Source organism: Anomalospiza imberbis, chromosome 21 (assembly GCF_031753505.1).
Source record: "Anomalospiza imberbis isolate Cuckoo-Finch-1a 21T00152 chromosome 21, ASM3175350v1, whole genome shotgun sequence".
Taxonomy (NCBI): Eukaryota; Metazoa; Chordata; class Aves; order Passeriformes; family Viduidae; genus Anomalospiza; species Anomalospiza imberbis.
The window spans coordinates 11,128,633-11,264,421 of NC_089701.1; the positions used below are offsets into that span (position 1 = coordinate 11,128,633).

At 52.5% G+C, this 135,789-nt stretch overlaps 8 protein-coding genes and 3 long non-coding RNA genes across 20 annotated transcripts in view; 6 read left to right on the forward strand and 5 right to left on the reverse strand.

Moving 5' to 3' along the window:
- The first annotated feature begins 2,508 nt into the window (after positions 1–2,508).
- ABCA2 (ATP binding cassette subfamily A member 2) lies at positions 2,509–35,655 on the forward strand. The gene is made up of 49 exons (XM_068211722.1): positions 2,509–2,710; positions 8,940–9,033; positions 11,327–11,438; positions 11,852–12,018; positions 12,222–12,349; positions 12,518–12,622; positions 13,051–13,236; positions 13,318–13,536; positions 14,157–14,491; positions 14,738–14,897; positions 15,109–15,237; positions 15,516–15,683; positions 16,425–16,521; positions 16,881–17,054; positions 17,135–17,237; positions 17,777–17,891; positions 18,241–18,431; positions 18,650–18,800; positions 19,096–19,300; positions 19,758–19,922; positions 20,228–20,408; positions 20,668–20,880; positions 21,196–21,392; positions 21,473–21,655; positions 22,075–22,253; positions 22,342–22,462; positions 23,195–23,482; positions 24,514–24,732; positions 24,888–24,990; positions 25,322–25,647; positions 26,099–26,312; positions 26,477–26,582; positions 26,880–26,991; positions 27,414–27,474; positions 27,559–27,733; positions 27,819–27,934; positions 28,412–28,559; positions 28,769–28,892; positions 29,695–29,827; positions 29,989–30,106; positions 30,226–30,404; positions 30,709–30,850; positions 31,189–31,323; positions 31,500–31,603; positions 31,870–31,962; positions 32,256–32,358; positions 32,494–32,631; positions 32,829–33,035; positions 33,262–35,655. The coding sequence occupies exons 1-49, from the start codon at positions 2,645–2,647 to the stop codon at positions 33,295–33,297; spliced, it is 7,524 nt and encodes a 2,507-aa protein (XP_068067823.1). The 5' UTR covers positions 2,509–2,644; the 3' UTR covers positions 33,298–35,655.
- On the reverse strand, positions 34,767–70,150 carry LOC137486409 (uncharacterized). The gene is made up of 2 exons (XR_011005715.1): positions 69,783–70,150; positions 34,767–35,124 (listed from the first exon to the last, which is right to left on the reverse strand). It is a non-coding gene; the product is annotated as an uncharacterized lncRNA (long non-coding RNA).
- Positions 35,699–39,377, forward strand: CLIC3 (chloride intracellular channel 3). The gene is made up of 6 exons (XM_068211724.1): positions 35,699–36,114; positions 36,996–37,105; positions 37,458–37,583; positions 37,703–37,821; positions 38,141–38,316; positions 38,644–39,377. The coding sequence occupies exons 1-6, from the start codon at positions 35,875–35,877 to the stop codon at positions 38,803–38,805; spliced, it is 933 nt and encodes a 310-aa protein (XP_068067825.1). The 5' UTR covers positions 35,699–35,874; the 3' UTR covers positions 38,806–39,377.
- Positions 39,669–42,075, reverse strand: PAXX (PAXX non-homologous end joining factor). 5 transcript variants are annotated; one of them, XM_068211705.1, is made up of 7 exons: positions 41,945–42,075; positions 41,791–41,851; positions 41,624–41,658; positions 41,303–41,493; positions 40,709–40,780; positions 40,154–40,247; positions 39,669–40,039 (listed from the first exon to the last, which is right to left on the reverse strand). In XM_068211705.1, exons 1-7 carry the CDS (start codon positions 42,028–42,030, stop codon positions 40,000–40,002), a joined length of 579 nt encoding a protein of 192 aa, XP_068067806.1. In that variant the 5' UTR covers positions 42,031–42,075; the 3' UTR covers positions 39,669–39,999. The 5 variants fall into 5 exon arrangements, 4 of the variants coding, with proteins under 4 accessions (XP_068067806.1, XP_068067807.1, XP_068067805.1 ...); XM_068211706.1 differs by lacking the exon at positions 40,154–40,247; XM_068211704.1 differs by having other exon boundaries at positions 39,669–40,247.
- Positions 42,004–43,762, forward strand: TMEM141 (transmembrane protein 141). Of its 4 annotated transcripts, XR_011005713.1 has the most exons (6): positions 42,004–42,150; positions 42,255–42,321; positions 42,423–42,506; positions 42,683–42,814; positions 43,057–43,204; positions 43,445–43,762. XR_011005713.1 is itself a non-coding variant. In XM_068211715.1 (5 exons), exons 1-5 carry the CDS (start codon positions 42,004–42,006, stop codon positions 43,522–43,524), a joined length of 510 nt encoding a protein of 169 aa, XP_068067816.1. In that variant the 3' UTR covers positions 43,525–43,762. The 4 variants fall into 4 exon arrangements, 3 of the variants coding, with proteins under 3 accessions (XP_068067816.1, XP_068067817.1, XP_068067818.1); XM_068211715.1 differs by lacking the exon at positions 43,057–43,204; XM_068211716.1 differs by lacking the exon at positions 43,057–43,204 and having other exon boundaries at positions 42,689–42,814.
- ENTPD2 (ectonucleoside triphosphate diphosphohydrolase 2) lies at positions 45,311–56,646 on the reverse strand. 2 transcript variants are annotated; one of them, XM_068211696.1, is made up of 9 exons: positions 56,316–56,646; positions 50,503–50,620; positions 49,862–50,012; positions 49,078–49,237; positions 48,764–48,991; positions 48,178–48,444; positions 47,866–47,985; positions 47,458–47,592; positions 45,311–46,452 (listed from the first exon to the last, which is right to left on the reverse strand). In XM_068211696.1, exons 1-9 carry the CDS (start codon positions 56,424–56,426, stop codon positions 46,252–46,254), a joined length of 1,491 nt encoding a protein of 496 aa, XP_068067797.1. In that variant the 5' UTR covers positions 56,427–56,646; the 3' UTR covers positions 45,311–46,251. The 2 variants fall into 2 exon arrangements, with proteins under 2 accessions (XP_068067797.1, XP_068067798.1); XM_068211697.1 differs by lacking the exon at positions 48,178–48,444.
- On the forward strand, positions 58,349–63,128 carry LOC137486412 (uncharacterized). The gene is made up of 2 exons (XR_011005719.1): positions 58,349–59,036; positions 61,853–63,128. It is a non-coding gene; the product is annotated as an uncharacterized lncRNA (long non-coding RNA).
- Positions 70,151–75,342: 5,192 nt separating the features above from the next.
- On the reverse strand, positions 75,343–87,893 carry SAPCD2 (suppressor APC domain containing 2). The gene is made up of 6 exons (XM_068211702.1): positions 87,457–87,893; positions 83,956–84,085; positions 79,197–79,343; positions 78,993–79,091; positions 78,056–78,169; positions 75,343–77,166 (listed from the first exon to the last, which is right to left on the reverse strand). Exons 1-6 carry the CDS (start codon positions 87,864–87,866, stop codon positions 77,038–77,040), a joined length of 1,029 nt encoding a protein of 342 aa, XP_068067803.1. The 5' UTR covers positions 87,867–87,893; the 3' UTR covers positions 75,343–77,037.
- A 7,766-nt stretch (positions 87,894–95,659) lies between these two features.
- On the forward strand, positions 95,660–114,814 carry UAP1L1 (UDP-N-acetylglucosamine pyrophosphorylase 1 like 1). Of its 2 annotated transcripts, XM_068211691.1 has the most exons (9): positions 95,660–95,982; positions 103,431–103,635; positions 105,797–105,972; positions 107,020–107,192; positions 108,047–108,240; positions 109,063–109,203; positions 110,730–110,915; positions 111,677–111,743; positions 112,627–114,814. In XM_068211691.1, exons 1-9 carry the CDS (start codon positions 95,706–95,708, stop codon positions 112,711–112,713), a joined length of 1,506 nt encoding a protein of 501 aa, XP_068067792.1. In that variant the 5' UTR covers positions 95,660–95,705; the 3' UTR covers positions 112,714–114,814. The 2 variants fall into 2 exon arrangements, with proteins under 2 accessions (XP_068067792.1, XP_068067791.1); XM_068211690.1 differs by having other exon boundaries at positions 111,677–112,706.
- Positions 105,855–107,021, reverse strand: LOC137486411 (uncharacterized). Its single transcript, XR_011005717.1, has 2 exons — positions 106,749–107,021; positions 105,855–106,322 (listed from the first exon to the last, which is right to left on the reverse strand). It is a non-coding gene; the product is annotated as an uncharacterized lncRNA (long non-coding RNA).
- Positions 114,815–116,835: 2,021 nt separating the features above from the next.
- MAN1B1 (mannosidase alpha class 1B member 1) overlaps positions 116,836–135,789 on the forward strand; it is a 19,834-nt gene continuing 880 nt past the window's right edge. The window contains exons 1-13 of the mRNA XM_068211723.1: positions 116,836–117,023; positions 119,230–119,338; positions 120,478–120,614; positions 121,585–121,745; positions 123,751–123,860; positions 125,139–125,324; positions 127,320–127,468; positions 128,078–128,266; positions 129,122–129,312; positions 130,907–131,027; positions 132,647–132,844; positions 133,148–133,279; positions 134,071–135,789. The exon at positions 134,071–135,789 is cut by the window's right edge and continues 880 nt beyond it. Of these exons, the coding sequence (XP_068067824.1) occupies positions 116,892–117,023; positions 119,230–119,338; positions 120,478–120,614; positions 121,585–121,745; positions 123,751–123,860; positions 125,139–125,324; positions 127,320–127,468; positions 128,078–128,266; positions 129,122–129,312; positions 130,907–131,027; positions 132,647–132,844; positions 133,148–133,279; positions 134,071–134,274 (2,019 nt within the window). The 5' untranslated portion in view covers positions 116,836–116,891 and the 3' untranslated portion in view covers positions 134,275–135,789. The remainder of the gene's footprint in view (positions 117,024–119,229; positions 119,339–120,477; positions 120,615–121,584; positions 121,746–123,750; positions 123,861–125,138; positions 125,325–127,319; positions 127,469–128,077; positions 128,267–129,121; positions 129,313–130,906; positions 131,028–132,646; positions 132,845–133,147; positions 133,280–134,070) is intronic.

Genomic DNA, 135,789 nt, shown 5'->3' on the forward strand with positions numbered 1-135,789 from the left:
ACACACACGGAGCTGGGAACAGGGCTCCAAACTACTCCCTCAGGGTTCTCAGGCTGCTCCAGTGCCCCTGGGATCTGCACCCTCATTCCTGCTGGCTGCTAGCCTCTTGGGATCCCTGTTGGGCACAATGCCATGCCACGGTATAGCAGGGCTCTGTGGTTTCAATGACACCCCAGGAGTCCTCAAAGGCCAACTGCAGCCCCAAGGGAGGGTGCTCCTTCTTCAACAGCCATGTCCATTTCCTGTCATCTTTTCTCACTCCTTTTCTGCATTTCTTTCCCTGCAACGATTGAGAGCCCAGATACTACAGTCCATTCCCAGGGCACCATTACCAGCCTTGCCTGTCCTAGCCTTGCTGTCTGTGGGCAGTAGTCCCTGCCTGGCTGGAGCATTCAGCATCATCCTGCTGCTGCCCCATAGCTTGAGAACCCAAGGCCACATGGGCTGGGGTCATTTCCCTCCATGGAGGACAGCACTGGAGACAGCATTTCCATAGGGTATTCAGGATGGCTGGTAGAGCAGCAGGGAGCTTTTCCCTGGCACTTTATAGCTGTCATGTGTGGGTACTGCCCCAGGACACCCTGTGTGCAGGGACAATGCCCTGGGAGGACTTGCAGCCAGTGGATCCAAACACCCTGATCCTGTGGCCCAAGGGACATGGTTCTGAGCCAGGCAGGGAGCCAGGGCCAGTGCTTCCCGGTGGGTTGGGCAGAGATCAAGGCCAGGGACCAGGCCATGAGACCATCAGGAATACTGGACAGCACCAGCACAGAGCAGAGAGACGTGTATGTGTGGGTACTGCCATCTGCAGATGACTTCATACAGAGACAGGAGCTTGGTCACCCTGCAAGGAAGTCCCCTGAGAGGTGCTCAGAGCTCCATGTTCCCAAGTCTTCAGGACCCCTTGTCCATGGGCCTTGTCCATAGGCCACAAGGTCTTTGGAGCTTCTAGCCCTGGAAGGGGTTGGGCCTTGGGCTTCAGGCCCTGGGTCTTTGGAGGATTTTTGCCACAGTATCTCTGGGACTGTGCTGCCCCGTGGTACACTGCTGGGTCTGTCCCTTGCTGGCTTCTTGGGGTTTCCATGGCCATGCCAAACAGAAGAGCAACTGTGAAGCTCCCCAAGACCCACCCAGGGATAGCAGGAGGGAAGGTGCAGGGGACCCAGGTCAGGGCTTTGACCCACCCATGGGTCCCCCCACTGTGCCCCTCCAAGCTGGGGACCCTGCTGCAGGACAGGAGCTTGGAGATGCACCTTGTGTGGGCTGTGGGCAAACCACACACAATTCTTTGTGAGGAGTCTAGGGTGACTGCATCCCTCCTTCCCCAGGGACCTAGTAAAAGCCCAGCTCCCCTCAGTTCTGGGCATCTCTGCTGCACGTAGCCCTGCCCGCGCACCCAGAAACCCTCACAAACCAGTCATCCTCACCAGAGCATGGAACTAGGCACACAGAGCCTCTCTACCACCACATCACTAGGCATCCTTTGTCCTCCTGGACCTCAGCAGTGTTTTGCCCAGAAGTTTGGGGAATAATGCTGTTTTGTGTTGGACAAGGAGAGCTTTTGTTAGCCCCGGGCAGCTGCCAAAGGGCCTGCCCTGAGCACAGGCACCCTTGGCAGCACCACTGGGGCCAGGGCAGCCAGAGAGGGATTCACTGCTGCTGGCTACACTTGGCCCATGAAGAGCATGGAGTGTGAGATGGTTACAGAGAGCTGGAGGAAAGGAGAGGGAAGGGGGAGAGAAGGTTGAGGGAGAGCAGGAAGAGGGAGGGACAGGTGGAAAATGGAGAGAACCAGAGGGACAGGAAAAGGGAGAGGAAGAAGGATGGGGGGATGGATGGAAGCAAGGACAGATGGAAAGAAGAAAAAATGGCGGGAGGGAGGAAAAGAAAGAAGAAAATATGGAAGGAAGGATGGAAGGAAGGATAGATGAACAGATGGGAGGAAATATGGATAGGAGGAAGGATGGATGAATGGCAGGAAAAAGGATGGATGGAAGGATGGATAGAAGAAGAGCAGATGGAATTAAAGAGGAGAGCTGGCCTGGTTCAGTCCTTACTGCTGAGGGCATCCAGCCCGGGGTTCAGAGCTGCCAGGAGACAGATGTGGCAGCGGGTTGGTCCATCCAAAACCACCCAGCACATGCCCGTGGGACAGGTCAGGCAGGAGCAGGGTGGGCAGCATCCAAGAGGAGGAACAGCCGTGGCACCTTGGTACACAGATCCCGCAGCCACGGGCTAGTCCTTCCTGTCCTGGGGGAGCACCAGGGGCAGAAGCGCGGAGGTGACTTGTGTATGGGAGCGAGGATTCCCCGGCCCCTGGGGCAGCAGCCCCGCTCTGTACAGTCAGCACCGGGACCACTGTTACCGGGATGAGCCTGGCCTGGGCCGCGCCGTGCCGAGGCCGCCGTGCGGGCGGAGCGGGCAGGTCCGGCGGTGCCTTTAAGGGGCGGCCGCCGCGGGCCGGGGGTGGTGCTGGTGCTGCGCAGGGTCGGGGCGGGTGCGGCGGAGCCAGGCCTGGGCCGAGGCCGGCAACCCACGGCAGGCAGTGGACTCCGGCTGGGAGGGGATGGCGGTGGGCGGCGGGTGACCGCGGAGCTGAGCGCGGCGCGGCCCGGCCCTTCGTCGGGGCCAGCCCGACCCGACCATGGGGTTCCTGCATCAGCTCCATCTTCTGCTCTGGAAGAACGTGACACTGAAGCGGCGCAGCCCGGTGAGCGGGGGCGGGGGGGCCCTGCAGCCCCGAGGGGCAAGGCCGGGCCCCGCGCGGAAGTGGTGCCGGAGGGTCCCCCCAGTCCCTCGGCCCAGCGATGTCCGCCTGCCTCGGGCCACCCGTGCACGAATCCTCCGGCCCGGCGCGCCCCCGGGTCCCTATGTGGCAGCAACAGTTGGGGCTCTCCCGCTTCGCTGTCGTGTCCGTGAGGCCGCCCTGTCCCGGGGGCCGCAGGTGGAGCCCAGGACCGGGGCTGGATGTCGCCCTTCCCCCGGTGGGATCGCTCCTCAAGCCCCGATACCCGCCGGGTATAAATAGGTTTTCGGTCCATATGTGGGTCGGAGCCGCCTATCTTCCCGTGGGCTGGAGAAAAGGCAACTTCGTGGGCTTGGGGGCCGGGGGGCTGGTGTGTGTCCCTCCCGGGCTGGCAGAAGGGGCAAGATGGCATCGACCGTGCTGGGGCCTCGGGGCTGCTGCCACCCTGTCGCAGGCTCCATGTGTGGGGTCATCCATCAGCCCCCCGAGGGATCCCGCAGCTGTGGGCAGGGGGTGGGTGCGTGGCCCGAGGTAGCCGGTTATTTTTAGCGGGTGGGGGAGGGGAACGGGCTGCTGCTCGCAAGCTGGCATCGCTTTTCTTTTCCCTTCCCAAATATCCCGCAGGCCCGATCCTGCTGTTCCTCACCGGCAGCCGCCAGCACCAGACCCCGTGTCCCGGTAACCGGAGCAGCAGAGGCCCCTGTGACAGGAGCAGGGATGAGCCTGGTGCTCCAGGCAGGTTTCCCTGCACTGACAGCCCCGGTGCCCCCAAAATGGATGAGGGGGATGATGCTGTTTGGCTGAGTCATCTCCCCTCTTTACCCTGGGCAGAGTTGCATGGCCACAGCAGGGGCTGAGCTGGACCCTTGCCCACAAGGATGAGCAGCCTGGCGCAGCCGGGCCCTGGCAAACACCGGCTGACCTGGCCCTGGCTTCCACGGCCATCGGGTTACAGAGTGGGGGTGCACACAGCTTTTGGGGACCCATTTCTCTGTGACCCTCCCTCTGTGCTCACCCCTGTGGGCAGCAGCGGGGGTGCAGTGCAGGAAGCTGTGGCCAGAGGAGGAGGATGAGGAGCCCAGGCCCCATCACCTCCATGTGTATAGTCCATACACATGTTGCTGGACTGCCACTGCTTCAGGCAGGGTGGCAGGGTATGGAGCAGCCCCTCCTTGCCCACCCAGCGATGCCGTGAGTGCAGGGAACCAGCTGTGAGCCAGGACTAGAGCTGGTCCCAGTGCCGCGGGTGCTCATGGATGTATTTGATACAGTTCCTAGGACAGCTGTGCCCTGAGGATGCGTGTGCCCTGTGTATATCACCTCCTTCCTTGTGCTACTGCTGTGTGTGAATCCCAGAGTCACTTGCTGTCCCTGATCCGTGCAGGGGCCATCACTCTGCCCACTCTGTGGGGAGCTCTGCCCTCTCTGAGCAGTGCTGGTCTGAGCTGCCGGTGGTGGCTGGCCAGGGCAGAGCCAGGTCCTGTGTGGTGGCTGTGCCTGGCATTCAGCAGTGGGTTCCCCAGTGCGAGTCTGTCCTGGCAATGGCCGCAGATGAATGTTTCACTGTGGGAAACCAGCTCCCGCTGGGGTGATCCTAATGCAGCAGCCAGAGGCTGGGGGACTGGAGCAGCTGCTGGGTGTTCACCCAGGGCCAGGCAGAGTTGGGGGTTGCTGGACTTCTCCCAGCCTCAGAGAAGGAGTGTGGGTGCCAGCAGCTGCCTTTTGGCACAGCCTAGTGCTGCAGGTGCTCCCCTGGGTCAGTCCTTGCCACCATGTGCTTCCCCCCACCCCCGGCAATAAATGGAGCAGCAAATCCAGTGCTGCAGGGTGGGGTGGGAAGCAGAGACTCCAGGTTTGACTGAGGCCTCTGGGCTGGGACTTGACTACTGGAGCAGTTCTGTGTTCTGCCCATGAATGTTGGTGGCCTGGGGGTGTCCCTATTGTCCCTGGCAGCAGGGGCTGCTCAGGAGCAGGATTGCAGTAGGGTACAGCCATGGTTTTGGGACAGACTTTATTCACAGTTTAGAGAGACTTTCATATTCATAGGCTTTATTCATTCATTCGTAAATAATATTCATTATTTAGGTGAGGGCTTGGCCAGGCCACTTAGGGGTGGATGATGGGTGCAGGGAGACCTGCAGCATGACCAGGCACTGTCTCTGGTCAGTGGCACCTCTGTAAGGCCTTGTTCCCAGCCCATGGTGGCTTTGGACCTTGCCTAGTGTGGCTGAGCTGTTCCAGGGACTGCTATGGGGTGTGGCCCCGATTTTATTCTTCCCAGAGCATAAATTCAGGCAGGATCCCTGGGATGATGAAGGTCTGAGCAGAACAGCATCGGTGGCTCTTGGCAGAGGGAAGCCTGGGCTGTGGGGTCTCTTGGGGATGCCCATGGCAGCCCTGGGGATTGCTGGCTGTGCCTTGAGTGCCAGGCTGCTGTTCCAGGGTTGTCGGGGTGAGGATGTGTCCATGCTGGAGGCAGGGGGTAGTGGGACAGATGGACATAACTGGAAGTGACCAGAGGTGAGGGTGGCCAGGCCTTGGCAGGATGGGAGTTGGTAGCCCCTGGACCTGGCCTTGTCTGTCCCTGTGGGGCAGGTGACCTTGAGGAAGCCTCTCAGGCCCCACCTGGGTGGTGACCATCAGTCCATGGTCAGATTTCCACTGGAGTTGGGCAGCTTGGCACAGCCTCATGCATTTTGGGGCCTATTTTGCCTCAGAGCTCTCGAGCTCATCTTTCCCAGTGACCATGGCTTTACCTGCCTTTACCTTCTGGCTGTGGGCAAAAGTGGGCATCTAGCAGTGATTAAAGTGTGGAGCCATGAAAATTTAAAGGTATTTCTGCAGCCTTAAAATGCTATTGGAAGAGTTGGATCCTGCAGGACTTGAGAGCCTCATCCCTCAGGGTTCCTGCTAGCACTGTGGGCAGCACTAGCATGGGCAGAGAGGCTGGCATGGAGTAGGCAGCAGCTCCTTCCTCCCATGAGGAGGACAGGCAGACCCTCCCCTGTCCTCTGGGCAGTATGTGTGGGGATTTTGAATGCTGTGTTTGATGTTGCCAATAAACCCCCTTGCAGATGCCAGGCTGTGTGCAGGGGGGCTGACATGGCAGGTTTGGGATGCAGGGGTGTCACTGGAGTTGCCAGCTTGAGAGTCTTAGTATGGGGGTGCCCAGCCCCTGACTGCCCTCTCCCACACCATGCTGGCTGGAGGCTGTGGCTTGTGGGTGTCATGCATTGCTGGGGGCAGGCAGGAGGGAACTGAGTGGACTTTTGGGTGACAGCAATGGACAGGCAGAGCTGCCTCTGCCTGGCCTGGCTGTCCCCATGAGGACTGCCCCCTGGGGTACTGGGACATGAGTGCTGCCACATCCTGGGGACACCAGTGGAGTTGTGCAGTTGTCCATGATCTGACAACCATGTCTGTGCTGACCCTGGCTCCAGCACGTCTCCCACCTGTCCCAGTGGTGGCTGGAGGGTGGGCATGGTGGTAGGTTGGGCCAATTACTCTGTTTTGTTTGCACCACTGTCCTGTGGTGCCTGTCTGACATTTTGACCTGGCTGTGTGGGAGCTGTGTGTTGCAGCAGGCACTGCTGCCTCCTGCTTGGCCTCCTAGCAGCCTCTTGCTCCCATCTGACAGCATGGCAGAGGATGGGCACAGGCGTTGAATCAGTGTCCCAGTGCTCCCAGAAAGACATGTTCCCCTGCCAGGGGCCAGCACCCTGCTGTAGCGCCCACCCAGCTCTGCCTCTCTGCTGGAGGAATTGGGCAGGACCCCCCCCCACCCCTGCCTCCAGTCGAGGGGCAGGGCTGAACATGGGACAAGTTATCCCACTGTCTGTAGGGTGGCAGGTGGACACCCAGCACTTGTGCAAATCTGGACAGTGCCTATGACCTCATCCTGCTCACATACAACCAGGCTGAAATGAACATGTGGCAGGGGATGTGGGAGAAGAGAATGCCACCGCCCAGGACCTGTCCGTGGCCCCCACAGCCATTGTCACCTGGTACAAGGGCTCCTGGGACCAGTGTCCCACGCTTAGTCCTGCACCTGTGTCCTCGTCAAGAGAAGAGGGGGGCAGGGGATGGGTGACAGAGCAAGGCAGACTAGCTGGTGCAATCATGCCAGCTGCTGGCAGGGTCTGGCCCCTCTCTTCTCCTCTCCTTGGCCCTTTCCTACTTACTGGGGAGCATTTCCTTCTCAGCTCCTTGCATCCTGGCCTTTCCTCCTTGCTTCCTCTCACAATCCCAAAATGTCCCCCAGTGTCTTGCACCTGCAGGTAGGGACCCCACCATCCCCAGGCTGTGCTGGTGTACCCACCTGGTGCCTCTCTGGAAGTCTGAGGCTCCATTGGGCCCTGCTGCATGCCAGTGCCCCTGGGGACCAGGGGGGCAGGGTCAGTCCTAGAGGTGCAGCCTGGTAGATAGCCATCTGCTACCATGTCTGTCCCTCACCATGTCACTGTGGGTGCCAAATGTGTGGGACAGTCTGCTGTGGAACAAGGGGTGGGGACAAGGGACATCTCTGAGGATGGAGATGAGCAAAAGTCAATGACCCCTGTCAAAAAAATAAAATAACAGTGATAAAACAGTGAAAAAATAAATAACAACAAGCAGATTCCAGCAAGCTGTTGCCACCAAGGACAGTCCCCACACGAGCCTGGTACAGGCCAGCGTGGGTGTGTGGGGATGGTCCCCCCGGTGCCTGGGCACAGAGGCCCCATTGTGTGCCTGGTAAACAGACAGGGGGTGGGGCAGGGGCCACGGGACAGCAGTGTGTATCAGGGTGTCCCCTGCTATCCTGCCTTATGCAGGAACAGTGACGCCAGGGACTATCCCTGGGACTGGTGTTATCAGAAAGATATGGTTCTCAGGCACTGCTCCTGGGGCCATTTCCCATCTCCTTCAGCTCTTCTTCCTGTCCAAAACCAGGAACTCTGGCATGGCGAGTGCAGCATGAGCAGCATCCATGGGTGCAGATGTGCTCGTCCCACAGAAGTAGCACTGTGGCCATTTGCTGGCAGCAACCTGGGTGCAGGGCTCCCTCTGCTCACTGCCATCTGGGGCTGCTCTGACTTTTTTGACAGAGTGTTGACAGCCCCTGAGTGAGGCAGCATGGAGGTAATGTTGGAGACACAGGGCCTGACCCTGTCTCCTGTTGGCAGCTGCATCCTTCAGATTAAAGTCCGTTCTTGCCTCCCCACGAGCTTGCCCATTTGCACTGGTCATTGGGAGGAGGCCAGTGTGGGTCGTGTAGAAAGCACCTTCCCAGTAGTGGAGCTGGGCCCTGCCATGCCCATGGGTGGCAGCAGTTTCAGGGTCTCAGCAGCTGCCTTGGGTCTGATCTGGCCCTGGAGTGAGCCAAAGTTGGCTCACCTCACACTGTGCCTCAGTTTCTGAGCCTGCAGTGGTTCCCTACTGCTGGGCAGCGGGGCTGTGCCATTTCTGGGCACTCTAGTGCAAAGTGCAAAGTGGTAGCAGCTGTGCTGGCAGTGTGCCAGGTGCTTGCTCCTGCCCATAGCTGGAGATGCTGATGCCTATCCCCAGGGCCTCTGGGCACAGAGCCTAGCCTGGACTTCTGAGCCACTGTAGCCAGGAATTCCTGGGGATTTGCTTTTATTTACTGTATGCTGCCAGTGGAAATTCCTTGTAGCCAGAGCCTTTTAGGTGCGTGTGGAATGGGTACCAGGATGGCCCAGTTGCACCTGGAGCTGGTGCCAGGGCCTGGCTGAACTGAACTCTGCTATTGGACTCAGCTGTTGAGCCTTGTGAGATCCAACAGTGGCACAGGTGACAAGGGGACATCATGCTGCTCCAGGCCATGAGGGCACTAGCCTTCAGAACTTGAGGTCTTCTCCCTGGGTAGCTCCAGCTATGGAGCTATGGTGAACCATCGAGGCTGAGCTCAAGCCCCAGCAGCCTGTTTGCACTGCTGGAAGATGGATCCATCCCCTCTGCATACCCTGCCGTGTCCTGCAGTGCTCTGGACAGGGTGGTGCAGGCAGGAGGTTGTGGGATGCCTAGGAACCTGTTTGCTGCTGGCTGAGCTGTGACAGAGCCACCAGCCATTTGCAATATGTGGACACAGTGCTGCACTGCACCAATGCCTGGGGGCCCCTGTACTGCCTGTGCTTCTCCCAGGTGGCTGTGTTCTGTCCCTAAGCATCCTGTCCCCTCTGCTCTGTGTCATCCCTAGTGGGTGCTAGCCTTCGAGATCTTCATCCCCCTGGTGCTCTTCTTCATCCTCCTGGGGCTGCGGCAGAAGAAGCCAACTATCCCTGTGAAGGAAGGTGAGTCCCAGCGAGGCGGTGCTTGGGGCACTCCCACACTTGGGGGCACCCTGAGGCCCTGGGGAGGTGCTCCAGCCTGAGGGCAGGGGGGACCTAGAGAGGCCTTTTGGGGGACATTGCGCTGGGCAGGGGCTACAGCCAAGGACTGGTGGAAGTAGCAGAGTCTATCCCAGCCTGGGGAGGCTCCCCTGGGCGTTGCAGCACCAACCAGCCTGTGGCTGTCATTGGCATGGACATTTTGCATGGGGCAGGGCGAGCTCGATGGTGCTGAAACAGCCACAGTCCTCCTAAGTAGTCGAGGGTCAGCTGGAGTGGCTCTAGGAAGGGCTCCCCAATGTGGGGGAAAGTGACCTACAGGAAGCCCTACGCCTGGCCCTGGTATGCTCAGAGGTCTGGCAGGATGATAAATTGATGGGACTGGAGCTGAGGGCTCTGGGAGAATTCCAGCTGGAGCTTTGGCCTGGGCTCTGGTGGCTGCGAGCTGTACAGCTGGGAGGAGGCAGTGGAGTGAAGCTGTCAACTCGCAAGGGCTCATGGATGCCCACCTTGGTGGATGCCCTGGTACAGGTGGCACAGCAGGGCCAGGGGAGATGCTGGGCACTGGAGGTGACCCCATGTGACTGTGGTTTGAGCCTGTGTTTCAGTGTGTCCCGGCGAGGAAGAGCCCAGCTGCCAGCATGGTCCGGCTGCAGCAAGGCGCTGCCGGGGTTCCTGCCTTGGTGCTGACATATGCTCTGCATTGTGTGGTTTTTCGTTTGGTTTTTTGTTCCTTTTTGCTCATGTTTTCTTTTTCTTTCCCACCATCTCCCCTGCCCGCCTGCCCTTCATGCCTCAACTGCATGCACCAGTCTGTAAGTTGGTGGGACGGGTGGGTGCCTCCCCCCATTCCCTTACCAGTGCTGGCCTCATAGTCTGGGGAGAAAGAGCCTGGTTTAGATAAACTCATTCTGGCCTAATCTATGCCTCTGTAAACCCCTTGCCTTCCTCCACAGCTGGTGAAGATGAGTTTGAGCAGCACAGTATGGCCTCTGCCTGGGGACTGACCAGCCATGATGGTGTACCCCCTTGGTTGATGGTGCTGGGTTCCCCAGATGCTGGGGCCACTGGTGGCCATGTCCCCAGCCTCCTGGGCTGAATAGGGCTCTCCAGGCCAGGTGGAGGCTTGTCTTACTCCTCCTCCTTGCCTGCCTCTTGGAGCAAAGTCTGCTGGGTCCTATCACCCATGTGGTTGCCTGTGATTATCCAGTATTGCCCAGTTGCTAAGGGGTTGGGGCTGGCTTCCACACTAGCACCACCACCAGGTCCCACCACCAGGGTCTTGGTCCCTCATGGCTGGGACAAGCTGGAATGTGGCACTAGAGCCTCAAGGCCAGCAAGATGCCATGCACTGACTTTCTCACCAAAGTGTGGCATGGCCACCAGTGTGGGTTCCACCACCCCAAGAGGCTGCTGGCCTATCCCATGCTGCACCTGTCCCTTGTTCCTGCCAGAAGCCCATCTTCACCAGTGCCCACTGATTGTGGCCTTGTTAACAGCACTGACCTATCTCTAATCACAGGGTCATCGGCAGGGTGGTGAAAGCAGGGTCCCTGACTGGTACGGCCCGATGACAACCTGTGGTCCCCATCGGGCAGTGGCATTCTGGGCTTGCCCTGCCCTGGGGAAGAACACGGGAGGGTCCCAGCAGGAATGATGGCTCAGTGCCAGTGGAGGGGGGAAGGTTTGCCATCCCTTTGCTGCTTCTTGTTTCTCCCATCTTCCCACTCCGTGTCTCCATTTCCACCTACCTCCAGCCACTGCACTTTGGGGCAGCTGAGTTGGGGGGAGGCTGGGGGCTCTGGGAGCTGCAGGTGACAAATTATTTTCCCTGTTGTATTTTTCCTCCTTTTCCTCTGGAGATACACCACTGCCTCTGAGGCTACTAACAGGAGGGGCCAGGAGCCTGGAGGAGGTTGGTGGCCATTTTGGGGGGAAGTGGCAGAAATTGGCATTGTCATGGGGCTCAAGGGAGCCATCACCCAGGGAAGAGTGGATGGGGGCAAGAGGGCTGGAGCCAGGGGTGCTGGAGCTGCCTGCAGCCCCACAGAGTCACCAGCCAGGACAGCCCTGGTGGGAAATCTGCTGACTTCTGACTGTGGCCGCCAGCCTCCCATGGGCTCACAGACCCCAGCGTGTGCTTTTGTGAACTGAGTGTCTGTTTCTCTGGTGGTCCCTTCCCCCTCCCTGCCTCTTTGCCTCTCCTCCCTGCTGCCTGCACTTTCCTTGGCCTCTTCTGCACTCTTACTGGCTCCAGCTTTCTACACGGCGGCCCCACTCACATCAGCCGGGATCCTGCCAGTCATGCAGTCCCTGTGCCCTGACGGCCAGCGTGATGAGTTTGGCTTTCTGCAGTACTCCAACTCCACGTGAGTCTTGCCCTCACCATGCACTTCCTTTCCTACCCCTCATGCTCCCACACAGAGCCTTCCCCTTTCCACACTGACATTGCCACCCTGGGGCCGAGGCAGAAGCTAGCATCCCCCAAAACTGCTTGGGTGCAGACCACCATGTCCTTGCTGCAGGGGACACCTCAGTCTGTTCTGCTGTGGCCTCCCAGGTATTCAGTGCTGGGAGGAGGACAGAGGTGGCCCTTTGAGACACCTTGAGGTGCTCTCTGAACCCTGGCACACTGGATTCAGTGCGCAGGCAAGGGCAGTGGTGCCACATTTCAGGCAGTACTGCTGTCCCCTGCACCTGAGGGGCTCTTTCCCCCAGAGCTCTGGGGAAGGTGTCCCCATTCCTCTGTCCCTGAAGCCAGGGTGGTGCTGGGCTCTCACAGGGTGACACAGATTCTGGAACACCTCAGCGAGGCAGTAGAGCAAAGCAGCCTCTTCGACCCGCAGCATCCAGGACTGGAGGAGGAGCTGGAGTCGCTGCGCCGGCACCTGGAGGCCCTCAGCAGCCCTGAGCCCAGCTCCATGGAGACCCACTTCAGCAGCCAAGCAGGTGGGTTGTGCTCTGCCTGCCCTCACTACCTGTTCGGGCAGGGACAGATAGTGCCAGCTGGCCCAGAACCCAGCAAAGTGATGGTTTGTGGTAGTGCCCTGCCACTGTCCCACATTGCTGCATTGGGCAGAGCCAGCTCTGGGGCCATGCCGTGTCCCTCATGCTGGTGGGCTGCTCTGACCTCCCACCTTGTTCCTTGGCAGGGTCCAGCTTCACACTGGCGTGGGCAGCCAAAGACCAGGGTGAGCTACGGCGCTTCCTGATGCAGAACCTCTCCCTCCCCAACAGCACGGCTGAGCTGCTCCTGGGCTCCAGCATTGACCTGCGGGAGGTGGGTGACCTCTGAGCTTTGCAGGGGTCTGTGCTACCCTGTGAATGGCACCCAGCTTGGATTTGTCCTACCCTGCCACCCCATGCCAGGGCCTTGCTGGGCAAGCAGGTGCAGCACTGGTGCTCCACTTTTGACACACTTGGCAGTCATGCTCTCGTCTTGGTGCAGGTGTACCGGCAGTTCTTTGATTCCTTTCCTTTGGTAGCTGATGAGACCCATGAGCGAGACCTGTGGGATGGGTTTGGCCCCAGCAAGAAGATAACACAGCTGGAGGTGAGGAGAGGTCCTGCATGCAGGGGACATGATAGGGTAGAGCCCATTCTCTTGTCCCCTCCATATCCCAGTAGATGGGCCATGACAGAACATTGTCAGGGGGCAGAGCAGCAGCAGGGATGTCTGGGGTCCAACCTGGTGCTGCCACCAGTTCTCCCAATTTTATGAGATGCACCAGTACCTATGCCTGGGTTTGCCATTGCAGTGGGGGTTGGCGCTGCCTGGGTGGTGGCTGTGGAGGGAACAGGGGAAATTGTTTCCCCCTTGTGTCTGGCCTGCAGGGGACCCCTGCATCTGCACGTCCTTTTTCTTCCCCGTCCCGTGGAGACCATGGATGCTGTGGGGCTGTTCATGTATGCTTGGGGACGCACAAGAAGGGGGACCTGGGGGGAGTCCCTGTCCAGCTGTCCCCATTCTTCATCTTGCAGAAGAGTCTACCCAGTGGTTGGAGAAGCCTGCAGGAAGGGCTGGTTCACAGGGTGCTGCAGGACCCAGTGGCAGCCCCACACCGTCCGGCACTGCTCCGCATGCTCTCCCAGGCTCTGGGCCTCACCAGCACTGCTGTGGCACCTGCCATCTCTGATAGCCCCCAGGCTGTTGTCACCGAGATGGAGGTGAGCACCTCATGGGGCACCCTGGGCTGCTCTGCCAGAGCAGGCACTGCAGCGCTGTCCCTACAACTTCCTCCCCTGTAGAATGTCCTCTTCACTGGGCCAGTGCTGGAGCAGCTGACATGTGAGCAGTACCCAGGGGGACTGCACCGCCTCCTGCGCGTGTCACCCAGGCAGCAGCCACTGCTGGCAGCATACCGGGCGCTGGCCTGCAATGGCAGCCGGACCATCCGCCAGGAGCGCTTTGCCCAGCTGGCCTCTGAGCTCCAGAAGCAGCTGGACACCCCCAAGATAGTCAGCAGGGTGAGAGCGGGGCAGGTGGGGCAGGCTGGTGGCAGGGATGAACTTGGGAAGGGTTTTCAAACTCAGCTGGTGTTGTGTTGGGATGGGGAACAGTTAAATGGCCTGGCTTCTCCTGGTCACCCCCTTCTCTGACATGAGTACCCCACCCACCCAGCTCCATGGTAAGATCCCAGGTGGTTTCCCCTCTAGCACTTGCTTGGACCCCTGCCTATTGGATGGGACTGGGTGTCTGCAGCATCTTCCTAGGTGTCCTTGCTGGCTTCTCTCCCCAGAACCGGCAAAGCCCTTGCTGGTACAACTCAAGCCTGACTCTGAGGTCCCACTCCTTGTCCCACCCAAGCTCGATGTGTCCTTTTTTAGGAACAGAGGACCACCCTTCCTGTCTTGAGTGCTATCTCATGTCCTCATGCAAGTCCTTGCCAGCATTTGCCACCATTCTCACTGCCTCATAGCCGCAGATGCACAGCAATGAGTCCAGGGCCCTACCTCAGCACAGCTCCAACCTTTTAACCAAGAAAATGGAGTTGCTGCTGCTTGGGGTCCTCGTTGGTCCCTTCCTAAAGGCAAGCAGACCCTGTTGTCCCAGCAATGAGTAACTCCTTGTCCACACATACTCACAGCTGAAGCTGGAGGAAGTGAACAGCACAGCCACCCAGCACCGCCTCCGTGCCCTCCTCGAGGACTTGGTGGAGATGGAGAAGGTTCTCCAGGACATGGACATCCTCTCAGCACTGGCTAAGCTCCTGCCCAGGGGAGCTTGTGCCAGCAAGGCCATGCCACCTACGGCCAACAGCACCAGCTGGGCCAGCACCAATGCCACGGCTGGCAATGCCACGGCAGAGGAGGAAGAGGACGCTGGGGAGAGCCCATCTGGCATTGACAGCCCCCAGGGGCAGTTCTCAGCATTTGTGCAGCTCTGGGCGGGGTTGCAGCCCATCCTCTGTGGCAACAACCGGTAGGAGTGCTGGGGGATGGCTCCAGGTTCTCCCTGTGCAGGCCAGTGGTGTCACCCCTTGCTGAGCAGGTAGGATGGGTGCTGTACTGCAGCCTTGTCCTGCAGCCAAGGATGCTCTCTGTCTTGGGCAGCACCACGCAGGCACTGGAGTCAGTTTGAAGGCCTGTCATGGGCAGGGGTGGGGGCTGCCTGCAGCAAGGGGTGCTGAGCCTGAAGCAGAGTAGAAAGCCCGAGCTCTCTTTGCAGGACCATTGAGCCTGAGGCACTGAAGCAGGGCAACATGAGCTCGCTGGGCTTCACCAGCAAGGAACAGCGAAACTTGGGCCTCCTTGTGCATCTGATGACCAGCAACCCCAAAATCCTGTATGCACCTGTGGGCACCGAAGTTGACAAGGTCATCCTGAAGGTGAGGATGCATAGGGTGGGGCCCCTGTCCTCCTTCTCCCACCATCCTGCTCTGCAGATGGGCTGTGCGGTAGGGAAGAGGTTGACTGCCAGACACAGGGAGCTCCCACAGGCAGTGGGAGGTGGGCGGGTATCTCCATGACTGCTAGTCATCCCAAAGAGCGGGAAGCTCCTGCCTCTGCCCGCTGTACGACTTTCTGCCTGGCCCCCAGGCCAACGAGACCTTCGCCTTTGTGGGCAACGTCACCCACTACGCCAAGGCATGGCTGAACATCTCCCCTGAGATCCGAGCCTACCTGGAGGAGGGCAGGCTGCAGAGGCGCATCCACTGGCTCCAGCAGGTAGGACAGTGTGGTGAGGATGAGCCTGCCTGGGATTTACTGCCCTGGCGGTGGAGAAGGGGTTATCCTCCCCCCAGATACCCTGTAACTTCTTCATGGGGTACTCCCTGTTATCCACCTGTCTCCACTAGGAGACTAGTCTGGATCCCTGCATAGTGTGCACACTGTTCCTCATCAGCTCAGAAGGAGATTTGGGTCCTACCTGTGTCCGGGGGACAGTGACCTCAGAGGCAGGGCATACCCCAACTTCTCCCTGCATGTCTTCCTCTCTGTCTCAGTTGACTGCTGACCTCCACAAGCACCCAGAGATCCTGAATGTCTCTGACAGTGATGTTCTCCACAACTTTCTCAATGGCAACTTCTCCCTGCCCAATGCCAGCATCCTGCTCCAGCAGCTGGATACCATTGACAATGCTGCCTGTGGCTGGGTCCGCTTCATGGCCAAGGTGAGGTGGAGCACATCTGTGGGAAGGTTGAACCACCAACAGCCAGGCTCTGTTGGGCTGAAGAGGGTCAGATCCACTGAGACCTTTTTAAGAGCGTGGGACAGGAGCCCTGGGGAAGGTGGTGGCTCCTGCAGTGTCCAGAGCTTTGGGGTAGATGTCTAGGGTGGAGGTGCTCACACACTGTTGACTTCAGGGGCTGGGGTTTGCTTTGGGTGGCACATGCTGTACTATCTGCAGGCTCTCCGTGCTGGACCCATCCAGGGGCTTGAGATCTCACTACCCTGCTGGAGCATGTCCAGAGAAGGGCAGTGGAGCCAGGGAAGGTTTTGGAGCACAAGTCTGATGAGGAGGAACTGAGCTGGGGGAGCTCAGCCTGGAGAAAAGGAAGCTCAGGAGGGACCTTCTAAGTCTCTGCAGTTACCTAGAAGAGTGTTGCAGCCAGGTTGGGGTTGGTCTTTTCTCCCAAGCGACAGGACAACAGGAAACAGCCTAAAGTTGTAGCAGGGGAGGTTTAGGTTGGATTTTACAGAAAATTTCTTCACTGGAAAAGTGGTCAGCATTGGAACAGTCTGCCTGGGGCAGTGGTACTACCCCTGTGTTCAAAAAATGTGTGAAATTGACACCTGGTGAGCATGGTTTAATGCTGGGCTTGATTAACCCAGTGAGTGTTTGGGTTAATGGACTCAATGATCTTGGAGGGCTTTTCCAGTCTTAGTGATTCTATGATTCTCTTCCCACTAGGTCAGCGTGGACATCTTCAAAGGCTTCCCGGATGAGGAGAGCATTGTCAACTACACGCTGAACCAAGCCTATCAGGACAATGTCACGGTCTTTGCCAGTATGTCCCTGGGAACCAGCTGTTTTCAGGGGTCCCTGAAACAAACTTTGCCCTTCTCCAGCTGTGCCCTGGAGCCACTGGCTTCAGGATGTGGGTCCCTTGGTGCACATGTTGGGTGGATGAGGGGGCTGAGTATCTCGTGGTGCCCATCCTCTACCCCATGCTGCTGTCCTGGCTCTCCCACTGACAGAGCCTGCTGTCTGTGTGCCTTCGCATCCCATGGGGGTCTCACATCCCCTGCTGTGCCACCCATCTCATCCATGGCAACCTCACTGTGCCCTCCCCATCCCTGCCTGTTGCTGTGGGCCAGCTGATGTGGCTGGCCCCTGTGGACTCCCTGCTTCTTCTGCTGCCCACAGGCGTCATCTTCCAGACTAACAGGGATGGCTCATTGCCTCCCCATGTCACGTACAAGATCCGTCAGAATTCCAGCTTCACAGAGAAGACCAACGAGATCCGGCGGGCATACTGGCGGCCTGGCCCCAACACCGGCGGCCGCTTCTACTTCCTCTACGGCTTTGTCTGGATCCAGGGTAAGTGTCAGCACCCTGCCACAGCTGCCCATGTTCCTGGCCCCTCTGCGCTCAGCCTGGCCTCTCCTTCTCTTCCGCAGACATGATGGAGCGCGCCCTCATCAACACATTTGTTGGCCATGATGTGGTGGAGCCTGGCAACTATGTACAGATGTTCCCGTACCCATGTTATACCCGAGATGAGTGAGTCCTGCAGGACCTTCCTCCTTCCACTTTGCAGGCCAGGATACTTTAGCTGGGAAAAGGAAACAAGTTTGGGGGCCAGAATGAGATTGGTGACCCTGGGAGTGATGAGCAACCAGTTAAGTCCAATTCCTTGGGCTACCAGGCTCAGGAAGGCAGGGGAAAGTTAAGGAATGGCACGTGGATCTGTTGGTGGTTATGGATTACAGTAGTCTGGTGGCAGCACCTATAGAAGTCCCAGAGCCACCAACACTCCTGGGCAGGAGGTTGGAGAGGGCCCCATCCACACCAGGCTAGGCAGGGCCCTAGGCAGAGCCCATGGCTACTACTTGCCTGCAAAGGCCTGCCAGCCACAACACTGGATTGTCTGTGGACTCACTGGAGAAGTTCTTTTAGGGCACTAAGGAGGAGCTGGGTTAGAGACTGGTTATCCCTGAGCAGTGAGAGAGCCCCTCCAAGGCCCCTTGCCCCAGAGTCTCTGCAGGTCTCTGTGGCAGTGCCACCATCAAGTTCTCCCCTTTCTTCCTCTACCCCATCAGCTTTCTCTTTGTCATTGAGCACATGATGCCCCTCTGCATGGTGATCTCCTGGGTCTATTCAGTGGCCATGATGATCCAGCACATCGTGACAGAGAAGGAGCATCGCCTGAAAGAGGTAGGGATGGTGGAAGAGATTCTTGGGGAGGAGTGGGCATATCTGTGCCCTACATTCTGTGCTGTGTCCCTGGTCACCTTCCTTGTATTTCTGGGTTACATGAACTAGAGCAGATGGAGATCCCAAATCCTTGGGCAGAGCTGGTCCTTGTGAGTGTCCCCAGCATGAGATGATCCCTGGCCAGTACTGGAGGGAGCTGAGCTCCTTGGTATCCCAGTAGAGGGTGCTGTATCCTGCCCACTCCCAGCAGCTCCCTTGGTGCTACCCCTTGCCCTCCCAGCCCAGTGAGATTGGAAGCAGGGGTGCACAGGGTTGGGAACAGTCCCACTGAGTAGTTTTGGTCTCACAGGTGATGAAGATGATGGGCCTGAACAATGCGGTGCACTGGGTGGCTTGGTTCATCACTGGCTTTGTCCAGCTCTCCATCTCGGTCACAGCGCTCACTGCCATTCTCAAGTACGGCAAGGTCCTGATGCATAGCGATGTCCTCATCATATGGCTCTTCCTTGCCATCTACGCTGTGGCCACCATCATGTTCTGGTGAGCTGCCTGGTCTGTGCTGGGCAGTAAAGGGGCGTGGGCAGTGCCATGGAGCGAGGCTGTTGGGAGCTATGTGGGCAAGGGACAGTGGAGGGGCACAAGTCCCTCCAAGCAGCTGATTTGGGGAGCCAATTTATTGCCTTAACATCACCAAAAACAGAAGGTATGGGGAAGGTCCTGGTGGGGTGGAATCCAAGGAGATGCTGTCCTCCCTGCAGCTTTCTGGTGTCAGTGCTCTACTCCAAGGCCAAGCTGGCCTCTGCCTGTGGTGGCATCATCTACTTCCTCAGCTACGTGCCCTACATGTATGTGGCCATCCGGGAGGAGGTGGCCCATGACAAGATCACGGCCTTTGAGAAGTGCATTGCGGTGAGTTGGCTTGCAGCAGCTGGGGACACAGTCCCAGGTTTGCCTCAGGTACCTCATGTCCAGTACAAAGCCACCAAGCTGTCACCAAGCCCTGGGCAAGCCATTGCCTCTATGAACCAACTCCCTGTGGGGCGTTGGAGGTATCTCCAGAAGGTTTGGTGCCTCTCAGGGCCAGGAGCATTTCCACAGGGCTGGGTGGGGCAGCACTAGGTAGGAATCCACCCCAACCTGTTTTTCTGGAGCTGGCCTGCAGTTCCTGCTGACCTCCCTTTCCCTTCCCTCCACCTCTTCACAGTCCCTCATGTCCACCACGGCCTTTGGGTTGGGCTCCAAGTACTTTGCGCTGTATGAGGTGGCTGGCGTGGGTATCCAGTGGCACACCTTCAGCCAGTCACCCGTGGAAGGAGATGACTTCAACCTCCTGCTGTCCATGATGATGCTGGTTGTGGATGCCATGGTGTATGGGGTGCTCACGTGGTACATCGAGGCCGTGCACCCGGGTACGTGTGGGCAGAGGGGCATGAGGGAACCCCAGAATTTATAGGAGCCTCTTTGCTGGGGGACACCTGCCCACGTGTCCTTATCTGCTGGTGTCAGCCAGGTGTGTCAATTCAGGGGCCGGCTGTAGCAAAGCCAGATGTCCCACAGCTGAGATACCAATCCCCCTTATCCTCCCCTTGTGGAAGCATCTCAGTTGCTCCCTGTTTTTTTCATTGTAAAGCTGAAGCATGAGCCAACCCAACCTGAATCCCAAAGGAATTTGTTTCCTGGCACAGCCCATAGATCTGCCCTGAACCCAGCTGGCTGGAGTGTTCACAGCCCGCACACTGCAGTGGTGACCTGACCTGGGAAAACCCCGAAGCCCGTGCCCATACCAATCTCTGACCCAGTCCTCAGCAGCTTCTGCATGACCCTGAGTGTAGGGTTGGCCCTGACTCCCTGGGGCTGTGGTTGCAGGCATGTTCGGCCTGCCACGGCCCTGGTACTTCCCTTTCCAGAAGTCTTATTGGCTGGGCAATGGGCGCGTGGAGACCTGGGAGTGGACCTGGCCATGGTCACGCAACACTCGCCTCAGCATCATGGAGGAGGATCAGGCCTGTGCCATGGAAAGCCGGAGGCTGGGTGAGAGCAGCTGGGGGTGGCAGCAGGTGGCACAAGGGTGGCCCTGGCTCTGCTGCAGGGTCTTGCCTTGGCCATGGACCCCTGTGCTCTTGTCAGGGCAGGGTGCTGGGCCAAGCACTGTGGCCTCTGGGAGCTGCCACTGTGGTGTGGGAGGGGGAAAATTGGCAAGAAGCAGAGGGAAAGGGACCACAAGCCAGCATAGCCACCATGAGATGGAGGCGGGTTGATTCATTCCCAGGGAACCCCACTCAAAACCTGGCTTCCCTGCCCTCCCCTGGTTCCTCACCATCCTACTGTCACAGCAGAGGAGACAAGGGGCATCGAGGAGGAGCCAACCCACCTCCCCTTGGTCGTCTGCATTGACAAGCTCACCAAAGTCTACAAGACAGACAAGAAGCTGGCGCTAAACAAGCTGAGCCTCAACCTCTACGAGAACCAGGTTGTGTCCTTCCTGGGGCACAATGGTGCAGGCAAGACCACCACCATGTGAGTGCCTGTCCAGGCAGACAGCGACTGTGTTCCTCTGGCCAGCTGCAGGGGCTTTGGGACAGCTGGTACCATGCCCAGAGGGCAGCAGTGTGGGGGTGGGGCTGGCACAAACATGGGACAGGAGTAGGCTCATGGCCCTGTGCTGATACTGCTCTGCCTGGGGCCCAGCAGATGCTCTCAGAGGTGGTGGTTGGGATTGGGGCCAGATTGAGGAATATGAGCTCCCTCACACTGTTGCCTTTCTCCATCCCTCCAGGTCCATCCTCACTGGCTTGTTCCCTCCAACATCGGGCTCTGCTACCATCTATGGCCATGATATCCGTACGGAGATGGACAAGATCCGGAAGAACCTGGGCATGTGTCCCCAGCATAACGTGCTCTTTGACAGGCTGACAGTGGAGGAGCATCTCTGGTTCTACTCGCAGCTCAAGAGCATGGCAGAGGAGGAGATCCGCAAGGAGATGGACAAGTAGGCACCCTCCAGCTCCTTTGTCATCATCCATGCCTTTGGCATGAGTGAGTCTCCTTCCTGCTGGCTGTGTTATGGGGGGTGATCTGGTGGCAGAGGTGTCCCATGGAGCAGCTCCACCAAGTGTTTTCCCACCCTTGGGGCGTCAGGCTGTGGAAGTGAGCAGAAGAGTCTCGTAGTCTGACTGCAGCTCAGCAATCCCAGCAGCCGAAGGCTGCAGATACCATGTGGGGAGGAGGCATTACATACTCCCCACAGGTGCTGGGCACCAGTACAGCCCCCCCAGCATTCCTGGTGCTTCTGCCCTGTCCCCAGGATGATTGAGGACCTGGAACTCTCCAACAAACGGCATTGCCAGGTGCAGACTCTCTCAGGTGGCATGAAGAGGAAGCTGTCGGTGGCCATTGCCTTTGTGGGTGGGTCGCGGGCTGTTATCTTGGATGAGCCCACAGCTGGTGTGGACCCATATGCTCGAAGGGCCATCTGGGACCTCATCCTTAAGTACAAGCCAGGTGAGCAGAGCTGGGCAGAGCCTAGCATGCTCCTCTGTGGCGGCCACGGCCCCTCTGCTGAGGCTTTGTGCTGCCATCAGGGAGGACCATCTTGCTCTCCACACACCACATGGATGAGGCTGACCTGCTGGGGGACCGCATCGCCATCATCTCCCATGGCAAGCTCAAGTGCTGTGGTTCCCCACTGTTCCTCAAGAGCACCTATGGTGACGGCTACAAGCTGACAGTGGTGAAGAAGCAGTCAGACACCAGGAATGGCACAGGTCTTGGGAGCAGTGGGACCCTTTGTTAAAGGAGTAGATGGCACCAGCCCTTCTTCAGCCTAGCAAAGGAGAGGTCAATGCCCAAGTACTCCCATCCTGAGTCTCCTTAGGCCACGTGGAGGGCAGAGGGGATGGGGCAGGGGTGTAGGAGGTCCCATTGCTCAGCTTTAATTTTTCCCAGCCGGGTCTTTGGTCAGACCTTACACAATGGCATTTTTCTCTGGGTGCTGGTTCTGTCAAGCCTGTGGGTTGCCCTGTGGATTGAGATGTCCAGTGTGGGTCACATTGCAAAAGACCATCCCCAGGCCAGTCAGGGTGACCAGGAAGCCCCTATGGCACTGGGGAGTAGGGGAAATGTGGGGGGTCTTGGAGGGAGACCAGGTGTGAACTGACCAATGGCTACTGTCTCTCTGCTCCAGAGCTAGGCCACAGTCCCCTGAGTCACTCCTCTGTCAGCCCCTGCTCTGAGCCGCGTGTCTCCGAGTTCATCAAGAAGTATGTGGCCTCCTGCCTCCTCATCTCAGACACCAACACAGAGCTCTCCTACATCCTGCCCAGTGAGGCTGTCAAGAAGGGCTGCTTTGAGAGGCTCTTCCAGGTACCTGCAGGGGCTGGCAGAGTGGGCAGGCAAGGGGCTGTGGCACTGTGGACATCTGCCCTCCTCACACAGCACATTGCTCCCACAGCACTTGGAGCAGAACCTGGAAGAGCTGGACCTCACCAGTTTTGGGCTGATGGACACCACGCTGGAGGAGGTCTTCCTGAAGGTGTCTGAGGAGGACCAGTCTCTGGAGAACAGTGACGTGGGTACGGGTGCTTTGTGGGGGCACAAGGTGCTGCTGGGGCTAGTGAAGGGCTGTGTGATCTTGCTGGGCTTGGTGGCTGCAGGAGTCTCCTGTCCCAGGTAGAGGAGAGATTTCCAGCAGAGCCCATCCTGGTCAAAGGCAGACAGCCTCTGCTTCACTCTGGCTTTACTCTCACCTGGAATAGTGGCTAGCTCTGGTGTCTTCAGTACAGGTCTCCGGAGGACACCACAGAGATGCTCCGAGGGCTGGAGCACCTATGCCATGGAGCCAGGCTGGGAGAGCTGCGGGTGTTGACCTGGAGAAGAGAAAGCTCCAGGGAGACCTCATGGCATCTTCTAGTGCCTAAAGGGGGCTTGAAAAAATGAGAGAGGAATTTTAAATGGGCAGATAGTGTTAAAACAAGGGGGAAATGGTTTTAAACTAAAAGAGGAAAAGTTTAGATTAGATGTTAGAGGGAAATTCTCCCCTGTGTGAGGGTGGTGAGGCCCTGGCACAGGTCATGCAGAGGGGCTGTGGGTCCACCATCCCTGGAAGCGTTCAAGGCCAGGTTGGATCGGGCTTGGAGCAACTTGGTCTGGTGAGAGGTCTGCCTGCACTTGGCAGGGGGCTGGAATGAGATGGGGTCCCTTCTAACCCAAACCAGTCTGATTCTGTGATATGATCCATCCCCAGTTGGTGCCATGCTGCAGCGTAGAGTAGCATGGCTGGTGGCAACCCACATTTTTTCTTCCAGACATGAAGGAGTCCAAGGATGCCCTGCAGCCACCTGCCTCTGAGCTGGGCCCAAAGTCTGAAGCCAACGGGGAGCCCCTGGCCGAAGCGGCCATGCCAGAGAAGCCCGAGGTGGAGCTCAGCAACCTGGTGACCTGCTCCAAGCTGGCGCAGTCACAGGCATCCCTGCGCTCAGTGTCCTCAGTGGGCTCCGTGCGTGGCGATGAAGGTGGGGCTTATTCTGAATTCTTTGGGGATTACGCGCCCCTGTTCGATAACCGACAGGACCCCGATAACATCAGTCTGCAAGGTTGGTGCTGCTGGTGGCCAGTGGCAGGGGCCGGGGAAGGCACTTAGCTGGGACATGGAGGGTTCACCCAGGGTGGGCAGAGCTGACCCGGTCCCTCAGGGTATCTGGTTGTGACTGAGATGGATGGCTGTGACTGCTGGGATGAGAGCCCATGGGTAGGGGGCTAATGGGGCATCCGGCAACACAGCACCCAGAGAGACACAGCCTGGGTGGAAGGGCTGGGAACAGGCTCTTTCCATGAGTTTGCACCCCATGCTGGTAGGCTGTGCATGAGGGTCTCATGCCAAGGCATGGAGCTATGAGAGCAGCCAGTGTTAGCTCTGCCTGTGCCTCCTGTGTGTCTTCAGTGCCACCTTGCAGACTTGCCCCACTAACATGGCCTCTTCCCACACTATCACCAGTTGGGTTTCTCCTCTTGGTTCTTGGGCACAGAATCACTTTCCAGGTGATGGCTTCACCTGTCATACCCTGTCCCAGGTGCAAGGCTCTCCCCCCATGGATGCTGGGATTGCTGGATGGAGAGGGTGCAGGCACCTGCCTCAAGGTTATTGCTGTAGTCAGAGATCCTGTTCTGGATTATCTCACAACTCTTGTGACTAATTTAGGGATGTGCCACCTCTTCCCCCCCACCAGCGCTGTGGGAGGCAGAGCTGGGACAGTGCTGTGACAGAGCTCCCACTGTCTCGCTGGGACTCCCACCTGTGTTTTGTCCCCTGTTCCTGACTGTGCTGACCCCCCACCAGCTGGCAGAGCTGATGAGAAAATTGAGGGGTCCTAGAAAAAGCACCAAATTAGGTTGTTTTTTTTAAACTATTGTCTAAATTTTCCTTTTGGGGCCAAGAGGAACCTGCCAGCCAGATACCATGCTTCTGCCTGCACTGCTGCTGTGGCTCAGTGGTACACTTGGGGTTGGGTGCTGCCCTTACCCTTGGGGTGGCTGAGCTGGGCTGGGTGTCTGGCTCAGCTTCCTGGGAGCCCAGGCAGGTGTGGGAGCAGCTGTGCCAGAGGGCTGATGTCCCTTTCCCTCCCAGAGCAAGAAGCAGAGGTGGAAGCAGAGGATCGTGATCTGGCAGGTCGGGGAAGCTTCAAGCTGGAAGGCTCGTGGCTGAAGCTGCGCCAGTTCCATGGGCTGATCATCAAACGCTTCCACTGCGCCAAGCGCAACACCAAGGCCCTCTTCTCGCAGATCCTCCTGCCTGCCTTTTTCGTCTGCGTGGCCATGACTGTGGCGCTCTCCGTGCCCGAAATAGGTGCATGCAAGCCACCTACCTACCTGCATGCTGGGCGACCTGTTCTTCCTCTCCCAGTGTGGCCACTGGCTGCAGGAGGACAAGGCCAAGACAGTCTCCCTTGTGTGCAGTGGTGCTGTGGGTATGAGCAGATTTCTGTCCTTGTCTCCCCACAGGTGACTTGCCACCCCTCATCCTCTCGCCATCCCAATACCACAACTACACTCAGCCCAAGGGCAACTTCATTCCTTATGCCAACGAGGAGCGGCACGAGTACCGGTGAGAGCTGCCACTGCTGGTGACCAGCACCCCGTGCCCAAAGCCCATCTGTGGGACTGTAAGGGGGGCAAGTGGGGAGGGCAGTCCACAGTAGGCCTAGTGCCAGGGCTGGCTCAGGCTTGGCTAGTGCCATGTCCCCTGATAGAAAGCAACCTCTGTCCTGGCCAGAGTGTCTCTGGGAGAGGTACGAGTCCTGACACTGTGACTAGCAGCTCAGTCATGCCAGGCACAGGCTGTGTGTGCCCATGATAAGTGCCAAGGCCTCAGGGAGGTCCCGGAAGAAGATAGCCATAGTACTGAGATCTGTGTCTCCTACTCCTTGCTCCTGCAGCATTAGGCTGTCTCCTGATGCCAGCCCTCAGCAGCTGGTGAACACTTTCCATCTGCCCTCTGGTGTGGGGGCCACCTGCGTGCTCAAGACACCCTTTAACAACACACTGGACCAGCCCATGCAGACCCTCAACCTCAATAGCAATGAGTCCAAAATGCTGGCAGCCAAGTACTTCGATGCCATGTGCATTGACTCCTTCACCCAGGGCCTTCCGCTTTCCAACTTTGTGCCACCACCTCCATCCCCGGCTCCCTCTGACTACCCCATGTCAGTGGATGAGGACCTGCTCCATGCCTGGAACTCCACAACCTTCTCCACTGTTAAAGGTATTACCTATGCTGGCTGCTCTTTTGTCTGGGATTTGTCTCCAGCAGGGAAGTGATGCCTCTCCTCACAGAATTGGCTCCAGGGACCCTTGGGAGTACCTGTGGTCTGGCCTGGCCACACAGCAGAGCTTTGTAGGGCAGAACTTGTGGCTTTGGCCCTGGAACACTGTCCCCATTGAGCCCCAGCCATGCCAGTAGAGCCCCTTGGATGGTGACACTGTCACAAAGCCCTGTGGCCAGCCTTGTGTCACCTTTGGATGTGGTCCCCAGCCCTTTCTTTCTCCAGCCACGCCTCATGGCCCACCTCTGAACCTCTGTTCCCCCAAAGCTTTTTGCATGTCTATCTCTTGGTCACCAGGACCCTACCTGCCCAGCTGCCCGACCTTCAATCTGTCTCCAGCAGCTGGAGCAGGCAGGAGCCTGTCTGTGAGCCACCCCTTCTGCTCCTCAGGGACCGTGACCTCAGCCCCTGCCCTGCCCCGCATCATCCATGAGCCCATCAAGTGCACGTGCTCCATGCAGGGGACCGGCTTCTCCTGCCCTAGTGGCGTGGGGGGCCATCCCCCACAGATTAAGGTGGTGACAGGGGACATCCTGACAGACATCACAGGGCGCAACGTCTCTGAGTATCTGCTGTACACCTCGGACCGCTTCCGGCTGCACAGGCAAGAGGGGAGGCTGGGAGGGTCTGTCCTGCACCCTAGAGCAGGGGTGAGAACCAGGGGTCTGGGGACACCTGCCCCAGGGTGCTGGCTGGAGTCAGCAACATGCTCAAGCATGGTTCCACCCCTGGAGGTGGGGGGATAGCAGTTGCAGCCTTGTCCCACAGGTATGGAGCACTCACGTTTGGAAACGTCCAGAAATCCATCCCGGCCTCCTTCGGAGCCAGGGCTCCCGCCACAGTGCGCAAGATTGCTGTGCGGAGAACGGCCCAGGTGGGACAGCACTGCACCTCAGGGCAGGGGAGATAGGTGGGGAGGAAAGGGGGCAGCAAGGACCCCTGGAACTGCTCTTCTGCATTGCTCTCCAAGTGCTTTGGGAGGCTCCAGCCACGGGGGAGTGGTCAGCAAGTCTGGCCCAGCAGAGCCAGCAATGGCCTATTCTCCCTGTAGCCTTGAGCACAGGACGCCTGCCCTGTGGGTGGCTGTCCATCCCATCCTAGCCCTCTCTCCCAGTACATCTTTGGGCCCAGCTCTTTTGCCATCTCCCACTGTTCCTCTCTCCTCCTCCAGGTCTTCTACAACAACAAGGGCTACCACAGCATGCCCACTTACCTCAATGCCCTCAATAACGCCATCCTGAGAGCCAACCTGCCCAAGAGCAAGGGCAACCCTGCTGCCTATGGTGAGGATCTGCAAGTGTTTGGGGACAGGAGCATGTCAGGAACAGCATTAGGGTATGATCCAGCCAGGCTCCAAAGTGCAGTGTCCACCTTGGGCCAAGCAGGCTAGTGTCCAGCTGAAACAGGGGTTCACACACCTCAGCTCTGAGATACGAGAGCTGGGATGAGTTCTTTGCCAGGCCTGGGCTGGAATGTCCCGAAGTGCTGCCTGAAAGTGCCTGGGCTTGTGACATGTCTAGGGGTGCTCTCCAGTGAGGGGAGGGTTTGGCCTTGAGGTGCTGAGTTGCTTCACAGGGCCCAGCTCCTCTTGAGCTTCAGGTTGGAAGCCCATCCTGCTCACAGCCAGGACCAGGCAGACTGGGGACGGGTCTGTGTCCCATGCCAGTTTTCATGCTTCCATGTTTCTTCTTGGTCGTTGTTGCAGGCATCACGGTCACCAATCACCCCATGAACAAAACGAGTGCCAGCCTGTCCCTGGATTACCTGTAGGTCCAAGGAGAGGGTCTGAGGGAGGGTGGCTGTCCCTACTGAGTGTGATGGAGTCCATGCTCTCCTTGCTCCCCATCCAGCCTGCAAGGCACAGATGTGGTGATTGCCATCTTCATCATTGTGGCCATGTCCTTCGTCCCAGCCAGTTTTGTGGTATTCCTGGTGGCTGAAAAGGCCACCAAGGCCAAACACCTGCAGTTTGTGAGTGGCTGTGACCCCGTCATCTACTGGTTGGCCAACTACATGTGGGACATGGTAAGCAGGACATGTGGCCCCACTGGCCAAGCCTCCAGGGCTTTGCCAGGGAGTGGGCAGTCACAGAAGTTTCTGTCTTCTTCAGCTAAACTACCTGGTGCCAGCCACGTGCTGCATCATCATCCTGTTTGTGTTTGACCTCCCAGCATATACCTCTCCCACCAACTTCCCTGCTGTCCTCTCCCTCTTCCTGCTCTATGGGTATGTTGCTCAGAGGGGGGTGGTCAGGAGGCACCAGGGATGCCTCCAGAGTCTTATGGGGTGCTGGTTTTAAACTAAAAGATAGCCATTTAGACCAGATATTAAGAAGAAATTTTTCATAATGGGGGTGGTGAGGGCCTGGCACAGATTGCCCAGAGAAGCTGTGGTTGCCCCATTCACGGAAATGTTCAAGGCCAGGTTGGACAGCTTGGAGCACTAGTGGATGGTGTCCCTGCCCATGGCCAGGGACTAGATTAGATGACCTTGGAAGGTTCTTTCCAGTCCAAACCATTCTGTGATGTTCTGCTGCCCCCATAGCTGGTTGGAGGGCAGTGGCTGTGAGGGCTGGGGTGGGAGAGCCTGGGAACAGCAGGATGGAAATGGGCAGTGCCCATTTGGGAGGGGCCCCCATTTGCCCAAGGCTGGGGGCCCCTCTGCTGCCACACTGACGTGTGCTGCTTCTTTGCACCTCCCCAGCTGGTCCATCACCCCTATCATGTACCCGGCCTCCTTCTGGTTTGAGGTGCCCAGCTCTGCTTACGTCTTCCTCATCGTCATCAACCTCTTCATTGGCATCACAGCCACTGTCGCCACATTCCTGCTGCAGCTCTTTGAGCACGACAAGGTACGGCATTCACAGCTCTGCTGAGGGCCACCAGGAAGGGTGATGCTGCCATCTGTTTGTGGGGTGGCTCAGGCTGGGAGGGACCTCAGGAGGTTTCTGTTTCCAGCAGTATCAGCCATGAGACCTGACTGGGCTGGATCTTGGGGATCCTGATCCTACCACTCACTCAGGGTTGTGTGATGGTTATGTTCTCTCTGCTGTCCCCACAGGACCTGAAGGTGGTAAACAGCTACCTGAAGAGCTGCTTCCTTGTGTTCCCTAACTACAACCTGGGCCACGGCTTGATGGAGATGGCCTACAATGAATACATCAATGAGTACTATGCCAAAATTGGTATGGCCTCTTGTTCTTTCCTTCCCTTGTGCCAGGGCATGTGGAGCTGGAGGGGACTACGATGCTGGCACATCCCCTCTGCCTGCCCCATGGGGGTGTCTTGAGGCCCAGAGCAAAAAGCCAAGGGGGTGGACTAGATGGGGCACAGAAAAAGACATGGCTGAGGGTCAGCTGCGGCATGGTGCCAGCATTCCTTGGGCCATCCCTGTTAGCAGCCCCATGGGGAGAAGATGGTGTGAGCTCTGACAGGTGTGTGGTTCTGCTGCTGCTGCACACTGCCTGTGGTGGGCCACAGTGAGGCTGTGGTGGATCTTAGGGCGGCATAGTGTAGGTGTGGTGGGCCGTGGTGGGTCTGTGCTGTGACAGGAGGTATGGGGGCTGCAGGGACTCTCCTTACAGACAGAGTTTCTTGGGGGCTGCGCTGCCCAACCAACACAAGCCTTTTGCCACTTACAGCTTCATCCTGGCCTCAGAAGCTCCCCTGCTCTCTGGTTTTTGAGCAGCTTCTGTACATAATCCAGGTGCTGCTGACATTGTGAGGGACAGTTTTGTGTCAGGGTTTGACAAATCCCCCTGATTCCACTCTCAGCTGTGTTGATTCATCCTACTGAGGTTGAAAACTTGCCAGATGATTTCCACAGCACCCATGCTCTGAGAGGGCATTGTGTTGTGGTCAGCCCAGGCAGCTGTGGTGGGTGAGCATGGGAGCAGTGTCATTGTTATGGGTCAGCTCAGGAGGGACAACCCAGCTGTCTCCATGGGAAGGTGTCTCCAGCTGCTCTCTGCTCTTCCTCCTATTCAGGGCAGTTTGATAAAATGAAATCACCCTTCGAATGGGACATCGTGACACGGGGGCTTGTTGCCATGACAATTGAAGGCTTTGTTGGCTTCTTCATCACCATCATGTGCCAATACAATTTCTTCCGGAAGCCCCAGTGAGTGTGGCACAGGGCAGGGATGTTGGGGTAAAGATTTGCCATTGGGACCCTTGAGCTTCAGGCTGCCCTTCTGACAGTGTTGCGTGGGAGCTGCCCGGTCCTGTCAGGGGTGCAGCTCCTGGTCCCACATTCCCTCCTGCCTCTGCCCTCTCCCACAGGCGCCTGCCTGTCTCCACCAAACCCATTGAGGATGACATTGATGTGGCCAATGAGAGGCACCGGGTCCTGCGTGGTGACGCCGACAACGACATGCTAAAGATCGAGAACCTCACGAAGGTGGGGTCTGCAACAGGCTGCAAGGAGACTCCAGGGACCAGCCCAGCCCAGGGATGTGGGTGAGGCAGTGGGTACAGGCGGCTTCTGGTGGGCTGAGTCCCCATCCCCTTCCCTGCCAGGTGTACAAGTCCCGCAAAATTGGGCGCATCCTGGCTGTGGACCGGCTGTGTGTGGGTGTGCGCCCCGGGGAGTGCTTTGGGCTGCTGGGCGTCAACGGTGCGGGCAAGACCACAACATTCAAGATGCTGACAGGGGATGAGAGCACCACAGGTGGAGAGGCCTTCATTAATGGACATAGGTAAGGGGAGCCTGGGGGCTGCCTGCTTTCCTGGGGATGGGATGGGATCTGCTTGGAGGGCTCCCAGGATAAAGCAGCATGAGTAAGCTTGTGTGTCCCAGTGGGACTCTGCAGCCTTGTGTCCTCCTGGGTGACCATCAACCTGGGATGTGGGTCGAGAGACAGTGGCCCTGTGCTGAGGCTGCCCAGTGGGGTTTTACCTGGGGGAAGATGCTCCAGTGTAAAGGCATGTGAAAGGGGGCTCAGCAGCAGTCCTCACAAAAATAATTCCTTCTTCCCACAAACCCTCAATTCTCTCCCACAGCATCCTGAAGGAGCTCCTGCAGGTCCAGCAGAGCTTGGGCTACTGCCCCCAGTTTGACGCGCTCTTTGATGAGCTGACGGCCCAGGAGCACCTGGAGCTCTACACCCGCCTGCGTGGCATCCCCTGGAAGGATGAGGAGCGGGTAGGGCTCTGAGCAAGCAGTTGGCAGTATCCAAGGGCTGGTGCTGTGCCACAGGGATGGCATGTCACTGGACAGCAGCGGCAGCCTGAGCCAGTGCTGCTGCTCTCACGGCAGTGCCACCCTAGCAGTGTGCCCACATGGGCTGGCAGAGCCAGGCACATGCCATCGCAGGTCCCCACCAGTTCTCACGGCTGTGCCAGGGGCTGACATGGGGCTTCCCTGATTGGCACATGGCTAGTAGTCCCCTCAGCAGCTGATGTGCCAGGAAGCCCAACCCCTGCCTGCTCTGCCAGCCCCGTGGCCTTGGCAGGATGACAGCAGTCCCCCATGCCTTGCAGGTGGTCAAGTGGGCACTGAAGAAGCTGGAGTTGACCAAGTACGCAGACAAGCCTGCCAGCACCTACAGCGGGGGCAACAAGAGGAAGCTATCCACAGCCATCGCGCTCATCGGATACCCAGCCTTCATCTTCCTGGTGCGCCCTGAGGGTAGAAAAATAACTCTGGGTGGGAGGTGCCCACCCCCTGCTTCACCACACACCATGCATCTCCTGGAGTGTGGGATGGTGGCCTGAGCTAGACGCAGGACAGAAAGGGCGTGGCAGGGTCCATCCCAGGGCTGGCATGTCTGAGGGTGCTGTCTATCCCCCAGGATGAGCCAACCACAGGGATGGACCCCAAGGCACGGCGCTTCCTCTGGAACCTCATCCTGGATGTCATCAAAACGGGTCGCTCCGTGGTGCTCACATCTCACAGGTCCAGAGGGGTTCTGTTCCCATGATGACTCCGAGCACCTGGGGTGCTGTGTGGGAGGGAGAGGGCTCTCCAGCATTTGGCTCCCTGGTCCCTGGCATGAGGAGCAGGGGGAGCCTGGGACACCCTCTGTTGCCTTCTCTCATCCCTGGTGGTGGGGCCACAGCACTTGGGTGATGGCCTGGGAGACCTAGCTCTCCACCTACCCCCACCATAGCCCTGGCATTGTCTTCTGATGCCCTCCACTGAACCCTCCTTTGTCACCCCAGCATGGAGGAGTGTGAGGCCCTCTGCACCCGCCTGGCCATCATGGTGAATGGGCGGCTCAAGTGTCTTGGCAGCATTCAGCACCTGAAGAACAGGTAAGAGCCTGGCAGGAGCTCAGAATGCCTGCATGGGGCCCAGCAGCCTGTGTGCGCTACTGGGCAGGAGGGGGCTGGATCCCCATGGTTGGGTGACAGTGTGGCATCTGTGACAAGATACCAGCCCTCTGTGGGTGCTGCTTTAGAGGTGGGCAGGGAACGGGGTCACTGAAGTGTCTTGCCACTGTTCTGGTGTCCAGTAGTGGCTGCCTGAGAGCATCGTCCCCTTCCATAGGGTCGTGGGGGTGCAGATGAGGGGGCAGGTTCTCATTCAGTGCCTTGTTCCTGTGTAGGTTCGGTGATGGCTACATGATCACAGTGCGCACCAAGTCCAGCCTCAATGTCAAGGAGGTGGTGAGGTTCTTCAACCGTAACTTCCCTGAGGCTGTCCTCAAGGTGAGCTGCCTATGGTGGCCATGCTGTCCCCTGCCAGTCCCCACTTCAGGGCACAAGCAGCCTTCGTCCTCCATGGGGTGATGGGAGGGAATCTGGGAGTGAGGACTCAGTGCCCCCTCGGTGATCACCCCCCAGGAGCGTCATCACACCAAGGCCCAGTACCAGCTGAAGTCGGACCAGATCTCACTGGCACAGGTCTTCAGCAAGATGGAGCAGGTGGTGGATGTGCTGGGCATTGAAGACTACTCTGTCAGCCAAACCACACTGGACAATGTAAGACTGGAGACAGCATGGGCAGCTGGATGCTTGTCCCCAGGGACTGTCAGGATCTGCCTTTGGGGCAGGGATTGGAGCTAGATGGGGAACGTGGTGGCAACCACCGCACGGCAGGATGCCCTGGGTCCTGACCTGGCAAGCGTGGGGTGGAGGTGCTTGCAAATACCTGAGTCTCCTGCCCCTTCCTTCCTCAGGTGTTTGTGAATTTTGCCAAGAAGCAAAGTGACAACCTGGAGCAGCAGGAGACCAGCCCCAGCAGTGTCCTGCAGTCACCCTTGGAGCATGTGCTGAGCCTGCTGCGCCCCCGCACCGCCCCCACTGAGCTGCGGGCCCTTGTGGTGGAGGAGCAGGAGGACCTGGAGACTGATGATGAAGGCCTCATCAGCTTTGAGGAGGAGAGGGTGAGAGGTTGTCCCCAGATCTGGGTGTTACTGGTCCCACCTATGTCTGTGCCACAGGCCCTGGGACTGGGTGCTGTGACACCAAAGAGGTGACACAGTAGAGTGGCTGGACCTGGGAGGGGTAGGGGCTCTCTGCTCTGCTGCCTGTGCCAGACTTTGGCCCCAGATGCCCTGGGTACGCTGGCTAAGTGGGCAGCCCCTGAGCCCTGCCTGTCTCCCTGCTCAGGCTCAGCTCTCCTTCAACACGGACACTCTGTGCTGAGACCCGGGGGACAACCATGTTGTCAAGCCACCAAACCCTTTTGGCCTCTCCTCCCCTTTGCCCTGTGGAGTGGAGTTGCCGCAGCTGGAGCCACATGCCAGGGAGAACGCAGTGGGTACAGCAATGCCTGGATGGACCTCGGAAGCCACCACTGGGGTGGCTTTTGCCCCCTTCTGCTCCTCTGGAGCAGCATCACTGCGTGGTGCCGGGGGCATGGTCCTCAACATGCCACGGATGGAGACTGTGAAGGGAAAGACATGGCTTGGTGCCAGCACTGCCAGCCCCACTCGCTTTGGGGCAGAGACACACAGGCCTGTGAGTGGTGCCTTTGGACACCAATGTTGCACTCACTCTGGGGACCCTTGGCTGTGGCTACCTCCCCAGGCCTGGCCCCGTGGAGCTAGAAGATGGATGGCTGCTTCCTCATCACCCCTGGCTGATGCTGCCCTGGGCACCACTGGGGCAGATGCTCTGGTCCTTCATCTATAACCGATTTCTGTCATGAGTGGGATGTCACTGGGAGTCTCGGCCTCACTAGTACCTCCTGCCCACCATGGGGTCTGTTCGCCCTGGCCCTGCCTGGCCTTGGGCACTGGCTTCGTCCCCAGGCAGCAGTGCTGTTGCAGAGGCACGTGGTGGGGCAGAGGGGTATTTCACAGGGTATTTCACATGCTGGCACCAGCTGTTTCTCCCCTCTGCCCCATATCATGTCCCTCACCCTCAAGTCTCTGATCCTGCCTCCTTCCTGTCTTCACCACTTGCTTGCCCTCTCACAGGGTATTGCTGCAGCTCTGCCACCTTTCTGCTGTGTCCCCTTCCACTTTGCTTTAGCCCTGACACTTGTTCCTCAGTGTCCAGCCCTGTACAAGGAACCAGCTGCACTAGGTTCTTATTGTTGGGTCACTGGTGGTACTGGAAGAGGGGTTGCAGCACCCCAACTTGGCTTTGGAAGCTGGTGGTGGGGTGGCCTTAAGGTACGAGGTCAGGACAGTCAGGGTGGGTGCCAGCAGCCTGGCAGAGGTGCCTGGGGTGGTGGGGGGGGGGGGGGAAGGATGGACTGCAGTAGTGGGACTGGCAGTGTCACTGGCCAGCAGCGGGCACACCCTCTGTCAGCAGTGCCCCTCCTTTTTGCAGAGGGTCCTGCTGCTTTGTCACTCACAGGGACCATGGCTGGTGCCTGCAGCTCTCAACAAGCTGCAGCTGTGCCCAGAGGTGGGCCTGTGATGCTGACCCCGCCCCCACCACTGCTGGGTGCCAGTCTTTGGCAACACCCCAGGGTGGCTATGCACCTTCCTGGGGAGCAGCCATGGTCTGTCTGCCCTGTGTGCTCTGATGCCCTCTCTGCCTCCCTGGCACAGGCTTGGCTGGAGGGCCTGAGCAGCACTAGGCACCTCAGCTGGCTGGTATGGGAGGTGGGGAGAGGCTGGCTCTGGCCCCATTTGGGCACAGGAGCAGGGCCTGACCTCAACTGTCCCCATGCCCTCTGGTCCTATCAGGCCCAAATACCACCTGCTATGGATTGTGATATAGTATACAGTATTTTCAATAGGGGGAAAACTGGGGGAAGAAGCTCTATTTTCAGACCTTTTTTTTTTTTTTTTTTATGGCGTATGGGAAACTGGCTGGATCTGGGATGGGTTGGAGGGCACAGGGGGGCAGCCCCCACCAGTATGCCCCTGCTCCTATGCTGGCCACACTCTGCCTTCCCAGGGCATGCTGGGGGACAAGCCAGCTCAAAGTTTGCCCTTTGCCATCAGGGAGAAGGGATAGCATCATCTCTGAGTCCCCAGCTGTCACCTTGGTGGCAGCCTGGGGCACCCCAGGGTGCTCTGGGCTTTATCCTTGCCCCATACCTGCCACACTACACTCTTGTTCCAGGTACCAGAAGGGCACTGGCACCCCAGTCACAAAGTGTCTTCCCAGTCCACCCAGTCCTTCCCCTGCCACCATGCTGTCATCCGCATGGCTTCTGAGGGTTGGTGGAGGTGCCCATACAGCCTGGGTGGCCACAGTGGCCTACCTGCTGTGGGCTTAGTGCTGCCCGAGCACAGTCGCTGTACTAGAGTCAGTCCAAGGGTGGTAGGTAGCTACCAGTCCAAGGAAGGTAGCACCCCAGGGCAGGGGTGGCTGCTGCCTTAACACTGTTCACTTCATTGAGTTTGGCCCCGCTTCCAGCCTTGCCTCCCCCTCCACGTCCTTGGCCACCAGCCACGGGCATGGCGCCAGTGCCATGCTAAGCCCCAGGTGTGGGGCCCCTGGGGGTGGGGACGTCTTGGAGCTGCCTGTATATTGCTACCAAACAAAAAGAAGATGAAATGTGAAAATAATGATCGTTTTAAATAAAAAATAGTAACTGAATCCATTGAGGCTGTGTAGTTGGGCATGGGGGAAATGGCAGGGCTGGGTGCCTGGGAGGGCCTGGGCTGAGGAGGAGAATGGCAGTGCCCAGGGTGGGGGTGCAGGATCCTGCTAGGGGCAGGGAGTGCTGGGGCACAACACGGGTCTGTGCCTAGTGCTTGTCATCATTCAAGCAGTGTGGGGTGGTTGGGGTACAGGCAGGAGTGGCAGCAGCTGGCAATGCCACCAGCTGCACTTACTGGCCTGGGGTTGGCGGCAACTACGGTGGCAGGGCCCCATGGCAGGGCATCCTGTCTGTGCCATGGGGCCAGGCGTGGGTGGGAGCGGGTGCACCCTGAGGAGGAATGTGGGCTGGGAGGGGCGGTGGTTTCAGCTGGGGCACTCAGAATGCAGCCAGCAGTGCAGCAGCAGCCGCCACGCAGCATGGCCAAAAAACCCCAAATCCAGCTCTTCATCAAGGTAAGGGGGGGTCCTCAGGTCAGTGCCCCAGGCCCTGACAACCAACCCTGGCAGTGCTGTGGTGGGGTGGCTGGGCTGCCCCTGCCCACTGCAGTGCCCAGATGTGGGGCACTGGGCAGGCAGGGGGGCAGACAGTGGGCAGCGGGTCAGGCACCGGGTAGGCAATGAGGCTGACAACAGGCAGCGGGGCAGGCAGGGGCAGCAGGCAGGTGGGGGGATAGGCAGCAGGCAGTACAGGCAGCGGGCAGCTCGAGCTCTTCTCCAGGGCACACTGCTTGCTGCTTCCTGCCCTGCAGGCACAGGGGCTGTGGGGGCTAAACCTGGGGAGGTTGGACCAGGTTCCCCCGCAAAAGCAGGGCCTAGCAGGCCAGCACCACAGCATCTGCCTACACCTGTCAGGCCCTTCCCAGCCACCACCTGGCCAGGGCAATCTGTCTGGCTGTGCAGGCCAGGACAGGGCTCATCTGAGATTGTGGCTGGGGTTGACAGGGCCACCAGTATCTGTGTCACCTTCCTCTGGCACCCCTCTGCTGCTGGACTGTCCCCTGCCACCCCTGCTGCCACTACTGCTCTCAAGCCCTAGTCCCACTGGCACTGTGAGGCTGCCGCAGCTGGGAGGTCCTTGTCCCCAGAGGGTGCCACGTCTAGCACCTGCTTTGCCAGGTGGCTGCTCTGGGGTGTGGCACTGAGGCTCTGGGAGCAGGCAGAGGCCAGGAGCTGGCGCCTTGCCGGACATAGCAGGTGCCATGGACAGCAGCACAGCTTGCCAGGCTGGGCTGGGGCATGTGCCCTGTCACCTTCACCCTGTATCCTCTGGGGCAGACCCCACTGAGACCGTGCCAGGGTGAAAGGGCATCTGAGCTCTCCTTCTGTGCCCACAGGCAAGCGAGGACGGGGAGAGCATAGGGCACTGCCCCTTCTGCCAGCGGCTCTTCATGGTGCTGCTGCTCAAAGGGGTGCCCTTCACCCTCACCACTGTGGACGTGAAGAGGTGAGTGGTGGCCCCCTCCCAAGGGGTGCCAGCCCTGGGGCCAGGATCATGTGCAGGATGGGGGGTTGGTAGGTCCCCAACACTTTTGGGAAGGGATGTGAAGGGTGGGCACTATGGGATGCATGAAGCTTTTTGCACCTCCCCAGGTGACCACTGGTGCTTGGGGGAGGTTGGGAGGTATTTACTTGGGCACACACTGAGGCAGAAGGGGCCTGAGGGCACCACCTTGTGCACCAGCCCACCAGAATTCCCTTTGCTTGGGACATTTGCACAGTGTGGACACACACACACACACGGTGCCCTGCAGAACCCTGGACATGCCAGGCATCAGTGGTGTACCCATCTACCATAGGGCGCTGGATGTGCTGAAGGACTTCGCACCAGGTGCCCAGCTGCCCGTCCTCCTCTACAACGGCGAGCCCAAGACCGACACCATCACCATTGAGGAGTTCCTGGAGGACCAGCTGGGCCCCCCCATGTCAGTGGCTGGTGCTGTCTTGAGAGGAGGAAGGGGGGCCCCTAAAGAAGGCCAGGACAATCTGAGGGATGAGGGGGCTGACAGCACATGAGCCTGTCAGCCTCTGGTACCTGCTTCAGCTGTGCCCTTGTCCCCCACAGTCTGGTCCCGCAGTACCCAGAGTCAAGCCTGGCTGGGAATGACATTTTCCACAAATTCTCTGCCTTCATCAAGAACCCGGTACCTGCCCAGGATGAGGGTGAGGAGCAGGTGGGGGAGCACCCCATGCAACCTCTTGGGTGCCACACCCCAAAGCTTAGCCTGGTCACACTGAGGTTTCCCAGTCCCCTCACCCAGTCCAGTCGGGTCTGTCCAGGCACTGCCCTCTCCACATGGGCCAGTGTGACTATGCTAGGTCTCTGTGGGAGGGCAGAGGCAGGTGCCAGCCTGAGCCAGGTGGGAAGAGGCTGAGAGGTGCTGCCTGGACACCTGGGCTGGGCTGGCAGGAGGCCACAGCAGAGCAGGGGCCCCATACCCGCAAGCAGGGCTGTACTGTGACCTGGCCACCCTCCCTGCAGCACTGCAGCGGAGCCTGCTGCGGGCCTTGCTGAAGCTGGATGAGTACCTGAGCACCCCTCTGGCACACGAGCTGGCCCAGGACCCCCACCTCCGGGCCTCCCAGCGCCATTTCCTTGATGGAGACCACCTCACATTGGCTGACTGCAACCTGCTGCCAAAGCTCAACATTGTTCAGGTAAGCCACGGGCATCCCAGCACCATGCCCTTCTCCTTTCCCTGGCATCCCTATGCCCTCATTCGCCTCTTGGTACCTACAGCAAGTCCCTGCTCTTTTCCCAGTTGGTCTCTCAGTTCTGTGCCCCCCAGCATCCCTCTCCCCACTGCCCAGCACCACGCCCTCCCACAGATCCCTCTCCTCTCTGCATCCCGAGTGCCAGCCCTCCACTGTACAGTGCTATGAATGTCTCTGGCTCCCTGCCACCCTCCCCAACTGGTGCCTGCCCTGGTGGTAGAGCCCTCCTTGGTACAGTATCGGGCAAGTCTCCCCTGTTTGTACCTGCAGGTTGTGTGCCAGCACTACCGCCACTTTGGGATCCCCAAGGACCTGCAGGGTGTGTGGCGGTACCTCAACAGTGCCAGTGAAACCAAGGAGTTCAAATACACCTGCCCCAATAGCCAAGAGATTATACAAGCCTATCGTTCCGTGGTCCGGGCACCGCAGTGAGCCGGGCACATGCCCTGGTGGGTGCAGGGCCAAGGCTGTGGTCAGGCAGGAGGTCAGTGCCCACCCTGCTCCTGCCTGCAGGGGCTCAGGAGAGCTGTGCCCCTTGCACCCAAATTCCCTTCACTGGCACACAGGTGCTGGCAGCAATCTGCAGTGACTCTTGTGCCACCCACCCTTCCTCAAAACCAGGACAAGCTCTGTGGCCCCTCAAACATGAGAATGAGGGCAAGGGGGCACAGCCACGGGCACCATCGGTGCCATAGCTGTGCCCAGCTGAGGGCAGGAGCAGAGTTGGGGACAGCAAGCTGCCCTGCAGCCACTTGCACAGGCAGGCACACTGTGCCACACACCTGGGCAGCAGGCACCACAGGGTGCCCTCACACCTGCAGGTGAGGGGACCTGGCACAGCCATAGAGAGCTAGGAACAGAGCTGGAGGGGGATAGCACAGGCAATGAGCACAGGTCAGCACCCCCAAAACTCACTATTAAGGAAGCTCTCAACAGACTTGGGGGTTGTGAAGCAGGGAAAGCCCAAGCTAAGCTTCAGAGTTCCCGGAAATCAATAAAAGCTTTGCAAGTAAGACCGGTGTGAGTCTGGAGTGACCACCCCAGCAGCTCCTCCCTCACAAGGCTTTGTACTGACATCCTCATCCTCTCCCAGTGCCCAGCAAAGCAGAACCCACCCTCCCAGCTCTCCAGAGAGGTTGGCCAGGTTCTAACCACACAACTGTCAGCCCACTTGCAAAAGCTGGCAGGGGAGGGAACTTCTCTGAGGCCTGGACATCTGGGTTCAGCTGAAACAGGCCCAAGGCTTCCTGAGAACGGGAGAGGCAGAATGGACAGACACACACAGAGAGACCGGCTGGCTAAAAACACCTTTACTGGCAAGAAGCAAAGCACAAGTGACCTTTCCATTCCACGGTATCAAAGCTCCATCCAAACTCCACCAGTTCATGGTAAGTGAAGTCAGGAGCTGGTCCCTACCAGCAGGGAAGAGCTGCAGGGGAAAACCCCACCATGCTGGTGTCCCCTCTGCTCCAACTGTTCCCCCAAAGGGGAAAGCTGAGGGGTGGCTGCCAGGTACCGCTGCCTCTGCTGTCGAGGAGCTCAGCAGGTCCGGAACAACAGGGACACCCCTCCTCATTCAGACACAGGGGTCCATAGGGCTGTCATCAAGGCACAGGACAGCACCCATCAGGAGTCCTCAAAATTCACTCCAGATGGCACCTTCTTGCTGGAAGGAGACAGAGGAAACATCAGAGTCACGAGCCCCAAGCCCTGCTGCCACGTAACTTCGGAGCAGAGCCCGCAGGGTGCCCAGTGAGCAGCATCCAGCCCCAGCACTGACCTTTTGAAACCAGGGTTAATGAGAGACTCCCCTGGTACCTTCATTTTGGCTGGCAAAGCTGAGCCAGAAGCCTTACTCTTCCTGGGGCTGGGATCTGCCTTGGTCAGGAACAGGCAGGACACAAATTACAGGTTACCCAGGAGCTCTGGCAGCCCTTCCAGTCCCTCCACGGCCAAGGGGAACCGCCGGGAGCCCAGCCTGGCAGGACCAGCAGCCACAGGGGGCAAGAAAGGGCCAGACATGGCCTCCTCTCCCAAAAGGAGCCATGGATCCACCACAGCCTCCAGTCTGGAAGCACAGCAAAACCTGCCCTCCTTCTGAGGCTGGCAATGCCCAGCCTTTGACCTGAGCATCCCAGACACCCTGAGAGCAACCACATTAAGCCCTGCCCCTGCTCTGCCTGGAAGAGCACCAGGACAAGGGGTGGCTGCCAGCAGCCACAGCTGAGGGCACTCAGAGTGTCCAGGAGAGCACATGGATACAGGACCAGCAGCCTCCAGGAGGGAGAAGACAAAAGATTGCAGGAGCAGGGCAGGTGCCCCTGGCAGTGCCTACCTGGCAGGAAGAGCCGCTGACTCCAGGCAGCATTCTTCTCAGGGCTGCAGGAAGATGCTAATTTCTCCACTGCTACTGAGACAGGAGCCAGAGACAAAGCTTGTGACAACACCCCCCAATTCCGCATGCAGCACTTCAAGCCTCCCCAGCCAGCTCCCTCCACAGCCAAATTGAGCCCCATTCTCCTCTTAGCACTTCCATCCAGACTGCTGCTGCTCCAAAATCTTTCCAGACCCCTCAAAGAAAGATATCTGTGAGATGATTCCCACATTCAGGATGCTAGTGCGGTGCTGGCCATGAGGACAAGGGCTATGTTTCCACACAGAGACATACCACTGTATCCTCTGGGCCCAGGCAGGGTCTCTTCTGCCTGCGGAGGTCTGGTGCTTTGAGAATGGGCCAGCCCAAACAGGGAAGAGACGGGCAGCAGCTCTTCTGCCGGCCTACTGGGACCGGTGAGAAGAAACCACCTGGGGTGAAGCCCTCTCCTGCTGCGGCTGAACTGGGGCACCTAGGGCACTTCAGGTGGGGGTGACCACCCCATGAAAGTGGCAGGAGCTGCTAGCCCTCCCCTCTTCTAAACCCACCACGGACCTTCCAGGCGCCTCTCCAGGCTCTCGATGCAGCCGGCCATGCCGAAGACCAGCGCCTGCAGCTGGCTGCGCGCCTCGGCGGCGGGCAGCTGGACGAGGGCCAGGGCCGGGCACTGCGGCTCCTCCGGCAGCCGCAGCGTGGCCGAACCCGGGCCCAGGCTCAGCGCGGCAGCCCCGTGACCGAGGGCAGCCCTGCGGGGAGCGAGGGTGAGGGGAGCGGGAGAGGGGGGGGAGGGCCCGGGCGAGGTGGGACCGAGGGTGGCGGGGAGCCCGGGCGAGAGGGTGCCCGTAGCGAGGGAGGTCGCAGGGCAGTGGCACCCACCTGAGCATCGCGCCAAGCTCCTCCGGCGGGCACCGCTGCAGAGGGAGAGGAGAAGGAGAGCGCGTCCAACACGGCCTGGCCTGGGTCCAGATCCATCCCTGCCCCGCCGGCACCCCGGGTCTCAGCCATGGGCTCTCCCGCCGCCCCCTGTTCTCCCCGGTACATACAAAGCCGAGCGCCGGGCAGCCACCGAGCTCGCCGGCCCAGACCTCCATCGCGTCGGTCACACTGCGGGAGGAAGCAGCTCAGGCCAGGGCTGCTCGACCCCCGCCCGGCCCCGTGCTCGCCTCCCACCTGCTCCTTCTCCCGCCCCGCTTTCACTAGACGGTGCCGTCGGGTCCGCAGTAGCAGCGGAATCGGCCTGTCCCTGTTCGGAGCACATGAAAAGGCCCTACCGGTTCCGCCATGGCCGCGGCGGAAGGGGCGGGCGCAAGGGACGGGTCCTGCCCAGGGCCGGGACCGGCAGCTTCGCCATGGTGAATCTGGGCGTACGGTGGGTGGAGGATGATGTAGCCGCCAAGCACCCGGTGCGCCCCGCGGGGGACGGGCTGGGGGGCCTGGGAGTGCGGGGGACGCTGGGGATGAGGGGGCTCGGTGGGCCTCCGGCCCTCGCGCTGACGCCTTCCCGCAGGCGCTGCAGCAGTACGCGGCCTGCCAGTCTCACGCCTTCATGAAGGGCATCGGCACCTTCCTGGCAGGTAGGGGCCGGTCCAGCCACCCCGGCATCCCCCGGGCCGCTCCCTGGGGGCAGCGGGGACGTCCCGGCCGTGTCCTTTAACCTTGGCCCCGGTCTCAGCAGGCAGCGGGGCCGCCTTCGTGGTGCAGAAGATGGCGCGGCAGAAACTGCCGTACAGCCCGCAGTGGAGCCTGCTGTTGGCTGCGGGTAAGTGCCCAGCCCGAGCGGTACAGAGGGCTGTTTGCCATTGTTGTGGCGGTTCGTCTCTGGCTCCAGCCGCCTCCCTGTGCCCCGGTCCCCAGGGCTCAGGAGGGTTCGCGGCAGCAGATGCTGTCCCCACCGTGGTGCTGCTGGCACTCCCAGGAGCACCTCGGCCGCCCCAGCTGCAGGGTCCCTCGGAAGCTACGTGGTAACCAGAGCTGAGACGCAGAAATGCTCCAACTTCTGGATTTTTCTGGAGACGGGCAAGTCCCTACAAGAGCTTGCCGTGACTGGTGGGGTGTCTCAGCCCGCAGGTACAGTCATATCTTCCTACTGCTTTGCCTGAGCTTCTTGTGCCTCGTTCTTCCCTGCTGCAATAGTTACTTTGCTGTTCCCGTCTTGTAATTTAGCTGGTGACCGTGTCATTGCCAAAATATCATTATTAAGTCCCACACTGGCACCCTGTAGCCAAGGGATGGGAGCAGGAGCACCCATGGTGGGTGGAGCTCCTTACCTTGTTTCATGCCTCCCCTGTCCAACTGTGCCAGGTGCACAGTGGGTTCTTGAGCAGGGCTGGTGATGTGGGTTGGGTGCACTTGCTGCTGCCTTCTGCCCTGCCTGTTTTGGGTATTCACGAAAGCCAGCACAAAAGGCTATTTGCTGGAAGAGGAAGGAGAAGGTAAGGGATGGAGAGAGCAACTGAGGTTTGGAGGGATTTGCTGCTCAGTAGGGTGGGCGGAATTGGAAGGGCATCAAGACAGACGCTGCTGGACAATTCTTATTGCTGCTCGCTGCTTTCTCCCTTACATACCTTGAGCTCCCAAAGCTAGGCCAACTTGAAGAGGCTTTATGGGCTTCCCCAAGGCTCTGTGGTTCTTTGCCCATGCTTGGCAAACTCACCAGGGTAGTTGGAGGTCCAGGGAACTTGTTCTTTCTTGTTGCAGAAAACCTGACTAGTGCAGAAGACAGGGACGGCGCTGCAACACTGGTGAGGAGGAACAGGTACGGTGATGTGGTGGAGTAGACAGCAGAGCATAGACTGCCGTGCCCGTGTCCTGCTTCACCCTCTCCTGTCTACCCAACCTGACGCTGCCCATCACACTGCTCACCATGAGGGTGGTGGGCTTGGTGACACTTCTGGAAATCTCAGAGGAGTTGATCCTGCAAGAGAGAGAGCATGGTGGGGGCACCTCAGGGGATTGCTGCCTGCCCCATGGCCTCTGCACATTGCACTGGGGGTACAATAAAAGTTCAGAGCTGAATGCACTCATTGTGGATGAGGTGAAGGGCAGAGCAGGTGGTGAATGTCAATCTGAGGCAACCTCTGCAGTGAATGTTGGAGCAGAGAGCTCTGGTCCCTCTGTAGTGATGGCAGTCACAGTCAGCACTTGGATTGCTCTGAGACTGCAGGTGCAGACACATCTGGGCTAAGTTGTGAGGGCAGAGCTGTTGCTGTGTCACCTATGTTTCCTGAGCCCAGCCAGTCCCCATGTCCCTTCCACCACAGCAGCAAGGCTTTTCATACCTACCTGAACAGGCCTGAGCCGAGTCCCACAGCTGGGACTCAGGGGTGTCTGGCCTCTGGGGTGTCCCCTTCCCCTGCAACAGAGGTGACCATGTGCCCAGGGCCCCGCTCTGCAGTGCTCACCTGTCACTGGCTAGTCCGAGATTGCCCATCCAGATTCATAACTACTTGGCAAGGTAATGGTACTGTCTCGAATCCCATGCACACAGTGGGGCATGTGAGGTTTTTCCATCTCATACTCCAAGTCTTGACTAGGTAAATTGTCTGCTCTTGGTGGACATCCAGCTCTGATTCAGCTGCAGCTGAATTTCTTAGAAGAAACCCAGCCTGTATTGTGGGAACTGCCCAGGTTCTTAGAGCAGTGTTTCAGCTTCAGGAACCAGAAGTGCCTTCTCCATGTGAGATACTAGACAGGCCCTGAATGTCACCACAGGAGGGAGTCCCTGTACTGAGGAGATGAGCTTGGGGAGGAAGCTGGGCTTGGATGTTCATAGCATCCTCTGAACTGGAATCAGGTTTGCCCTGTGCAGAGAGATGGAGAGCAGCCAGTGGAAGAGCTGAAAGTAAAGTGCTGCAGGGAACAGGTGTGTTAAGTCAAGCATGGCATTCCAGGAGTTCAGCTGGAGCAGGGAGGGGTGTTGGGAAGCGAGCAAACCCACAGAGCAGAGTTAGTGCTGCCAGCAGGAGCAAAGAGGGTGGTAAAAACTGCAGCTCCCTGCAGCCACTCTTCTCTAGTGTTTGTGGAATGTGCAGGGCAGGGAGAGGCTTCTCAAAGGATTGGAGAGCTGGGACCAGTCCCATGCAGCTGCTGAGTGCTGCGATGTATGTCCTGAGCTGCCAGTGACTGCAGCAGCAAATGTGAGCTTGCTTTGCTGCCGCCCTTGAGCACCAGTGCTGGGCCCTGGCAGTGGAGGCTGTTGGCAGGTTGTTTTGCTGGGGACTGTGGCAGTGAGGGACAGCTTGAGCTGCCTGCTCCTGGCTTTGGGGTGACTGCACCTCCAGCACTGGGGAAGCACGAGCTTAGTGACTGTGGCTGACTGGAGCTCCTCCACCTCCATGTGGGCCTGGGTCTGGAGTGAGGTTTTCCGCTCACCTTGGTCTATCTAAGGTCGTCTCCAGGCTGGTAGAGTGCACAGAGCTGTGACGGTGTCTCAGCACTGGACAGGCTGCAAGGGATGAGACGTTTGGGCAGAGCCTGACCTGTGGATGTGACTGAGGGGCTCTGCCCCCGTGGGGCAGCCAGGCTGAAGTGCCTGTTGCTGATCACAAGCCACTGAGCCATAGCAGTGGTTACAAAGGTTTATTTCAGATTATTAAAAAAATCAAACAAAACCAAACCTTCTTCATGTTTTTACATCCCTATTCTTACTCAACTGGAAATGAAGGTGCATCCTCCTAGCTGCCTGGTGTGGGGTGCTGCCAGGCTCAAATCCCAGTGCAGAGCAAAGCCCCACAGTGCGGGAGCTCACTGGCTCTGTGCCAGCATGGCCATGCACCACAGATCTGCAGAAACCGGGTTGTGCAGGATTCTCTGGCTGTGGCACAGACAAGTCTGGCATAGGAACCACGGGGATAGTGAAGACATCATGTCTGCTTGTTGAAGTGGGACCTGGAAGCTGCCATCTTCCCACATCTGGTTGTTGCCAAGTCCTTACCCAAAGCTGAGGCCAATGGCCAAGGAAAAGACCTTGCCTTCAGGAAGGTCAGTGGGGTTTGTACATCAGCCAGGAAGACAACGTGAGCTTTGGGTGATCCCCAGAGCTCCCCAGGAGGCAGGGCTGATGCTCCAGGGACAGTCTAGTGAGGTTGGCTATAAGGACTAGTATAAGTAATATTCCCCATTCATACACATACACATGAAAATTAATGAATATTAATCCTGTTGTTGCTTGGGCTCATTGATCCAGTTCACCTCAGCTCTGGTGGCAAAAAGATGTCTTAGCTCTGAATGTCCCATTTCCAAGCCTGCTCCAGGGTCCATCCCTGAGTAGTGCTGGGAAACATTTAAGCCCTTCTCCCACAGGGCCAGTGATCCTCTTCTGTCCTTCCTTTCGCGCAGCTTGAGGTCAAGGGGAGGACAAAAGGACACAGCTATTCTTCTGGGATGGTGTCAGGTTTTGGAGGAGGACATTGAGCACTTGCCACATCCCAAGCATTCATACCATGGAGCCTCCAGCAGGTAGGATGGTGCTGGTCCTGCAGTTATGGCTCACCCTGTCCCTGCCATCAGATTATGCTGGACTTGCTCTGCCGGAGCAGGCAGATGGCAGTCACCAGGGATGTCAGGGTGGTGACCACAAAGAGCAGGATGAGGATGACCCAGTAATTGTACAGCATGCTTTTGTGGGAGGAGGGCTTCTCTGCCGGGATCATGTTGGTGAGGTTCAGCATGTAGCCCAGGGCCCAGCCAATGGAGGTTTCTCCTGCCTGTGGAAACAGCATGGCATGGTCACCATCCAGCCAGCCCAGCTGCATGGGCCTCAGGAGACCATAGAATCATGGAATCCCTGAAGTTGGAAAAGACAACTAAGATCATGGAGTCCAACCAGTAATGCCAGCACTGCCAAGGCCACCACTAAACCATGTCCCCAAGTGCCACATCCGCACATGTTCTGAATCCCTCCAGGGATGGTAACTATGCCATCCGTGGGCAGCCTGTTCCAATGCCTGACCACTTTCCATGAAATAATTTTTCTTAAAATTTAACTGAAACTTCCCCTGGCACAATTTGAGGCCATTTCCTTGTCCTTTGACATGTTACTTGCAAGAAGAGACCAACCTCCACCTGGCTACAACCTCCTTTCAGGGTGTTGTAGAGAGTGAGAAGGTCCTCCTTCACCTTCCTTTTCTCCAGGCTGAGTCCCCCCAGCTCTCTCAGCTGCTCCTCATAAGACTTGTGTTCCAGACCCTTCTGGGACAGCTTCAGTGTCAGCCCAAGGGAGAAGAGTGTGGGGGAACCCACAGCCCCCTCAAGCCTCTGCTTGCCCATAGGTCCAGCCAGCCCAGGGACAGAGCAGTGACCATCCTGTGCTGAACTGGGCTCATCTGCTGGGAGTAAAACCTCGTATGCTCAGGCCAGTCCTGATCTCCTTGCACATCCCATAGCATATGCAAACAAAAGTGCCTCCTGCCCTGAAGTAACTTCCCAAAAAGCCTCAGCAAAGCATTGTTTGGGATGGCTGGTGTCTTGAGGGCCAAGGAAGGGCTGAAGGACCTGATCCCATGACCACCCCAACAGCCAGCTACATAATTTGTTTCCATCCCCTAGGAGATCCCTCCAAAAGCTGAGAGTTCCATCCTGCTCCTATTCACTGAGATGTTCCTTGATTCTGCTTGGCTCTTTTTCCATGTGGGATCATCTCTCCTGCAGGGTTCTTTGGCCTAACTCCATAGAGATCCCATGGGTTGGGGATGTATTTTGGTGCTACCCACCTTCTTTTGGAAGGCAATGTTGGGGAAGGAGTGGTTGTTGAAGCTGTAGCCTTTGGTGGTGAGCAAATACACAAATGTGCTGACAGCGCAGTAATCTGGCAGCCTCTTCTCCAGCTTTGGAGCTTTCAGGAGCAGCTGGATGAGATGCACAGAGGGAAAGAGAAGAGGGGTCAAACCAGCAGTGGCCAGGCTTGTGTCTGTGGCCTGAAGCTCAGAGTGGTTACATCTGTGAGGCCAAGGCTACCCATGCCCACCTGAGTCCCCTCCCAGTGCCAGGAGCCATCAATTGCCTTCCTCCTACTCCATTGGTGGCAGGAAACCCAGCGACCTTCAAGGGCTTGTCTCAAAGCCTAGGTGATACCCCACATGAAGCAGCCCCGTCCTACCCATGATGCCCAGGGAGCCCACCTTACTCCAGCTGGTGGCACAGATGGTCTCTGCAGCATCCTTCAGGTCGCTGGGCAGGTGCACGGGTCTTCCCATCACAGTCTGTATGAAATCCACCGTGTAGAAGAAGGCAGAGAAGGCCTGATAGAGGGAAAGGAGCAGCTGTGAGACAGGCTAGGAGTAAACTCTCTGACCATGAGCAGACACTCTGGCCAGTTTGGTGGGCACCAACAACTGCTGTTGCAGAGCTGGGGGTCTGATTTTGTTGCGACATGATGCTGGGGAGCTGCCCAGCCAGCAGCCGGGTCACCACCCTCCTCTTATGGGACTTACAATGAAGTTTCCTGAAACCTTTGGCTGGAAAACACCATCAAAGGAGCAGTGAGAGAAGGAGCAGTTGGTGAAGTCAAAGAGCTTGCTGACATGTAGAGCGCAGAGGTTCCCATTCCCAGTGCCGACCAAGGTAACAGTGGTGTTGAGGGCAAGGCTTGGCCTCTCCTTCTCTGTGCAGGGACTGTCATAGATGCTGCTCATCAGCAGGGTCTTGTTGTAGCCCATAGGCCAGCAGGGATGGGAGACAGTTTCTTGGTAGCTCTCAGCCTGCTAGAGGAGGGACACATGGGGTGCATGAGCTGTGCATAGCACAGCTCCCCTGGAGCTTGAGCAGCCAGACACAGAGCAGTTGACAAAAGTATCTCAAAATGGCTTGGGGTGTCTTGGCTCTAGCCAAGGGCTGCATCATCTAATGGAGATAGTGGGAGAAAGCCCTGGGAACACAGGAGAGGGTTGGGGGCAAAACCCTAGTTGGATGGTAAAGGTGTGCAGCTGGTCCAGGGCTGAGGGACAGCGTAAACACCGAGGTGAGGGGGGCGACTGTGGGGTGGTGACAGCCAGCATCCACATCAAGCACACACTGTACCTGGAGGAACTTGGAGAGCAGCCTCTTAAGGACCTGGTCCCTCCCATAGCAGAGGAAGCTGTGCGTGTACACTTTGTATGCCTGGCCATACAGCTTCAACATCACCTCGTTTCTGGGGTTTTCAATTGTGTCCATGGTTTCAAAGGTGATCTGTGTAGAAGCACCTCCAAAGTCCATGGCCCCCAGGGTCTTCTTCTGAGGCTGGATCCATTCTCCGAGCCATCCACGCTGAGCCAAGGACAAGAGCAGGCATAAGCATATGATGAGCTGCCCAGCCACCACAGCCATCCCACTGGATGTCACTATCTGCCCACCTTGATGAAGTTCTCCAGGAGATAGTTTGCAGTGACCCAGCCAAAGACCCCTTCCTCTTCCCCTGACAGGATCTTTGCTCCCCGGAAATCAAAGGGGTATGTCTTCAGTGTGGATGCTACAGCTCTGAGGACAGTGTCCGACGCCTGTGGGTCCGCAATGCTGTGGGCCAAGTGAGAGGGCAGAGTGACAGACCCATGCCACAGTGCTGCAGAGCCCTCCCTGTCCCAACAGCCCTTGAGGGCCAGCACTGCCATAGCAGGGCCCAGGAGAGAGGTGAGCCCTTGCCTGGGTACTCATAGGCATGTCCCAAAAAACCACTAGCTAATTCCCTTTCTCTCTGCTGGAGGAGGCAGGTAGCAGGAATGAAGTGTGTTCCTCCCTGCCTGGGACAATGGAATCCATCCTGCCTGGGCTGAGTGAGGGGAGCACAACACCTCCCCCTGTGTGCTTTTTGAGGGGTGATTATTCTCACTATGTCCTATCAAGCTGGCAGTGAGTGCAAGAGGTTTTCCTCCTAGCATCCAGAAAGTCTGGGTGGGTTATCCTGGTGCTGGCCCCCCCACCAGCCCCCACTAGCAGTGTGCTGGCTGTGCCCTGCAGAGCATATCCTGCTCTGAAAGGCAGGACCATTTCTGCAGGGCACACAGCACGGGGCAGGTGGGTGGTGAAGAGCTTTCCCAGCAAAAGGGCAGCACTTCAGCCATCCTTCACCACCTCCATCCCTGCTGTGTGTGACAACCTGGCATGTCAGAGTGGCACAACAGGACCCCCCTGAGCACTCACTTGAGCAGGCGCATGCCAGCTGTGGCGCCCAGGTAAAGCGGGGTGCCTGCGTGCTTCTCCTTGGGCACATCTCTCAGGGCCTGGTTCAGGCAGTGCTCCAGGCTTGTCCCAGCTGCCAGAGGGTTTAAGCTGTAGCTGGAGATGCCAGGACCTGTGAAGAGGAAACAGCATTGCTCCCTGCTGGTGAGGGGATGATGCTCAGTGGGAAGATGCCTGGTGAGCAGCTTTGGCCCTTCCAGGCTGTCCAAAAGGCAGTTTTCTGTGGGCATGGAGCCATCCAGGGTCCAGCCATATCTCCCTGCCCACACCACAACCCCTGCTGGCTGACAGACTTGGAAAGGTTGATAAATGGAGAGTGAAAAACTGACCCTGGCTCCTCACTGGGCTAGGCAGGGACCTGGATTGTTCCCTGGTGGCACAGTACCTGCCAGGAAAATATAAACCACAAGCATGCACAGCTGCAAGCCTTGGGGGGAGTTGGGAAACATTTTAGGAATAGAGCTGAACCCTTTAGGGCACGTCAGTGTGCTGGTAAATACAGAGGGAGGCAGCTGGGCATGGCACAGGCACTCACACCATGCTGCCCTGCCACAGGGATGCAACAGACACTGTCACCAACCCCGGACCAGGGCAGCCCTTACCCTCCACATCACACATGCCGTGCTCGCTGACCACCCCGGTGTCATTCTCCTTGTCTGCAGGCCACTTGTAGACGAACATGGCGGTGTGGGAGGACCCAGCATCCAGCACAATGCCATACTGCAGGGGGAAGGCAGTGGGTCAGACCTGGAGGCTGAAGGTCCCCTGGCTGCTCCAGCCCTTACCAAGGGAAGGCACTGGGCTCAGTGCACAACCAGTCCACACTCCTACCCTGTCAGTGCCCAGCAGCTCCAGAGCATCATCTGGCAGAGGCAGGCTTTGCTCAGCCCAGCCAGGCACTGCTGGGCCCACCCCTGCCCAAAGAGGGCACTGCCTGGCATGTCACTGGGATTGGGATACTGGCCATTCTGGAATGCTGTTTGGAACAGCACAGGGACTCTGGCTTTTTGGGTAAGGGGTGCACTCCTTGAGTGCAGCTCAGGAGGCTCTTGCCCTGCTGCAGGCTACCATCATTCCTGGATGCCTGCTGAGCCATGCTAGCCGGTCCCTGGGACTGGTGGTGGGGAGAAACACCTGAAATGGCTCCTCGGGATGCTCTTGGCCAAAGAAGGGCAGGCAGGCCCCTCATTCCTCCTTCCCTTGTATGGCTTGGCTATTCTCTGGCTATAAATAACCCTGCTTCTCCTGCCAAACAAGGTTACCCAGCTCCCAGGGAGGGGACACCATACATGCTGCCTGCAGCACCCATGGGCATACCCTTCTGCCTGGCCCCTGCTGCCCATGGTCTTGGGATTGCCCATGCTGGCCCCCACTATTCCCCCTCAGGGCTATGAGTATGGGGGGAAAGCAAGGCAGGACCCAGCACCACCCCAAGTGAGCATCTCTGGGGTGAAGCTATCTAAGGCTTAAACCTCCTATGAGTCCCTCTCTGCTCCTGCCCTGCCCAGACTCAATAGAGCCAAGGGCTGGAGCTGGCAGCTCCTCTCCCTGCCCGGTTCTGGAAGCCACCCCAGCCCTGCCTGCCATGGGTGCCCCATGCTATCCCTGTCCCTATCACCTGGTTTTCACCAGCTCAGGCAACAGAAGTGTCAGGGACACCTGAGGTCTCTACTTTTAAGTAGCCTCAATTACACCATGAACCCATGGCCCTGCACCTGTGGTACCTCCTGCTCCCTCAGGGGACCATCTCATGTGGGTGACCCTCCCAGACTTGCCCAGTGATTTGCTCATGCTCTGGGCCAAAAGCTAAAAGCCAGCAGAGAATCCCCTTCTGTGCCCAGGCTGGAACAGTGGAGTAGCTTCAGCTCCTGACAAACACTGCAGAGAGGAGGAAAGAGGCTGACAAGTCCCCCCAGCACCTCACCCCAGCCTCCTGGGCTGGGTGCTGGGGTGAGTGCTCCAGGCGGGCTTAGAGGGCTCTCTCTCAACACCCTCTTTGCCCAGCACGTGGCATCCCAGTCCATTCTCGCCAGAGCAACCTCTGCCTTGCCTCACCTCCCTGGGGTCCCATGGTCACCCCTGTGTCCCCAGGTAAGCAGTCAGTGACCAAGCACAGGGGAGTCTGAGGAGGGTCCAGCCCCAGGGGACCCCCTCTGTCCACCTCAGTGGTACATGTGCCCACACACCCTGTAGTTACCATGCAGATGTCTCCGGTTTGCTCACAAGGCACCACATTACCCCAAATATCACCTGGAGTGACACTAGCAGGAACAGGGTGACAAGGCTGTCCCCAGTGGGAAAGCATCGACAGGTCACCCCCAAACCCGGGGCTGAGCACAGCCAAGACCCTAGGAGTAGATTCCAGCCTGGAGATGCCATGGAGGGGCTGAAGTCTGCAGAGAGGGACAAGGTTGGAGACAGGGATATCTACACGGTGGCAAGGGCTGAGAGATGCTGGAGTATGAAACAATAATGATGACCTGCAGTGCCAGGGATACCTGGTGTCACCACCAGGAGTGGGGTCAGTCTGGGACACCAGACTCACCCCATGGCAGAAAGGGACATGGCCACATGGCTGGCTCTAGGGTGACCAGGAGGAGACCCACCACCCGTGACAGGGGGAAGGCCAGTTCCAGGGTTTCTTCCTGCCCTGAGCGGGGCTGGCTTGGCTCTGCCCCACTTCCCAGCCCATGGAGAGCTGGTACCAGGATGTATTCATGGGGGTGCATACCTGGGGTGGAGTTGCACACGTAGAGAGGTGCACACATGTATGTGCACATGTGCATGCATATATGTGTGCATGTGGTCTACATGCTGCAGGATTGCGCATGTTTGTGTGTGTGTGCATGGGCATACAAAGGTGTGTGCTTACATGTGGGCATGCACGGACAAGGTGTGCATGCACATAGGTGTGCCAACGTGTGTGCACATGGGTGCACGTGTCGGCACACATGTATTTAGGAGGGGCGTGCGCATAGGTGTGTGTGGGCACACATACCACGTTGTGTGCCCAGGGAAGTGCAGGCAGTGAGAGGCAGTACGGAGCCTGCACCCAGAGCAAGCCCCATGCAGAGGTGACATGTTGGGGTGACAGTGGCACTGCTGGGGCAGGATGCAGAACTGGCTGTGCCATGTAGGCACACCCTAGTGCCCTTTGCTGCCAACACCTGTGGGTCGGGGTGAGGGTATCTCCTCTTTGACCCCCAGCCCATTGCCACCAGGTGTGGAGTGGTGAGTGAGGGGTATCCCGTGGGTCCCCCAGCCTTGGCGATGGCAGCAGCAGCGTTTGGCCTGGCTGAGGTAAGGTCCTGCAACACCATGGTGCTGCCTCTGCAGAGAGTGCCTGGCCAACTGCTGCCACAGCTCACCCCACAGCCACCCCAGCAGGAGAGGAGTCACCACAGGCTCGTGCCAGCCCCTCCTGAGGGCACAGGGTTTGGCACCCCAGCTTGTCCCTGTGGAGAAGACGTACTTGCCTGGGAGTGGTAAGCAGGGGTGGGAATCGTGCTCAGGGTGCATGAAAGCACCAAGGCAGACATGGGCAGCCTAGTATGTTCCCAGTGATGAAGAAATGTCTCCTCCAGTCCCAAGGGTACCCCATGCCTCCAGCATTCATACAGAACTCATGAATGAGGTCACCTACAGTGGTGTGCAATGGTGCCAGTCCCTGGCCCCAGATCCTCTCCCTGTCTTAGCTTCTGTCCCTGCCTAGAACATGGGCTTGGGCATCAGAGGCACTGCATTCCCCAGAGCAGAGTGCGCTGCTGTGTGGGTCTGAGTCACAGCTGAGCCATGGGAGGGGCAGGTGGGCTCCAGGGGCCCTACAGGTGGGAAGCCCCAGGAGGGAGGATAAAAGCCCACCCCGATAGTGATTTGCAGTGTAAGTGCTGCCCTCAGCTCTGCCAGCTGAGCTGCCCTGCACCTGCTAACAAGCACACTGCAAATGAGGGCTGGGAAGACACAGGGATGCTCTGGCGCACTCCCATGCCAGCACCTGGCTTCCATCACCCCTCTCATCTGCCTCAGCATGTTTGCCTGCTGGCGCCCAGGGCTTTGGCAGGGCCTCATGTATGTGGGACAGTCCCCAACATCAGTATCTCCTGGTGGCACAGGGATTTTTCTAACAGAACCCTCTGACCAGACCTGATGATGCTAGAGGCAGGGGGGACACAGAGGGGTCTCCAAACTGGGACGGTTTTCCAGTGCTAGCCCTATCTCTGCTGCCTCCTAGGTCACCCATGGTCCCAAGGGCTCTGCCCCAGTGCAACATCACTCAGGCCAGCCCCAGTTAGGGCTGCTCAGTCCTGAAGCCCCTGCAGAGGGGGCACAGAAGAGAGTCATGTTCCCAAAGGCCATGAGTAGTGCTTAGTTAGGGCTCCTGATCAGTGTATGGCTCTGCCCAGGGGAGGAGGACATTGAGAATGCCCCATGTACTGCTGCCTGGCACTGTGCCCCATGGCCATGCCCAGGAGTCCAGCCCCCATCCCTCCAGGCTGCCCCATTGTCGCATGAGGGGCTCATCCCTGGCCTCCCACCATTCTGCCTCTCTGAAGGGTGGTGAGGTCACGCAGCACCCAGGTTTGCAGTGAGTTGTGACAGGTTTCCATCCTGCTGCAGTAGCCACAGCAGCCACAGGATGTAGAAATTGCCAGAGATACATTTGCCAAAAGAAGAAAGAAAAGGGCTGTCAAGAGCAGGCAGCAGCTCAGGGCAGTCAGGCTGTGAGCGCCACTGCGGACCCATGAGGGAAGGATCGGTCCCTAAGCAGCAAGATAACTAATCCAGGGTGGTTTTAGGGCTATATTCCACGCAAAGGAGCTGGAAAGGGAAATTGTGGAGCTGTAGCTTAGCAGTGAACAGCACTATCCAGCGGCTAACATGCACTGAGTCAGCATGGACCACATCTTGTCCAGGCCATCAGAAGATGTGCCCAGGGTCTCCCATAGCAGGACCGACCTCTAAACCATGTGGGTATCTTTTGGACTGAGTTAAAATAACACAAAGTTCTGCTTTCTCCAAACAGCACTGGGCTTTGTTTGAAAGCAACTCCTCGGCACCTTCCTGGTGCCAGCCCAATGGGAACAGGCACTGCTGGACACCGAAGCACACACCATGCTGAACCTCATAGCACTTGGCATGTCCAGGAACCCTGAGTCCCTGGGCCAAGCCTTATGCAGAGCAGGGTCAGGACCCAGGTGGATGTTCAGGGATGCTTGGCCCCAAACCGCAGCAGTGCTGGCAGACTAGAAGGTGCTACCACTCAGAGGGAGAAAAAGCACCAAAAAAAACCACAACAAGAGAAAAGTTTCTGGAAATTAATTTGGTTTAAAACCAAAAGTCCATCTTGGAACCAGGAAGAAGAAAGGCTTTCCAGGCTGATCCAAGTGCTACCTGGGGGTCTTGGTACCGATCTAATTCCTCCATGTTCCAAAAGATAAAATTCACTTTGAAACCAGCTCAGGGCACTGCCCAAGATGCCCCAGCATGTAGTAACAGGTGGCCAAGAAAGGTGTCACAGAGAAGGAGTTAAAAACTGGAAATTATACTAAGAGCAAAAAGGGTCATCTTGGCTAAGCCAGCTTGTCTTCTCATTCTAGTCTTCATTACATCTGACAAACCCAGAGAGAAGGCAGCAGCACATCTGGCATGCAGGCTGGCTCACAAAGTTTCCAAGTAAATTGCTTGGGATGGGGAAAAGGGGGTTTTAGATGAAATATTTTTCAGGACAAGAGCCTGGGACTATTTTAAAAACAAAAGACTTGTCCTGCAAAGGGAGTACTTGGCCAAGAAGAAATTGTTCAGGAACCTCTTTCATTATCAGAATTTACAACGAGAAAGGAAAAAAAGCAAAAAAAAAAAAAAAAAAAAAAAAAAAAAAAAAAAAAAAAAGTGCATTTGTCACCCAGCAGCACTGGCTCAGACAATGCAGTGGAGCCCGGGGAGGGAGATGCTGGGGTGCGCAGGGAAGCCCTGGCCCAGGCAGAGAAGCAGCAGATGCTGATTCGACTGCTCTAACCTGGGGGGCCGCTATCTTTCAGTGTGTCCAACAGATTCCCCTCCCAAAGCGCACGTCTTAAAGCACAAGGAAGGGACGGCCGAGGGTCCCGCAGCCAGGGGGTCCCGCAGCGGAGATGCCACGCAACGGGTCTCGCTGTTGGGGCAGCTCCGTCCCTGCGCTCCCGGCGGGGGCTGTTCCCTACGACCCTCCCCGCAGATGAGGGACTCCTCAGCCCCGGCGCCTCTCGTGACTCTGGGGATGCTCCGCTGCCGGCGTCTCTCCCGCACCAGTATTCCCGCGCACCGGGAATGCCGTACACCGACGTGCCCACGGCGGCTCCCCCAGCTCCCGGCAGCCCAGCACCTCCCGGTGCCCGCCGCCACTCCGCGCCCAGTCCCCCCGCGCCGCCCCGCTCACCTTGAAGCCCGGCGGGCCCCGTGTGTCCCCAGAGCCGAGGAGGAGGACGAGGATGCCCAGTAGGCAGCCGAGGGCGAGGAGCAGGAGCAGGGCGGCCAGGCGGCGGGCCATGGCGGAGCCGGGCAGGTGAGCGGCTCGGCAGCGGCAGCTTCTGCCGCTCCTCCTCCCCCGCCTCCTCCTCGCCCGCCTCTCCCGGCTGAGTCACCGCCGCCTCGGCCCACCCGGACGGGACACCGGGCTCCGTGGCACTGCGCGGGGCGGCCCGGGCTGTGAGTCCTGCGGCTGCCACGGACCCGCGCTCAGATCTTCCTGCCCCCTCCACTCCTGGACCAGACCGATCTACCTCCCCCAGGCACGGTTCTTTTGCCCAGGATCAGCCCCGCCCCGGCTCCAGAATCAACTTTGTCCCTCGAGCATCACCGTTACTGGGAGGGCTCAGCCCAATCCTGTCCCTCCTCCCTGGGCACAACCTGTGTCCTTGGGATCAGCCCCATCTACCCCTGCGGGCATGGTCATTGACTCCAGGCTCAACCCCATCTTGCCCCCTCCCTGAGACTTAGCCCTTAGATGGGTTCAGTGGGACGTGGGAGCATCCTGAGATACAGAAAAGCTCCAAGAACCTCTCATCTACAATGATGAACAGCTGTGGCTGTGCTTTTAATCATCCCAAGAACTTCGTGACAGCCCTGAGGAGCCCAGATATATATTGAGGCTGTTTTCAATATGGTCACAAGTTAATAATGTGATGCATTTGCATAGGGAGCAGCAAGCCAAAGGAGGTTTGGTTCCTTCCTCTGAGAAGGACATTTGCAGCTTGCTTACGCAGTGGGATACAACAGTGAACAAAACAATAAACAAGGAGAGAAGGCTGGAGGTCAGGGCTCCTAGAGCAGCTGGGTTGTAGGCTGAGGGTCACAACCTCACACTGAGGGTGTGAGCTGAGGCTCCTCACACCTGCCTCACTCCTCACTTTCTTGAAGCAAGGAGCTTTTCCGGCCACTCACAGCTGACCCATGCAAGCACTGCATCTTCTGCAGAGCTCCCTGCCCATCACTGTGGTATTGGGGTGCTGAGGTGCTCATGGGGCTAAGCCCTTGTCCAGGGCTTGTGGTGCAAGCCCTGATGTGCCACTCTATTGCACAGCCAGAGGTCCCACAGGGTATGAGCTCCAGTGTTGTCTCCACCTTCACCCTGGCAGTGCCCATTACTGTGGAGCAGGGCTTCTCTGCAGGACTGCCGTGTTCAATCTGTGAGTCTGTTTGCAGGGGTTTACCTCCTCACTTCAATTCATTAAGCACTTAACCCTGGAAAATCCTTGTTAATCTATTCCAAGACATTAATATATTAATTTATGTGAAAAAATTATTTCCTTTTGCTGCTGATTATGCTGCAGGAAACCACAGTCCTGTCCCCGAGGCTCAGCACAGCATCATTTCCGCTGCCTTTCTGCCTTCCCAGGCTGACTCTTCTCAAGTTTCTATGGGAAAAATACCTGCCTATTATTGACTCTTCATGCTGCCCATCTCACCTTCTGAGGCAGTCATCTGCCATCCTGCACAGTGCAACTGCACCAGGCATTATCATAGAGAGATCTTTTCTGGATTGCACTTAATCGCTTTCTCAAACCTCCTGTTTCATCTTTGGATGGACAAGCAATGAGGTCTTCAAAGACTAAAAAGGAACAAACAAAATCTCCTTTCTAGATGGTAGGGAGCAGAAACAGGGTTGGAGGAGCCCTGTGGGAGTAGGGATGGTCCCCCTGCTCCTCATCCTTCTTTTGGTTTTGGGGACTTTGGAGCAAGTTCCTATATGTCAGGTGGTCCTTGATGTGGTGGGACCCATCCTGGGAGATGTGAGTATCCTCCATTCCTTGGTCTTGCGCAGACTTGGCCATCCTATTCCCAGGCTGTCCATGGGTGGCTTTGAAATGGGAGCTGACATCCCTTCCCTCCCCAGGGTGGGCTGCTCCTCCTCTTCATGGGGTCACTTTTGCTACCCTCTTTCCAGCCCCAAGGGGGTAGGGGCTGAGGTGAGAGCAGCCTTGTTTGTCTGACGAAACAGGAATGTGGATTTTGGGTACCATCAAAGAAAGGCAAGAACAGATGACACCTCTGCAGGACTCAGGTTGTGAAGCATACAATCTGCCCAAATGAACAGGTTCAATGAACAAGCAGCTGTGTGGAGAGCCAGCCCAGCACAGCTGGGTTGCCCTGCCACACTACTACTCTGCCGCCTTTCTACCTGCCACACTGTCACCTATCTGCCTGCCACTCTGCTTGCCATCTGTCTGCCTGCCAGTGTCTCACCTCTGTCACCTCTGTTGATCTCCACAGCGCTGCTTTCCATACATTCATCCTGCCTTGACCATTCTCAGGGACAGAGGTACGCCGTGAATTTTTAGGGAACTGCTTTGATAGTGGGAGGGACACATCCCCTCAGCATAACCAGATATGAAAATGGCATTGAAACCTGAAATAACCAGACAATCCACCAAGTGCAGGAGCAGGGTTTGCTGTGGGGCAGCAGTAAGTTCCCCACAATTTAATGCCAATTTTTCATGATTACAGCCTGCGTCACCACCGTGATGGGGCCACAGCAGCAAGGGACCAAGTTAACCTGTCTGATCTCACAGGAGTGATCTCTCAGGAGCTCCAACTCCCTACTGTACTGGTGTCTTTGGATCACCCCATACCTGGATAAACACAGAGAGCTTAATCCCAGGTAAAGCTGGATAAGGATGCGGCACCAGCATGCCTGAAGCACCTGAAGACTCTTGTCTGTATTTCTACATCCCCTGCAGCTAGCGTGGACATGGGCTTCAGCTCAGTGACTCAGGGAGACACGGCATTCCTCTAAGGAGACGCACAGGCACAGACTCCCAGGAAAGACAGGGCATGCTGGCACCCATCCCAGCTGGGCAGAAAAGCTTGTTCCTACCGTGGAGCAGGGGAAACAATCCCTGGGGGCAGAGTGGAATGTGAGTACAAAGAGGAGGTTGTGAGTGCATTAAGTCACCCAGCAGTGCAGGGGACCTCCACTTCCCCAAAGGAGAGAGGTTTTCTAATCTATCTCTTCCAAAAAAAGGCTCGGAGGTGGGGCCACCTGGGTGAGGGTTGCAGGGTTGAATGAGGGATCAAAGGAGACACTGGAGCAGGAGAAGTAACTCGCTGGTGGCTCTGAGAGGTGGGGTTCGCTGTTTGTGGGATTCGGGGCTTCTCAATGGCTTTGTAAAACATGGATAAGCACATCTGAGAGCACTGGTGGGCGGCCCTGCAGCTTCATATGTGGTTGGGTAATAACAGGAAGAACACAATGAGCCTGTAGACACTGCAACAGGCTGCGGTCCAAAGGGAGGGGTTAGGGACAGGGTTCTCTGCTCCCATCTGCAAGCTCCTCAGCCAACAGCAAGTGCAGGGGACCATTCAATCCAGAAACATTCCACAGCTTTGGGATTGGTCCAGCGCAGGCCTGGCCTGAGCAATGCACAAACAATCCCACAACAGACTCCAGAGCTGAAGCAGCACAACATTGGTTTCCGCCCTGGCAGAAGCCCTGGGGGTCCTGACCTGCTCCTGAGGGAGCACTGGAAGCCAGTGGGATTCCTCTGCAGAGGCACTGTCCTGGTTTAGGGCAAATGTAGGAGAAGACCTCCGAAAGGGGCCCCCCCCAGAAAGCCAACCCCCACAGCCCCTCCCCCCAGCCGGTTTAGGGAAAATTTCCTCGGAGAGAAGTGGAAAAAACCTGTTTATTTAACAAGCAAAGCACTCCCCAGCACAAAAAAAAAAAAAAGAAAAAAAAAAAAAGAAAAAAAAAAAAAAGAACAATACCAGATGACAAAGCTCATTCGGTGCTCTGAAGAGATGACAAATTCAGAAAGTCTCTCCTGTGGCTGCTCGCTCTGTTATCAGTCCCTCCGGCACTGGGAAAGGCTGCTGCCCAGAGTAGGTTACAAAGTGAAAGCTCTCGCTGCTCCCCGGGTCCCGGTCCAGAGCAGCTTTGAACAGTTCCATGAAAAGGGAAAGAAAAAGCAACAGTCCAACGAAAGCTTCTCCGCCTCAGCTAGCTGAACTAACTAAAAAGCAAAGGAGCGCTCTGTTCTGCTCCAGACAGCACAGAGCACTGTGCCCAGACAGCACAGTCCAGCGCAGAATGTGGAGGAGTGTTGCTTTGAGAGGAGTGCAGCCTCTGATAACAAACTCCGTGCTTCGTCTTCTCCCTGCCTACGCTCTCAGAACCAGTCTTGAAGGCACAGAATAGAATATCCAGCATAAACAGAACAGATGATTGGGATACAAGCATCATAAAGTCACCCTAGGACAGGCACTCAGACCAAGAACCATCAGGGACAGAGAGGGACTGGCTGGAGGGCAGCCTGTAGCAACCAGAAAAACATTTGGAACAGCATGAGGCTGCAAAGGTGTTCCCAGAAGGAGCACAGCCCCCATCTGCCTCTGAAGCACAGACCAAGGAATAAGGGCAGGGACTTGTTCCTTTGGTCTCAGGTTGGGCTGAAGCTGCTCACTGGTCCACAGGCTGTGGTCCATGGGAGAAATCTCCCAGCCCTGTTTTCAATCCAGAGCCCAATCCCGCTCCCATTCCCAATCTCAGCTCTGCCTGGGAGCTGCACTGGAGGCACAGCCAGAGGGAGGAGTGGGAACCTGCTCTCAGTCCTCAGGACTCTGTGACTCCAGTTAGGACCTGGACTGATGTACCCTGGGACTCAGCTGAGGCATCAGGTGTATTTTTTGGCTAGTGCAGACCAATGCAGGCCACTGTGCAAGCCCAGAAGTGTCTCTTTCTCAGGGACCTCCAGACAGGGTGAGTCCTGCACCAACCAAAGGACTTGGATTTCTGGGCTTCCCCAGCTGCTGAGGCTTACTCCCCATTATCTCATTGCCTTACATGGAGGAATCACAATACTGTATGGGGTATCAGGAAACCTCCCAGCTGCCTCTCCTCCTGTTGGGTCTATCCTGCATTCCAGCAGAGATGTGTGAACCTAGACCCAGAAAGATGTTTTTGCTCAGGGTGCATTTACCCACATCTCCACCTGCACGAAGTTGGAGTCAGACAGGACTGGAATGGAAGCCAGGATCTGTCAGGAATTTCTGGGGATGCCCACACCAGTCCCAGCACTAAGGCCACAGCACACACATGTGAGGCATTTTGGGGTGTTTTTGAGTCTGTGGCCAGTAAACATGCAAATCCAATCAGTGTTTACACTAGTAGAGTAAAAAAAAAAAAAAAAAAAAGGGAATGCAACAACCTCCCTCAGTCAGGAGCTCACTCCTGACTGAGTGCAGCTCCTGCTGAGCCTCTGCACCCTGTGAGTGGGAGCCCACGGATGTATTCCAGCCTTGGCTCCAAGCCCAGATCTTGTCCTCTTAGAGACACTGAAGGTCTGGAAGGATCTTGGTGTATCCAAGGCTATAATCCCCCTCCTGGCAAGGATCCTTGCCTGGAAGGAAAATCAAACCCAAGTACAAATCTCTATTCTTGCCTCACTTTCTAAACCCTTTTTGTTCCCTGTTTTCCAGGACAGTGTCTGTGTGATGCAAGCCCTGAGGGGGTCCATGAGCAGGGATTACTTTTGTCCTGGCATTGAATCAGCCAGGAAGTAAGTAGCTTTTCCAGAAAAGCCCCATTGGTTTCTCCTGGTTGTTTTGCTCGGAGCTCTCTCCTGCCAGGACAGAGGGTTGGGAAGTATCAAGGCACAAGGCAGCCCCTCAGGCTGACAGCCCTCTTCCCACAGCCCTGGCACAACTGATGAACTCTCTCCCCATGCTTGTGACATGAGCCTGTGGATGCTGGCACAGGAGAGCACACCTGCCAGCAGAACATCCCTCCCCTACGCTGTGGCCCCAGGGCAGGGGTGTCCTTGGCACCAGGGTCATAGTCACATCCTGTTGGCTCCATGCAGCCACTGCAAGCTCACCTGTCCCTAAGCCTGTTAGGACAGGTTGGGTGAACATGAGCGAAGCATGTGCCACGAAGGAAGGGAGCACCACACGCAGATCCTCCTGGGCAGCCTTGCGGCAAGGGGCTGATCCCCATCCTCAGTGTGAGGGAGGGGATGGTGGTGGGGTGGGGACAGAGCTGGCAGGATGGAGGGGAAATTTATCTTCTGCTTGGAAAAAAGCAGGAAACTGCTTGTCACTTTTCTTAAACTGGCCAACACTATCCACAGGCTCCAACTCCAAGTGAGAAACCACATTTTGAACAATCTCAGCTCATCCCCACAAGCAACAGGTCATAGCTACGGTGAGCAGCTGGGCCATGCAGAGGCTGAGCCCTTGCCTGGCTTTCAGGGCAACAGACTCACTGAAGTAGCCCATGGCCATCACCACAGCCCCATGGAGACCCACAGCAAGAATGGACTCCCTGGGGGAGGCTGAGACACCCAGGCTGTCCCCGCTGAGCCCCACCAAAGCATCAGGGGGCTCTGCCAGAACAGGGTGCTGTTGGGGGCAGCTGAGGGGCACTTCTGCCAACCCTGCTACTCATCACACAGAAGCCTGAAGTGAACAGGGCCTTGGGATGCTGCAAAGGTCCCCATAAGTAAGAAGATGATAGGCAGCAGGGCATGGGGAAGTAGGCCGTGTGGGGGTATCTTCTCTTCCTGGGGTGGGTACAAGCACTGTTGTCCACTGTCCCCCAAAAACCACATCCTTTCTGACATGAAGTGGTCTCTTATTCCCCAGTTATCTACATTTAACCTGGCTATATGAGGGATTTGTGTACCTTGAAGTTCCAAATAGAACCTATTACTCCATGCTCAGCTATTGGACTGATCTGCAAGGAGAATTCAAGTAACCCGAAAGGATATGGTTTGTATAGGTGTCTCTGCATCAGCTCTTCTGTGCAGTGAATTTGCTCTTTTCCCATTGCTGATGCATGGAGAAATTCTCTTCCCAAAGGTTCCCTCAAATCTCTAGAGTTGTTAGGGAAAAGCAAACATTTTAGGAGGGTTCTGAGCATCTCCCACCCTCGCATTGTGCCATAGCAGCAAGTTCAGGAGGCAGGAACATCTCTGTTAGGGCATAAGCCACCTTCCTGTTGCTATACTGTAGCTCTCCAGCAGCAAGTCCCAAGCCAACGAGTTGACAGTGCTCCAGCACCCCTTTCTTGAGCTCTGGGAAAGGGTACAGGAAGTGGTTCCATGTTGCACTGAGCAAAATCATCTTTCTTCCCTCTGATGCTGACAGTTGGTTTGAGGACCAGTATCCCATAGAGGGTTTGACTTGCCAGTGGTAACGTTCTGTCCCTCCATGCTGCAGCACAGCACTGCAGCTGGAGAAGTTGTCTCATCCTGTCCTAGGGCTCCTGCAAATCTTTGGCATCAAACTATACCTGTTTGATCCAAGACTTCATACTGGAAACTCCACCTGTGGGAATGGAAAGGTCGCTGCTCTTCTTTGTCAGGACTTCAATAAAAAAGAGGCTCCCAGCACATCTGGGGCTTCCTGGTGTGCTCCCCCCTCCCACCGCCATGAGGTGGGGAACACGAAGAAGAGCTGTCCTGCAGCGTTCCCTCTCCTCCCCACCCTACAGTCCTTCTGCGGAAAGCTCTGCATCACAGAAACATTTTGTCTGGACTCCTTGGTTTTGCCTGTCTCTTTTCCCATTGTTTTCCATCAGGAGCCATGAGAGCAGCTCCAGCACACTGGCTCAGATCTCCCTACAAGCCTGGAGCAGTCCTTTGTCAAAACAGTGACTGCCTTAACAATGCTAAAGTTAAATTTGTGGCCCCAATAATGGATTTTTCTTGTGACAGATGGTCACTGCCTCCATGCAAAGGTACACAGCCCTAAGGACAACCCTCCAGCCAGCAGGCTCATTTCCAGTCCTTTACACATCCCAAAATGCAGCAAGAAATCTCAGGAGAGCCATTTCCTTTGCTAGAGTTGAGGGCTCCAGCCATGGCTGACACGATGTGCACTCTCTTCCCAGCCTTAGTCCAAATGGCATTTTCCCACCCTCTCCCCACCCAAGGATCCCAGCCAGATCCTTCCTTGCCTATTGGGATTCCAGTGTGCAGCCTCAGCCAGCTGACTGCTGGAGATCAGGAGATGACTCGAAGCCACCCATGCTGGACCCAGACTAGAAGAGTATCCTTTGTTCCTGGACAAGAACTTCCTGGTGCCATCCTGCTGACAGAGCCAAAAACCAAATGCACTGCCCAGGGCCTCCAGGACTCAGCTCCCACTGCCCTTGTGAAGTCAGTGCTCACGTGCTCCCAGGCATCCCAGGGCTCCCAGTCATTGGTGGGGGCAGAGGAGTACAGAAGCCCTTCTGAAGGGAGCACTGGGGATGTCACAGGCTGTTGCTATTCCTGCCTCCAGCTGTCACTGCTCCTGGTACCGGAACAAACCCCTTGTGTCCAGCAGAGCAATGCCAGCATGATGCATAGGCAGGGCAGGTGATGGCACAGGCAGGTGATGGCACACGCAGATGATGGCACGGGCAGACAGTGGCACACAGAGCACAGATTCATTTCCCACCACTGTGGCAGGGAGGGCAGTGTGAGGTGCCCAAAACAGCCTGGAATGCTCCTGACTGGCTGCAGGAGCCCTGTTTCAGGGCTGGCAGCAATGGGCCTGCTGCAACGCAAGGGCAGGAGAGCAGGTGCTGTGACCCTTTGCCAAGGCTCAGCCAAGGGATCTTGTCCATATTGCCTCTCAGCCCTGGGTGCTTCCTGGAAGCATCCCTCCCTGTTCCTGATGCCCAGACCCTGTAGGATCCCCACCTGAACCTGCTGACATCTGGTCAAAGGACAGAAGATCTTTCCCAGCTGCTGACAGCTCCCACTTTGGGCAAAGACCACTGGGACCTAGCTTTCCCAGAGACAATCCCTTAGCATCCACCTCCAGCAGCCAGACTTGTCTCCTTCCAGCAAAACCAAGGCTCTACAGGGCTGCCCAGAAACAGGGATGAGCTTTTGTACATCTGCAGTGAAATCACCTGTTACTGTTGAGCTAAATCATACCCTGGCCAGGAAATTATTCATCTTTAATCAATTTATTAATCCCATTTTCCCCCAGATTTAACCCTCTTGCTTCACTACCATTTCCCAATCTGGAACCTTTTGTACGAACTCTCCTGAATTCTTGGTACACCCCAGGGCCCCCCAGCTATCTTAAGAGCTTTTTCTCAAGTAGCTCAGAACTCAAAGATGGGAGTCAGATAATCCAAAATCCTGACAATGAAAAACCTCTAACATTTATGACTGGCAGAGATTTTCATGGTCATACTTTTCAGGTTTTGGACATATCTGCAGAACTGGACTTTTATTTGTCTTTCAGGAGAAACTCAAGCTTCTGAGCTGATTGTGGCATGCCACCAGCTTAAATGTGAGAAAATCATGTGTTATGAAAATCTTAAAAAGCCTTGGGAAGCCTCATTCATTTCCTCCTCCTCCATGTGCTACCAACCAATGTGACTGATGTGCAGCTGGATGCTCCCAAGGATGCATAGGGATCTCTCCTGCTGCAGAGGGACACCCGCAGACAGGCCCCAGGGCTGCATGTACCTGTTCCTGTCCCAAAACAGACACATGGATGTCTTAAGGCCACTTCAGACAGGTCATCTGGCTTTGTGCAAACCTCTGAAACATGAAGAATGTTGCTTCAGCACAAAGTAAGTCTGGGACAGCTCTACAGCTCCCATGTCCCATGGCACAGCATCACACTCAGTGCTGGGCAGGGTTCCAGTCCATTCTGGAGTCCAGCCCCCTCCTTCACTAACACTGGTCCAGAGGAGGCCACAGAGATGTTCTGAGGGCTGGAGCCCCTCTGCTCTGGAGCCAGACTGGGACAGCTGGGGGTGCTCACCTGGAGAAGAGAAGGCTCCATGGAGACCTCAGAGCCCCTTGCAGGGCCTGAAGGGGCTCCAGGAGAGCTGGAGAGGGAGTGGGGACAAGGGCCTGGAAGTGACAAGGGGGAATGGCCTTAGTGGTTAGATGGGATATTGGGATGAAATCCTTCTCTGTGACGGTGGTGAGGCCCTGGCAAAGGGTGCCCAGAGAAGCTGTGGTTGCCCCATCCTGGAAGTGTCCAGGGCAAGGTTGGACAGGTCTTGGAACTACCTGGGACAGTGGAAGGTGTCCCTGTCCATGGCCAGGGGTGAAACAAGATGGACTTTAAGGTCCCTTGCAACTCAAACCATTCTATGGTTCTGATCTGCAAAATATGTTGAAGAAAAGGTCCCATGACAAATGTTCTCTGCTGCAGGACAAGAGAGCAATCAGGACCCTCACCTGCGACGGCACCAGTTAAACGATGGCACCAGTTAAACGCATCTCTGAGGCTGAAGTAGATTGCAGAGGTGATTGAGTCACCCGAAGGGGAAAGGAAATAGAGAATAGCTATGCTCTGGGATGATCTCAGGCCTTCAGGGCTGCTAATGCTTCACTCAAGGCCAGGGCCCTCCCCTTTTAAGATACATTTGTGCTTTGTGCCTAGGACAAAAGGAGAAGAAAAACCTACCCAGGTTCATTCAAAGGAAACTGGCAGTGACCTCCAGGTGCTCCTCTGTGCCTGCAGGGATACGGCCATGCCCAGGGAGAGCGGCCATGCCCAGGGAGAGCGTGGAAAGGATGTTTATGCCACCTCCTGCTCTCAGGTTTCAACAGGTGACTTGGATTAAACTACTGAGTGCAAATTTTCCAGTTTCATGTGGATTTTAGTTTTTGTGAGGTGGAAGAACAATCATGGTTTCATGGGCTAATGACAGGTGCTGCAGGGAAACACAACCCTATTGTAGGGAAAACTTTCCTTGCTGGAGTAATTTCTTTTTGCTCAAAGTCCCTGGGTAGGGCTGAAGTTAAACCCTCAGTAGAGAAACAGTGCATGAGTGTGAAATCTGGCAGCACCTAGGGGTGCAGGCAGCTTGCCAGAGGCACTGAGCAGTCACTTGTCTCCTTTCTGAGGAGCAGATGGTGAGGTTCAGATCTCAAACTCCCTTGCACCAGGTGCTGGAGCAGCTGCACAGGTTGGTGTGTCCTCAGGAGAGCCAACAGCAAGCTAGGTGTGCAAAGCTTCTGTCAGGACAGACATGGTCCTGTCCAGTGTGTATCAACCAGACAGGAGCTGAGCAGAGGCTGCTATGGATGAGCATCCACATCTTGCTTCCAGTGCATCCCCCTTCTGCTCTAGCCTGGTCCCCATCCTGCCAGGGGGACATTGTGTCCTTGGGACTGCATTGGCAAGGTTTGGGCAGTGGGGGGTCTGTAGAGTGCCTTAGTGAGAAGTCACCAGAAGCTGTCCCTGTGTTGGACCCACTACCACCCAAAGCTGAGCCTGCCAGCAGTGAATGGGGGGGTCCTCTGGGATAATGTTTTTAAGAAAGAGTAAAAACCACTGCACAGCCCTGCAGATCCCAGTTCAGTGGAGGGAGGGGAGGAGGCGCTCCAGGTGCCAGAACAAATTGCCTGCAGCCTGTGGGGATGACCATGAAGACGCAGCTGTGCTCCTGAAACCTATGGAGGTCCATGGTGGAGCAGATACCGACCTGCAGTCCGTGGAAGATCCCACACCTCTGCCTTCCCATGGCATGAGCCTGCTCAGCCTCTGAGGGCTGGTTTGAGTGCCAAACTGGTGCTGGGAGCCTGCTTGGCTGCCACTGTCTCCTACAGTCACCTCATCATGCAGGAAGAATTTATGTGCCTTGCTAAAGGATTCAGCTTCCCTTTCCAACACCCCACATGTCTCTCTTTGGAAGCAAGCCCTGAGATGAGCAATGTCAGTTCTTCTGTGGTTGAGGGGGGTGCCCAATCACAGCAGGACTTCCCCAACCCAGGGTCAAGAAGAGCTGCCAGTCAGCCGCCACATCCCAGCCACTTCCAGCCCGAGGCATGGAGTGCCTGAGCCCTGTACCAGGCTGCCGGTGCTGCTCAGGCTCCTCTCAATAATCTGCCAGGACTATCATTCCTGAGGGGCAGGGAGAGGATGGACGCCTGGTTCTGTGGCTCAGCAGTGGGTTTGCTGCACAAGGAGATATGTTTCCAGTGTTTGGAATAACTCGGGTCTCCTGGGTGTCACTGGACAGCTCACCAGGGGACCAGGCACTTGCTTAGGCTCCTAGCAGTAGGTTTAAGCTTTCAGGTGAGATCTTTACAGGTTCAAGTTCCATTTGTTTAAAAAATAATGTCAGAATCCAGCTGGAGCCCGTGCCAGCCACATTCCTGGCTACCACACATCACTCCCAGCAGATAAGCCTGGGAGCAACCAGCAGTAACACAGCTGTGATATTCCCACCATGCCCTCCTGCCACCCAGAGGTGTCCATGAATGAAGAAGGTGACAGCATATAGGACACTTTCCTTGAGCCCTCTCCCTGTCTCCAGCTGTCTTTCAGCTGGGGGGGTGACCTGAGCCAGCCATGATTTTCTGATTTTCACCCTTCAGTAGATTCCTCCTCTCTGTACTTGTCAAAATCCCTCTACTGCAGTGCAGGCGAACCTCCAGAAGCACTCCTGGAGCACTCCTCCTCATCAGGGAGCTGCTGAAACCCAGCACGGGGAGCTGCCTGCTTTAGGATGGGTTAGATCTGGCTTCTACCTTCACTTCATACCCTAGAAGAGCTAGTGCCTCCATTCCTCTCCAATCTCAGGACTGTCCTGAGTTTGCAGACCCTCAGTTCTATCTTCTCTGGCTGGAGGGACCAGTACTGCTTAGACAGGAAGGGTCCCTCCCAACAGAGTTTCCCAGGGACCCTATGGCCATGTGATGCCTCCTGGCAGGACCCAGCTGTCCCTGCTGCCTCATGTGCCACTGCACCACCCTGGTGCATTCCAGGGGGCAAGATCAGTCCCCTCACGGTCCTTGCTGCCATGCTGATTGTTCCTACAGCCAGCTCCCACCTCACATCCCTCCTGGGGTGAGCAGGATATCCACTACAGAGCAGAGGCATACTACTATCCCATAGGCTGGCCCTGACTTCCAGGGTTTTCCCATCAGTGATGTACTTTCCATCGCTTTTAAAAATAAAATCCCAGTAATAAAAACTCCAGCTAATTTTATCCCCAGCCCGTTTTTTCCAGGCTGCTGCAGGATGAGGTGCCTCCCCCAGCCTTGTCTGGGGGGGTTTACTGTGCAGCAGCAACAGTGCTCATGCATCCAGGGTGTCTGGGGGCATTGGAGGGGAGGACAACAAGCCCCAGCAGTTGGTTGGTTGCCCATGCAAGGCCTCTTTCATCTTTGCCTCGCTGAAGAGCCAGGAATGAGAGGGGAACAGTTTGGTGTGGTGAGAGCAGGGCCACAGTTTGAGCAAAGCCACGGTGTGACCATGGCCACAGTGTGAGCATGGATACATGTGACCATGGATAGTGCAACCCACAAGCATGATGTGGGCACAAATACAGGATGAGCATCCTTGCATGTACATGGCACGATCACAGTCACAGCGTGTGCACACATACCATGTGCATGTCCACAGGACAGCCTGGCACAGCATGTGCATCTACAGCCACAGCTGTGCTGCTGTGCTCCTCAGCTGTGTGCTGAGGAAAAGCAGCTCATGCCCCCACTGAAATGGTGGAAATCCCTGGAAAAGCCACAGGAACTGGCGAGGGACTCCAGCTCCCATTGTTCCCAGGACATGGTGCAGTCACAATGGGTGCTCTGTCCCTCCTCAGACCCTCCTGGCACAGCTGTCCTGCGGGATGCAAAGCAATTGGGTCATTCCTGGGGGTGTTGGATCCTGTGGGATGAGCTGCTCCAAGCCTCTCAGCCCCAACAACCCAGTTAAGTTTTGCAATACTTAGCTTTTTCGTATCCCCTTTATTTTTGTAATTCTGGACTCACTCTGGAGGTGGGTGCTGCATGAGAAGCTGAGCAAAGGGAGCTATGAAGGCTGAGGAGCCTGGAGAGAAATAAACATCCTCTCCTAAAAGTATTGCTTACAAAAGCTGCTTTTGTGGTTTTTTTTTTCTTTTTTTTTTTTGGTTGGTTTTTGGGTGTTTTTTTCCTCTTAATTCCTTGATCCTTGAAGGTTAAGGAGATTTATGACTTTTTGGGAATTGGCAATTGATGCAACAGTCTACTTATCCAAGGAAAATGTGAAAAATGACTGGGTTTGGAAAACCCCCTTAGGATTTGGGATAGAGAAATAAAACAGGAGCTGACAAGTGCAGATGTCCAGGCAGTGCAGAGTCTGGGACACTGCAGTGGTGAAGCTGCTCCTGCAGAACTCACCAAGAACGTCCCCAGAATCAGCCACATGCCTCCAGCTCTCATGGATGCAGTGGTGCCAGGGATGCTGCTGGGATGCTGGGTCCCTCTAACCCAGGCACTCACCAACCAACAGTGGGAAGGCATTAGCATTGGTGCAGGAGCATCAGCACCACGATGTCTCTCACAAACCCAAATTATTTCCTTCCTAAGCCATCAATACTAAATATTTAATGATGGAATTGTTAGATTATTTGGTTATTACCTTCCTGGTTGAACCAGCTGAGGCCTGTCCAAACTGGCCATGGTACAACCATCACAAGGGGATGGGACACTGGACACAGAGTCTGGGGTGGCTCCCAGCCTGGCACAGTGAGATGGTTGATCCGCCCATGGGACAAGGCCTTGTCCAAAAAGTGGTTCAGCCTGAGGACTAATGAAGGTCTTAGAACATTTGAAGAGCTAATGGAGATTTTGGAAGGATCCCAAAGAAGCGTATGCCTTCTGCTCAGCAGAACTCATGCTTCCAGAAATAAAAAAGGGAAGTGTTTAAAACACCTGCACTGAACTCAGTGCAAAGCATTTTCATCTAGGGCTAAACAAAACCTTAGGGACCAAGGCAATGTCTTTGGGGTTTCTTGATTTAACGAATAGGACAAAAGAGTGCTTCTTTCCAAGTTTGAGCAGCATCACATGGGAGCAGTGATCTTCAGCAAAGAGGCCATGCCTGGGTGACCCGGGGCTAGGACATCCTGCTTGCACCGGGCTGTCACTGCTGTGTCACTCTGCCCTCAGGGTCCCCATCTGTGGGCATAAAGACATGGACGTGGCTGTGACCTTTGCCCATGGCAGCTGCATGATGCCCAGGGCAAGCAGCGCAGGCGGCCCTGACTACCCTCAGGTTCTTGACAGAAAGATGTCATAATTTAGATAATAAAAATTGGAATTTTTTTTACCCCCAAGGAAAAGGGCCAGAGGACATGTCTACTGCCATCATGTCCCTACCTGGAGTCTTCTTGGGCTTGCAGATACTCACAGATGTCCTCCATGGGCAGGAGTTGTTTTCAGTAGCCAAAATAAACCAAACCTGCCTGCCTGGACCTGCCTGAGGATGGGTTGTCCCTGGATGCCCATGGCCCATTTGTGGGTTCTGTTAGACCCAAAGCAGGGAAACTTTGGGGGTAAAAGGAGGGCACATGCCCAGGTGAGGCTCCAGGGCAAAAGGATTTGCTACTCTCAGTGCTGTCCCCGGATCCAGCCACAGGGCAAAGTGGGAGTCGTGTCTCCCCTGCCCTGTGTCCAGGGAGGCAGACAGCAGCAATACACAGGAGTGAAGTGCTGGGCCGTTTGTGCCTATGGAATAGTCCAGGCTTTCAACTTTGGGGACCTGCTGGTCCATGGAGGAGAGACACAAAGATGATTAGAGGGATGAAGCATTTCTCCTGAGGAAAGGTTGCAAAAGTTAGGCTTTTTCAGTCTGGAGAAGAGAAGGTTCCAGGGAGACCTTAGAGCCTCTTCTAGTGCCTAAGGAGACCCCAAGAGAGCAGGACAGGGGCTTTGGACAAAGGCCTGGAGTCACAGCACAAGGGAGAATGGTCTCAAGGGTTAGTGTATTAGGGAGAAATTCTTCCCTGTGAGGATGGTGAGGCCCTGGCACAAGGTGCCCAGAGCAGCTGTGGCTACCCCACCCTGGTATTGTTCAAGGCCAGGCTGGACAGGTCATGGAGCAAGCTGGGACAGTGGAAGGTGTCCCTGCCCATGAGAAGGTGTGGAACAAAATGATCTTTAAAGATCCCTTCCAACTCAAAACCATCTGGAATTCTTATTCTCTGATTCAATGGTTCATGTGACTAGCCCTCGTCTACAGCTGAGGCAGGGCAGTCAAAGGAGAGTGGGTTTTGATGGCTCCCTGGGATGTGACTGCAGCCCAGACCTAGTGCAGGCTCTGTCCCTCCAGTTGCCTGTTCCCACCCAGAGCATGATCCCATCTCCCAGGAGGAGCAACCAGAGGTGTCCCAATGGCACAGCAGGAGGATGGGGTCACCTCTACCCACTGCCACACGGGTGTCCCACAAAGGGAACCCACACAGTGCACGTGGTCTTCCAGGGTGTTGGCCAAGACATCAGCCCCTGCTCTGCTCCCTGACAGCTGCTTTTTCAGGGTTGGCTATTTGCCACGTGCTGCTGCCTCTTTCTGTAATGTGGGGGAGTTTAAGTCATGGTCCCTGTGGTACACAGCTGCAGAGCAAAGCAGGGATTCTGGGAGCCTCACTCTTCCTCATCACAGGGGTCTCCTGGAGGGAGCATCTGCCTTCAATCAGTTGTACCTTGGAACAGAGCTGTGCAGGCAGAGGTGAACACCCACGGCAGGCTGGGATCACAGCCACAGTGAATCACTGGCTCTGGAAGAGATCTGATGGGACACTGAAGCAGAGCATGGATGCTGGGCTTGATCCCCTCAGGATGGGAAATGAACTGCCCCAGAAATGAACCATGCTGGTGAGCAGAGGCTCAGCCTCCACCATACCCTGCACTGGGGAGGGCAGACCCTCTCCATTCCACCTGGGAGTGGGCCTTTGCTCACAGTGCTGCAAATGTCAGCCATGGGCAGGGAAGAGGAACAGGGAGCACTGGGTAGCACCAGGTGATGCTCCTATAGCAGAAGGCAGTTTATCCCTGCCAAGAGGAGAATAGAGTTGGCATTTTAAAACCTGGGACACAAGCAAGAGCCCAGGATACAGGCAGGGCTGCAGCGGCACAGCACGAGGATGGTCTGAGAAGGGAGAACACTTTGAAGGATCACAGGTATGATCAGCACTCACTTGCAGGTGTGAGATGCAACAGGCACCTCCTTAGTCCAGTCAGCCCTGCATGGCCCAGCTCCCCATGCCAATGAGAACCATCTCCAGGACCCAGGGTCTTCTTCCGGTCATCACATCCTCAGTTTGCTTCCCAGGGAGTTGCACTGACAATAGCAAGGCCAACAGGTGCAGAGCAGGAGGGCTGCAGGGCCAGGGCAGCAGAGACGGGTGGCCCAGCAATGCTGATCACATGGCAGGGAAGAAAAGCAAAAAAGACAGAATGTTCAGGTCAGGGGCCCAAGATGCAGCTGTTCCTGCTGGCACGTAGGATAATTGCTCTGCTGGGACAACAGCCCTTCTCTGAAGGGGCAGCTGGGCATGGAGTCCAGGCTCAGCGGACATGTAAAGGGCATGTAGCTGGGCAGGAGAAGAGAGAAAGTATGAATAGATAAACCTGGGTGACTGGATCCTTCCCAAACTGCACAGCTGACACACAGAGGATGAGACCCTGCATCCCTGGGCAGCCCAGGGGCCAGGTACCCCTCCAGACTGAGCTCAGGAGAGGGCTCACTCTGCTCAGACAGTAGCTCCAGGCTCTGGCAGGGGGACCCCCCCATGCAATGTCACCCTGGCACCCACCATAAATGCCCAGTGACAGGCATGTTGACCCCATGGTGTTGCACCTGTGTGTGACAACCTCCAGCATGGAGGGCTGTGGGGAGGTGAGGAGGGTTGGCAGGAGCTGTCCTGGCTGAGGATAGCAAAGCCCTGCTCCATCTCTTCCCAGTGTAACCACAGCTTCACACAGCGTGTTCCAACAGTTATCGGAGCCCTGGACATGACACAGACCTATGCAAACCCAGTTCCAGCAGGAAAAGGCCTGAAGAGAATGGAACATGCTCACCCACGTGCTCCAGCATACACATCACTTACAGGCCTGGCCCCAAACGCAGGTCTCGTGGCTCCTGAGCCAGCCCCCACAGTTAAGGCTGCCAAAGTGGACACAGCCCAGACTCACAGGGGAGGGTCAGGCCCATCAGGGGCCTAGAAACAGCGTGGCCAGGCCAGAGTGACAGTGTGAGGTGAACTCCGCACTTCTCAGGGGAAACCTGGTCCCATTGGGCTGTGGCACTGCCAGGGCTACCCCACAACCTGCTGCAGTCTCACAGAAAGTGAGACGGGGGCCAGTTCTGCTGTCCAGGGACAGCCCCCCTGGGCTGCGGCAGAGAGAGCTGCCCTGAAGCAGTCTGGCAAGGGAAACGTGACTTTTTTTTTCTTTGGAAGCCCTCATGGGCTCCTCACCCAAGCAAAGGCATGAAATGGGAACCAAGGGCAGTTACCAATCCTCTTCCTGCCCCAGCTGGAACTAAGTGGCTGCCCTAAGCAGCACCTGGAAGAGGCCATGGCAGAGATTCCTTTGCCAGCTGCCAGTAAGCGGACTGGGGTCTCCCTCTTGGCTCTGCTCCCCACAGGGGAGGCTCAGCCTCTGCAGGGTGCAGGTTTCACCCCACAGCCTGGGAAAGGAGGGTGCCCCAATCAGTGCAGAGCCTCAGGTTCACCCTGTATGAGTTGCCATCTCAGCATAGGGCAGAGGGACACGTGCCACACATGCCATTCCACTCAGGTCCCCTGTGGCTGACCCTGTGGGAAGGAGTCACTGTAGAGCACCAGCCACTGTTGCCACCACTGTGGGGCAGCTCTGAGAAAGGGTACTTAAAAGTAAACAAGAAGCTGTGAATTGCACCAGCACTGCCTGAGCAGTGTGAGCCCCAAGCACAGCTTCTGGAGGAGTAGACAGATGAGGCTACAGCACTTGGAAGGGGTGCAGGTGGCTTTAAGACCCTGCCCCACAGCAGGGGACAGGGTATCCCCATTCCCTGGGAAGCCCAGAGGTGATGGGAAAGGACATGGAAACATGTCCGGGTGCAGAGACCTCTGGGTTCTTTGTTTGCTCACCAGATTGCAGCTTCAGCTCCCCCTGCATTCTGAGAGACAGGACAGGCAGGGACTTCAGGGCTGACAGCAGTAGATGGGGCAACTGAGGGAAGAGCCAGAAGGATAAATTAAATAGGTCACCCCACTTTATTATCCCTACAGACAGGTAACCCTCATAAAAAAGGGTCAGTTCTAATTAACCTCAGGCAAAACAGGCACTGGACACTAGAGGAGGCATCACAAAAAGAATGGCAGGCAGTGATGCCCAGGGGACAACTAACACCCAACACCCCTGCAGACAGGGGACATGACTAGCCATGGCCTTGCTGCCCCTCCTCCACCATCTCCATGGTACTCTGCTAATCCCCACTCCAGCTGCAGGCACAGGGCAGACCAGGGATTCATGCCTTGCAGTGAGCTTTAGACCAGGATCAGTCTCAAAGAGAACAGGTGGATGGGACAGAGAGTCCTGACAGAAGTGAGAACAGAATTGGCCTGCATGTGTCAGCTCAGGGCAGAGCCAGCACCTTCTGCCCAGCTCAGCTCAGTGCCCAGCATCATGCCTGGAGAGTCAGACCATGAAACAACACCAGAGAGAAAGGTCCTGGCCTTGGGGATACAGAGGGCCAAGCTGTGCTAAATGGGATCTCCAGCGAAAGTACCACAGATACCAGGCACCAAGCCACAGTCTAATGTCATTCAGCTCCAGCATCATCACTGAGCTGGGTGGGAAGCAGGAGGAGTTCTGAGATGTGCCATCTAATAGGATCCCATCTTGAACCACCATCACCACCACCACCCCTCAAGACACCTGCAGAGGAGTGCAACTCACAGTCAGGATGTCATCCCTGGCAGTAGCCTCCACAATCATGTGAGGCAGAGCTGCCATTTCTCCATGTGGAGATGTGCACAGGGAAGAGCCTGTCAGCCTCTGCTCTGTCCCACACTCAGTTAAATACAAAACCAAGTTCTAAAGCCCCTCTGTGAGGTCAGACTGATGTGAGCATCCTCAGGCTATGGAACACCACTTCTCCTTTCACAGTCATCATGAAAGTAATCTAATTCTGGCAGATATCAGGAAGTATTTGCCAGGTAAAGCCAAGTAAAGAGTAAGGTATCTGTCTCAACTTGTCAACAGCCCAAAACAACAGCTCAGAGGTGCAGGCTATCTTGGTTTGGCCTATGGCTCATTCCCTACAGAAGCCTACAGACATGTAAACAGCAACTATGGTATCACTACCACAAACACAACAGAGCGGTTGCCATGAGGACCACCAGTTTGGGCACTACAGGGCCAGGACAGTGACTCTGGCAGGCAGAACATGAGCAGCGGAGAGGGGCCAGGCATGCTTCCTTGAATTTCCAATCTTGTCTTCCAACAGCAACACAAGCAGGAGCCAGCACCCTCTAAGGGCCAGGCCTGTCTGGAGATGCTGGCTGGAGTGTTGAAGATACATCACTTTTTCCCAAGAGCAACCAAAATCCAGCCTAAGTCAGCAAGACCACAGCAACTCACCCCACACAGGCAGCACAGACAGCAGCCATGTCTCCTGCATGCTGGGCATCACAGGGCTGGGGACAGCATCCCTGCAGCCCACTTAGAACCAAGGAAGGAGCACCTTGAGAGCAGCATGGCTGATAAGCCATCAGCAGGGCAGGGATGCTCCCCAAGAGGGGTCCTGCCTTCCTCGCACAGAGATGCCACCAGCAGCCCCAGACCTTGAGACACAACACCTGGAGCAGCAGGTGTGATGAATTTGGGGCAAGAGTTCCTTGAAACCCCCAGGTAAGTTTGGGGATGGGGCAGGGGAGGCATGTACTAGATGAAGGTGGAGTCCAGCTGGCTCATCTCATGGTTGTTGTGGGCACGAGCCTCGAAGAGCTGCTTGATCAGGGCAGATTTCTCCTGCTCCAACTGGGTGATGCGCTCGCTCTTGTCAGTCACCTCCTGCACAAGACAGGGGAGGAAAATGCTGGTTAGAGGAGGAAACTGCTGGCAACTGGTTGTGTTGCTGGTAAAATTTCATAGAACCACAGAATCATAGGCTTTGGGTAGGAGGACAGTAAAGCCCATCTCATTCCAGCCCCTAACCAGGGGCAGAAACACCTTCCACTAGAGCCAGTTGCTCCAAGACCTGTCCAACCTGTTCTTGAACACTTCCAGGAATGAGGCACCTTCTCTGGGCACCCTGTGCCAGGGCCTCACCACTCTCACAGGCAAGGATTTCTTCCCACTATCCCATCTAACCCCGCCCTCTGTTAGTAGGAAGCCATTCCCCCTTGTCCTATCCCTCCAGTCCCTTATTCAAAGTCTCTCTCCAGCTCTCATAGAGGCCTTTTAGGCCCTGGAAGGGACTCTGAGGTCTCCCTGCTCTTCTCTTCTCCTGGTGAACACCCCCAGCTCTCCTGGCCTGGCTTCAGAGCAGAGGGACTCCAGCCCCCAGAGCCTCTTTGTGGCCAAGTGCTGGGACAGAAAACCTGTCCCAGTGAGCAGTGAGCCTGGCCCTGGCCTGAGATGGTAGACCATCTCTTCCCTGACAGTCCCCAGCTGCAGCCTCTGCATCCTCTTGTGATCTCCATTTGTCACAGTCTTTTCCCTCTGGCAGGACTGCCCCATCCCTGCCACTGACTCACCCAGCAAACAGCTGGAGACAGCTGGGCATAGCTGTGCGCCAGAGGGTCTCCACACAGCCCACACCCTCTTCTCTGGGATGACCAAGTCTGGCCAAGCTGAAGGAATACTTCCCACTGCCTGTCATTCCTTCCCCAACCCTATTCCATCCCGTTCCTTTCCCAGCACCCTCAAGGACATCTCCTCCACCCCTACCTCCACTCACCTTGGTGAGAAGCCGATTCTGCTCCTTCAGCATGTTGATGGCTTGCTGGGAGCCTGTGGAGGCTGGGGATGTCACAGGGACCAACCTGCTCAGTGCTGAGGAGGGGTTTGCTGTCTGTAGAGAAGATGAAGGGATGAGACACTGAGCCTTCTACCCTGTGGCCCTTCCCAGGCCTTCTTCAAGGTGAGATGTTTCTATGGCACACAAAGTGTCGCTGCAGAGCAGGACCGTAACGAGAAGACTCCAAATCAAAGGCTAGAGAATGGACTCCCCCTTATTTCAAATGCACCGCTCTATTTATAGGGAACATCGTGCGGACTAATTTCATTGCTCTTAGAGTAAAAACATCTCACACCACTGGTGTACAGTGAATGACGCACGGTGGCAGAACCTATCTATAAACAATGTGAACAACAAGATAGAGAAATATTTACATTCTTTCCCAGCTGTCTCCCAGGCTTTCGGCTGGTTAGAAAACCTTCTCTTTTTCTCTCTGACTGAACTGAGAATATCCACTCAAAGAACTGAGAGAAGTCCAGTAGAGGATTAAAATCCCAGCACAGGCCATCACAGGATCTCCAGCCCTGTGAATGGGGCAGAACAGGGAAGCATTCCTGCCAGTGTGCCTGGCTTCTACCCAGCAGGACAGTCACCTCTGAATTGGCTGACTCAGCACCTCAGGAGGTCGGGCTCCTTAGTCCCTTGACAGTGGCTGTTCCTTTTTAGGGATCTCCTTCAGACCCCCAAAGCATCCTCCAGCCCACTTCAGAGTGTGGCGAAGACAGCTGTGCTGTCCTCTTGGCCGTCCTCCATCACCCTTCCAGAGCTGGGGGAAACTTTGGCAGCTCCAATGTCAGCCCATCCACCAACATAGGAGGGACAGGATGAGTCCTAAGATCACAGAAACAACCTCAAGCTGCTGATGAGCAGTTCTCACCTTGCTGGCAGTGGAAAGAAGGTCACCCAGGCAGCGGTTCACCTCCTGGAGCTTGGGGACCAGGCGCCTCAGGTGGCTCTGGCCACCTTCAGGGAAATCCTGCAGGATGGGGAGGAAGAAGAGGCTGGAGGTTACCATGGGGTCAGCCACCTCCCAGCCCTGTTCTCCCAACCCATATGTAGCCAGAAGGAGCCCCAGACTCACAGCACTGGTTCTCCTCTTCCCCAGGAGCCGCTGGTGCTCCTGCATGAGCTGGATGTGCTGGTGGTACCACTCTCGAGCCTGGTCTATAAGCTCCAGGCCCTGCAACAGGAAATCCTTCTCCTGCTCCAGCTCCTTCATGTACTTCAGCTGCAGGACAGAGCACATGGATGTCACCCACTCCCCACCAAGGTTTTCTCAAGTCCCAGACTTTCTTCATGAGGTATGGGGGGATGTGGATACAGGTAAGGGTCTCAGCCCCTTTCCCCAAGAAAAGCTGAAGAGAAGCAGGATAATGACTGCTGCCTGATGCTGCTTTGGAGGAAGATTTTTGGAAGAAAATTCTCCAGTTTGGGAGAACAATCAAACTGTGTGAAGGACACTTGGGTCACCTTTATCCTCCTGTTCACTGTTGCAGGTACAGGTTTCTTCACCTATTTACCCAGGGAGGCAGCCTGCAGCTGCCCCCAGCTCTCTTTGGGGTGTGAGTGTCAGGCCCAGAATAGACACACTTGGATTTTGGTGAGCACTGAAGAGTCTAGCTCACCGTGCAGGCTGGAAGTCAGGGAAAAACTGCAGCCCTGTTTCCCCAGTCTGCCTCATCCCTGGAGGCACATGAAGCTGAGAAGAGCATAGTACACCACACCTCTCTGCAGAAGATCTCTGCCAGTTGCTCAGGTTCCAGCACCAGCATCACCTGGAGAGCAGTGGGGGCCTTGCTGTGCCCGGAGAGCTGCTATGAGGGTGCCTGGGGCTTCTGTCCCCAGAGCAACCCCTTGGAACAGGCCAAGCAGGACCCAAGACTGCTGCAGAGCAGGGGGCTTCACCCACATCCACGGGGGATCCACGGTCCTCATTCCACTGTCACCTTCTGCTCCTGCCACCCCCCGGCACCACGCTGGTATCGGCAATCAGAAAGGCGGAGAGGGATGAGGGGACATCCCTGGGGAACAGAGCAACTGATGCAGTGACCCATTCATCACCCTCACCCTGTGACCCCACAGCCCTTCTCCTCTTTTCAATATGAGGCTGTTCCCCCAGCTCCCAAGGGCATGGGGAACTTCCTACCTCGCTGCCTCTGCCTTCTTTGCCACAACACAGCCTGGCCTTCACCCACAGCACAGTCTGGGCTCCACGGGCACCAGAGACTTTGGTCACCCAGAAAATGCTGGATGCACCAGAACCTCCTCCTTTGGAGGGCATCAGGAGTGGTGCAGCTCAGAAGTGACCCTGAACAGAACCCTGTGGATAAGTGGCACCATACCAAGACCTTCTTCAGGCCATCAGCATTTCCACATCCCCACTGTCAGCCCCAAAGCCTCTCTGCATCCCATACCTGCCACCCATTACAATGGGGCTGCTCTTGCTCCTGCTGCTCCTGGAAATGCTCTTTGCAACACAAAAACTCCCCACCCCCACACCATTCTACAATGGCCCAAAGGGACGTACCCAGAGGAGAAGTGCAGAGCCTTAGTGCTGTTGCTGAGGGGCATGAAGAAGGTGCTGTATGTGGCAAGGACCCCCATCCCGCTGGGGGTGCAGCCCAGCTGCCAGCCCTGCCCAGTGTGGGACAGGCAGCATCTCCCCAGGATGAGACACTTGGGGCAGGAAAAAGACAAAGCACTGTACTTGGCTGGTGCTCAGTGGCTTGTAAAGGGGAGGGGACAGAGCTGTGCCCTGGGCTGCTTACAAATGACAGTGCTCCACCTTTCAGGGAAGGTCTCATCCCAGCCACCCTCATGGCCATGGGAAAATAACGCAAACAGATAAGGGACTGGCTGGAAAAACACCAGCTGAGCGAGTGAGCACAAGATGAAAGGGTGCAAAGGGTCCTGGGGCTACAGCACAGCCTCCACAGCTCTGCTCCCTGCTCAGGCGGCACCAGTCCTGGTGCACCTCGGGATGAAGGATGGACACCAGTGCTCCCATTCCCCAAGGGCTTTAGGCAAATTAGTCTAATGACAGAGTTCCTTGTTCCTTGGGAGCCCAACATTGGGGCAGGGAGGGGTAAGGGAGGTGACAATACAAAGATTCAGTCCTTGCTGTACTCAAACCTGTTCCAGCTGTCTCTGTAGGCTTGGAAATGGCACCTAAGGCTGTGCTCAGGGTGCCAAGGAAGGCTGAGACACCCTTTCTTTGGGGTCAAAAGCACAGAAAGGCAGTGCAGCACTTGGCAACATATAGGGAGAGAGGGCAGGAGGGGACATCCTTCCCCACTGCCCACATGACACCTTGGGGGAATAGAGACCAGGGCAACACAAGCCCTGAGCAAGAGTGCTGTCGTGGTTTGACATGGAGGTGAATTTTTTCAGGAAGTTGGGTCAAACCAATCAGTGGTCGGGTTTGGATATTGGCACCTGAAGTGACCACTGAAGGTATGGATACACCTCTGAGAACACAGGGGGTTAAAAGCAGGAACTCCCAGGAGCTCGCTCTCTTTGGTTCCGGTCAGGGTGCTGTGCAGATCTCCCCTGCCCAGCCACGGGCTGGGTGGGGGAGGGGAAGCCATGCAGCCTGGTCGAGGTGAGCCGGGGGAGGAGGGGGGGGGGGGGGACTGAAGGACTGGAACCGAGCCAGCTCCTGTGGACGGAAGGGTGGAGAGAGGCGGAGATGCCTTTGTCGTCCCCCCCACCAGAGGATTGAGACAGAGAGAGTCCGGACAGCACCTGTAACTTTGCCGGTGGAGGAGAAGGGGGGGGGGGGGGGGGGAGGGGGGAGGGGAAGGCCTTGGGAATTGGTTTCTGGGCAAAGACTTCAGCCGTCCAGGGAGTCTGAACTTTTAACCCTTTCCTGAGAAATGAGGGCTTTGTAAAATATTACTCCTCCTTGATTTGAAGTAGAAGAGAGACAGTCTGGGGTCTGAGATGTTAGAAGAGGAACTTTTTGAGTGGGAGGAGATGATGGAGTGGCTTGTGGCTGGACTTTTCTTGTTAGCCAAATTCTCCTGACAGAGACTGCACTTAGGGGGATGCTGTGGTGGGCCAAGAGACCTGTTTCAGTGACTACCAACAGAGGAATGGAGAGAACAGAGGAAAGCTGAAGAGGGTGTGGAGAGGCCCTCCATCTTCAGAGAAGAAGATCTCTGTTCTTAGACCCTCAGCCCCAGGGGGAAATGGGGGGGACTGTAGTCCCAAGATTAAATGCTGAACTGTTGTTTCTTTTGGTCCTTGGTAAAGCATCCTTAAAAGAGCCCTATGAGCAGTCTGTCCATGCACGGTGGTGAGAACACTGTGACATGGAAAGGAGAGTGTCACCATGGCAGATTTTCTCCGGGCGGTTGCCATGTGTGACATGGAGACACAAGGGTGGCAGTTGGGTTTCCTGGGGGGTCTGTGGCACAGGAGAGACTCCTGTCTCCCTTGATGGACTGAGTATTGATTATCTGAAGGGTGGCAACTTGATCAAGATCCTGGGTGGTGTCTCACTGTGGTTTCATTTGGAAATTGGGTGGAGGAGGAGGAGTGTTTTGGAAGGTCTTCATCCTGGATTTAGTGTCTGTGGTTTTTATAGTGGTAGTAGTTTAATAAAGTTTTTTTCCTTTGTTATCAAGCTTGGGCCTGCTCTGCTCTGTTCCTGATCACATCTCACAGCAATTAGTTGGAAAAGTGCATTTTCATGGGGGTGCTGGCATGGCGCCAGTGTCAAACCGTGACAAGTGCTTATAGTAGAACTGGAGACAGACATGGTGGCCAATACTCCCCTCACAGAGGACCTTGAGCTTGGGACCTTGAGATGTACTCCAGCCCAGAGTTGCATACACAGGGAAGGGAAGCAGAGACCTTCCTATCTCCCCAACCCCCAAAACCTCAAGAAGCAGAGCCCTCAATCCCAGACACACAGAGTGACATTTATCACTTCTTATCAGCACCTCCCAGCAGAGGTCCTTCTCATGGCTTCAAGCCCAGCAAACTACCTGCACAAACATCCCCTCCTCAGGCTGGCACTGGGGCATGTTGTGTCCCCCAAGGCCAGCGACAGGCTGGGCACTGCTGGTCAGGCCTCTTGGGCTGCAGGAGCAGGGTGCAAGGGGTGAAAATGCAGTGGTGACAGTGCCACCAAGTACTCATCCTGCAAGCTTGGTTCTGGCTCTCTGCCCAGGACAATTTAGCTTGAGCCTGTGGACAACATGCCCAGGCAGCTATTCCATTCCACCTGGGAGCAAATGAGATCATCCAGGCAATTTGATCCAAATCTCTCCACTCAGCGTTGGAGAGAGGGGAGCAGACCCCTCCATCCTGGGCTGCCTTGGTAAATTCAGTGTGGATTTCTCTGCTTTGCTAGCAAGAAGTCTGTCCGAAGCCAAGAGGACCTGCATGTTTGAGCCCTGATCTACATGGAACATCTGGGAGGGGGCATAGCCTGGCCCCACTGCTTGCCAGCACAAAGCATACATGACCCTCACTGGAGTGCTCTTAAGGCCCAGAGATCCATCTGTTCCCACACCTCCACCTTTGTCTTCTTCTTCTCAAGACCTTGCCCACGGGGAAGGCAGCCAGCACACTGGCTTCATGGGCTGACCCCATTCTGAGGGAAGGATCCACCTCTTTCCTGTCTGGCACTATTCAGGAAAGCACCTTGGAAATAATATACATCCACACACATCAACAGACCTTCATATCCAAATATCAGGATTTGCCTTATGTCCCACAACTCACTTATGCAGGGTGGGCAGAGAGGAAGCCAAAGCCCAGAGATGGCGTCAGCAATGAGGGACCCCTGCAACCCACCTTCCCCTTCATGGGAGCCCACAACACTCCCTTACCATGCTGAAGTCCACGCCATTGGTGATGGTGTGTCTCCGATGTTCTGCACGGCCTTTCTGATGCCTCCGAGTGTCCCCAGCCCCTGAGTAGGCACTGTCTTCCTGGGGCTGCACAGCAGACTTTGCATCACTACCTGGAACAGAGGAAGGCAGGAGGCCACAAGCTACTTTCAACAAAATCCTCCCCAGGGCCACTTCTGTGAGATGATCTGCAGGGTGGTCTTGCAAACAGGGAGAGACTGAGCAAACCACCAGCCTGAGTGCCTGCTACTGTTTTTGTCCAGGCAGAACAGATGCCAGGAGTGACTGACTCAGCTGTGCTGGGCTGGCAACAGATCTCAGTCATCTTCTGTAGAAAACAAGCAGCTTCCAGGAAAAGCTGATCCACTCTCAGCCTGGGCAACTAAACCATTAGTGATATTGCCTGCCTCACGTGTCCTCATGGGACACCTTGCTTCCTCTCAGGTGTCATCAGCTCTGTCAGGAAACCAACTTCTCCTGAAGGCCGTTCTTGCTTGGTGATGGACTTGGCCATGTGGATATCCAGCCCAGACACTATGTCTATGATGCAACCATAAAGTAAATCAGACTGTAGATTTTCCAATATTTTATTAAAACCCCAACATCCTAGCCTGTAAAAGACCAATCTACTAAAAACACATGGTGCTGATGCAAATCTATGCATAACCTGTTTTTGAAGATTAAGTTCATACTGGCAGGTTCCAGGCTGGATCAGGCACCTCCTGCCTATCAGCCAGGGCAGGAATTTCCTGGGCTCCTGCAGTGAAGGCCATACAAGCCCCACACTGCCCACCCTCAGCAGAAACCCAGCCCTGCAGTGACAGCCAAGCCAGCTCCGATCCACTGCTATGTGAGCTGGTAGAGCAGAACCCTGACACCCCATCGTCCCAAACCACAGCATCAGGGCAGCCAGGGGTGCAGCCAGCACATCTACAGGCAAGTCTGGATAACAGCCTGGTGCTACTACCTTCCTGCCCCAGTCCCCAGCCAAATGCCCAGCATACCCTCTCTCATGGCACCCCCTCAATCCCACAGCTTGCCTGCTCCCTGCACACAGGCTTCCTCAAGAGTTCCATTCCCAACTTGGCTTTTCAAGAAGAGCAGCAGGGAGCCGGCAAGTGATGGCAGGCAGCTGGGGAAAACGCCCTCTTCCCAAGACACCTCCCCACGCATCTGCCAGGCACCCCCACCCCTCGCACATCCTACCAGAGCTGCCTGGCTCAGGTCTGGCACATTCCCTGCAGCAGGCACATGAAGGGCTGTGAGTCCCAGGACAGGGTGCGCAGCACCACAGGGGCTGACACTTTTCTTCCCTCTGCTTCACAAGTTTCCTCAGCTGAGCACATGGACATGAGAGAGGAACGATATGAGGCAGGAGAGGGCAGCCATGGCCACGGGAGCCACTCTTCATCTTGAAGGTACAAGGTGTGGGAGCCCTGTACCAGGGCTGCCTCTGCTGCCACAGTCACACTGGTTCAGGGATAGGAGACAGGCTTGGGGGCCGCAGGCAATGCAACACCTCAGTTTGTCACTTTGTGTCACTGGGGAAAGAAGTCACCATGTCATGGGCAAAGTCCTCCTGGTCCATCACAGTATCTCACTCCACCTCCCAGCAAGTACTCTGGCACAGACAGGTCTCTAGCACATCAGTGAACACAAAGCGTTTGTGAACACAAAGTCTTTGATATCACCCATCCATCTGCTGTGCCAGCTCCCTTTGGTTTCATACACCCAAATCTATGTGGGAGGAACCTAGCAAGACTGGTGTGACCACATACAATGTCCTAGCAGACCTAGGACATGTAGTATGTCCTGCTCAAAAAACTGAGCAACAGCCCCAAAACCAAGGATACTCTCAACAGTCAGAATCCCAAGGCAAAGCCAGGAGCACTTCTGGTAGGAGCTGCAGGACAAACACATGTTGAAACACTTTTTTTTTTTTTTTTTGCTGCAGTTACTTAAAAGTGCTGGGTTGAGCTGCTCAACTGCACCCTGGGAAACCATGTGTGGAGGGGCACACTGGGCAGTTGTGCAGGATCTAGAGCTAAAAGAGATGGAGTAACTGAGTTGCACCATTTTCTAAGCTGCCAAATAAACCTGAAACTCAGGCCTCTTGCCAAAATACAGCCCTGCAGTGTGGGATGCTGGCAGCAAGGGCTGAGGCACTAACCCTTCCCACAGGCTCTGGACAGTTATGGAACATCACCCTGTAATGGAAAGATCCTCAGCAAGCACAAAGCTGCTGCAGTCATCTGCTTTCTTCTTCCCAGGGCAGAGCTTTCAACCTGCTGTCTATTCACCAAGCCAGATTTTTTTCAGGTTTTTCCAGATTTACACTCCTGATGACAGAAAAGCTAGTCTGCTTAATAATGTTCCCTTAGATGTTGCTCCAGTGGTTAGTCTGGAGGCAAAAATGGAAAGCAGAGAACCTCAGTCACAGTTAAAAGTTTCTTCTCCACCCAGCAGAAGGGACTGGGTTGGGAAGGCAAACCAGCCTGACCTTCCCAAGGTGGAGGAAGTCATTGCACTCAGGTGGTGCAATAACACGTACCAGCTCCGCACACAGACTTTGTCTCCTCTGATCTCAAAGCACTTCACAAACTTAGATAAAGCATTATTACCTACCCAGATAAGCCCAGAAGCCTCGTTTCCTTATAACATCTTCTACTGACTAGCAACAAATCAAGATGCCAGTGAAACAGTCTCCCCCATGCTAAGGTCAGTGTACCACCCTGGAGGGCTCTGGCAGAGCCAGCACAGATCCCGTGGAAAGGGCAGAGTCCACAGGGATGTACAGGTGAGCTCTGTGGACAGAGCCTAGGACAGCAAAGCACAACGTCCTGGTACTGCTCTCCCATTTATTCATTGATTAACTGTTATTGGGAATAGTGCCGTGGAATGACCCAAACCAAAAAGCTGGATCAGGTTTTGCATTTTTTGTCTAAACCATGCATGACATCGTGAAGGAATCACTCCTGAGAGCCAGCCCAGCGCAAAGCCCACCGAGCACACGTCCGCTCCGTGACCGCAGCTTCACCCCAGCGAAGCTGCTCGGCTTTGGGGGTCCCCAGGACCCAGCCATTCTCCGAGACGCCCAGCTGTGCCACCCACCCCCGGGAAAGGTCAGGACAGTCTCTACGCCAGGGGACAACCACGGACACATTACGGCAAAGCCCTTAATTCCTCCTGTCAGCGCTATAAATAGCCCAGCGCATCGCGAGGGGAGCACAGCCCTGGGCGGGCGGCGGCGCTGGGATATTCGCACCGAAATCGGAGTTCAGTGAAGCCAAACCAGTACTAACAGTAACTCTGGGGGAGTTTTACACCGGCCCTGCGGGAACGGCTGGCTCTGAGCCCAGAGGAGGGCACAGGGGAGCGGGGTGAGCCGCGGGATCCCATCCCGACCTCCGAGCGCCAGTCCCCGGCCCTGGCGCTGCCATCACCCCCGCGAGCCCGAAGCCCCCAGTCCAGTCCCGCCACTCACCGCGGCTTCGGGGCTGGCCGTGCCCCGGTTCCCGCTGTCCGGTACTCTTCCCCCGCCGCTCCTCGGAAGAGCGAGGGCTTGGCGGTTTCTCCGCGCTCCGCTGTCCGCCGCTGCCACACTCCACCGGCGGCTCAGTCCCAGGCAGGGCCGCCCGCAGCCCCAGTACGAACCTCTCGAAGGTGAGGTACCCGCTGGCCGGCGCCGCCTGCCGCAACCCTTCCATCACCCCAGCGGGCAGCTCCTGGGCTTCCGCTCCCCGCCAGCGCGACTCAATCTCCCGTAAGTGCACGTAGCCTCGCCGCCGGTCATCCAGGATATCGAAAAGAGTCCGCAGGCTCTGCAGGAAAACCCGGGGAAGACCCTCGGTACCGGCGGGGAGCGAGCGGTCACCGCGTTCCGGAGCCATCGCCGCCGCTCCGAGCGTTACTCCAAGCTCCGCCCCCCGAGCCTATTGGCTGGCGGCGAAGAGTGCCGCGTTCCCATTGGCTGGTGGCGGGAAGATACTCGGGCCATTGGCTGAGCGGTAGCACGGCGATTTGAGTTGCACGCGGCGCCCCGCCCCGCCCAGGGCCCGCGGGTCGCGGGGGTCCCGCTCCTTTTGCGGGGGGAGCCCGGCCTTCCCCTGTGGACGAGGGACCGCGACAAACGCCAAATCCTTGCTCCTTCTTCCCCCCGCTTTATATACTGAGCATGATGTCGTATAGTCCAGAATATATCTTGGGTCCGTTGAGGTCAACTGTCCTGGCTGTGTATCCCCCCCAACAACTTATGCACCCCTATCTCCCTACCTGGTGGGGTAGGGTGAGAAGCAGAAAAGACCGTGGGTCTGTACAAGCAAGAAAAATATCTCTGTATTGTCAACACTCTATTTTGGTCTCCATATTTTCAGCACAAATTCAAAACCTATCCCCATAACAGCTACTGTGAAGATAATTAATGCTAACCCAGCCAAAACCAGCACAATTTCTAAAGACTTCAGAGACAATGTGATTAGTGAACAGGGACAACGAAAATCCCAACGATGGTATTCACTCTTACTGCCACCTTTGCCAACACATCCAAGAAGTGTCAGTGAATGCAGCATCCCTACAGGAGGGGGTTGTAGTGCACCAGCACAGAGAAGTCCTATGTGGTGTATTTGTCTGCTGCCATGGGGGAAATAAATACTGACAGAGGGACTAGAATCCCATCCTCCCAATGCCGTGGCTGGTAAGGCACCAGTGGCCAGCAGCCAGCAGGAGATGGGGTAGGGGCCCTATTGAACCACAGACATAAAAAAAGAGGGAAAATCCCACCAGTGTTGACAAAAGTGAGAGAAACGGGATTTGGATATTATCTTTTACAAACTTAATATGCACTGGCATTGGTAAGAGAATGAGTTTCTCTACTTTACATAGAAATTTGCTGTGTCTGTTAGACACAGCAGCATATTAATCCTAGTGCAAGGTGCTGCCTCCTCTGCAAACCCCCTCATCAGAGAGTCCATTGCAACACAGCAGACTGCAAAGCCCTGTTGTCATGATTCCCATATCACAGGCGCTTCAGTTTGCTCAAGGTGATTTGCAGTAATAACTTCACAACCAGAGTTGTAAAGTAGGTACGTATTTTATTCAGCGCTGGACACAGGGGGAAATCCTTCCCAAATCCTGTGTATCCAAGCTTTCCCGATTCCCTTATTTATTCATAATATCATGCATATTCTATAACGCCTATACATATTCAATACCTATCTCCGCCCATACTCTGCAGAGTATGGAAATTAGCTGTGACTGCGCAGTTCTTTCTTTTATTGAATCTGTGGTCTCAAAAATGAGGCTGGGGTGCGGTGGGACGAAGGCTCCATAGTCTTCTTCACCACTGAACTTTCGAATTCAGGTATCTTCGCATACACAGTCCTTTGCTTCGCATTTTTGCAAGCTCAGCAATTTTTATCAGAGGCCCTCTTCCTCTTTTGCCATCTCAGCATTATTTTAATAGGTAACATTTGTTCTTCAAGGGGTTCTCTATTCCCGTACGAGTATCGTAATGTAAACCACATGTTTCAGTATCCATTGCCTAAACTATTCTAAAATTCTCTATTAACCCTTAAATCCCCTGCTTCAATGGGGCTCTGGGCAGCCACGTGCCGGCACCTCCAGACTCCCCACCCTGGTTTGATGCTCATGATGCTGAGAGAAGCATCAGGGAGCAAGCCTGCTGGAGAAGGATGATGGCCAGGAAAGGTGATGAACCACTGTCCAGGTGCTCAGGTTGTGAGACTACCTGTGTCATGGACATCTTCCTGTGCCACAGACATCTTCTTGTGCCACATGCATGCCAGGGGCGATTCCCTTTAGCTCTGAGTTGGCTTCAAAGGAAGAGGGTGGAAGCTACTTGGGGCTTAAGCCCTCCCACCCACCTGGCCCTTGCTGTGCTCCACTTGCCATCAGATTCCCTGTCCAGGTCAGACTTCATCCAAGTGTCTTCAGCACCTTGGTCCTACTTCTGGCTTCTCATTCAATTCTTGCCACTTCTCTTCTCCATGGAGACTCAGCTTTGCCAGCCCCAGGCTGCCAGGTAAATCACAGCAGCCTCTGGAAACCCTCAGAGGGCTTTTCTCTACCAAGGTCCTGCTCTCCATGCTGCAACTGAGCTGTTCACAGTCTGCTTTTCTTTAACTCATTTCTTTTCATAAATTTCCCAGACCCATCCTACCTGTTTGAGATGTCTGCTTGGCTTAGCTGTGTTTGACTGAACAGGTTCACCCCTGCTCAGGATAGGGAGAGAAGGAATCAGTGCTTCCCTTTGCTTCCTACTCCAAAAACAAGGTAGTCACTATGGTGCTGCTCAGCTCTGGTAGCATCAGCACATGGGTTGTTTTGCTCAGCAAAGGCTTGATCTGCAAAAAAAAGGGGATTTCCCCTAGGTTCCTCCCCCATCTCTGACTTTGCAGGAACAGCCAGGAAAAACGAAGAAATCAGAACTACCTTAGTGTCTTGTGCCTAACCACTCTATCCCACCAGGAAAGTGAGCCAGAGATACCAGATACAATTCCTGGTGTTTTCTGTGTCTGCAAGCTCAGCTGAGGTACTCTCACTGCTGTCCATGTGGAGCTTCCTGCTCCAGCACAAGGAGCTGGGACACAACTGCTGAGGGCAGCCCTGCTCTTACTGCGTTTTCTGTACCAAAGTGCCTTTGACAAAGCTGCTTTGAGACAGGTTGACATTTCCATCTTCAGGGTGGTCTAGTGGATGAGGTTAGGGAGATTTTGGATATTCTTGGAAAAGACTTCTTGGGGGTTTGGTTTTTTGCGGTTTTTTTTTGTTGGTTTTTTTTTTTTTTTTTTTTTGTTTTTTGTTTTTTTTTAGGGGAGGGTTTATTTTCTCTCACTATATAGTTTGTCTTGGGGCCAGCCCAGACTCTTCTGACAAACAGAGATGTCTTTGTTTTTTTTAAATATAAACAATGCAGTTATTCAGCTCTCCTTCCTTCAAGCTACTGGGAAGCACCAGCTGCCATTCAGACCTGGCCCAGCCCTCCCTCTCTGCTGGCCTGCGGGTACTGGCAATGACACACACGCGGCTCTGGTGTGGTGACACCCAACATATCACTGCCCCTCTCTGGGGAGGGCACAGGGCATCTGTTGGAGGCTGGTGGCAGTCCAGTTTGTCCCACCAACCAGCATTGCCACCTCTGTGAGGAGAGGCCAGAGCAGTTGCACCAAACCTCAGCAGAGTACTGGGGTAAAGAAATGCTGATGTTGGAGACTGGGGCACCTTTCTACATGATACTGACTATGGAAGGGTGCTGGTAGGTGATTTAGCAGTTGATTGAGCCCTGTGCTGGCTTCGGCAGCAGGTAGGTGTTCACATATATATCTTGATGCTGCAGAGGACACATGGTGACTTACAGCCACGAGGTTGTCTCCTGATGACCGTGTCCAAGCAGATGCTATGAACCTCTGTTGCCACATCTTCCCAGGGGAAAGCAAGGTCTGGCGGGGAACCAGCCAGAGGTCTGTGGACTCAATGTGTGCATGCTGCTACCTGGCACATGGAACAGCTGGCACTGCCACTGGCTCATGCAGTGCTGCATCCAGAATGGGTATGTTCCTGGCCAGTGCAAGGTCACCACCTGGCACAGTTGGTTGGGGCTTGGTTAAACAAACACACCACCTGGCACAGTTGGTTGGACCAGGAGCTGTGCCAACAACAGTCCAGGTGCCAAGTCCTGGTACTTCCTGTCACTGAACAATTAAGCACAATTGGTGTTAACTCTTCTTTCAGTCTCAAAGCTAGCAGGGAATTACTTCCACTGGGGTACCAAAGTGCCAATCTGGAAATGCATCTGTCTCCAAGGAGACCTCTCAGCAGAGACTAAAAATAGCGAGGAGAGCATGGTGGGAGAGTTTTCCCTTTGGGAAGGGATATCTTGTTCGATCTTCCCAGCTCTGCAATGGCATTGTGTTTTCCATCTTTCTGCTCTGTTTGCCTTGCTGAGGGCCAGGCACTTGCCATAAAGCATCTTTTCTCTCTTCCAGACTCTTTTTCCCCCCATAAGGTCAGCAAGCAGGAAGTCTGGTAGATGTCCGGTGGCTCAGAGGCTGTCACAAGGGCTGGGAGAAGGAAAGCTGGTGAGCTGTTGAAATAAGCTGCCCAGAGAGTGGTGGGTTGTTGCTCACTTCAGTCCACAGAGCAAGAACTGGTATTAGCAGGAAATGGGAGCCACTGCATCCTGTCTCACCATGCCACCTCTCCTGCAGTCTTAGCACAGAAAGTTTAAATAGAGGGAATCACCTGCAGCTTAAATGAAAGTCCAATAGATGCTGCAAGGCTTCCAGTCAGACTCCATCTAGCAATCCCTCTGTCCTATCACAGACTCCATTCTCCTGCTGCTGACAAGGCCAGGGCTTGGAGTTCGGCAGCCACTGTGGGCAGATCGCCTCTCACTTGTAACAAGAACCAAGCAGCAAACCCCGTAATGCAAAGGATCTCCCAGTGACAGCTTTTACACTAAAGGGCAGTGTTATCGTACAACAAACACTTAACTCTTAGCCCAGCCGGGTTCGCTGGCTACTTTTGCAAGCCCTTTATCAACCAGCGATGCTTGTAAGTGGTGCTTGCAAGTCCCAACTTGTACCACGTTCTCACCAGCTGCGCTATCAGCTAGCGGCGTTCAAAGCAGCTCCTCAAACCGCGGTTTGTGCTCGTGCGCCCGCTGCACTATCAGCTAGGCTGCGCCTAGAGCACCTTTGCAAGCCCCGACTTAAGCCCCGCGCCGCGCTCTCCCTGCTCGCCAGAGACAGCCCGTGCTGTGCATGCGCATTGCCTGCTCTATCAGGCGAATGTGCCTGTCTGCTCCATCGGGCGGTGCGGGCCGGGAGCTGCCCCGCGCTGCGCTCTGCCCGCTCCATCGGGCAGTGTGGTTTGGGAGCTGTTCCGCGCCTGCGCTCTGCCCGCTCCATCGGGCGGTGCGGGCCGGGAGCTGCCCCGCGCTGCGCTCTGCCCGCTCCATCGGGCGGTGCGGGCCGGGAGCTGCCCCGCGCTGCGCTCTGCCCGCTCCATCGGGCGGTGCGGGCCGGGAGCTGCCCCGCGCTGCGCTCTGCCCGCTCCATCGGGCGGTGCGGGCCGGGAGCTGCCCCGCGCTGCGCTCTGCCCGCTCCATCGGGCAGTGTGGTTTGGGAGCTGCCCCGCGCTGCGCTCTGCCCGCTCCATCGGGCAGTGTGGTTTGGGAGCTGTTCCGCGCCTGCGCTCTCCAGCACCGCCGCGCCGCGTCTACGTATCTTAGTAACGCCCCACTGCGCTTTACTGTTTCACTCACACATACACGCACGCACAGAAGCATACACGTCCGGACGTAACAGACACACCACACCGAAATTGGGACACACCACACTGAAATCACAACACACCACACTGAAATCGCGATTTCTCCCTCCCCGAGCTGCGCTATCAGCTGGGGGGGGGGGGGGGTTCTCTCACCGCCGGTGTCTCCCCCGCTGGCGTTCTGCTTGCAAGCCCCTGGGTATTCCTGCATGCAAAGAGATCTCAACGCGTTTTACCAGGTCCCGACCTTAAAAAAGAAATTAATACATACCGCTTCTGGCCGCAGTCGCAGGGCCGTGGTCTGCTCCCCGCAGTGTACAGCCGAGGCGCAGAGTCCCTCCGGGGAAGAGCCCCGCGGCGCCTGAGGGCGTCTGCCCCCAACCGGACCCGCGGGTGAGCAGAGTCGTCCCTTCGTGGTCACCAACTGAAGCGATATGCGGAATAAATAAATAGACTCCACAACTCTATGTAGTTATGAAGTGGGTATGTATGTCGGCGCCCGGCACAAGCGAGATAGTTCTCCAAAAACTTGTGCCCCGAGCCTCAGTCTGACCCACATCTTTATTCACAAAGGTGTTCCATATGCAATACATTACACAACTTTTTAATGCATATTCAACCCCTGGCCCCACCCCTGGCCTCTCATGGTAAATAGGTCCACGCCCTTCTGGGCATGCGTGGTTTGCTGTGGTGGTCGCGCATAATTACCAACCATATGAAGTTCAACAAGGGAAAATGCCAGATTCTGCATTTGGGATGGGGCAACCCTGGATATACAAACAGACTGGGGAATGAGATGCTGGCGAGCAGCGTCACAGGAGGGGACTTGGGGGTCCTGGTTGAAAGAAAGTTGAATGTGAGTCAGCAGTGCCCTGGAGCCAGGAGGGACATTTGTGTCTTGGGGGCATCAGGCCCAGCATCATGGGCTGGTCAAGGGAGGGGAGTGTCCCACTCTGCTCTGGGCTGGGGTGGCCTCACCTCGAACCCTGATAGCAGTTTTGGGCACTACAAAATAAGAAGGACACTAGGCCATTAGAGAGTGTCCAAAGGAGAGCAACAAAGATGGTGAAGGGCCTTGAGGGGAAGCTGTACAAGAAATGGCTGAGACTTGGTCTGTTCAGCCTGGAGAAAAGGAGACTGAGGGTCAGACTGACAGTCGACAACCTCCTCCTGAGGGGAAGAGAAGGGACAGACACTGATGGCTTCTCTGTGGTGACCAGGGACAGGACCTGAGGGAATGGCCTGAAGTTGTGTCAGGGGAGGTTCAACTTGGATATTGGAAAAAGGTTCTTCCCCAGACGGTGATTGTGCACTGGAACAGGCTCCCCAGGGAATTGGTCACAGCACCAAGCCAGACAGAGCTCAAGGAGTGTCTGGACAACACCCCCAGGCACATGGTGTGACCTTGGGGATGGTGCTGTACAGGGTCAGGAGTTGGACTCGATGATCCTTTAGGGTCCCTTCCAACTCAGACTATTCTGTGTTTCTGTAATGAACAAAGTTTCCAGGTGTTCCCCAGAGACGCGGGCAGGGCCTTCCTAGTTCCCATGACAACACTGGAATGGCTGCTGGCTCTAGCTGAGTACCGATATTGAAATGCTAATTAGCTAATTGCTCTGTTTGTTTTCTCTAAACTACCTGGAGATAACCTGCCTCCCCCCACCTTGCCGACATTCTGGGACTTAAATGCAAATAAGAAAACCCCCTGGGATCATGGGAGTATTTTTAGGGGATAAAGACACCCCTAAATAAAGAACTAAACACAGTAGAGGGGGATAGACGAATGCCCTAGCTGAGGAAGAGGGGAAACACATCCCCTGATTGACTTTTGTCCGTCATCATCACCTAAAATACTAGACTAGAATAGGCTGTGGGAAATTGAGACGGAAAAAGACAGAGCCCCCTGGTGCTGCCAGCAGGGAAGGAGCGGGGACAGCCGTCGTTCTGGACTTCAACAACTGACTCTGCACGCTGCACCTTCTCACCCTTTAGGCACTGGTTATGCCACAGAGAAGAAGAAGGGATAGCTGCTGCTCTGGACTTCAGCGACAGATTCTGCACGCCTCCTTCCTCTCGGCCACCTGCGAAAGCTACAATAACAGGGGCGAGCTCCGTTCGGGCCCCCTGCCCAGCTGATCTTCTTTTTTTTTTTTTTAATAAAGAGCTGCACTTTAATAAAGGCATTAGTCCTGTTAATTTAATTTCCATGGGGGAAGACCTGCGCTGGACGCAGTTCCTGCGGGGCCCGGAGTGGAGCGAGCCGAGAAGCGTCTCCCGACCCCTCTGAGCGAGAAGGAGCCGCACCCCCGGCACCGCGTGACCCGCGAGCGGCGGGGAGGGGCTCCGGGCGGCGGGATGACACCTCTGGCTCCGCCCCAGCCCGGTGCTACCCCGCCCGATCCCGCCGCGTCCCGCGCCGCTCAGACCGGGCTCCCCACGCCATGGACCCTCCCGAGGAGGTGCGGGCGCGGCTGGAGCGGTGCGGACAGGGCCATCTGCTGCGGTTCTGGGCCGAGCTGGATACGGCACAGCGCGGAGCGCTGCTGGCGGCACTGCCGCCGGGGCTGGGCGAGCACTGCCGGCTAGCGGCGGCGGCCGGGGCCCGCCAGCGCGGCCCGCACGAGCGCCTGGACGGCCGGATGGAGCCGCTCCCCCCCGAGCTGCTGGGCAGCGCCCGCCGCAGCGGCCCCGCCGCGCTGCAGCGTTGGGAGGCGGAAGGTGAGCGGGGCGCGAGGCCGCCTGTCCCTTCCGTTCCGGGGCTGCCGGGGTCCGGCGCGGGGGTTCGGGGGCAGCCGCGTTCCGCCGAGCCCCGGGCGGTGCGGGACAGGGACCGCCCCCGGTGGGGCCTCGGGGCAGGAGCCGCCTCTTGCGGTGGCACCGCGGGGCGCTGGGCAGTCCATCCCCGGCACCGCGGATGGGAGCCGCAGGCACGGCGGGTCGGGCAAGGAGGAAGAGAGCAGGGTCACGGCTATACTCCGGCCCTTAGCGCTGGCAGCCGGTGTCCTCGGCCCGGGGAACTTTGGTTGAGACACCCTGAGTTTTCACGCTGCGTTATGAAATGCAGCGGCCGAGGCCCCGCGGCCGTGCCTGGCCGGATCATAAGATCTCTACAAACAGTGATAGCCAGCTGGGGCTCAGTCTCTTCTCCCACAGAACAAGCGACGGGATAAAAAGAAAGAACCTCAAGTTGTGTCAGAGGAGATTCAGGTTGAATATTGAGGAAAGTTTCTTCACTCAAAGGGCGGTCAGGTATTAGTACAGGCTGCCCAGGGCAGTTGTGGAGTCACCATCCCTAGAAGTGTTCAAAAAGCAAGTCGACATGACACAATACTGTTTAGAGGGCATAGGGTTGTTCTGCCAAAATGATTTACAGTATCTGTCGTGAAAAAATGTAATACTAAAGGATTTAAAGGGGCTCCAAGAGAGCTTGAGAGGAACTTTGGACAAGGACTTGGAGTGACAGAGCAAGGGGGAATGGCTTCACACTGACAGAGGGCAGGGTTAGATTAGATATTAGGAAGAAATTGTTCCCTGTGAGAGTGGTGAGGCCTTGGCACAGGCTGCCCAGAGAAGCTGTGGCAGCCCCATCCCTGGAAGGGTTCAGGGCCATGTTGGACAAGGCTTGGAGCAACCTGGGGTAGTGAAAGGTGTTCTGCCTCTGGTCGAGGGTGGAATGAGATGGTCTTTAAGTTTTCTTGCAACCCAAACCATTCTATGACTATGAGTCCCTGGGGAGGGTGGGAGCATGGGGGGTTTCCTTGCTGCTGAGCTGGGTAGCTGCCTGGAGGATGAGCTCCCAGCCCACCAACAGGTGCAAAGGCTGGTCTCAGGTGCTGATCCCCATCCATGCTGTGTCATGTGTGGCAGGAGGCTGATGGGATTTGGGAGAAGCCCAGGAAAGTCCATAAACCATGGTTTTTGGAACCTGGTAGATGCAGCTCTGTGGAAGCTGGGGTAATGGGGGAGATGGTGGCTGGATGTGCTCTTCCCACAGCATGTAAATCTTGCATGGATGTCCTATGCTTTTTTCTAAGTGCACACTATTTATAAGGGCTCCTATGTGTCTTGGATCTTTCTTTATAAAACATAACAGAACTGTTAGAAAAAAATTTAATAAAAAAAAGAAAGCCAGAAAGATCCACCTGGGTTGTAGAGATATTTGCCTAAATTTTGAAAAGTGGCTGCACAGCCTTGGCTCAGCATTGCCAGTAAAGAGGTGAGGATGTGTGGCCAGGGGAGTCAAATTTTCCAAGCAGAAACAGAAAGAGAAGCATCAGGGTCACAGGGCAGAGGAGCTTTTCTGCTGTGTCAGACTCCACTCATAGGGCTGAGTGGTGATGGAGGGAACATAAGCTGGTACAGTGATTCATAGAATCCCAGAATGGTTTAGGTTGGAAGGCACCTTAAAGACCATCTCATGCCACCCCCTGCCATGGACAGGATCACCTTCCACTGTCCCAGGTTGCTCCAAGCCTTGTCCAACCTGGCCTTGGACACTTCCAGGGATCCAGGGTCAGCCACCGTTTCTCTGGATAACCTGTGCCAGGGCTTCACCACCTCCACAGGGAACAATTCCTTCCCAGTATTCCATCTATCCCTGCCCTCTGGCAGTGGGAAGCCATTCCCTGTGTCCTGTCCCTCCATCCCTTGTCCCCAGTGTCACTCCTGCTTTCCTGGAGCCCCTTTAGGCCCTGGAACGGGCTCTAAGGTCTCCCTGAATATTTCTCATCTCCAGGTGAATACCCCCAGCTCTACAGGCCTGGCTGCAGAGCAGAGGGGCTCTAGCCCTTGGAGCAGCTCCATGGCCTCCTCTGGACTCGCTCCAGCAACTCTATGTCCTTCTCATGCTGACAGCCTCAGAGCTGAAGGCAGCACTGCAGGTGGGGTCTCGCCTGAGCAGGGCAGAGAATTCCCCCTTCTCACTTACTGCCCCTTGTGGTTTCGGCCCAGGGCACAGGGACTTTCTGGGTGCCAGTGCACTTGGTCAGGGCATATTGAGCTTCTCATCCACCCACACCCCCAAGTCCGTCTTGTCACAGCTATTTGAGGGTGTCACAGTGAGGAGGAAGGGACTCTTTGAGCCCTAGAGGCAGATGGGGCTGGGTCAGGGCTGGGTCACTTGTCCCCCAGCCAGCTAGGCAAGTGAGGAGCTCGTGTGTCTGCCTTGTGCCACTGGCCACAGCACAGAAAGGAAAGGAAGGCCTGGCTGCCTGTGTGGGCTGGCCTTGCTGGTTGCCAGCACTGCCTGCAGCAGCCCAGGTCTGATGTGTTTGGGATCCTGCTGCTGTGCCCAAATCATCTGGCTCTAAAGTCTGATGGCTCCAGGCCAACCTCAGCCCTGCAGGCAGCCTGAATTTCTATCAGAAGGGGTACACACAGATGTTCTGTTTCATTTGGCTTGTTTTTATGATCTGGTTTAAGGCTGAAAAGGGATTTTATTTCCTGGAACAGGGCAATCAGGAGCAAAGACTTCAGTGGAACAAACCACTGAACCTGAGCACTGCTGTGTGTCCCTGCAGATGTGGCAGCATCCCTGCATGGCATTTCCCAGTGGAACCAACGTCATGGGCACAGGCTTTGCGGGATTGTGGGTCTCTGAGGGAATGCAGCTCTGAAAGGCCTTTGTTTTGCGGTGTGTTGAGCAGGCTTGGAGCAGATGAGCCATCCCAACCTGCTCTCCAGTGTCCCTGAGACTGCATGGCTGGTACAGCCTGTGGCTGTGGGGTCATCATCACACTGAGCTGAGATGCTCTGTGCTCTGTCTGTGGGTGTCTGAGCTCCCCACAGCTTCCACCTACATTGCATCCTCCAAAGACTGAACAGCTGAAATAATATCTCCTCCTCCCCCCTCCCCCTTTTTCTATGATAAAAAATTATGGATAAGAACGAGACAACTGAAAACTTGCCTTGGGAACTGTCTATGTTTGGAAAGACAGGTGTTTGTTAAGGAAGGCAGGAGCCTCCCCTGAAATGGAAAAATGTAGATTCCTTCCTTCTGAATTGTTATAAATTTGAAATTAAGGGGAGCTCTCAGGTAAAAATATGGGAGTAGGAATAACAGTTCTTTATTAGGGAAGAAAATAAAAAGATAAAATAAACATGCAGTAAACTAAAACAACACTGACAGAGTCAGAATACAGCCTGACACCCTGTTGGTCAGGGTGTTGGTAGCAGTCCAATTGGAATTGTGGCTGCAGTCCTCCTGGAGTGTCAGGTGTTGTTCTGTTGGAGTAGTGATTCTGTAGAAAAGGGTGCAGTCTTGCTCTGAAGAGGCAGTGGAAGAGGCAGCCATTCCTCTGGGAAAATCCAGCGCAGAAAAAAGCTGCGTTGGTGGGCCAGAATCTCAGGACTATATGCAGGTAGGAATGCTTTGCTCCTCCTTTTGGGCGGAGCATTTTACAATGGGATGTTCCAGTTCTTATCAGTCATGCAGTGACATTCAATGGCCCATTATTAGCAGATGTCTCTCCGGAGGGAGGATTGATTGCCGATGAGATAAGGAAAAACTGTCCACTTGACACAAGACAACTGCCATACAGGTGGCAAATGGAATACATCTTGCATTTTAATCTGGGACAGGGACACCTGAGATATTTTTAATAGTTAAAAAACAAATACTATTGTTATTGTGTCTCAGACAACAGAACTGCCTGTTCAGATTTGCTTTCAGATCTTAAACACTGACATTTAACAGTCACATTTTCCAGGCAGCCCTAGGAATGATGGTCCAAATCAAACACAGACACAAGCACTTTTCCATTCTGTCAGTGTTTTATTAATGAAATCTAAGTCATGGCCATGGGCTGAGGTGTACCCCATTTCATCTGAGAGTTTGATGAGCCATTCTGGTTATCTGACTGCTCTGCAGAATTGAAAAGTTTGGAGTCTTTTTCTCTTACTGACTATTGTAATGGGACTGATGTGCCTGTTCAGTAAGAGAATTCAGTCTGTTCTTGCAAGACCAGTCTGTTTCTCCTACAAAATCTATTTTTGTTTTTTAACTTTTTATGCAGAGTAGGAGCAGCTGCAGCATTGGTGGGTATCTCTCTGCAGCCAACACGTTTTCTCTTTAGTTTGTCTTTCATATGCTTCAGAAAATTAGGTGGATTTTTTTAAGGGGATAGAGCTTTCCATTGCAGCCAGATGAGTCAGTTCTTATGAAGTTTAGTTGTGAATGTTGGTAATTTTACAGTTGGGAAGTCAGAGCAGAGCTACTTACTCAAATTTTTGGTGTTTTTTGTTTTCATGGTGACCTAAGATCAGAACTTGGAAAAACTGTCTGGGTTGTTGGGTTGTATCATAAATGCTGAGAATGCCATGAATGATGTGATGTACTCCCCTGTCTGGGTTGTTCTTGTGCACCATGGTGAGCCCTCCTGGAATATGGCCCTGTCAGTCTGCTGGATTGTAAAAAAAGTGACATAATTGATGTTATCAGTGATATTGCTTTGGGCTTGAGTTTATCCCACTGAGGTTGAGGTTTCAGTCTGTGCAGTGAGAGGCCCCTCCAGGAGATGGGTATGAGATGGCAACTCCCCCTTGGGTAGACCCTATCCCTTTGTCACTGTGTGGAAAACCTCTGAGAAGTGCTATCTCCTGTCAGGCATCTGCATTTCAGTGGGGTGACACCAGCTGTGGCACCTGTGAGCTGTGGTGAGAATTGTAGCTCCTTGATGCTGTGGGGCAGAGTGGGGACCTCCTTGACTTTCCCAATACAGTGTTCGCTTCAGAGTGTCATGTAAATGATGCTCTTGGACACAATCTGTTACTCAGCAGAAACGTCTAATTGGAATCTGTGGGATGTGGTCTGTTGCATGAGAATGTGAGTGTGTGTGTTGGTGTGAGGCTGGCAGTGCAGGGGGGAAATGCAGCAGGGCAAGTGCCCGACTTCTTCCACTGGTGGGTGAATCTCAATTGCACTCTAAAGCAGCATCCCCCATGCTGCAGCAGCTGAGACCAGCACACCTCAAGCTGCTTTGGTTTAAATTGCTGTGAAATACTTTAGCTCAATCTTCAATTCTAGATTATTTTAAAGAAAAATAATTATATAAAAATGTTTTAATTGCCTATTTCACAGAATCACAGGATGGTTTGGGTTGGAAGGGATGTTAAGGACAAGAATATCTTGTTCTAACTCTCCTGCCATGGGTGTGGATGCCACTCACTATATGCGATTGCTCAGGGCCTTGTCCAACCAGGCGTTGAGCATTTCCAGGGATGAGGCAGAACACTTTGGAAGTGTCCCACAGGGCAACTTTTTTAGGATTTTTTCCCCCTCCATAAATTCTTTCTGTGCTGGATCCCAGTAGGGAAACAGCCACCACCCAAGCCAGGGCATGAGAAGGTTTGGAGCCATGCTCTGGTGCCTCTCCATTCAGCTCTTTCCCTTCTCCTGCAGTGATGCCCTGCACTGGCAAACAGCTGAGCATGCAGGAAAACCATGTGATGGGACTGGGGCAAATACTTGTAAGTAATAGCTGAGACCCTCTGCTCTGTACTTTGCGTGTCATAGGCAGCTCAGTGGAGGCACAAAAGAATCATTTATTGCTTGTGGTTTGTTGTGAAATGATGGATATCTTATTTGCATCACCATGCAGCTCATTCAGATCCTCCGTGTCTTTTACATTACCAATATAAACCTATTTAACCTTCCCCTGCTGTCCAAGGACCTCCTGAAACTTAGAAATCCCAGGATTTACACACACAGGAAAGGTTTCTTCTTAGGGAGCTCTCCTAATTCCACTTGGAGGATTGAAGATCTCCAGAGGTGGCTTCCAGCTCTCACTCCTGTGGCCCTGTGACCCCAGAGGCTACTCTACAACAGAACCATGGCTGTGGAATTGGCCCCCTGTGTGCCAGGACACCACCAGTCTTTTTAGAAGGGATGTGTTTAGGGAGAAAGTCTTGTGTTACTGGTGTGGTAAGACTGAAACTTGTAAACATGGGAAGGGGAATGGTGTTACTGCAATATCATGGACAACTTAAGTCTTTGCTGAGAAGATTGCTAGAAGCTGCAGTTTTGAAGAGAATTAAAATTGAGCCAGGGTTTTAAAACAGCAGTTGGTAGTTTTGCTCTATTGTTCATTTAAACAACCAGTTATTTAAAGATTAGTGTAAACTCAATCCTGTTTTTTTCTAATTCAATTTCTTTGGTCCCCATATCTTTCAGTCCAAATCAGGAATATTTTAGCCTCAGCTGTGGTTAATGTGAGGTGTTTCCTGAAGGCTGGGGTGCTCCACAGGCTGTCCTTGGCTGCTGGAGCAGTCACAGTTCAGTGCTGTGCGATGGCAGAAGGCCCTGATAGCTACCTGCAGCAGAGCTGTGGCATCTGACATGGCAAGCCTAATTTTCCTTGCATTCCCAGAGAAACTCAAAGTGTTCCCTAATGAAAAATCTTTCTCACAGTTGTCAGTCATTATTGTGATGCTAACTTTGGAGAAGGGAACCAAAGTCTGAGAGTGAGCTGAGTGTTTATAATGTGCTCTGGTTCTTCCCCACGTTCTGGACTTCCCTGGTTTGTCAGGAGCACTGACACTGATTTCAATTAGATTGTGGAAGCTGTAGCTCCTGCAGGCTTGGCTGTATTACTAGCAGCTGACTGCAGCTGTGTTCAGCTTCTATTGAAGCTGGAGCACAGGTACAGATAATTGATTAAGGCAGATTCCAGAAATCTTCCTGCTTTACTCAAGATGATGAGACTTGGCTTCTTTGGGATATAGAAATGATAAGGGACCTCTGGAGGTCTCTAATCCAACCCCCATTTGGAACAGAACTGTAAACAGCCTGAGGCCAGGTCAGCCACAACTTTACTAAAGTAAGCCTTGAAAACCTTAGAGAACATTCTTTCCTCTCTGAATGTCTTTTCTAGTGCTGCACGACCTCCCTAGTAAAGATTTGGTATCCTAATTTGAATCTCTTAAGCTGTAGCTCATGACTATTGCCTGGTTTTGCACCAGTTGTTGCTTTAGGTGAAGAAACTGCTGCATCCCAGAGTTGAAAGGAATTTTCTCCTTTGTGTGCAAGGGCATATTTCTCTCTGAGCTGCCAGCATTGAACTGTCAGCTTCAGGCTGTTGCCTGAGCTCTGCAGAAACGCTCAGGAGAGGAACATGGGGTGTTGATTGCTTTGGGGGTTCTTATATTCCTTCGGGCTTCTTTTCCTACAGGTTTACATCAGATTTCACAGAACAAGGTGGCAGTGCTACTCCTGGCTGGAGGACAAGGAACCCGCCTGGGAGTCAGCTATCCCAAGGGCATGTACAATGTGGGGTTGCCCAGTGGCAAGAACTTGTATCAGATCCAAGCAGAAAGAATCCGCAAAGTGGAGCAGCTTGCTGGCAAGAGACACCACTGCAAGTGTGTCATTCCCTGGTAAGTGACCTAAAGCCAGGCCTGCTGTGCAGGGCTCTTTGCATTCCAGTCTTGCCCATGTTGTCTTCAAGAAGCACTGAGCTGCGTGCTGTACAGAGACAGGTTGAGAGGAGCCTTTTGTTGGCAGGATTTGCGATGGCAGTGGCTGGAGGAGGGTGCAGAGGGATGGGAGGTGGCAGGTGCATGTCTGCAGACCTGAGGGATTGAGTACTGCCTTTGTATCACTGACCACATCCTTAGCTGCTGTACCTTGCTGTCTTTGCAAGCAGCTACTGGCAACACTGTAAACAGCACTTTTCAGTGATTATTGCAGATGCTTTACAAGAAATTGCATCCATTTCTGCTTTCTCAAGTTCCTGCATGGAGGACAACCTAGAGCTTGCCTTCCAAGCCCTTCTTCCTGCCCTTGTCCATAATCTCTGCAAAAAAACTCTTGCTTTGTGTGCAGGCCACCTCCTGCTGTCACTGTTTACAGTTGCCCATTCTGCTGACTGCTCCTGGCTTTCAAAAGAGATGAGCTCTGGGCAAAATGCAAAATGTGAATTCTGTATGGGGTGTGGTGGGTGAGAGGAAGGCACTGCAGATGTATCTGTGTTCTGGTTTCAAAGCAAAACCAGTGAGAGACTCCAAGTCAGAAATAGAATTTATTGGGAAAAGGGAAAAGAAACAAAATACATGCAATAATACAGAAGGAAAACCACTGACAGAGTCAGAATACAACCTGACATCCCTTTGGCCAACATCCAAATGGGAGTGGCTGCAGTCCTTCTGGAGTGGCAGATGTGGTTCTGTTGGGGCAGCTATCCTGTAGAAAGGGTGTAGTCTTCCTCTGAAGGTCCAGTGGAAAACCCCAGCTGTTTCCTCTTGGGAACCTGTGGAAAGGCTGCCTCTGATGTCCCCAAAACCCAGATTATATCCAGTTAGGAATGCTTGGTTCCTCCCTCTGGGCAGAACATCTCACAATGCGATGTTATAGTTCTTATCAGTCACACAGTGACATTCAATAGCCCATTATCAGCACATGTATCCCCTGAGAGAGGATTGGTTGTGAGAGATAAGGAAGACTGCTCAGAAAACAGAAAACACCTGCTACACAAATGGCAATACAAAACATCTTGCTTCTCAATCTGGGACAATCTGGAAATGTTTTCTGCTAAATGTTCTCTGTTAGACCATGAGGACTATGTAGAAATACCCTTATGGAATCAGTGTCTGGTCTGAGGCAGGGTTTTGGCAGTGAAAGAGCAGGTGTCTGAGGACTTCAGGGTGCCACGTTGTTTTACAAATTTGAGGTCAAAGTTGATTCCTACATTAAGTCCATATTGTGCTTCTTCCTGAAGCCTTGTATACAGGACCTGAATTGCAAATGCATCATTCCTGGTTCTGCTGGAAGCCAGGATGGATTATTTGCAAGATGCCACATCTGTTTCCAGTTCCCCTCCCGGGGACAAGGAGGCAGTTGAAACATTTTGCTGTTCCAGTATACCTGGGCCCAGGCTATGGTGTGCTACAGAGATGTAAATTGGGGATGGGCAGTTGAGGTCCAGGCTCTTCTGTGTTGTTTCTTCATGCTGACAGAGGACCCTGTACCCCTATGCTGATAGTTGTTGAAGAGTTTGACAGGTAGATGATCAAGATGGCTTTTAGACAGTAGTGGAGGAAGAGACAAAAGCAATGTGGAGCTGAAAGGAAAGGAGGAAATAGAAAAACTTATGACAAAAACAAACATGCAGCCAACATATGGAAAGACTGCTGTTTGCCTTGGCACTGAAGAGGTGCTGATAGAGTGAATTGGTCAGGGTTTTAATAGACATTTAACATCAGTTTGAATCTAGAGTGAATGAGGCTGTTTTCTGCCCTTTGTCTTGTTTTCCAGCTCATCCAGATATCCAGATGTTGTTCACATTTAGGGCAAGGCTCTTCTGTCCTGGCTGGAGCTAGGCCAGGGTAGGATCATGCTCTGATATGGTCATAGGACCCCATACAGCCTTACCGCAAGATGAGTTCTGGAGGAGAGCTCTCGTGTACAGTTGCTCACCATGGGATGCTGCCGTGTCTCTCATTTTACTCTCCTGGGATTCCTCTCTTTTCTGTTCAGTTTGTTGTTTTGCCTTTTGCTTGTGTTGTTCTTTCTCATTGCCAAGCCCCCATTCCTGCCCAGGTACATCATGACAAGTGAGTTCACGCTGGGGCCAACAGAAGAGTTTTTTGTACAACACAACTACTTCAACTTGGATAGATGCAACGTTGTCATGTTTGAACAGAGGATGCTGCCTGCTGTCACCTTTGATGGGAAAGCCATCTTGGAGGAGAAGGGGAAAATTGCTATGGCTCCAGGTACCTGCTGTTTGCTCTCCATACTGCAGTACTGTCATGTGTGTTGGTAGTTGCTATGGGCCATCAGCCTGCCTAGGCACACAGAGCAGGCTTTGGTGGTCAGGGTTAATGCTTCCAGTTAATGTGGAAAGATTCTCTAATGTTTCAGGCTGGTAATCAGGAGCATACATCTGTTTAGTTCTGGCTGGACATTTGACCACAGCACATGTTTTTTATCCAAGTCTGGGAGTGTTGGCAGGATTAGGAGTGCTGTGGCTGCAGGGTAGGAGAAAGGTGCATTAGCAGAACTCTCTATGAGGTCTCTGTAGTGCTGCTTTCTGTGGTGAAGGTCAGGAGCTTAAGGCTGCTAGCTGGAAATGGGTAAAAAAGCAGCAAGAGGATGAACTCTTTTCAAAATTACAACAGTGTCTCACCTTGTAATGTTCTTTTAACCTAGACATGGTGAGAGTCTTGGTGAGGGCAGCCCAGTTGAGACTGTGTTGCAGCTGCAGAGTGGTTCTCCCAAGCTGACAGGGGCATCCCAGGAGGAACTGTAAATGGGTGATCTGTGATAAAACATGCAGGTGTCTTTTGTAGAGCTGCAGTTCAAGCCTTTGAAAAGGCATTGAGAAATTGGAGGGGGGAAGACAAACAGAGAATAAGATTTATTTTGGCCTTTCTCCAAGAAAGAGCATAAATATGCTTTTGCCCCATATTGGAGGAGAAGTGTAAAAGACTTTTCCCACCCTCTGCATAGATTTGCCCTTTAGTATTCTCCCTCTGAGGATCTTACTAACCTTCATAAAGTCTCATATTGCTGCTCAGTGAGGTTGGTCCCCATGGTCCCACTCTTCAAGTGAGAGAACTGGGGTGAAAAGAAGAACATGCACCCCTGAACTGTGTGGCAGAACTGGAAATAAAACCTGGTACCACTGGCTCTTGGCTAGAAAGCATTCTTCCATTCAAGAAAGTTAGTTCAGTACTTTCTGCTTTTGCTTTGTTAGCTAGAAAAAACCCACCCCAAAGTCACAAATGAACCAAGACTTTCTCTTTTCTCTTGCATTATAGATGGAAATGGTGGCTTATACCGTGCTTTGATGGATAATAAGATCTTGAATGATATGAAGCAGCGTGGAATCCAGTATGTCCATGTATATTGTGTGGACAATATCCTCGTGAAAATGGCAGATCCAGTCTTCATAGGTTTCTGTATTTCCAAAGGGGCTGACTGCGGTGCAAAGGTGAAGCAGTGCTAGCACTCGGCTGATTTCCCACAGGGAGTTTGGGTCTGATGACACTTGGAAGCCGCTGGTTGTGGGGAGCTTACATGACCTGTGGAATTCAACCCTTTGCCCATCAGCAGCTCACTCTGAGCAGGTTTAGAGTTCCTTGCTGCCTGCACAGCATTTCAAATTCCTACCCGTGGGTGTCCTCTGTTCTTCCCAGAGTACTGTGGAAAATAAACTTCAGTTAGAGCAGGGAGTATAGCTGCACAGGAAACTGCATGCTGGAATTGCTTTGCACCTATGCCCAGCCCATTCTACAAAGGCACTTGGTCTGTCTAGAAGCCATATTGGACTGGGTTGTGTTTTATAAATGCACCTTTAAGTCTAATGGAGGCATTTCTTACACTCTGCGGTGGAAGATGGGGAAAGCCTTTACAGCCTGGATTTTGTTAACCTAAAGCAGCATGTGCCTGAAGAGAAATTTATGTTACCTGAGTCATTAGCTCTGTTCAGGCTAATAGCTCTGTAAGCTAATTAGCTGTTCAGGCTAATAGCTCTGTAAGGCTAATAGCTGCAAGCAGCTTTCTTTTAAAGCCAGATCCTAGTCCTTGGTAAGAAAAGTGCCCCCCCACTATGCAGATTGCTTTTAACTGTCTTCTGAGAAACTGTCAAAATAAGTGGCTGAGGACTGGGGTTTATGTTGAATTGTTGGGCAAAATGTGCTTCCAGACTGCTCTGTGCCCCTTAGCAGCCCTGAGGTGCTGGAGGATCAGTAGGCAGCAGTCCCGTGGGATTGTTTGTACTTGGGAGTTGGAATAGTCCTGGGATTTTCTTCCTTTTTGTCATAAATCTGTGTCCTGTGGCTGCAGGTAGTGGAGAAGGCCTACCCCACGGAACCTGTTGGGGTGGTGTGCTGTGTGGATGGAGTGTACCAGGTGGTGGAGTACAGCGAGATTAGCCCGGAGACTGCACAGCAGCAGAGCCCTGAGGGGGGACTGATGTTCAGTGCTGGCAACATCTGTAACCACTTCTTCACTGTTGAGTTCCTGGAAATAGTGGCCCAGTAAGTCCCAGCAGACGTTCTAGGTAGCTGTACAGCCCAGAAATACCTCCAAGACTGGGTGTTCCTGTTTTGCTCTCTGGAATTTCAGTTATGGTTATCCTCTGTGTTGCCTTTCATCTCCTCTCTCTTCCAAACAGTTCCAAACACCTAAGTCCCCTTTCTGGCAGCCCCAGCATACTCTCCAGGCCCTACCCAAGGAAGAGGTTCCCAGGTTCACTGTAACTAAATCAACTGAGATATACCAGTGCACCATCTTCCTTGGCCTTCAAGGGTGAGAAGCTGTGAAGGCTGCAGTGTGGTCAGTGATGCAGCCTCATACCATGGAATTCTAGTGGGAATGTCAGCCACGCCAACACTTGGGGCAACAAAGTTTGTGGGAGAGGGTGAAGTTGTGGGTGGACTCTGCACCTTGGTGTTGGGGAATGGGGATGTGATGCTGGGCATTCAGTGAGCAGCTGTACAACCTTCCTGAAGAGCTTGAACCATCTTTGGGTGACGGATCTGCTCTGCTCCGTTTTCACCCCAATCAGGTATCAATTTGGGTTGCCTCTTTTTTTTTGTAACCTCTGCCTGCAATTTCAGCTTGATGCAAACTTCTCTCTCTCCTCTGACTGTCATGTCCCAGTGGTACAGAGAGAGCCCATGGCCAGGCTGCTCTTCTTGGGGAAGTGTTTCCTGGATGTGACTTGGATCACTTGGGAGGCTACAGCTGAGAGTTGACCCAGAGGAGTAATGAGCCATCTGCTTCCCTCAAGTGTATTGCTTTTTTTTCCTAAGTGGGCTTGAACTAAATAAAATGGTTGATTTCTTCTCCTTTTGCAGGAAATGGGAGTCAGAGCTGAAGCATCATGTAGCCATAAAGAAGGTGCCCTACATTGACAAGGAGGGAAATCTGGTAAAACCACTAAAACCAAACGGGATAAAGCTGGAGAAGTTTGTGTTTGATGTGTTCCAGTTCTCTAAGTTAGTGACAGACATAATTTTACTTTTCTCCTCCCCTTCTCAGTGTTTGTTTGAATGACCGTAGGTTGAAACAAGCCATCCCAGGGAGCACATGGTTTGTGGGTGCCTTGTTAGGAAGGTTGTTGGATCTACACCCAGCTCCAATCCAACCATAACACTGCAGGCTCTAAGGGGAGCTCACAAGGCACTCAGTGCTTGTGCCAACCCTGCTCCCAGACTGGTCATCCTCCTGAGGATGTGTTGGCTGGCCTGGCCTCTGCCAGCCTGGGAAAAATAAAAGGAAATTGAGTGCAAAGCCAATGAAGCCCATATTGGAGTATTCAGACTTTCAAAAATTGGGTCTTTCAGCATTTTGGCTTCCATGACAACTGCAGCTCTGGTTACATTTTTGGGTGCTGTTAAGCGAGGGCTCAGCTCATACCCTTTGTGCTCGGAAAACTGTTTACTTCAGCATCGTGGGGCCAAATAGAACTACCAATGTTTACTTTCCAAATTCTGCAACATAGCTGGGAGTGCTGTGACATATGTAGTCAGGGGTACTTGTGTCTAGGGAATATAGGATTTTAGCAATTAAGCATAAGTGTTGTTATAAAATCTATTTTTCCAAAGTCTCAAATTCAGCAGTGAAGATTCTGTTTTCAGTTTTAATAAATGCCTCAGGCAAACTAACTTATCTTTGTTTGGGGATACTATTTCTCTTTTTATATTATTTCCTTTAGAATAGAGAGCTCAAGGTTTGAACCTGTCTCTGTTTCCTAGCATGTCTTAAATAAAGTAGTATCAACTAAAGACAAAACCAAAATCCCAGGGTGATGGGAACACTGCTGAGTTCTGAGCCGTGACAGAACTCATTTGCAAGCAGTGGTTCCTTGTGTTTTTTTAACAGCTCAAAACCACCTTGGCAGCTGTGCTTCACACACGAAGTGCAGAAATGCACATATGTTGCTGCGGGGCTTTTTAATTTGCATTCCCATTTCTAGTAAACAGCTGTACTTCACAATCACCTGTGAGGCCTCCCTTGTTGCTTGTTTGTCCCTGGTAGCTGGTGTCCTTAGTGGGTCCTTAACTACAGACTCCCAAGCAGGGGGCATTTCTTGGGGCATGGTGGGGTGCTCTGTAGTGAGTGCACTGCTCATGCTGTGCCCAACCTCTGGACAGTGCTGTGCTCTCTGTCGTGCTGTGCTCTGAGCTGTCTTGTCCAAGAACCTTCCACTGCTTAAAGATGTTTCTATGGCATTTCTGCTGAACTGTTGTTTTTTCTCTCCCCTGAGCACAGCTTTGGTAGGTTGGGAGGCTGCTGTTAATTTCCCAAAGAGATAAGGCTTCTTGTGTTTTTCCATTCTACAGCCCTGGTACTCCTTGGCTCTTCAGAAGGGCAGTGGGCTTCCCTTGACTTGACTGCTTCAGGCTGCATACAGTGCTTCTCCCAAAAATATATATGAGCCTTTCACCATGAATGTTGTTGCATTAGCGGGGCTGATGACTAGCTTTGGTTTTCATGATCATTTTCTTCCCTTTGCTGGTAGGAATTTTGTGGCATTTGAAGTTCTGAGAGAAGAGGAATTCTCGCCACTAAAAAATGCAGACACAGCTGACAAAGATACTCCTACCACTGCTCGGCAAGCGCTCCTGGCCCAGCATTACCGCTGGGCTCTCAAGGCTGGAGCCAGATTTGTGGATGAAAATGGTTGCAGGATACCAGAAAAACTCAGGTATAAATCTGTGACCTTCTCTGCAGCTGCTCTCGTCAAAGTGCTCAGCTATGCCAGCTGGCCAATGGCACATGCTGGGCTCTCCAAAACCGGGCATTAGTGTAGTCACAGGGTGTCTTAGCAAGATTTTTGTTCAGCTGGTCCTCTCTGGATATGCAGGTTGATGTCTATCACACTTCCTGCTCCTCTTATGGCTGTGGGTGCTCCAGATAGTTAGCACTTGGTGCTCTGGGCTTTCTCTCTGGTAGATCCCTGCTCTTGGAGTAATGAGTTGGCCCTTCCTGTAGCACCTTGTTAGACAGGGGCAGCCTTTTCCATCACTCTGGATTCAGCAATGCTAGGAATTTTAATTTGTAGGCTCTGACAGCTTTTCTGTGTCCCTAACAGGATTCTCAGGTGGTCTTAAGGATTGGTTGTTAGAATGATTACCAGTTTGGATACCTTTCTGCATCATGTGTAATGGAAAGCTGCTTTTATTTCATGGGGCCATTACTTCATCAACTCATAGTTCAATAGACCCACAAGTTGTTCATTTGACTTGAAAAGCATCTCTATAAAAGGGGTGTTTTGGTTTTGCTGAGTAACATTTGGGACTTGTTAATTCCTTTTTATTTTCACACTTTGTTTTCACATAATGTCTGGTGCATGTGACTTTAACAAATGTCTTATCCTTCTGGATATCCTATTCTGGATAATCTTTTGAAGAAGATGCACTGTTTTTTAACCATGGCAGGAAGTTAATCCTGCGTTCTCTTCTTTAGTCTCTCAGGAACTGAAGATCCTCCGGCTGTGTGTGAGATTTCTCCATTAGTGTCTTATTTTGGAGAGGTGAGAATAACTATCTATGGAGGCATTTTTAAGTGTGCAGGTATGCATCTGACTTCCTTCCAAACAGAGGTAGTTTCTTTAGCCTGGGCTTGCTGAGAAATGGTAAGATCAAGGAAACAGGGACTTGGGCTCTGTGTTATCATAATGTGGTTCCATTATGATTTACTCTTCAGCACTTTGTTCACTCTCAGTTTTAGTCATCTGTAAAATGAGATTTGCAACAAGACTGCAGTTTCATTAAGATTTGCGAGCACTTTGATATCTTAATGAGAAGTGCAGAATATTCAAATTAGAAAATCCATGGGTTGTGTGCTTATTTGTGCTTATATCCCACAGTAAGTGAATCCTGACTGAGAAATGTGTGTGTTGGTTTTAGGGAAGCCATTTCTCAAGTTTGTCTCTCTGAAAAGAATTGATCCTGAGAAACCTGCTTCCAGTTAATGATGAGAATAGGAGCTTCCCGATTGGATGGACAGGGTGACAAATAGTAGATTGCAGGAGAATGTGTGGGCACTGTTTGCTAGGTTTCCATGTGTGTTAACTTGCAAGCCAGCTACCTGCAGTAGGTGTATTCCTCAATATGTGCAGGTGGTGAACTCATTGCAATCAATAGGTTGTCAGAACAAAATGAAAACAAGGCAATTTGACCTTTCTTTGCCAGGATTATTCTAATGTCAGTTAAGGACACACCTTCCCATTCTGCCCTCCCAAGAAGCTTGCTTCTGACATAAGGTTTCCTTAGCACCTCTGCTTCTTGAACCCCAGAAACATTTTCTGTCACTGGGGAAACTTACTTTTGCCTTGTTCCTGACCTTTGTCAGTCACTTGAGGACTTAAAATAGTTCATTTACAGCCTAACAATACTGTTCTCACACGTTCTCAGGGTCTGGAGGTGTACATGAAGAACAAAGAATTCCCTTCTCCCTTTGTACTCGATGAAAACAAAGTGGAAATGCTGGAAAATTCTTGAAGTGGGAAGCCTTTCCTTCTCAAATCAGATCCATGTTTGTCAGATCCATTTTAAGAACTGACAGTACTAAAATGTCAGCTATGAAGTACATTATAAAAAAATTGCTTTTGTGGATTAACACTTTCTGGGTGCTAAACAGATCCTACAATTCTTACTTACTGTTGCATATGAATATGGAAAAGAGCCAGTCAAGGCCTGATAAATCAGCTTTGCCTTCAAGAAGATTCAATTTCTTCAGTGCCTTTTTAGGTGTCTTGTTTTTGTTGGTGTGGTTGGTTTTTTGGTTTGGTTTTGTTTCTAAATCATGTGCACAGTTGCAGTCAGATTGAGGTCCCATCCTGAAAAATATGGAAGGACTTTGGATATTGAGGTTTCCCTCCAGTAGTCAAATTTTCCCTAATCATGTGCTGATTAGAAGATCCAATTCAGCAACTGCATCCTCTAAGCAGATCATACAGAGTCTGCTGTATGTAGGGATGTTGCTGTGCCTAAGCATTGCTTGAGGCTTGGAGTCCAAAGTAGAACAGACTAGTTTTGTATCTGGGCTCACTGGTACCATGCCTCCTAGTCTGATTGCTCCTTACATTTGTAGTGACTTGGTTTTTTTTAATTAAAAAAAAAAAGAGAATATTTTCTCAACCCTCTGCCCTTCCTGACTATAAGTTTTCCTTTCCATTTCCTGTTTAATATATACCATATCCCTCAGACAAGGGTCTGTTGAGCTACCTGAAAGTAGTAAGAGAAACAAATCCCAGTGGTAGAATTTAATGCCTAACCAAAATAAATAAAAAAAAGACTCAGCTTCAACAGAGTGCACAATAAAACACCAGCTCCGCTTCTACAGTTTTTCCCCAGGTGATGTTCCAGCACTCTTTCACTTAGGAAGTAATTCCATAGATGCCTTTCTTTAAGATATGTTACTAACCACAATGTAAAGATAAGTGTCAGCTAATGAAAGACGCTAATTGTCAGAACATATGTAGCATGTGAACTCAGCCCTGGCCAAGGGGTCTCAGGGTAGCTCTGACCCTTGACCTACCAGTGATTCTTCATGTTCAGTTTTTGGACACTGCCCCAGAAAGCTCATGCCCATCTGATGTAGAACCTGTGCTGAGCATACCTGACTCATTTCAGCCTTGGTGAGGATGCATCAGCTGCACTCTGGTGGCTGGCCTTTGCATCAGAAATATTCCATACTCTTTCCCAAAACATAGTATTAGGGAAGGTAGCGAGAAAGACATTTAATCTGAAATGTTATTTCATGCATCAGCTTCTACTGAGGAATTGCTTATGCTATTTCATTAAGCATAATTAATTTCCATGGCTTTCTGCAATTTCTGATGTGAAGCTCTATTCAGAATCATAGAGGAGGGAATGGGGAAATATAAAAATTACTTTGAGAGTAAATACAGTTTGTAAGTATACTCAAGTTTTCCAAAGAAAGCATCTAAATATCAGTATCAGAGTTTTTGGTTGTAAAGTTTTTCTGCATGAACTTGAGCAATGATCCTTTCACACATGCAGACTGGTTAATGACTGGTTCCGACTACCTCAGTTGGCATGTGCAGCCAGTAATTCACATTTTTAGTATAAATTAAGCATTTGTCCTTGTCACCCAATTCTGTAGTCTTTTTTGCAATGTTTCTATGACACATTCCATTTCTGTCAGTCAAGTTTTATATCTGAGAACAAATTGTGTTGTAAATTTTTATTGCTCAGCAGTTCAAGCACATGCTTCTTTTATACTGTGCTGTGCTATAAAGAAATATTTCTTTTGCTTTTTCTAAAGTTCTTTCTCTTTTGAAGCTTCAGTTTCAATGCACACAGAACAGAGCGGCTGACGTGGTTTTCAAGAAGTTAAATTAGAATGCTAAATGCCTTGTCTCTTGGGTTTTTTATTTTCTATGACTCCTCACATTTTAAACTGGAACATAGAAACAATTTTGAGAGAACTTTAAAAAAAAATTCTGTCCTGTATGTAAGAGTCTTTGTACGCATTATAAAATGAAAAAAAGTACCTGAAACAAAGGGGAGACCTGTAGTACTCCCAAAACTTCTGGACATCTAAGCATTTTTAACAATAAAGATGTTACTGTGATTTCTATGTGTTTGTCTGTCTTTCATGTATGTGAGAAAAATCACACTTCTTGTCTGTGTCCCTGTGAATGTTACTACAGCTGCAGGATGGTGTCACTGGTGGTGCATCTGGAGACTGCAGTGCCCACTCTTCAGATTACAGGGGCATATGGAACTGAGCAGAGGGTGATTCCTGAAGGGAGTTGACATTGTGGGATCTATTTTTTCATCAGAAAACAGAATAGTATGTTCTTGTCTCCAATGCTGTACATTTTTTCCAAACTTTTCAGCTTAGTTTATTGAGGGAAGTGAGTTTAATTGCAGGTGGTGGTTGTCTTATTTCAAGTCGATTTGAGTAATATGGTTCTGAGTCAGTCTCACAGCTGGTGTGTAGGTAATGAGCACTTGCTGCAATGCAACCTTTACTTTGCTTTCCAATGAGAGGCACTTCTTAAACACAGCTCTATTTATAGCACAATCAGTAGGGAAAGGCAGAAATACCTCACAGATTGCCCTCATTTGGGGGTTTAGGGCTGAACCGAGCAAATGTCAGAAGCAAATGTTCCTTTCTTACTTCTTTCCCCCTGTTTCTCTCTTGACACCCATGTGAAGGCTGCTGGAGATTTAAATATGTTTTTAAATATGTTTACACAAATCAGAAGTTTCCTGTGATAGGAAAATTAATACTAAAAATGAATGCATGCTTTAGGCATCTTAAATTGTTCTTCTGCTTGTTTATGTGCTCTTCGTGTCTACCAGGATTTCTGATTCATTAGTTTTCTTAATTGTTAAATGCTCAGAAAACACAAAATTTTCAGTTTTATCTTGAAATCTACTGTGAGGTGGATTCCAAATATAAAGGCTCAAATGATGGTGGAGGTGAATTCACTGCCAGCACTTAGAGCAGCAGTCTTAAAGCAGCTGCTTCAGTGCTGCCTTCTACCTACTGGACTATGAACCTGCACTAGAAGTTATTATTTGCTATGCTATGGCTCTGAATGTGTACATCACTAAACAATGCTCTTCCCTACTCCAGCTGAGTATGTCCCTCCATCTCCGCAGGGAAATCTTTAATTGCAGAGGGAGTGACACAGGGCTAGGAGGTTGTGGAGGAGCAGCTGAAGGAAGGAATTGTGTGGGATGAATGCTTCCTGCAGCATACCAAAATTCAGTGCCAGGTCTTATGGAAGGGTCTATTTACACAACTGGTTAAGTTGCTTTTCACCCACTCACATACATCCTCTCACAGATTCCAGTTGTCTGCTCTCAAGCCCGTGTTCCAGCACTGCCTGCTGGAAAACTGTTGTGTCTCAGTTTTTCGGTGGCAGGTGATAATGCCATCACACAGCACTTCCCTGTCCTCTCACAGGCAGCAGCACTTCGGGGTTTTCCCCGGCCGTGCTCACTCTGCAGGTGGGCGGCAGGAGCCGCAGTGGCCGTACCCCCTCCACGGGTCCGGGTACAGTGCTCTGTGCCGGGGCTGCACCTCACCACAGCGGCCTACTTCCAGCTCCATGGGGAATTGCAGGCCATTTACTGAGCTGATTTTCCTTATGATCTGCCACATACACGTCTTCATTTACATTTCTTCCACGCCAATGACTCTGTGACTGGTCTCTATGTTGTAGTCTCACGACACCAAAGAACAGCGAGGATTCCCAGCCTCTCCTTTGTCTCACTGCCGACCCCGGCAGCTGCTGTCCTCGCTGGGCAGGGCGCGGTTCGGCGAGGTGCGCTGGGACAACGAGAGGCAAGGGCAAAATCAAAGCAGCCCTGAGCTCCCGCGCCCAGGTCTGAAGCCGGAACCCGTGAAGTAGGTGGGGGGCCCCGGCCGTACCCACGCCGAGGGCTGCGGCCTCGGGGCGGCTCGGCGAGTGGACAGCGCGGGCTGAGACCGCCTCCTGCCCGCCCGCGGAAAGGGCCCGTCCCGACTGCCTCTGGGCCACTGCCTCCGCGGCGCCGCTGGGCGCGCTGGGTCCCGCCTCGCCCTGGTGCCACCGAGCGCGGACGCGCCGGCACCAGAGCGCCACAGGAAGTGGTTGCCGGAAGCAGCCGCTCCGTCCCGCGGAGCCATGGCGGCGGGCGGCCCCTGAGGCGCCGCCATGTACTCCGGTGCCGCCGCCGCGGGATCGCCGCGCCGGGACTTCATCTCCGTCACTCTCGGCCCGGAGGAGGCGGTCGGGGTCGGTGGCTACAACAACAGCAAGGCCTGGCGGCGGCGCTCCTGCTGGCGGGTGAGGGCCACGCGGGGAGCTGTGCGGTACAGGGGTATCCTTGGGCTGGGTGCGGGGGGCACCTGGTGATGGGGGAAGGCTGTTGGGTGGCCAGAAATGTCCCTAGGCTTAGGTGCAGCTGGAATGTCATGGGAGGCCTGGCGTCGTCCCCCAGTTCCGAGTCGGGCAGAGGCCACGGCTGTGGGCCCTGGGCCCTGGGGCGGCCCCGCTCTGGGCTCTGCTTTCAGAGTGCTCGCGGAGCTGCTCTACGCGGGTGGGGGTGTGTAAGGCGAGGGCTGGCTGAGGTGTCTCCACGTCATGTCTTAATTTTCACCAATAAAGCTGGGACCGGGGGCATACGGTAAAATCCTGCCCTCTGCTAGTGGACATTTGAGGGGCAACGCTGTGCTCTCTGGACAGGAATGAGGACAATGAGATTTGGTCTCTGTGCCTTTCTTCTCTGTGTTAAGGCTTAAGGGGAGAGAGTCCTGTCTTCTGCCCACGGAGAGTAAAGGGAACAGTATGAAAGCTGAGTGTGAGGTGTCCTCTGGCAGAACTCTGGGAAGTGACCTTTTCTGCTTGTGGGTAGCATGGGCAGACAGCTTCATGTGCGATGGGAGTCTTGGGCTGGAGAGTCTTGTGTGGGAAAGAGTGAGTCAGAGGGCCAAGATAACCCTTGTTACAGATAGGAGATGATGTATAGTCACCTATAGAGGTTTTACAGGTCATCAGATAAAGTGTATCAAGAGCTTGTTTAGGCACACAGTCCCACAGTTCTCTTTTTATTACCATCTAGAGAGATATGGGTCCTAATCATCACCCTTCATTTTACACTTATTCTTCGTGAGCAAAAAACCAGTAAGATGGTGGTGAATGCCCTTGCATATTCTTGTGCCTTACTCCTACCCGTTGCAAGGCACCACAATTAAAGCTTCTTTTCTCGTCATACCCTGTTGAACCGCAGGACTGCTGGATTTCAAGCGTCTTTTTGCAATGGGTAGAGGGTCATAGATTTTGCTAAGTAGGTAGAACTGAAGATGACACAGTGGGACCAGCATCTTGCAGTGTGCACAGAGAGTGGTATACAGTATTCCTGTACAGTCAACAGTGCAGGTGGAAGGCAGGAAACTGTGTTGTGGGACTCACAGTGTGAGCACATTGACAGTTCTGCACAGAGACATTCCCGGCCTCTGGCTGTTGCTAAGAGGATGAGGACTGTGGGAAGTACTGTGTGGTTTGTAGGAAGGGTCGTTCCCAAGTGTAGCACTGGCAATGAAGTTCCCTCTGTATACCCAGAATTAGTGAATTTCAGGAGGACTGTTGGAAAAGTAATGTTGGCAATTTAGCCCTTGGTGTTTAACTCTCACTGTAAATGGAGGCTAATGTACCGTGGCCTCTTTCAGGTTAATGTCATTTGCTGTCAATTTTTCAGTGATTATTGCATATAATCTAGTGTTAACAATACATTTTTGCCCAGGATTAAACTTGAAAATATTGTGGGTTTGTCTTGTTTGCCCTTGTGGTATTTTACTTAATTTTCACATTGCTGCAGGTTGGTGCCTCTTTTTTTGTGGTGCAGAATTCGTTCTGTATGACAGATCCTATGCTTGTCAGAGCCAGGATATCCGACTTCTCCTTCACAGACTGACAGAATATTCTGAGTTGGAAGGGACCCACTCTTTAAGCAAACGGCCCATACAAGGATCTGAACCCATGATCTGCTAGTGATTGGTGCTCAGCTTATTTTGAGCCTTTCTTCTTTGCTGCAGTAACATTTTTAGTTTTCCTGCCATTTTCTTCCGTTTCTAATTTTGCATGTGCACTCTGCAGTCCCTCTCCAGCCAGGAAGAAAGAGGCTTTTGGCTGATTTCCCAGTTGATAGCTGAGCAGGTGCTCAGGTCAGCCAATGGAGATTGTGATTGAAGTCAGCTGTAGTCGAAGCTGAGAGTCTTGGCATTTGGCAGGTTCTGAGGTTCTTGCAGCAAGTGGCTCTTATGTTTTTGTGAGCTTCTTGTGCCAGCTGGTTGGATTTCTGTTTTCTCTGTCATTAAAGAAAATAAACAAAGGATATATGCAGTAAAACAGGGTAAAATTAACAGGGTAAAATTAAACCTAGTCAATTTTGTGGGTTTTAATCTGAATGAACCAATAAGAGTTTATTTTTAACCAAGTAGGTTCTTAATGTTATGCTAAATATTCTTTCTTTCACTTCTTTTCTCTCCTAAAGAAATGGAAGCAGCTGTCCCGACTCCAGCGGAGTGTCGTTCTCTTCCTGTTCGCGTTCTTGGCAGTGTGTGGAGCAATTTCGTACACAAGCATGGGGGAAACATGGAAAAGTATGTGTTTTGTACAGCTTGCAATTGCCAGAATGAGGTGTTAGAGTGAGGAGATGATTGTGGGTCTTATAACCAGTTTTAATTTCCATTGGTAATGACTAGATGTATTCATTAAAGTGCAGTTCTGAGATGATTTTATGTGGTGTTTGAATGATGTAATGCTTACTCAAAAATATATTTTGTATGCCTTTTCTTTCTTTATCTTGACTAGAGCAACGTTTTGTTTTACTTGATGTCCTGGTTTCAGCCAGGATAGTTAATTTGTTGAAGTAGCTGGGAGGGGGTGTAGCTAAGGCCTGGATGCTATTCTGTACTACCTCAGTCCTTGCTGGGTATGGGATGGGGGAAGAAAGGGACTCTCTGTGCTGGGGAGAAGGGGCTCCTTCTGGTAGAGAAACATGGCAGGGGCAGCAGTCTGTATTCATGCCTTCATGTAAATAGTTTCTTTTTCCTATACCTTTTGTTATTAATACTGTTGAACTTACTGTTTGTTTCTTATTTCATTGCTGTTTCCCCTAAATTGTTCTTATCTCAACCTGTGGTCTTTGCCTTCTGTGCTTCCAATTTTCAACTCGTCCACCTCAGAGGGAAGGAGAAGAGGGAGGGCAAAACTGAAAAGGGAAAGAGAATGGCAGTGTAGTTTTTGTGGTCAGGGAACACTGAATTGGGAAGTACCATTCCTAAACTATGGCAATTGATTAAGATCTGAAGGCTTTGAGTGTGGATTTTTTTTTTTATTATTATGTTTGTATGTAGCTGCAGGTAGCTCAAACCTAATCACTAGAATAAGGTAATTCTCTCTTGGTTTTGACTGCCTGTCAGTTTAGAAATTCTAAGCATTTGGGTAATACTAACGCACATTTACCTCTGATATAATCTTATTAATTGTATTGAAAAACTGAAATACTAGCAATTTTTAAAATCCCCATGTGCCCTTTAGCAGCTTCCATTTATATTAGGGAGAGGATTAATACCAAAATATACTTTGTATCTAACAATTAGTGTGTGTTTATCAATGCTTTGTGAATGCAAACAGTTTTTGGAGGTGCATCTACTACTTGTATACAGCAAATTGTTATAAATTTCTAACTGCAATCTTAACTGTTGATTCCTTGTGCTGAGTAGTTTTGTGTGTCTAGGTATAACAAATAAATCGTTGGATGATCAGAGAACAGAACAAGAAATTCCTAGATTGAAACTGGCAAATCCAGTTGTTCTACCAGCACCCCAGAAAGCAGATGCCAACCATGGAGACTACCCTGAGCTTTCACTGCAGGTAATGTGAAAAGAAATTAGTTTTCTAATGCCACAAAGAGTTTGTGAAGGCAAATAGTGCTTGGTTCCAACAGTTGTTGTGGAGGAAGGAGTTAGAGCTTGCAATAAACTTGTGCTCTTGGTGGAACACTGTCCTCTCAGGGAGGGTTTTGGTGTAGCACTTCTTGGCTTTATCTTTTTTATTTACATGTTCTGTATGCTGTTTTTTACTCACTGCTCTGCCTAGGAGTGCCAGGACTTCATGTCGCAGTGAACTCCTACCTGAGGCTTTACTCGTGCTGTCTGAATTAGTCTCCACTCTTGTGAGGAGCCTGGAGTCATGGTTTATCTGGGAGCTTGAGAAATAGCTTCAGAATGAGCAGATGATAGGAGGTTTTGAATGGTTATGTTTGTGGGGAATGCATTGGGAAAGGAACATCAACTGACTGTGAATTAGTGGAGCAAAGGAATACTGTTAGTGTGTTTGTCATTAATTTATCTCATGAATTCAGGGATTTTCAGTTAATGAATACAAAATTTTGTATGAATTTTTTTTCTTAGTCATGCAAAAATATACATGTATTACTGTATAGTAGTTCTTGGTATTTACACTGGCATTGTGGAAACTTTTTTTGGCATTCTTTTTGCAAATTCTCAAAAATTTACTATGCCTAGTAAAATGGAATGAAATATCTTTACAATCCTATGTCATTGCCTTGTGTTAAATGAATACTTGGGAGCAGTAGAGGTAGTTTAGAAGTAATTTATCAATGTAAACTTAAGAATGGAATGATTTTACCAAAAGTTTAAAGCAAACAAAACCACAAGGTCTTTAGCATACATTCCATTCAGGTCAGAATTTGCCTGCTGCAAAACAAACAAAATAAGATTTACCTGAATTTATGTTTAATACTGGAATGATATTGATTTGTGGTTTGAAGTTTGACTATCTCTGCACCTGACCAAGCACATTTTTTTTTTCCTATTCTCAGAAACCACCGAGACCGCCTCATATTCGTCGTGGTCCTTCCAATCTTCAGATCAAGGCACCACGGAGAGACATGAGGCTGAAGACCCGACATGATAACGTGAGAGCTGTAGAAGAGCTGGTCGAAGCGCATAAAGTAGAGAAAACAGAGAAATCCATTATCAGGTAGAAACGTTTCAGGCAAGGTACAGTGCTTCCTTCCCCCTTGCTCCCGCCAAGATCCATTGAGCGCTAGAGTGAAAATTTTAAGGGCTTTTTGTTATGTGTTCGAGGTTATTTTCTTTCTTTGCATGGGTTTGTTCTCAGGCCTGGCAGCTGCTGATATTACTAGGCTGATATATTTAATTTCGATGAATGTGCAGTTTCTCTGATTTTACTGTTTGCATCACACAACTGCAGAGGGTTTGAAGCCCTGCGAGACTGGCTGTATTTCTAATGCACTTAGACACTCTTAATGTTCAGCAGGATTCTCGGTGTCCAGAGGTTTCTCCTGTTTGTTGTAATAAATGTTAATGTAACAGTATCAATGTAATAGTGCTGCTACAAGTGTTTTTGTCCTGGGGCAGGTTTGGAAAATGATAGCAGTGTCAGTGCTGCTTGTGGATTGGTGCCACTAAAATCAGTGGCAGACTGACCAGCCCAGACTGACCAGGCAGAAGCAATAGATGTGTATGTAGTTGTGTGCGTGTAACACCATGTGCTTACTTCTTTCTTACAAGATATGTCATCCCTTGTACAGATCTAGTAGTATCTTTAACAGAAGGTCTGTGCTTCTATGGTTATGGAAGTGTTTTGGTTTGGGAATAAGTGAAGGAAAGTAATGGGGGTATAGAAAAGATTACCAAAAGTTCAGCAGAGGTTCTTCAGATTTGGAACACGAGGCTTGGGGGTTTTATGTGTTTTATGTTCTCTTTAGCACTTGCTCAGATGAGCTGATGATAGTATCAGAACTGTGCCTGGCTCAGCATTTTGGCTGTCAATATTGTCTGAAAATGTTTTATTGTTTTGCTTTTGCTGTAAATCACAGACTTAAACAGGCGGTAACAAGAGAACTTACAAGAGCAATGAAAACATGGTGAAGACTAGCTACAAATTTAAAGAATGAAAGTAAGAAATTAAATATGGCATTTATCTAAGTCAGAAGATATGCTGACTGCAGGCAGTTAGACTGTTAAAGTAAACACTATAGACTTTAAAGGTCCTGTAAGCCCAGTTCCCTTAGGAAGCATATAATGGACTCAAAGGCACCATACCTATATATTAAATGGTATGGTTGAGATTGTTTGATCTTGATATGAACTAGGCCTGACTTGAAGTCCACTCTGAAAGACTTCTCCTTCTAGAGATCTTCATGAAAACCTGTAAAAACTGAATTACGCATCTGTGGTGGAAAACGCGGCTTGTGATCCCTTGACAGCAGAGTTAGTACTTTGAGCATCTCATCCTTTGTACTTAATAATGAGTTTTGGTGATCATAATTTATGTAGTACTGTTGCAGCGTGGCAGGGTGGTAGAAATGCTGCAACCTTCTTTGAAGCATCTCTTTCAAAAGCTGCTGAGAGTAAGGCCACGAGAACAGGGCAAAGGGCAGCAACCTGTAGGGGCAATGAGGGATGAATAGTTGGGGTGGGCAGGGGCAGTGTCAACTAGCCAATGGGGGAAGCAATCTAATGTAGATTAACAATAGTGCTGCAGAGCACCATGGGCTGAGTCCTCTCTATCAGCCTAGGTGGGGAAACTCTATGATATATTCTTCCAAGGCAAGGCCCTGCGGATTTCCCTCAGGAGGAAGGATTCCAAGGATTCCACATGGTACTATTTAGCATTAGCAGCTACTGTGGTAATTTCAGAGCTGGTAGATAACAAATTGCTTGTAATACAGCATTTTCAGGGGTTTATTTTAAGATGTTTTTTATTAAATTGCATTGCCAAGATATTTAATGAAATTCCAAGAGCTTGTAACACACATTTCTTAATCAAGCAAATTTCTCTGCAAAGAAAATTTATTTGAACAGAACACTTACTTAGTGGGCCACATAATCATTTTGATCCTTGATACAAAATCTAACTTCTGTTTTATCAAAGTATTGTGTAATAACGGAAATACAGAGATAAGTCCCATTCATTTGCATGATTTTCTGTGACCAAAATAAGACCCTTGTATTTGCAGCTGGAGAGGAGCAGTGATAGAACCTGACCAAAGCACTGAACCACCATCCAGTAAAATAACGGAACCAGAAAAACCTTCATCTGTGGAAGCTGAAGACCAGAAAGAACCAGGTAAATAGGACAGCTAATGATACCTTTGTTTGATTGCTTTTATAGTTTAAGTTGTGCAATTTCTCCCCATACACATTATTTAATTAATTTATTTAGATTAAAGGAAACAAAAAGTGTAGGGGAGATTGCTTACCTAGAATATCCTGGTTTTTCAGTGTTCTTATTTCACTATGCCAGCCTTCATGCTTGTTAGCCTTCAGAATTTGAAAATAAATTTTAGAGACAAATCTTAGAAATACAGCCTCTGGGAAGAGGCAGGATAACCTAAAGAAGGAGGGCATGAAAGAGACAGCTTCGTTTTCAGCCTTTCCTTTTGTTCTGCCAATACAGGGAAAGTGACTTCCTCCCTGAACTAAATGGAACTGTTTTTAAGGCTCACCACAAAGCTGCAGAAGTTGTTTTTCAAGTTGCTGCGCTTGTGGACCTAAGAACCTGTTGTTCCTTTTCCTGAGTTCAGAAAAGAAACCAGGAAGTTGTGGTGTGATAAACGTGGCATATTTCAGTGTGATGTATTTGCACTTCTGAAAGCTTAAAATTTATGGGGTTAGTTGTGCTGCTTGGTGTTTCCCACTCTAGAAGTCTTTGCTCATAATTTTTCAAAATTTCAGCTAATGGCTTGGAATTTTTCATGTTCAATGTGTAAGCTCCTTTTCATGGCAGATTGCAAGCAAAAAATCAGTACAACTATGGAAAAAAACCCATGATTTTGCCAAGATGGAAAATGTAAATTTTCTTTCTATTTTGGTATTAAATAGAAAGTTCAACAGAAATAATTTTGTAGAAGTGATTTTAAATTTAACAGAAAGCAGTTAGTAAGAGAGGGAAGATGAAGAAAAGATGTTATGTGTTGAATTAGCTGAGGATTTTATTGTTAAGCATATGTATTCAGCACCTGGATTACCATGGATCTTAATCTGATATTTCCTGACTTTCATGTCTTTGAGCTTTAGTGATATTCATCTACAGCTGTGCATATGATTATTTTAATGTTTTATTTGCAGATGTGACAGTTTTGTTGCCAGGGAGAAATCTCTGCTTCCAGAGAGATTTCACGCTTCCAGAGAATTTGGCTGAACTGCTGACTGGAAGCACTGACTGGTTATTCTGCAGAGGAAAGGCTGTTCTGAAACAAATAATGTGAGGGTGGTTTTTCCATTGCACTGATCAGTTAGTTTGGAAGAAATTTTATTTTCGGTGGAATGCAGTAAAGTGGTGCATAGTAGAGTTCCATCAGTGCCCTGCGGAAGTCCTGAGCAAGGTGCTGTTTCTCCTTTGCAGTGCCCATCAATGAGCGCCAGCTGGCTGTGATTGAAGCCTTCCGCCATGCCTGGAAAGGGTACAAGGATTTTGCCTGGGGTCATGATGAGCTGAAGCCTTTGTCCAAGTCCTACAGTGAGTGGTTTGGACTTGGGCTTACCTTAATTGATGCCTTGGATACCATGTGGATTTTAGGCTTAAAAGAAGGTATTTTTTTTTTCTCTTCCATTTTTTTTCCTTTGAAATAATTTTTAAATTTCTCTTCAGGCACTGCCTGTTCAGAGTTTTGAGGGGTATATTTATTACATGTGGCCTATAAATTTAGCTTCTCTGTGAGGGTAAATCCATACATACATACATACATTGTGTATACATATGTATGTATGTATCTGGTAGAATTTGAGGGATGTTTTAATAAACTTCCTGGTCTTTGTTTCTGTACTAAAACCTCTGTGCCATTACACAGCTGGTGGAGGCTTTGCGACCATCACTCTTGGGTAGTTTGTCTCTATATTCCTTGCTCGTGTTTTCTCACACCCAATACCAGTATTTCATATATGGATTTAAGAAGGCTGTTTCTGTAGGGAATCTATGGGTGGAGAAAGGGAGTGCTCAGTACCTCTTTCCTGAATAGTTTTGTTGTCTGTATTTTTGAGAGTTATTCTTGACATGACCATGCTAGAAAACTTCTGAACAGATTTTAAAAACTAAGCCAAAAATTTTGCAATTCTGTTGCAAAAAACTTTAATGCTTAATTAGTATTTAAGACCATTTTTTTGTTGATAGTTGTTTGGGATTTTTTTTTCTGGTGATGCAGAGGTTTTTTTAATGGTATTTAAAAATGTCTGGAACTGTATCTATTTAACCATGGTCAATAACCACCTTTGTAAACTTCTATTAAACTTGCAGATTTTTCTGTCATGGTAGGAAGAACAGATCTGCCAGTGTAGGTACAGTAAATACTCAAAAGTATTTCATGGTTCTGCCTCTTCTACCTTTGAAGTTTTTGTAAAATAATATGTTGTGTGTGTGCAGCTCTAGGCCTGCACAGGCTATCTTGAAGTTTAATCAAGTTGTCAGTATGTTGCTAGTTTTTTTTTTTTTTTTTCCTAAAAAATTAATTTTGAACTGAGTAGATTTTTTTAAAATAAATTATTAGAGATGTGTTGAAAATGGGTTTTTGGTGAGGGATTCTTTCTATTTTATAGAAGTTCTGCTGACTGCCTTAGAGAGCTCCTGGGGTTTCTTCTGAATAACAAATGCTATGTAAATGAAAGTTCTGTTTGAGGCTGCTAGTCTTTCTTATCAGCTGATGAATGCAAAAGATTCTGGGGCAGAAAACTCTGCCTTTGCTACTGTACTGCTGACAACACTGGACTGAAGATTTTTAGTAATTCTTCTCAATGTGCCCAACATCCTGTATTTGCTCAGCATCCAAGACTGAAGGGTGCAGAGGTATCCATTTCCTTTAGAGTTTATCTCCTAAGGAATGCCTTCCATTTCTGGCAAACTGGTTGTTCTGCTTCTCACAAGCAGGAGTTTCCAGAAGCTGTGAGATCACTGAGATAGCTCAGCCTCCAATTGTGAGTGCTGAGCTGACTCACATGCACCATGGAGACCCTGTGCCAAAGCAGTCATTGAGTGATGCTGTTGCTAAGCTGTTTGATGAACCTAATATAGCTTTTCTTTTAACCTTTCTTTTGAATTAGTAGTGTGATAAACAACCATTTTTGCTTCTAGAGAAAAAGATTGCAACATCTTGCAGGAAGCAGGCTCCTGAGGACATTGCTATGCTAAAGCTATTAACTGAAAATGTTACCTGTTATCAACAGCTTTGGTTGAAAAAGATTTAACTAAAACTAGAAGGAAGTGTAACTAATTATCTGACAAGTCAAATGGATGGATTTGAAAGACTGGACTATTTTAATAAAAAATTATTCTATTTCTTCTTAAACTATTAAGGATTTTCTGTTTTGGTGGATATTTCTGTCTGTATGCATCTGTGGTGTGTGCTGAATAAGAATTAAGCCAATGGTAATGAAACTTATTCCAGCGTGTGCTCTTCATTTTAATTTTCCACCTCAAATTATCATCTCTGTAAGACAAGTACAAGTAACTGTTATGGATATATGGAGTACTCATGTCTTCAGTTGTCGGAACATGCCAGAAGTTCATAACTGAACTACCTTTTATGCTTTGCAGAGTTTGACGAAGCAAGAAAATGGGTAGCAAATGATTTAGTATTTGATAAAAATGTGGATGTGAACCTATTTGAGAGCACTATCCGTATCCTGGGTGGCTTGCTGAGCACCTACCACCTCTCTGGAGATAGCCTTTTCCTGGAAAAAGCTGTGAGTGTCTGGCCTTAAAAATCAAACTGGGTTATGTATTCCATATTGGACAAAGTTGAGGGAAGATTCCTCAGAAAGTTAAATGTTGCTGGTTTTTAACAGTTTCATAAAGTGGTGGGAAAGGCATTTACCGTTGAGCTTTGAAGCCTGCACTACTGCTCTCTGTACAACCTCAAAACTTTGCTGTGTTTGTCACCTCCTTGTATGTCTGCTCTTCTGCTGATTAATGGCTGACCATCATAAAGTTCATGAAACAAAAGAAGAAATAAATGATTGGCAAAGGGTAATAGTTTTTTGTTGCCCTTTCTGTATGTCTTAACAGCATCAGCCACTTCATCAGATTAGCTAGATCAGCCAGTGACTGCATGATAGGGATTGCAGCCTCAGATGATGCCTGCAGTGCTAAAGAGAAGGTGGAAGCTCTGCTCATTACTATGAATAAGTTAATGACTTTTTAAATTTCTTTAATTGCTTGCATCATCTAAAACTAAGCTGCTGTTCTATCTTTTTCCATCTGCTTTGTGAAGAAAATCTAATGGGATGTCCATTTATATATATTTATTTTTGGTTTGACTGTTGTTTTGTCCTGTGCTCTGGGGTTTTCTTTAGAAAGACATTGGAAACAGACTTATGCCAGCATTCAAGACCCCCTCCAAGATACCATATTCTGATGTCAACATTGGTCGGGGCACCGCACATCCCCCTCGCTGGACATCTGACAGCACTGTGGCGGAGGTGACCAGCATTCAGTTGGAGTTCAGGGAGCTCTCTCGTCTGACTGGAGATGAGAAATTCCGGGTATGGAAGAATCGGTTGATACCGCTCTCTTTTTCCATTTCTCTGCAGCTCCACCACTGACTCTCCATCAGTACTCACGGTCTCAGGAGTCTATAAGTTATGATAAATAAGTTGAGAAACTCTAGACAAGGCAAGAAAAAGAAACAAAATATTCCTTTATTTTACTGAATACCAAAAGTAGTAGGAGATGAGTAGGAGATGAGTAATTGTTTTTCTTCCTCAGAAACAGCTTTTAATTAGAAAAATAAAAATTTCTGAGTGTGGTTTCTTGATACTGTTTTCTATATGCAGAGAACAAAACTGAAATGTTACCATCCAAGGAACTAAAATGTCACTCAATAGTTAAGAGTCTTGAGAGCAGGTCACCATATAGGGAAAAGTTAGTTGAAATAAAAAGAAATTCAGAGAAAATAGTATTTTCCATTTTTCTTTTTGTTTGCTGATGTTGTTATTTTGAACTGTATTCACAGCTCGGTGTTGAAGAATGAAGTAATTTAAAGAACCTTAGCTATTGCTAAATAGATTCATGTAGTTGATTTTTTTGCTGGACTTCTACTTTGCAAGTCTGAGTAAATCTGAGTACTGTAGTACTCGCTTTTGAGTGGGCTTTCCTTCAAGGAAAGGAAGCAGTTGTAATTGCTTCAGAGTACTTGAACATAACCAGAACATCATATTTTGAGAGTCCAGAAGTCTCAAATCTTGAATTTAATATATTGCTCTAGCTGAACTTGATGTCCCTGATGCTAATTTGGGGAAGCAAAGTTACAAGTTTGTTACTGTGCTATAGTGACTAGACACAGTTCTGTACCTCATTCATACCTATAAAATTTATGTTTTCCATTTTCTTTCTTGTAGAAAGCTGTAGATGAGGTGATGAAGCATGTTCACATCCTCTCAGGGAAAAATGATGGCCTAGTGCCTATGTTTATCAACACCAACAGCGGGCAGTTCACCCACCTGGGAGTCTACACTCTGGGAGCCAGAGCTGACAGCTACTACGAGTATCTGCTCAAGCAGTGGATTCAGGGTGGAAAGAAAGAAAATGAGTAAGTTCCTTACACTTCTCATATTGGTGTGATAATTAGGTGAACTGTAAAACTCTCTGTTGTAGTTTGCTGCTTAAAGAAAAATAATGCATGTACCCAAGAGTCAGCTGAACTAAGTACTGTTTTTAAAAGCAAGCTAAACAGAAAGAGAGGCATCATGTTACAGTAGTAACATGATGAAAGGACACAAGGAGAGTTAGCCTTAGTCTTAAAACTCCCTCTCCACAAAAACCTTTTCTTCCTCAGGTTGTTGAATGTGAGGAGTGTCACAGAAAGGAGATGAGCATAATTAGACACTTCTGAAATACTGTGGGCATTTCCTTTGGACAGCGATGTCTGTGTTTGCTATGGGTTTGTTAGTGAAAGGAGAAGGGAGACAGAAGTTTGTTTGTTTTATCTTCTCTTTAATTCCAGAATCCCAGACTGGTTGGGGTTGGAAGGGATCTTAAAGCTCATCCTGTCTCACCCTTGCTATGGGCAGGGACACCTTCCACTAGACCAGGTTGCTCCAAGCCCCATCCAACCTGGCCTGGGACACTTCCAGGGATGGGGCAGCCACAGCTGCTCTGGGCACCCTGTGCCAGGGCCTCCCCACCTTCACAGGGAAGAATTTCTTCCTAATATCCAGTATCAGTCTACTTACTTTCAGTTTAAAGACCCTTGCTCTATCACTACATGCCCTTGTAAAAAGTCCCTCTTCAAGTCTCATATGTTCCTTTTATCTGTACTGCATTAGTGGAAGAGTGTTTACAAGGAGGAGTTAAAGATGTTGGAAAAGATACTTTCCTTCAAGACAAGTCTGCATATAAGCTAATTCTGTTAGACTCCTTGTTATTTTTAAGGAGTTTAATGCAGATAGAGCAAAAATGTGCCTTTTGGAGGCATACCTGTGTGAGAGCAGATGCCTTTCTGCAAACAAAGCTTTCATCACTGCTCTTTCCAAGGCTTACCTTACTGTAAATGGAGAACCGGTGTCTTTGGGACCACAATGGCATTTTATGAGCCTCACAATCAACAGGTTGTTTTCCATATTGAAAGTACATGAAAACAAGGAAAAATGAAATTAAATACTGTGAAACAATGTTTCACAATGAGAAAGGTCAATTGGAAAAGATTGCTCAAACTCTTTGAATCTCCATCTTTGGATAGGGGTACTGAAAAATTGCTTGGGTAACCACTCAGACAACCTGATGAAATTGAATCTGCTTCAGAGCAGAGGGTTGAAATAGAGACCTCCAAGAGGTCCTTTCCAGCCTAGATTTTCTGTGATCTCAATAACTCTGCTTCCAAGGATTTTTGAAATAAAATCTGGTTATTGCCTAGAAACAGTTGCAGGTGTTTTCTTTAATATTTGAATAAGTATTAAAGTACTATTATTTACTTTTCAAGTAAACCCAGTATTGCTGTACATGGTAGTGACAACTGATTAATGTCATGTTGATGGTTACTGAGGGGGTTTTTAAAGTTTTCACATTTAGTTAAATATTACTCCGTGGACTGAAGTAACAGTTGTCGACTGTGCTGAACATCACCTATGATCAAGTATGTTCTAACTGTGTGCATGTGAGCTAACTGGGGATGATGTTTTTCACAGGCTGTTGGAAGACTATATGAGAGCCATAGAAGGAGTGAAAAAGCATCTTCTTCAGAGATCGGAACCCAAGAAGCTTACTTTTGTAGGAGAGCTTGCTCATGGCCATTTCAGTGCCAAGATGGTAAGAAATACAGCTGCAAAAGAAAACAGAAAAACCATTATAAAATTTAAATAAAACCCAACACAGAGGCAAATGCAAAGCTTTTCCCTCACAAAAAACAAAAACAAACCCTGACAAAAACAAACAAAAAACCAACAAAAACCTAAAACACAAGATGATATATACATACACATCTGTCCCGTGTGATGGCAGTAATGAGTAACTGCCTTGTATATACTAACCACATGTACAAACCAAGGGCCTTCTGTATGAGTTACTCTGGTAAACCCATTTTGTTCCTTCAAGACTGAACATTTTGGTGCTGGAATTAAATTTTCTTTCTTTTTTTCCTTTTTTTTCTGTTTTAGTCATAAAATTCCAGTGCCCTAAATTGTTGAGATAATACCTATTTTATGTATTACTAGTTTTTCCATAATTCAAAAATATATGTAGACACTTGCACAACTGTGTTTTCAGATTTACCTTCAAAAGAAGCATGTAATCTAATACTGTATTATGGGGTTAAAAAAGAAATTAATAATTTTGGAGGTTTCTGTCCACTCATGACATCTTTATTTTCCTACCTGGAAGATTCTTGGGTATAACAGTATGCTGTTTGCTGCCGGGAGAATTGATTGATCTTAACCCTCTGTTCCCAATTTGTGTATTTTAAGATCTTTCAGTTAAAAATCTCATGCAGTGCAGCTATTGTATATATGTGTGGCTTGTCTGAAAGACGAGTGATGTATTATTAATGTATGTATAGCCTTTCCTAATGTAGTATTTTTAAGATAATCAGTTCTAGTTTTCAGCATGTGCTTCTTGGATCTGAATTTCTCAAAAGTTCTCCAAAAAAACCTGCTGTGAGTAAGACCAGAGTCTGGGGCTTGGGTAGAGGGGGCTGCCCCATTCCAAGATAGAACAGAGTTGAATTGAGACATATAGATTTGGCTTAGTTGTCTGTACATGTCAGAACACTTCCTTCTGTTTCAGGGAGTCAGAATTTTTGTTTTAATCCATTATTATTGGGTGAAAGGCTGGACAGGTCTCGTACCCTGTCCAGCTGGAACAGTGGGGGATGTTTGGCTCCTATGTCTATGCTAACCTTTACAGCCCTCCACTTTCCTTAAGTACTGGACAAAGATTTTAAAGGTCCATACAGGGACATCGGAGTGGTTTTACTACGTTTTGGGTGATGAGACCTGAGCTTTGATTCTGAATCAAAGATCCCATATGTGACATTAATCTGCAGTGCTTACTTTCTTACATCAATGGTAGATTAGCTCCAGAATAAGGACACCAAGCCTTTAGGTGGTTCTGTTGATGACCTGCATGAGCTGATATGAAATCTGGTAAACTAAAAGACACCCTCCTTCCTCTCAGCATGACCTGAGACCTTTTGTTCAGAAACTTGTCATAAAAACACATTCTTGTACATTTTTGAAATTAATGATTTCTGTAATAATGCTGCCTGCCTCATGTTACATTACATGAGATTGTTAAAAAGTTATCCTCAAGGTGTTGTACCAGAAGTGTGTTTTGAAGAAGAGAAAGAATCAAAAATTAAAAAGATGGTGCCCCCTTACTTCCCCTTGCTGTTTGATGTGTAACTTCTCAGTAAGAGTTGTCTTGTCTTGCAGGATCACTTGGTTTGCTTCTTGCCGGGTACTTTAGCACTGGGAGCTCACAATGGACTGGCTGCTGATCATATGAAATTGGCTGAAACTCTTATAGAAACCTGCTACCAGATGTATGCTCAAGTAGAGACAGGCCTGAGCCCAGAGATCGTACACTTCAACCTCCATGCACAGAAGGGCCATAAGGATGTAGAAATCAAGGTGAGCAGATAGCTGGCCTGAACTCCAGTTCCCCGATTTCTCTGTAGCTCTATTCTGCTGTTGAACTTCTGGCCAGATATTAGGGATGGGGTTTGTCGTGGAGCAGCTAATTCTTTCTTTGCCTTGCCTTCTAGCTGTACCCGAGGCTTTGGTTTTAGTTACCCCGGCAGTAAATTTAGAAGCTGATTTATGCGTAGCAAACTCTTGGGAGCAGATGGAGATGTGAATAATTATTTTTCTCCCTGCATGTATCCTTGAGGAAATTCCCTGTCTGAAATACTCTTGCCATTTTTTTTCTTGCAGCCTGCAGACAGGCACAATTTATTGCGACCAGAAACTGTGGAAAGCCTTTTTTATATGTACAGATTCACTGGTGATAAGAAATACCAAGACTGGGGCTGGGAAATCTTGCAGAATTTCAACAGATACACCAGGGTAAGGCCAGTTTCTAATAAACTGTTCTGTCAGGACTGTATTTGCTCAGTTGCTTTCTAACACCAACTTTGAAAACATACTACATTTCAAGATTCATCAGATAACTGTGGGGGAATTTGTAAGTATATACAGAAAAATTGTTTTCTTACAGATGGAGATACCCTGCTTAACCCATATAGTGAAAGAACTTTTATTACATTGATGAAAAAGTGAAATGCAGAAGCTGTAGGCAAGGCCACCAAAGTGTTAGAATCTGTAGTTTTTAGACTACAAGACGCTGAGAAGGGCATGGCTGGATTGAAAGAACTCTTCAATTAAAGTTGCCAAAGAAAAAAGAAATAGCACAAAATGGCATTAATGGCTTAATAGAAGATTTTTCTGTTCATTCTGACTACAGTGCTTGTGGAGATGTCACTGATATGCTGTGAAAGTGTGGGCACCAAATATCAATTCTTAAGAGAAAATGATACAAGGCTTGGGTCAGCTCTAATGTAAAAATCGCTAGTTCTTTTCTGTATATATGTCCAGAAACTTCAAAGGGATGTTCTTTGTGATACCCCTCTACCCTGAGCACAAACGGATATTTTGCTTCATTTATTGTTGTGGCTTCTTTTAAAATGCAATGAGATTTTTTTTTTTCATTAATGGAGCTTTAAATGTAATTGAAAACCAAGTATGAAGTGAAAACATGATCTGTTCTTAGCAGTTATCTTCTCCAAGTGCATCTGGATGTTAGGAAGTAAAAAATTATTCTAGGTTATGCAAAGATATAATTTTTTTTTTTCCTGCAGGTTCCTACAGGTGGTTATACTTCCATTAACAACGTTCAGAATCCCAGTAATCCAGAGCCACGGGATAAAATGGAGAGCTTCTTCCTTGGGGAAACACTCAAATACATGTTTCTGCTGTTCTCAGATGACATAGACTTAATCAACCTTGACAAATACATCTTTAACACAGAGGCTCATCCACTCCCTATCTGGGTACCAGCATAGACTCTGCATCAGTGTATCTTCCAGTGGTGGCATTTTTATCTTCAAGTCACTTTACTTTTTAGGGTTTGAGGAGAGATGCTATAATGAACCTTTTTTGACTTCAAACAACAGACAAAAGCTTGGGAAAAGCATTTCTGGCTTGAAGAAATCATGTCAGTCTTAAATCTAATCTCTGGTTCTGGGATGGGCAAAGCTGTGCCATATGAAGCTGGTTTCTCTGGTACTGGTGATGAGGTTAAGAAGGTAATTGTAGTGTGGACCATGACATTCTCGGGGCTCTGATGACCCACTTAATTGCTGATTCACTTATGTCAGTGTTGCTAAATGCTCATTAGTTATTGGGAATGCAGCAAATTGGCTTGGGGCACAGCATTTTCCTGGAGAGCAGGAATAAGCCTCCAGTTTTCTGCTTTATTCTGGATTCACTGAAACACTGGATTACAGAGCCATTCCTTTGTCAGACTGACAGTGGTTCAGATGCAAAGTGGAATAAAGGAAGAGCTATAGTGCTATCCCAGGGAGAAGCTGTCAGCATTGCTGCTGGTACTCTGATCTCATTCCAAACTCCCAAGATATGCTGCATCATGGTAGAAGAAAGAGGCAGCAGAGTATCTGTTGTATAGCATCTTAGTTTTGTAGAGCACTTGGAACAGTATTCAAGTTGTGGCTGAAATGAATGGTGAAAGAGAATTTGCTGCTGGTTTAGCTCAAAGTGATATATAATTTTGTAGAAGTATTGCAGTTTTTTAACTTCCCTGCAGGACAGCAGGAGATAATGTGAAATGCAAGTAAAACTACATGTGCATTTTATATCTTATTTGCATCAGTTAGACTCAGGTATTCTGACTGAAAGCTGCTTTCAGCTTTTCAGAGATTGGGCACTGGGAAAGCTTGTGAGCATATTAGGTATCAGCCTTCTTCCATCCCTTCCTGTTCAGATATCACATCATGGGTTTTTGTTGACTCAAAACAAGCTTGCAGCTGTACATCAAAGTTCTTGTTATTCATAATTTCTTGGACCATGGAGAAGTTGTCTTTTTTTTTTCCTTAGGAGTACAGTAGGTATTTTCAGCAGTAGTGTTAAAAGCAGTCTACAGCAGTTCTAGGCCCCAGTAGAATTGGAGAAATTAATTTCAGTTACTTGAAGACAAAGTAGACCCAGGTTTTTTAAGAATCTTACAGGAGCCCTGTGATCTTCCATTTTTATATGTGCACACGTACAGATTTTAAGCCATGAATTTGGAAATGAGCTTTCTAGAGTGCTTTTCCTTTTGGATTTGGACTTGGACAGTCCTGTATTCATGGATAAGATCTCACAAATGTGATTATTCATATTTCCAGAAGAGGTTGGTCTTACTGAAAGTGTCTTTCCCCTATGGCAGTGGGAGTCATTTAGTGGGGACTGGGGCAGGGCCAGTCCCCACTAAATCCAGGGGTCCCTGGCCATTAATGGAGCTGACTGAATTTAACTCTAATAGTCATTTTCCTGTGGCTGAGGGAGGTATTTTATAGTAA

Bases quoted from the DNA above. Each gene is read 5' to 3' on its own strand.
- ENTPD2 (XM_068211696.1), bottom strand. From the start codon at position 56,426: ATGGCCCGCCGCCTGGCCGCCCTGCTCCTGCTCCTCGCCCTCGGCTGC. The intron at 50,013-50,502 runs GTAAGGGCTGCC...TCCTCTTCACAG, and splicing joins CGGCATGTGTGATGTGGAGG to GTCCTGGCATCTCCAGCTAC. The intron at 48,992-49,077 runs GTGGGCAGATAG...TCCTTGGCTCAG, and splicing joins TCCTGGAGAACTTCATCAAG to CGTGGATGGCTCGGAGAATG.
- UAP1L1 (XM_068211690.1), top strand. From the start codon at position 95,706: ATGGACCCTCCCGAGGAGGTGCGGGCGCGGCTGGAGCGGTGCGGACAG. The intron at 105,973-107,019 runs GTACCTGCTGTT...CTTGCATTATAG, and splicing joins GAAAATTGCTATGGCTCCAG to ATGGAAATGGTGGCTTATAC. The intron at 108,241-109,062 runs GTAAGTCCCAGC...CTCCTTTTGCAG, and splicing joins TTCCTGGAAATAGTGGCCCA to GAAATGGGAGTCAGAGCTGA.
- ABCA2 (XM_068211722.1), top strand. From the start codon at position 2,645: ATGGGGTTCCTGCATCAGCTCCATCTTCTGCTCTGGAAGAACGTGACA. The intron at 24,733-24,887 runs GTGCATGCAAGC...GTCTCCCCACAG, and splicing joins GCTCTCCGTGCCCGAAATAG to GTGACTTGCCACCCCTCATC. The intron at 27,734-27,818 runs GTAAGCAGGACA...TGTCTTCTTCAG, and splicing joins CCAACTACATGTGGGACATG to CTAAACTACCTGGTGCCAGC.
- SAPCD2 (XM_068211702.1), bottom strand. From the start codon at position 87,866: ATGGCTCCGGAACGCGGTGACCGCTCGCTCCCCGCCGGTACCGAGGGT. The intron at 84,086-87,456 runs GTGGCGGGACTG...TGTTCCAGGTAG, and splicing joins CAGCCCCGAAGCCGCGGTGA to TGATGCAAAGTCTGCTGTGC. The intron at 79,344-83,955 runs GTAAGGGAGTGT...TCTGTCCTGCAG, and splicing joins ATGGCGTGGACTTCAGCATG to CTGAAGTACATGAAGGAGCT.
- CLIC3 (XM_068211724.1), top strand. From the start codon at position 35,875: ATGCCACCAGCTGCACTTACTGGCCTGGGGTTGGCGGCAACTACGGTG. The intron at 36,115-36,995 runs GTAAGGGGGGGT...CTGTGCCCACAG, and splicing joins AAATCCAGCTCTTCATCAAG to GCAAGCGAGGACGGGGAGAG. The intron at 37,584-37,702 runs GTCAGTGGCTGG...TACCTGCTTCAG, and splicing joins GACCAGCTGGGCCCCCCCAT to CTGTGCCCTTGTCCCCCACA.
- TMEM141 (XM_068211715.1), top strand. From the start codon at position 42,004: ATGAAAAGGCCCTACCGGTTCCGCCATGGCCGCGGCGGAAGGGGCGGG. The intron at 42,151-42,254 runs GTGCGCCCCGCG...GCCTTCCCGCAG, and splicing joins ATGTAGCCGCCAAGCACCCG to GCGCTGCAGCAGTACGCGGC. The intron at 42,815-43,444 runs GTACAGTCATAT...TTCTTGTTGCAG, and splicing joins TGGGGTGTCTCAGCCCGCAG to AAAACCTGACTAGTGCAGAA.
- PAXX (XM_068211704.1), bottom strand. From the start codon at position 42,030: ATGGCGGAACCGGTAGGGCCTTTTCATGTGCTCCGAACAGGGACAGGC. The intron at 41,494-41,623 runs GTGGGTGCCACT...CGCTCCCCGCAG, and splicing joins GAGCTTGGCGCGATGCTCAG to GGCTGCCCTCGGTCACGGGG. The intron at 40,781-41,302 runs GTCCGTGGTGGG...CTGTCTCAGTAG, and splicing joins CCTGGAGAGGCGCCTGGAAG to CAGTGGAGAAATTAGCATCT.